We start from the raw sequence: 144,179 nt of genomic DNA, 5'->3' as shown, positions 1-144,179 counted from the left end.
AATCATTAATAAAGAATAAAGGCACATAGGTAAACCTGAATGCAAAGCACTAGCAAAAGAGAAAATAAAATGTTAAGCATGCATTTGCCTTGGGAGTTGGCTATGACAAAATATATTTGGACAGCAAATATCATGAACTGCTTGTGGCATTTAGAGGAGTTGCAATGAATGAATCAGTTGTTATCAGGTGCCTCTGGCAATCAGATTGTACATATGACAGCTTGAATAAATGACACATATGTTTAAACCACATGGACCAGATTGGACTTTTCTCCTAAATACTTCACTCACTGTGTTATGGGTTAGTACCGTTTGAAATCCAGCTCCATTGCACCACATCCCAAAAATCCAAAATGTTCTGGCCAACCAATTGGTTGCCATAGGCTCTCCAGAGGAACAGACTCTAACACTGTCTGGCATTCTCTTTATTAGTCTCTGTGGCAGGAGACCAAGAACATAGCTTTTCTTGAAGCTGGACAGTTATCCCCCTTCCTTCAGATGAAACCTTGATTTTCTGAAGGTCTCAGGTGTCCTTGAAGATACACATGGTCAAGTTATTATAACATAGGGGACATTTCCATGATACTAGACTCATGCCATAACAAGGGCTCTTTTTGAAGTTTTTATGTGTGTTTAACTTAACCACGGTCTGCCCTTTCCACACACAACTATTTTGAAGCGTCAATCAATTATGGAAATACCTAGTCAGCAGTAAGTTCTTTTGAATTGCCAAGTTATTGCCAATCCATTTAGCACATCTTAAATGAATACATTTGTCAACATAACTAAAGTAAATGTAGTGTTATTTGAAATGAAATGAAATTAAATCCAGCCTTCCTCTCTTTTTTCATTAGGAGATGTGTAACCTTCAACACATTTAACTCAAATGCCAACATGTTACTTTAATTTTGTATAAAAAAGATACAGCTGGGCTTATGAACTTTTCAGTGAAACTTGGCTGACTAATATGAGCTAAATATGACACTGATTTACCTCTGGTCCAACCCCATAGAGTCTGGGACAGACTTTGGCTCTGTGTTGTCAGTGCAGAAAAACGTTTTCCAACTTTTTTTTTTTAAAGCTGATATCTCAGTGGCAAGCTTTGGTAGTTGTATCTCAGCTAAATGCTACATCAAACAACAGCACATATAAGTGATTACAGAGCACTGTCTGTAAATTCTCTTTCCACTGGGTGGGCAGGGATTTTTCATTTCAGACATCTTTCACAACCTGCTGCAGTGATTCAACAAAGTCATTCAGGAGGCTTCAAAAAGTTAATGGAACAGAAAAATTTTGTTTTATGGATTTTTTCCCCCCTTTTAAGTTCTGACATTTCTTTTTTTTTCTTTCTGTTTCCAACTCTGACACGGTAGCCAGAGATCCAGGGGTGCTAACTTACATTTGTCAGTTTAATCTGGGGAAACCCTTGGAGGTTGTAGCAGCAGGAAATAAATGTGACCTCCACCTAGAAGGGGGAAAAGATAGACAAAAAAAATCCAGTGCTGACCAGAAGGTCAGATGTGGCCAGTTGGACAAAGCCATGCACTGATTCATCAGCAGGCTGCAGGGATATGTTGAAGTTTCTATAAGCTGCTACAGAATAAAAAAGGGTATATTTTTGTAGCATTGGGATAATAGTAATCCAAAACTGTTTTGAATTGAGGGAAGTATTGTACCATAAGCCCCATCCCACATGAAGCTGCAGTCAGTGGAAACTGACGGTATTCAAAACCCTGTAAAAGGTGCTAAGTTTAACTCACTGTTCAGTGTGAGTTATGAGCCACTGCTCTGTGGCTGATCTATAAAGAGTAGCTGCTTGCTACTGATGACAGGTGATGGTTTAGTTCTTTAGCTCGTTAGACATCTGTGTTGCAGTACACAGGGTCCAAGGTTCAAACCCAAGAATCTACCCATGCTATGGGTGGTTTTTATATATGAACATTTCACGACTTGTTTCTTGCTCTTTGTAAGGTAGTGAACATTGAATGAATGGATCACCTCTTTGTAAAATGGGTTAATTAACTGGCATTACAGCCATTGTTTCCCATGCTCATTAGAGCTTGACTTGGAATTATTTCAGTTGATTGCTTATTGATTGATTTCTACTTTAGTTAAGATGTGTAAGATATGGGAATAATTTAACACCATTGTGACTGAAGAAGGGGATGTTCTATGTAAAGAACTTCAGATAAGGTGATTGCCAGATCCATTGCTAAATAGATGTAGGATAAAGGAACCTACAAGTGAAAACTAGGTTTCTGATGTACGTGGAATTGTAATGCAAGATTGAATTGAATAGTTATTGGGCCAGACACTGACCTCAGTTATACCAGTATCAAATCCGAGTAACTCCTTGATGCAATATGGTTTCTTCACGCATTTACATGAGATTAGAAATAGCCCATAATTTCTACTAAAACTGATCATTTTAGACTGTATGAAATGTGGGGATACAATTTAAAGTTAGATTCTCCGCACTACGTGACTGCTCTGCTCTGGCAATCCAGTGCAAGTGGTGTTATCACTTCCAGCTAAGTGGTCCCTATCTCTACCTTCTCCTCTTGCGGCAGAGGAGCATGGCCCCAGGGCAATGGGTGTGGAGAGGACTTCCATGCCGCCTGGTCACAGGCTGCTGTAACTGGTTCCTTGTGACCATTGGCAACTGAATGCAAAAGTAATAGCAGCCTTAGGGAGCTTTAAATTTATGCAAGGACCACCCCCCTGAAGATCCTGCAGAAACCATAGTACCTCCCTATGCTTACAAGGAGATTCCAAGTACCACAATCACTTCAGTGTAGCTAATGTTGAACTTATAAAGGTGTTCACTTTACATCCCTTCTCTCCTAAACTATTACAATTCTTCACGTTATGACCTCCTGTATGTCCATCCAACAAGAAAAATAGTCTCAGTTAATTTTAAAATGATGTTCATAACTAGTTTATAAAGGTTTAATAGATGATCAATAGATGTCCTAATAAATGCTTAATCAATTGATCTAGATTGTTATAAAGTCCAGCATGTCAATAGCTGGCTTAAAACTATGACTTATAACTATCTTTAGCACCTTCTGCAGATGTGTTTTTAATAATTTATAATACCAAGTATTCAGGTCCATAGCATGCTTATAACAGCTATTAATCATTTATTAACCCTTTACAAATTATTTAGAAAGTAGCCTGATATAAGGTGTCACCAAAATTACTTTATATTACAGAGAAAAACACAGCAGATGAGCTTTAGATACATTTTTATATCCAATATGTCACTGTTATAATTGATCTCAGACCTAAATTATTAGTTACTCTGGAAACTCAGAGCTGTCAAGTAGAAATGTCTAAATCTCAATAAGTTTGGTTCATGGGAGAGGATGTTAATTTAACCTCTTTCCCAGCTTTGGTTCAAAAAGGTTCACATCCCCTGTGTTTCACTTGGACTTTCTGCCTTGTTTTAAGTTGAGTTCAAAGCACTGCACAGTCCTATTGGCAAGTTCTGTGCTGGTGCTATGTGGTTAACCCTCTCATTGAACTTACTTGACATATGCTCATTAGTAAGTCAATGGGAGTTGGGGATGATCAGCACTGAATTCAACAGCACTTGACTGCAAATGCACCCTAATGTCAGCTCCTTTTTATTGTTGAAATAATTGTAGCTTGAAATACCATTTTGTAACGGATAACAAATATCGTAACAGCAAAGGTAATGATTGTACTGGGCAAAAGTCATTATTCTAATGTTCAGTGCAGGGGTGCTAGAACAAGTGGAACTGGGGATGCGGCAGCACCCCCTGGTTTGAACTGGTTTCCATCATATACAGGGTATGCAGTTTTGTTAAATGGCTTTCAGCACCCCCACTATACAAACTGTTCCAATGCCACTAGGTCAGTGTGCATCCTGTAAAAGGAAGTTTGTGCTTATTGGTGATAAATTAGACCACACAATTTACAGGTCAGAATTTCCCCAGACTTCTTGTTATGATCATCTGTAAGGAGCGTAGTTAGTGGTTAGAGCAGGATATGACCAGATGTCAGTGCTTGGGTTCATTTTCTGTCTGTTCCACCAAATTCAGTGTGTGACCTTGGGCCACTAATTTATCTTTTCTGTGCCATGATTTATTCATCTTCAGAGTGGGTAGAATATTTACCTACGGTGCGATACTTCAGAGAGGTATCATGAAGCTTAATTATTCAGATTGTAAGGTTCTTGGGCAGAGACCTTCTTTGTGTTCTGTTTGTCCAGCGCCTAGCACAATGGGATCTGGTCCATGATTAGAGCTCCTAAGCATTATAGTAATACACATTATTAATAATAATATAATATTTAAAATGTATTTGAATATTTTAGATAAAAGGAGCAATATAAGGAAAATGAATTAAATAATTATTTTATTACTGGAAAGATCTTTCCTGCTCTGACCTTGACTTTCTCCCTGGAGGCAAGCATAACAACAATTCTGGCCCAAGAATTTTTCTTTTAACTTAGCTATAGTTCTTACTGCTGATATCAATTTTTGGAGTTTTGGCTTTATAAAAAAAAAGTCTCTCTTTTTTTTTTCTGGACTAAACCTTCAATGTTTCCTTGAGAATATGCCCAGATAAAGACTGTTAATTTTGCAAAGCTCCAGAGCAGTCTGATTATTATTATTCACTATACATAAAAGGTATACTTTTCAAGGGTAATGAACATTTACAGCTCTCCTTGAAGTAGGTCTCAGTCCTACAAACACTTACATACATGCCATATTAACTTACATGAAAAGTTCAGTGTAAGTCAACAGGATCATTCACTTGCTTAAAGTTAAGCCTATATGTTAGTGTTAGCTGGATCAGGGTCATAAATTGGATTTGTGGATACTGTGAAAATCAGGAACTGGATGTATTGCCATTGTGTGCTTCAGAAATTTACCAAAATTAAAAAAAAAAACCCTCTACCATTTAAGAATTGAGTTTGGCAAATTATTTTCTGGCAGTTAAATATTCATATATATGAGGGAGAATTATTGTGCAAAATCCAATAAAAAAGTTCAATTAAAAACCTAAATTATAAGTTTAATCAGAGTCTTCAACAGCCCCAAACTGATTTGCATATATTCTCACTGAAAAATGTTTTGTGGAAGATGAACAATCGCACTTTAGAGCAGTCTCAGCTCTATTAGTTATTTCTGCTGCATAAATTGTAGTATATCATTTTATCAGTTGCATTTCTTTTTCTTCTGAGGCTGCAGTTCTTAAAAAATTTCAGTCCTTCTCCATCTGAAATCATCTATGCTGGGAATTCAGTGAGTTCTTCTCTTTTCTATACCACAGGTACATAGCCAAATACATGGATTAATCCAGTATTTCCCAAACTTGGGATGCTACTTGTTCAGGGAAAGCCCCTGGCCAGCCAGGCCCACCGCTTGCCACAGCCCTCGTTGGCTTGGAGCAGCGAATTGCGGCCAATGGGAGCCGCGATCAGCCGAACCCGCAGACGCAGCAGGTAAACAAACTGGCCCGGCCCGCCAGGGGCTTTCCCTGGACAAGCGGTGTTCGAAGTTTGGGAAACACTGGATGAACCCAATAAATTAAAAAGATCAAGGGACTGCTGTGAAAGCAAATGTTACCTTTATCCCAACTATTTACCATTTTACTGTGTTGAATGTCAATGGGATGGTTGTGTTAAACGTTACATAAATACATTAATAAGCACTAGAGTGGCTTTATTGGTTGACTAAAATCACATTGTTTCTAGCCGCATCACTGTAGAACAACTATTGTGTGGATATTAGTTAACTAAGGATAACAGCAAAGTAGAGGTAAGAACCCTCATGAAAATTGATCTTATAAATTATGGAAGGTAATTCAATTTAAAAAGTCACTTAAATGCTCATGCAACTCCTATTAGTATAGTGGGAGATACGCAGGTCAGAGCAGATTTTAGCCCAAGGTAATTGAACTGCAGTGGTTAAATGATGCAGGTAAGGCAGGTTTTAGCAAAACAGAATATTTGGAATAGCCATGGATCAACAAGAAAAAGACAGATGGATTTGTAGCTCTGATGGAGGAATAAATGTATTCTGCAGGATCAGATACACAAACTTTCAAAGATCAGCTGCCTCTTTCCAGCTTTTCTGCATGTACTATCCTGTAGCTTTTAGCTTATATCTGAGATTTTAAAATACATATTTATTTCAAGATTTGATATAGCCTGGTAAGGACAACGTGTTACAATGTATCTTGCATTCCAAAAATATAGATGTACAAGTAGGAAATATAATTTTTTTTAATGATTGGGAAATGTTCTATATCGGTAATGGACATAAGTGTCCTATTTAGGCAGAGAAAAAAAATTACTATGAATATGTGAATAGGGAACAGAGTAGGAAAGCTACAGAAAGAAAGAAAGAAAGAAAGAGACTGTGGCTGTGCATCAATATTGGTGTGACTGGTTAATTATGTTTGAGTGAAGAACTGTTTGGAGTGCAATAACTGTAATTTCCTGTGATCTGGTATAACTGGTATTCACATTCTCTCCCCAAGGTCACTGTAAAGCATAAATGACCACATCACTCCTGGTTCTTTGTGATCTCTTGTGTCCCAGCAAATTCTTCAACTCATGGTGCAGCCCTGTTGGTAAGACAAGATGGGGAGCAAACAACTTAATACCACCCCCATCTCTCCTTCATCCCACCATAAAGCACCAGGGTCGGCACACCCGATATTGCTGTGATGAAGGCTATATGAACACACAGATAGATCAAAGGACAACCTCCCTCTTCTATGACGTTGTATGGGCCTCAACTCTCATAAGGCTATCCTTTCATCTACTCTATATAATGCTCCCCGTCAGAGATGGCTTTATTAGCTCTTCAAACCATTGTCTGTAGGTTGTGGGATGATCTACCTCCACAATGTCTAGGGATGGTTCTATGGTCCATAGTTAATTATTACCACCTGGGTCCAATCACCGATAGCTTGTCCATAATAGCAAAGAAGAATGGTATTTTACCTGAGGCAGGCAATATATATTTCATATCAACTGAATTTCCTCATGATGAGTTGTAGTAAGGCAACAGTTTCTCTCCACTCATTATTACTCTATGTGGGAAAGTGTAGCATTGTGCTGGAAGCATCCACTTAGCCTCACCTGCTGTAGTCTTATTCATTGTTTAGCTCCGTAAGAGGTGCTTGGGTACTACGGTGACAACCATGTATAAATGCAGAGACTGGGGAGAAAGTCCTTGTCATCTTAGGTCTGCAGTGCAAAATGCACTGACTGTTGTTTACGTTGTTCGTACTGTGCCTAGAACATTGGGGCCTGAGCCTCTAGGCTCAGCCGGACTTTGCTAAATATGTTCGTAACCATCAAATATGAAATCAGTACCACAAAGCAGATCAGTAAGTGCAATCTCACATGGCTGTGATGTTAACTTACAAAATAAAGAAGATATTATTTAAAGCAAAACAAAGAAGGAAAAAAAAACGCAAGCAAAACAAATTCTCCATAGAACCCTGACAAACACACACAGATTACAAAAAGGCCCATGAGATGACAACTAGATGTGACCTACACATCTAGATTTTTTTTCAACTGAACCTTGTTGTAAAGTTACAAAACATAGAAAGAAACCTTGGAATAAAGATGAAATCCACTAAAAAAACTCCAACATTAAGCAACTACTGCAGTAGTCAGACTCAGAAATGAAATCATCTGTGCCTAGGAAAAAGGAATGGAGGGTAATGTCAACAAGAGCTTCTGAGGAGACAGGCTGTTGGTAAGGTAGTTTCATAGTTAGACATTCACATCTCTCATGGTCTGGGAGCATAGACCCAGGACCGGGATCTGGTTATATTATGTGTTTGGGGAGAAATGTGTATTTTATCGAAAGCTGTATAGACTACAGAATCTTTAGGCATAGCACAACTGCACATGCACAGCAGCCAATTTTCAAGGTTAACTATCTCATCCACTTGATTTATGTATTACTTTGAAAAAAACAAAAGTAAGAAGAAAATACCATGGACTAGGTGCTTGCCGAATGCCATTTCTTAAAAGAAAAACAGAAAAAAACCACCACATCCATTTCTTTTAGTTATGAGAACACAGGAAGGATATTAAGATGGTAATGTTTTGGCATCTCTCTCTCTTCCTCTCCCCCACCCACACCTGCCTTTTTTTTTTTAAATAATATGCACAGTGAGACATTGCTGGCCGCTTGAGTTTTTTTCTATTGCAGGTACTCACTCCTTCCTCTCCAGGGGAGTGTTTTGGGTTTTTTGTTTGTTTGTTTGTTTGTTTTTTCTGTTTAGAAACAAAATTCAATCTGTCATTCAATTTGAATTAAATTGTTTGTCCTGTGGAAATTTCTCTTGCACACAATGTGCTGCTTTATTGCAGAACTAGATTCTACCAGTCGGTTATCACTATTACTGTTTGCTTTAATTCCTGTTGTGCTCTCATGTCTTGTTTTTCAGCACCTCCCTGTGGTTTGACTTGCAGGGTGGTATGCTTTGGTCTGGCTGTCAATCTATTTATTTGTCACCAGCTCACCAGTGCTGTGAGCTAGTAAACATGTGAACTTCTCTGGGTCCATCAATCATCTACTAATGGCTGTATAAAGTGTTTCAGCACAACATGTCCTCACCACAAGATGTCCGATGTCCCACATCCCTTGGATCAGGTGTTGGGAGTGGCCAATCTTTGACAGGCATATCTATTTCCATTCCTTGATGCTTAATACTGTCAAATGGTCATTCTGACCATCCTGGCATCTACCTGCTGTCATGGAGATTCTGATACGGAGAGGACAGAGAGTAGCATATGTAATGCTGCAACAGATGGCATTAGACTTATGCTGTATCTTTTCTCTGTTTGTCTTGGAGGTGAGAACATGCAGAGTAATGTTGCATCCTGTGACCACTTTTCCCTTGGCTCTCACTTCTTCTCTCTGTCATGCCTAGCATATGCACACAACTTATGCTGAGCTGTCCACCCTTCTCCATGCCCTGGGGCAACATCACATTTTGCATGAGATACATTACAGTAGTTACTTGCTGCTGTAAATTGCCATTGACTGCACCTGCAAGTGTCAGTTTCTGCCTACCCACATGCAGATGTCACGAGCCTCGCCTGATAAGTACTGTTGTAATGAGAAGTCTACAGCAGTGCTTTTCAAGCTATCTGATGTGGGGGATCGGCATTTTTTCCCCAATGTGCTCACAGACCGGCAGCCGATGTCTTGCGGACCGGCACCGGTCCACGGACCACCACTTTGAGTAGCACTGGTCTACAGCATATAGAGAGTAACAATAAAAATAAATGCAGAGCATGCACTTAGTAAAAAGCACTGTACATAAGAGCAAGGAAGCCACTGTTATGATACATAAGAATTTAGTGACAGACCAAATAGAAATGAGCTTCTCAGTACTTGAGCTATAACGGAGCTGAATTTGCATGATTGCTGGTATTCTCCATTCCTGTATGCAATGTTGTTATAACCATATCAGTCCCAGGATATTAGAGAGACAAGGTGGGTGAGGTAATATCTTGTATTGGACCAACTTCTGTTAGTGAGAGAGAAAAGCTTTAAGAGCTCTATCTAAGCCTAAAAGCTTATTTCTCACTAACAGAACCTGGTCCAATACAAGATATTACCTCACCCAACGTCTTGTCTCTGTTGGTATTCTGTCAACCTTAGATTTTATTAAAAGTAAATGAACTCTGTAATGCTGATGGGATTATTGTTCAAGAAAATATTAATGTGGAGATCAGAAAAATAGACATGTCTTTATGGGGGAGAAAACAATACAGTAACTTTTCTGTATATGCAGGAATCCGGATTACCACAAAGACCCCAAATACAAAATAGTTGTGCCCACGTTGTAAAACAGAAATAAATTCAGAAGCAATGCAAAGAATGGAAAGACTGTAAATCTGAACCTAATGAGACATTTGAGGAGTGGTAATGAAAAAGAGAATGTGCTCAGACACTTAATCTAAGAGCCAGTGAGCGAAAATTTAACTCAGATTAAATTGGAGATGGCCGTCACTCACACCAGACATTCCAGCTTGCCTGAGGCCAGTTCTGAGGATGTGTTTGTTCTTAATGGAAGAGCATCATGTTGACGCACAATCACACTACTAGTCAAGGGAATGTGAGATGGGATAACACCTTGAGTCCAAACAAACTAATGTGATCAGCCACATAAAATCCATCCTTGCAAATCACAGTGAAAAACCACTGGGCAGTGGACTGTTGTTTAGACCGTATAAGAGCAGGCATTCATACCAACCAAAGAATCTGAGACATCCAGATTCTGTATCATCCCATCATCTACAATTCCAAATTGTTTCACTGGAATGACAGTAAATTAAAAACCACAGGAGAAAGTGAGAGTTGAAAGAAATGATTAATATGGGTGTTGATCCTAATCCAAATTACAGTTCTCAAAACAGCTATGGCCAAAGAGCCATAAAATTCCCACTAAAAAAATTTAGAGGATAAAATTGTAAATTTGGGCTAGTGTGTTAAGCGCATGGCTTGAGGCCAGGAACTCATAATTTCTTTCCCAGCTTTTGCTATTGATTTTTCTGAATGGCCAAGACTTGGTTAACCTCTTTGTGACTCTCTAGCCCCATTGGTAAAAAGGAGAAATAGTAATATTTGCTTACCTCTTGGGTCTGTGGCTAATGTTTGTACGGCATTTTGAAAATTTGGTGTATGCAAGAAGTGTTACTTTTTTATAATTAAATGTGATAAAAGACATCCAGTTTACTGAATTCAAATTATTGTATGATCCTCTGGATCTTGCTTGAGATGCTCAAGTGTAAGCGGTGATCATAAGAAAAATTCTGTACCACTGAAGTTAACAAATCACTTAATTCAATGGGAGCAGAACTGGTCCTATACATTCATGTTTTGAAGCTGTACAAATTGCAATATTTGGGAGAAGATTCTTGACATTTTTTGAAAAATATAGTTGAGATTTTGAGTTTAATCTTCCCAGTTTCACAGGAATATTTAGTGCATCATACGATAGATTGCTTGAAGGTATAAAAGGAAAAGACATTAAATCTGAACCTGAGAACTCTTACTCATGCAAGTAGTCATGAGTCATGCTAGTAGTCTCATTGGCTTATTTCCAGGCATAAGGACAGCTAACAGTCAGTATATTGACCTCAAGCTCTTTGTCGATATCTATTAGATATTGGGCTCTAAAGTTGAGTGTGGGTGCTTAGCTTTAAGAAACTGGAAATTAGCAGTCCTATCAATAGAAGGGGGATGGAGTGGACAGAAGATGTCTCCTGATAGATACAATTTCATACTGATTTATATACCTATAGGCAAATTGGTGAGCATTGTTGGCTATTTTTGGCACACATTTTATGCACTTTGAGATGCTCAGATGAATGTGTAAGTTCAACATTAAACGTTTTTAGTATGTTATAAAATTAGTTCAGTAATCATCATTGTTGTTTGTTAGAGCTGGTAAAAATGTTTTCTTTTAAATATTTTTTTTTTCTAAAACTGGCTTTTCAGCCAGAAATGATTTTTGTACATTTTGGTCAAACTTTTAAAAACTGGAAAATGAAAACACTAAAAAAAAAAAAAGAATAGTTTCAGTAACAATTTTCAGATTTTGAAAACCAACTGTTTTATTGAAAATCACATTTTTTCACAGGAAACTTGAAAAAAATGATTTTTCTCCCCATAATTTCCTATGAAAAATAATTAACATTTTTGGACTAATTCTTCTCATTGTTATTTATCTTCCTCTTCTTTTTAGTGTTTCCATGCCCTTCCTCTTTTTATTCCTTCTTCCTCGTCCTTATCTCTCGTGTTTTCACTCCACAAAAGCATGATTTAGAGTAGACTATTTGAGGTTCTAAATTAATCTGTTCTTTCTTGTTTAACCTTGTTTCTTTTATAACATCCTGCAGCTGTATTGCATACCTCAGTTCAGACTATATAGATTTAGGAACTGTAAGTTTAAAAAAACAGTAAAATCATATATTAAGAAAATAGAAAGCTGTGCTTAGACAGGTCTGCAAAACAGCTTTTGAAGTTAAGCAAAGTTGACAGAATCCATTTACAAAGTGCAAATGGCAAATGGAAAACACCTACAGTGAGACACATGGAAAAGACTCATCTTTCACATATAATTGGAACACCTGAGGGTGTAGTGTTCAGGTAGGTGGAAATAAAACAAAAGAGGATACAAGCGTTAGGGAAATTATTGAAGACTGGCAAAACAGGATGAAAAACCCACAGTGGAAATAAAGGTAAGTATCAAAAACATCTTAATATTTTGCACTTTGTCTTCCATCCCAGGATCTGAATCCATTTGACAAATATTAACTAACTGAGCCCTACAGATCCCCTTTGAGGTCATTATCTGTTATCATCCCCATTTTATGGATGTGGAAACTGGGACACGGAGACATTTAAGCCACAATTTTCCATGAGTTTGAATTATTATATTCCAGCATTTTAGTGGATGAGAAGATTATTCTGCCCTGTATTTTCACATACTTTCACCCAAATGCAATAACCATTTTATGGAATACTCTGCCACCAAAAGACCCCGATCCAGCAAAGGACTTAGACATGTGACTAGTCCCATTGAGCTCAGTTCCCATTGGGAGTCAGTGTGTTCATTGACTTCAGCGGGACCACTTGCATGCTTGAAGTGATGCATATGCTTGAGAGATTGGACCTTGTGTCCTGTGTTCTCACCGCATTTTCACTTGGTCCTTTGTGGATCATGATGGATGTTTGGAATAACAATTAAAGCACAAGAATAACCTATGTGAGTAGATTTTCTTTGTGACCTAGCAAAATCCACTTTGTCCTGCATTTTCAAATGTAGCTTCCAGTTTTCAGCTCCTCAGTGCCTAGCTGTGCACTCTTAGGACTTGATACTTCTGGGTGCCAACACTGCAGTGCTCAGTAATACATTGATGCCTATTATTATTAAAGGGTGCAGTTTGTTTAATCTTCATAGCATGTGAGTAATCCATGGTATTTGTAAGGACAGTGCAGGGAGCTGGGGAGATGAATTCACCTCTCTGGCATGACTCTTGGTCTGCAGCACAGACACTCCATAGCTCCATGACATCTGGATAGAGCGTGGGGGTTATAGCATTTGTATAAATGTGGATTCATTCACTCCTTCTGTAGCCTCAACATCACTGCTTTCTGCGCTGGTGCATGAAGGACCAGTGCAAAGATCCTTTTTGCAGGACACAAGGGTTTCATAGGCAGCCCTGCATGGCTACCCCATGCCAGCAGGTGTCCCCTCTTCCCCACTCAGCTCTAATGGAGATTTCTAGTGGCGTAGAAAGTGCAGAGAATCCATTCCAGCATGTAATTATGTACTGTGTGTGTGTGGCTATGCTGCTGCCTTGGCATGAAGGCCAATAGAAAAGAGTTAGATGAATATGCCTGACTAATAAGTATCTCATCTCTGCACTGCTCATGTTATTAATATTACAGACAGAATGATTCCAACTGATTCAAAGCATTTGGAAGGTTTAAATGACAGAGAGGCTGCAAGAATGAAATGTTATTAAACCAGACACCTCTCTCATTCCAAATGGTGAAAATCACATTTTAATATTTTTAAATATAACAGAGAGGAATGGGAAAAGATAAAAGGGACACAAGAGAACGTTATTCTGGGTAAAATTCACCCCTGTGCAAAGCATGTACAAGGCCAACTGACTGTACAATCCATCAAATTGGGGCTCAAATGAAGCATAGGCATTGTGTTGCTTCTCTGCACAGGGATCTGAGCATCATGTCATGGAAGAAGAAGAATATTATTCACGCAAGGTACAGACAGAAGGTCTACATGCCTCTGAAAACAAATGACTTAGAAAAATACTAGGTATTAAACGGAATGAATTTATAAAATACCACTATTTGTCAGAGTTGGACAACTCCTTATCTCCAAAGTTATCCAGAAAAGATGATGGAATATCTGGGCGCAAGAACATAACATAAGAACATAAGACTGGCGCTATTTGGGTCAGATCAAGGTTCATCTAGCCCAGTGTCCTGTCTTCCGACACTGGCCAGTGCCAGGTGCCCCAGAGGGAATGAACAGAACAGAGAGTCATCAAGTGACCCATCCCCTGTCGCTCATTCCCAGCTTCTGGCAAACAGAGGCTAGGGACATCATTCCCTAATGCATGTGTGAAGAATGAAGCCAGAGTGTCTGCCATGGCAGGTCTGCCATTGGGCAGCTGGAGGAACATGCCAAAGGAGCTGATCGAAATGTCAAACACTACTCAGAGAGAAAACATATGGGCCTCAACAACACAGAGGACATGCAAAGAGCAGCCCAGGATAGAAAGGGATGGCAGAACCTTGTCTGTGGCCTAAAGAATGTCTGATAGTGAAGGAAGATTCAGATTCACAATGCTAAAATAATACATGTGCCATTCACAGCATTCACATCACTGTCCAAACATGAACTAATGATTTTACAGTGGGTTAAGATGTGGGGACACAAGAACATGGAAAGGAAAGGGGCAAACATTCCTGTTGTAGTTTCAATGTCATTTCCTTCTTCAGACCAGGGGGAGATTAGACACTTTTCAAAATCTCCCTGGAATGACTAATGAGCTATTCAGACACAGCCATTCTTTTACTCCATTTAGTTAGTATTATGGGCTCTTTTTCATGCTTGTTGTTCCTTGGGACATGAATTAAACTCAAACATGCTTAAATTACTTACAACCTACCTGATTTTATCTGACAGCCAGGAACACTTTATAATTGGTAACTGGTTCACATTTTTTAGAAAATCTGAAGTAGAATCAGGATTTTTTTCCCCTTTAGAGATTAGCCCCGTGTGTCTCTGATAATTCAAATGGTAGAACTTTTCTTAGTTAATTAGTATGCACATTCATATTTCAGTACTCTATAGGCCACCATGGAATTTTACATGGGATACAGCTAACTCTTAATGATTAACCACTAAGCGAAGAAAGGGACACAAGTGAAGAGAAAGATATTTCACTGATGCTCTCACATGTGTCTTTATATTACTGAGGTAATTAGTTTACTAGTATTGGTTGGTATACTGGGTGGTGGGAAGTCAATGCAAATGACTTCACCCTTCTCTCACTCTGCGTATGGCGGGGCAGGGAAGGGTGGAAGAGGCACACAGTGCTATGCCCAATCCTTGGCTGGCACAGCATCTGGCTGCAGCTGGAATAACTTGTGGTAGCCTGGAGGTTGCTATAAACTATGTTGGGGCCATTGCAGACCCTAGTCAGCCCAGGGTCACAGGAATGTAATGTTGGCTTAGATCCACTTTTCCCCAAGCTCTCTCCAGCCATAACCAGTGTACACACAGGGTATGTCTACATTACAATTAAAAACCCACGGCTGGCCTATGCCAGCTGGCTCAGGCTAAGGGGCGATTTAATTGTGATGTAGCCATTTGGGCTCAGGCTGGATCCCAGGCTCTGGAAACCTCTGAGGTGGGTGGGTCGCAGAGCTCGGACTGCAGCCCAAGCTTGAATGTCTACGCCACAATTAAACAGCCCAGTGAGCCCATGACCCCGAGTCCGCTGGCACATGTCAGCCATGGGTTTTTAATTGCAGTGTAGACATACCTTCAATCTAGCTATGGACTCAGTCCAATATATTTACTCTGCATCTGTGCCCTATATTTACACTGGTCACTGGTTCAAACTATAGCACCCTATGTTTACTCTGGTTACTGTGTTAGCAGGAAAGGAGGAAGCAGTGGATTTGTGGGTATGTGTCCAGAATTCTCATACCAGCTGTTTCCTTTCTTATGTAATCATAGACCCATCTTCCAGAGAAATAACATCTGACTGCTACTACTGCTCTCTCCTTCATTCCCCATAGAATGAAAAATGTAACATTAAAACTAACTAAATAAGTCTTTTAAACAGAAAAGTAGGTTGCCCTTTTGGGGGGTTATTTTTCCTCCTACAATGTTGAAATGGGTAAATTCAGGCAAATCCACACTTTTCCATGCACTCACCTAAACAGTGCAAATGCCAAATACTTGTTCAGGATTGAGTACAACAAGTTATTGTAAATATTTTGTGAAAATGTCAGATTTCACATTTGATTAACCCAGAAGCAAGAATTGTCCATTTCTTCCCACTCCAAAGAGAACTGAAGTGCAACAGCTAATGTAGGGTTGCAACACTCAAGAGGCTTCCGCTCAGCCTATACATTTATGTGTCAAAAATTTGCGAGTGCACATTTTTTGTTAAGATTTTGGTGTATGTTTTCACAGCCCTGAACTCCGATTTTCAAGTACAAATAGTATTTGCATATGCCAGCTGAGTACTTAATCAAACTATCTGAGGTCTTGTGCACAAAACTGTTTGGGGCATGCAAAGCTTCATTTTTAGAGACACAAAATGTATGTGCCCAAAAAGTTGCGTGCAAAATTTTAGGCAAACAAATATCTAGGCCTGTTTTAAAAAATTGGCCCTAAGTTTCTTCATAGTAACTTTGCAGGTAGATGGATGTGAAGGAAAATGTGTGTGAGGCTGATTAGGATCCCTAGTGACTCCTGCATGTGGACTAACCTCAAACGTGAGACTGAATGTGAACTATCCATGAGCAGATTTATATCCAAGTAATTATTCAACAACAAAACAATATTTTTTATAGAAAAAAACCCTGCAACATTCTGTATTGTGGGCTCCGCTATTTAATAGTATTTTAGAGATTGTGGCATGCCATGGCTGACTCAGCTTTTCCCCAATATGAAGTAATGCCACAAAAGATGGAGGGACAAATTCAGCACTGTTATTGGTGGGCTGAAGTTAATAGATGCTGCACATGCTTACACCAAAGCTGAATTTGATCAGTTGACTCCAAAATAGGCTCTGAATTACACAAAGTCCTTGTTAAACCTACAATAAATAAGATCAAAGCTCATTCTTATTTTTGGTGTATTATGGAGGTGTAGGGATTGTTATAGTTGTAGATAATGCCGAGTTAAGTTTGTTTATTCTAATCAAGTGTTTGCCCTCATTATTAAGAAGCAGTGTTAAATCTCCTGAGAAGTAGCCTTAATTTATGTGGAAAACCTGACTGAGTCCTGAGAGGGGAGAATTTCCTCAGCCGCAAGCCTGTCAACTGTCACAACTGGACTGTCTAGATTTGGGACAGGTTTCAAGTCTTGCTCTATTTTTCAAGAGTCATAGATTCATAGATTCCAAAGCCATCTAGCCTGACCTCCTGTAGAACGCAAGCCATGAAACTTCCTCAAAATAATTCCCAGAACCAATCTTTTAGAATTAACAACCAGTCTTGATTTAAAAAGGGTCAATGATGGATCATCCACCAAGACCCTTGATAAACTGAATCCAACTGGTGCAAGGTCATTGCCATATTGCCAATCCCAAGCATTCAAAAATCATGAGATTTAAAAAATAATAAATGCTGGACTCGTTTGCCATCTGTTTTTGGCTCCAGAGCTTCAAAAAACACCAAATATTTGCAACACTTGCAATAAAATTGGACTGTCTTTTTCTTGCTTGTTTGTACAGTGCATAGTACAATGTGGTTCTGGTACATGACTGGGGCTCCTAGGTAGACTTATTGGCAATACTATTTGTGGGTCCCCTCTTCCTGCTTTCTTCTTACACTGCAGCCTTCCTCCATATCCCTAAAGCCTTCCCATGTTGAGGATTGTGCTCTCTGTCTGGGGCACTGTATAAAAATTATTTCTCCCAGTTTGGGAATCATGTAGGCAACATTGAAATGCAAACTACCTTTACCTTTTGCTTTTTACCTCCACCTATGTGATGAGTGATGTACATGCTGATCGGAGAGACATGTGGTCTAATGCAAGACAGAGGCAAGATCCAGTTGAGAAATGGGAAGCAAGTGTTGGAGTTCCCCCGAGACCTCTTCCACTTAGTTTCCCAAGAATTCAGTTTGACTCCAATCTCCTCAGTCAGGTTCCTTTATTTGGCATACAGAAAAGTTATGCTGAGTTGATCAGACTCAAGCCTACAGAGTAGATATACCACACATCCAAAGTTACACAGCAAACCTCTTCCTTATGTATATTTCTACCAACACTAATAACATGTATTCCTAACTATACGTTGCATCGCACACTTCATGATTGGCTTGGTTACTTTACAGGAACCATACCTTGTCCATGTGCTGTTCATCTATAACCTGATCTCTAAACTCCAGGTATATTTTGTCCATTGTCCTAGCACCAGGTGTTCCTACTTCTCAAAGGGTACGTCTACACAGGGATAGAAGATCATCTACATAGCAATTTTTCAGCCTTGGAGCCTGTTCCCACAAGCCACAGTCATCTGACCCAGGTCAGCTATGTAGACATAGCTTATCCCTCTGTAGACATACCCTTAACTAGCACAGACATACTGACTGCAGCCTGATGCTTGTTACACCCTTATTTACAACTTAACCTTCCATTCACATTCCGAATCGTGCCCACTGAAAATGAGGCAAGTTACTTATGTCAGTTTACTTACACACAGGGCTTCAGTGGATTAATCAAAAATGTGTAGGCTAAATGGCATTTTAACAAAACAGAAATTATGGGGAGGAGGGATTGCATTTTCTTTAAACTGGTCAGCTTTTGAAGACAATTTTCAAAGAAATGGAAAATAAAAATTCAACAATTTTAATGAAGATAAAATATAATTTACGCTACTCCTGAGGTCAGTTGGATTTTTGTACAGAAAATGGGGAGATCAGACCCCTGAGATATAACGCCAGCTCTGATTCTGATTCTAATTAATTTTGGGCAAATTAGTTTACCAGTGAGCCTCAGTTTAACCATTTGTAAAATAAGGGGGTAATATTACTTACATCAGAAGGGCCTTGTGAGGATTAGTTAGATATTGATTGTAAGATAGTCAATGTCTGATCATAAAAGTCAGTGTGTAACTTTTAAATATCACTATGTGAAAATTTCAGAAGCAGTAAGTGTGGAATTGCTGGCACTGATGAAAGAAGTTTGCTTTCCTACGTCCATAACAAATCAAACTAGAGTTGAAAAAGTGATTTTGGGGCACATGGCCTAGTGGACAGAGCACTGGACTGAGACTCGGGAGACACTAGTTCTACTCTATTACACTGTCTTACTGGGGGCACCGTAGATAAGTTACTTCCCTGCAGCGTGCCTCAGTTTTCCCATCTTCACAATGGAGATCATGATACTGACCTCCCCTGTAAAGTGCTTTGTGTTCTAGTGATGAAAAGGGCTGTTTAAGAGCTGGGTGGTGTTATAATTATTTGTAAAACCAAAACCCACCACTTTTTAAATAACATAGAAAAAGCTGGTTTCTGTTCCAATATTGTGAATGCTGGCTAACTTGTACAGTGATGAATTATGATTCAAAATTATAGCAGAATACATTTCGGCTATAAAATATGGCCTATTGGAGTCCTGCTGCTTCCTGAGTTCTAGCCAAACATTTAATTTAACTTTAAGGATTCACTATTATATGCTAAATAGATTGCCTCTTTAAATCATAATATAGAATCATAGAAGTTTAGAGTTGGTGAAGAGATCTCAGGAGGTCATCTAGTCCAACCCCATGCTCAAAGCAGGACCAAGCCCAACTAAATCATTCCTGCCAGGGCTTTGACAAGCCGGGCCTTAAAAACCTCTAAGGATGGAAATTCCACTACTTTCCTAGGTAACCCATTCCAGTGCTTCACCATCCTCCTTGTGAAATAGTTTTTCCGAATATCCAACCTAGATCTCCCCCCACTGCAACTTGAGACCATTGCTCCTTGTTCTGTCATCTGCTACCACTGAGAACAGCCTAGCTTCATGGAACCCCCCTTCAGGTATTTGAAGGCTGCTGTCAAATCCCCCCTCACTCTTCTCTTCCTCAGACTAAATAATCCCAGTCCCTCAGCCTCTCCTCGTAAGTTATGTGCCCCAGCCCCCTAATCATTTTCGTTGCCCTCCCTGGACTCTTTCCAATTTGTCCACACATATTCTGTAGTGGAGGGCCCCAAAACTGGACTGTACCAATGCTCATTGTATTGTCCTGTATCAACACTGTTTAGTGTAGCGCAGTAGAGTTCTTAGCTAGAGATAGTGTTGAGATATTTCAGAGTAGCAGCCGTGTTAGTCTGTATTCGCAAAAAGAAAAGGAGTACTTGTGGCACCTTAGAGACTAACAAATTTATTAGAGCATAAGCTTTCGTGAGCTACAGCTCACTTCATCGGATGCATTTGGTGGAAAAAACAGAGGAGAGATTTATATACACACACAGAGAACATGAAACAATGGGTTTATCATACACACTGTAAGGGAAAGAAAAGGAGTACTTGTGGCACCTTAGAGACTAACAAATTTATTAGAGCATAAGCTTTCGTGAGCTACAGCTCACTTCATCGATAAGCCATCACCCACAGCAGGGGGGGGAAAGGAGGAAAACCTTCCATGGTGACAAGCAGGTAGGCTAATTCCAGCAGTTAACAAGAATATCAGAGGAACAGTGGGGGGTGGGGTGGGGGGGAGAAATACCATGGGGAAATAGTTTTACTTTGTGTAATGACTCATCCATTCCCAGTCTCTATTCAAGCCTAAGTTAATTGTATCCAGTTTGCAAATAATTCCAATTCAGCAGTCTCTCCTTGGAGTCTGTTTTGAAGCTTTTTTGTTGAAGTATAGCCACTCTTAGGTCTGTGATCGAGTGACCAGAGAGATTGAAGTGTTCTCCAACTGGTTTTGAATGTTATAATTCTTGACGTCTGATTTGTGTCCATTCATTTTTACGTAGAGACTGTCCAGTTTGGCCAATGTACATGGCAGAGGGGCATTGCTGGCACATGATGGCATATATCACATTGGTAGATGCGCAGGTGAACGAGCCTCTGATAGTGTGGCTGATGTGATTAGGCCCTATGATGGTATCCCCTGAATAGATATGTGGACAGAGTTGGCAACGGGCTTTGTTGCAAGGATAGGTTCCTGGGTTAGTGGTTCTGTTGTGTAGTGTGTGGTTGCTGGTGAGTATTTGCTTCAGGTTGGGGGGCTGTCTGTAAGCAAGGACTGGTCTGTCTCCCAAGATCTGAGAGAGCGATGGCTCGTCCTTCAGGATAGGTTGTAGATCCTTGATGATGCGTTGGAGAGGTTTTAGTTGGGGGCTGAAGGTGATGGCTAGTGGCGTTCATTGTTTTCTTTGTTGGGCCTGTCCTGTAGTAGGTGACTTCTGGGTACTCTTCTGGCTCTGTCAATCTGTTTCTTCACTTCAGCAGGTGGGTATTGTAGTTGTAGGAATGCATGATAGAGATCTTGTAGGTGTTTGTCTCTGTCTGAGGGGTTGGAGCAAATGCGGTTATATCGTAGCGTTTGGCTGTAGACAATGGATCGAGTGGTATGATCTGGATGAAAGCTAGAGGCATGTAGGTAGGAATAGCGGTCAGTAGGTTTCCGATATAGGGTGGTGTTTATGTGACCATCGCTTATTAGCACCGTAGTGTCCAGGAAGTGGATCTCTTGTGTGGACTGGTCCAGGCTGAGGTTGATGGTGGGATGGAAATTGTTGAAATCATGGTGGAATTCCTCAAGAGCTTCTTTTCCATGGGTCCAGATGATGAAGATGTCATCAATGTAGCGCAAGTAGAGTAGGGGCATTAGGGGACGAGAGCTGAGGAAGCGTTGTTCTAAGTCAGCCATAAAAATGTTGGCATACTGTGGGGCCATGCGGGTACCCATCGCAGTGCCGCTGATTTGAAGGTATACATTGTCACCAAATGTGAAATAGTTATGGGTCAGGACAAAGTCACAAAGTTCTGCCACCAGGTTAGCCGTGACAGTATCGGGGATACTGTTCCTGACGGCTTGTAGTCCATCTTTGTGTGGAATGTTGGTGTAGGGCTTCTACATCCATAGTGGCTAGGATGGTGTTTTTAGGAAGATCACCAATGGACCAACGAGAGACTGCTGAATTGGAATTAATTTGCAAACTGGATACAATTAACTTAGGCTTGAATAGAGACTGGGAATGGATGAGTCATTACACAAAGTAAAACTATTTCCCCATGGTATTTCTCCCCCCCCACCCCACCCCCCACTGTTCCTCTGATATTCTTGTTAACTGCTGGAATTAGCCTACCTGCTTGTCACCATGGAAGGTTTTCCTCCTTTCCCCCCCTGCTGTGGGTGATGGCTTATCTTAAGTGATCACTCTCCTTACAGTGTGTATGATAAACCCATTGTTTCATGTTCTCTGTGTGTGTATAAATCTCTCCTCTGTTTTTTCCACCAAATACATCCGATGAAGTGAGCTGTAGCTCACGAAAGCTTATGCTCTAATAAATTTGTTAGTCTCTAAGGTGCCACAAGTACTCCTTTTCTTTTGTTGAGATATTGGCTTTCCATTATAACTTCCATTATAACTATAACATTATAACTGGCTCTCAGCAGGTTAGAATGTGCATTGATTGGAAGTGCAGGTTTGGTGAACCCTCAATTAATATAACTGATAGAGTCATTTCTCTTCATTTAGTAACTTTGGTCTTTCACCATGTATTTATTTATTTAAAAGTTGTGTCTGTAAATATTACAACCACCTTTTTTTTTAAAGAAAAATGACTTTTAGACTAAATAGAAAAACTCCTCCCCCTCAAATTCTTTTTCCTTATAAATTTTCAAGTTTTCATTAAAGAAAAAACCTGTACATTTTCAGTTTCCAAGTTTTCAACCAACAATTTTTTTTTGGTTTTGTAAAAGTGTGTGTGTGTGTAGTCTGTACATTACTCTATGCTCATGTATAAACCTGAAGCTTGTACTAATAAAATTCTATCTATCTGGTTGCTAAGGGGAGGTGGGTCCTGTTTTCACAGGAACTCTTGCTACTCAGTGGTTTGATGGTGCAAGGCAGGGAGTCCGATGCAAGACTGTTAATGTTTAATTTTGTGGACTGTATAAAGCTTTCAACTCTGTGATAAAACTTATTGCATGCAAAATGAATTGGGAGCCAGCACAGATCATAGCGCACAGAAATGATATGTTTCCAGTGAGAGGCACCATTAAGTTAAGTGGACTGCACACTCGCGGGTTTCAGCCTGCACTCAGTGAAGTTCATGACAAAACTCCCATAAACTTAAATGGAGCAGGATGAGGCCTTAAAAAGTTCATGGTCTTCAGGTATGGCCTGTTGGAGAGCACATTATAGTCAGTCAGTCAGTCTCCAGTATGTTTCATTGCATACAGGCTGATATTCTTGCATAATTAAGGACTATCTGTACATAGTAAAAAAGGGTGTTTGTGGATGCTAATCTCCATATATTTTACTTACAAAACTCCTTGGCTCCTAATAGAGAAACCTGGCAAAACCTTTAGATTTTTGGAGATCCTTATACAAAATATTAGGCTTTCTCCTTTCAGTCTCCCTCCTGTGATGGTTCTTGGGGTACACACAGAGCTGTGAATCTCCCTTTTCCCCCCTGCCTTCACTGAGGTGGAATCTTGTCTGTGCTTAGCTGGGTACCAGCTACTTGACACTGCCAGCTCCTCTGGGCTATGCCAGCCCTGTCTTACCTTGCAGGTGAATAATAGCTTCACCCAGTTCCCAAGTCCCTTTGAATTATTCCCCTAGAATATCCAGCCCTGACATTGGCAGTGTACTCAAGTTTACTAGTTGTACCATAAACCACCACTCTTGTAAACCACATAGCATTTATGAGCACTTCTAATAAAGCAAAAGCAGGTTTATTTAAGAAAAATAAAGATTCTACTAGAAACAAGAGAAAATGATGGCAATAAATGTTTACAACACAAAGCAAAATCATAAAACGTGAACCTGGGTCTACACTTATTAATAGTTACCTTGCCTATATAATAAACAATATTCTCTGCCTCCCGCCCAATCCCCAAAGTTCAATCTGTCACAGGAACCCGGATCCAATTTATCTTGAGAATATCCCCACTCCGGAGATGTGTCCTCTGTGAATGGATGCAGAGAGTCTCCTCCCTCCTCTGTGTTATACAGAAACAATCTTTTGTTTTGTTCATAGACAGGGCGAACCCCTGTCTTCTTGTAATTTTCCTTTTTTACCTTCAAGGGGTTTCAGTTGTTGACAAGTTACAAGCTTTCTTTTGCCTAGAAGTCTCTCTGTCATACCTCTTACCCACGCCCCCCCCAAATCTATTTGCATCATCCATTGACCTTATCCCTTTCTGAAACTTCAGAGTTTTCCTTGTGGAAGCATGCAGTAAGCCTGAGTCAATAAATACCCTTATACAGAACCTGCCAAAATCTTTCACATGGAGCATTACCGTCTTCTCAGGTATGGCTCCAGGGCAAAAATTGCCTGATAATTCACACTGCAGAATGGGTTAATATTGGGAGGATGGGAAAGGTCACTGCATTTTTGGGTCTGTACTTTTAGTAATAAAAGATGTGCTAAACAACCACACTGCACACCAGTATCTTGGTATACAAATATAGATATAGAATGATTTTTATGCAAGAGGTTCATGATCCAGAATTAATTAAATCATGATAGGGGAGGAATCAGTGGATATTCTTACCAACAAGTCCTTTTAGTTCCAAAATTATGGGACCAGTTGGGATAATATTGACTTTGACTGGGGATAAAGAAACCACAAATTACATTTAACGATAAATTCCAGTGAAAAGTTATGGCCATGCAGGCATAGGCGTAGTTTGACAGCTGTCTTTGGGGGGGGGGGCAAACTGCAGGAGCGCATGCATGTATGCCCAAGGCTGTCCCTAGGGGCGCGGGCCCGGGGCTTAGTGACGAATCCATCACTTCCTGGACTGACTGCGCTGGGCGCGCTCCCCCTCAGGTGGAAGGGACGAGGCCGAGGGGCTAGCCTCCCTCAGCCAGCGGTTCATGCACCACCCATGTGCACTGGCTAATCGTGCCGGCCTGTGGGGCCCCCAAAGCGCAGGGTCCGGAGTGGTTGCCCTGATTCGCCATACCCTAGGGACAGCTCTGCGTACGCCTACACATGCATGCTGAAGTCAGTTCCCTTGGCCCACTGGCTCTCTCCCCCTGCCTGGAGCGGTACCTGGGCTGCTGGTGCTGGGGGAGAAGCTGGCTTAATAGGGCAGTCCAGTGTGCCTTGTCTGGTGCCGCCCTGTGCTGTTGCGGCCGCCTCCTTGCTGGGGTTGCTGCTGTTACTGCTGTGGGGATACCAAATGCTGGGCTCCAGCTCCCCTGCCTTCCCATGCCCCCTTCTCTTCCCCATCCCCCTTCACCTCCCCACCCAACTGCTTTGCCCCTCATGGGCACTCACTACTGTACAAGAATCAGGTGGGCACTAGGACCCAGGAGGTGGCATCCAGCTGCCAAGGTAGCAACCTGGAGCAGCTGCTCCATCCTGTTCCCTGCCTGGGCCCGGCTACAGGGCTGCAGGGGTGGGGAGGTGCAGTGTGGGAAAGACAGAGCCTCCCCGCCACCCACAGGCCGAGTAGAGCAAGCCCTGCGGGGCAGCTTGGAGCTTGCAGAAATGGAGGGGAGTGGGACGTGTCCCCACGTGCCCCCTAACTCCTTGCCCCTGTTTGAGGGGGCAGTGCACCCCTGCAGCCCCCCAAACTATACCCATGCCTGGAGGAGAAGTATTTGCAACTAATTAATAGGATGGTAGATTCTCATAGGTATTGATACAATGAGACACTTTAATTATTTGACTTATGAATTAAAGATAAAATTTATACATTTAAAATTTTTGAGGAGGACCGTCAAATATGTCCACAGTTGCTAAACTGACACTCATGCACTAGCAGTCTCAGCCCTAGCCTACTAAGCTCAATTTGGTTTGAAAACGAAACTGGTTTTGATTTCACAAAATTAGGAGCAACTGAAAATGATTGTTTATTGAGCATTTGAAATATTTTCCATTTTTTGTTATAATGCTGCACAGTGACTGAAAAAAATGGCATTGTGAGGCTCCATTTCTGTTTGACAATGACTTCCAGATTGAATATTCTCAATAATTACAGCCTTCTGTTGCTGCCAGCTAATGCAGTCAGTCCTTTAGTTCCAATACAGAGGTCTCTGGTGCAGCACTGAAGGTTTTTAGGGGGTTAAATCCTGATGCTGCTGTGTAGAGGGAAGGCTTGTTCTAGTTACAGCAGCATGTTGTTTTTAGTTGTATCCTTTTAGAAAACAACTAGATGCAAGAAAATTCATGAAAAGGTCATCTAATTAAAGACTATATCATATATATTTATACAAGGGGCAGAATTAAGGTGTCATGGGCAACCTTAAATCTGCCTTTTCCTGACTTCTGAGAGCTTGACTTTTCAACTTAAACTGTCTTTTAGCATTGCTTTGTAAATGATACATCGAAAGACTGTTTATAGAGTAGTTTGGTAATGTGAAAAGGGGCTATTTGCATGTAAAACGAACATATTTTATATATGTCTACTTTCAGTATGATCACATACATGTGGCGGTTACTGGACAATCAGGTGCTTTTCTCCAGGAGAGGGGGAAAAAAAACTGTACAAAAAATTCACACATCAAGCAGAAGTGTCAGGACAGAAATGTTGTCTTTAAGCTGGTTTTATAAAATACGGGGAAAAGATACACATTCTCTTTTGCATATTTGTCAGAGTTAGCCAAATGAAACCGCTTTGCTCTGACTGAAAATGAAACGTGTGTAACAGAGAAGCTGGAGAGCTGAAAATGAAAGGTTATCTTCCACTGGCGTCTGCATGTTTTCATAGAGCAAATGTTAACCCTATGATCAATGGTATTCAGAGCCAAACCCAGAAGCAGACAGGGATATGGGATACAGAAAGAAAGAGAGATTCAGGTGAGTATCACCGGAGAAAATGTTTGAGGACATTGACAGCAAAGCCAGGAAACTGGTGCAATCTTATTTGGTTAATAGCTTTGTTTTTATCTTTTGTTTAGGGGGGATGACATGATAGTGGAAGGAAGCTAGCCAGGTATGGCATACTGCGAGGAATTTACATGCAGAGCTTAGCTAGAGACAGATGATGCAGTTTATCTTATATAAGAAAGTGCCTAGCTACTAAAGCTGCATACTCTACACATGGTCAAATGAGGAAGCGTGGAGTGGAAGTCTTATTCTACTACTGTAGGGTTTTTTAGCGTAGCATTCATTATCATTGTGAGGGTGAAATCAGTGTGGATAATGGTAACAGGACAATTCAGTTAAGGTAGGGCTCAAGGGATAGGAGTAAAAAATGTAATGCCCGCTGACTTGTTTTCTCTGTATCCCTCTAACTGAACTGCTGCAAAGGGAAGTTCAGGAAGCATTAGCAAGTCTTAAAGCATGAGCAAGGCTGACAGCAACACTGGCAGTGGACATGGGAGAAGTAGGCACAGCAATGCTGAGGTTTGGAGCCTAATTTTGCTCTCCATTGCCTTGGTGGCTCCACTGAAGTCAGGGGAATTGCACATGGGTAAAACTGGACAAGTGCAGGCGGAATCAGGCCCTTTGTCTGCAGCTTGGAGAGCAATGTCATGGCTCAATTTATAAGTCCCTGGGAAGCAAGTTTAAAATGGAAATGATGGCTCACCCATAAGATAGCAATGCAAGTGCTACTGGGATATTGATGACTGTGTGTGTAATATTAATTCTTTCTCCTTTCATTATGATTTATAACCTGCTGCAGAACCACTGCCTAACATACTGAGGATTTACTGGGTAACTCTTTATGTGCCTGTGGAAGTATTCACTGTTATACACACCATGTAGTGACAAAGAGAGATGCACCTGAGGGATCATATAATGATTAGACTTGGCTTGCTTCAGAACACCATCTTCAAAACACTTGAGGCTGCAGGTTACACTGGTGGGTATTGAAGCATTAGCACATGTAGATCAGTGAAACTGGAATATATTATAAGCCAATGACCATGTGGATGGAAGTTATGGGACACTTTATTGGCCCACCTTGTATCAGGCTGTGATGCTGCATAATAGAAATATGACCATTTATATAATTGTTCATTGCGGCTGTTATACAGTTGCAAACAAATCTTGTGCAAAGAATGCCATGTAAGGCGTCAATGAAAAAGTCATGATTTGCTAAGTATGATTATCCAGTTAATATGCATGTATCATTTTGTATCTGAAATTATGAATATTGGCCATGGATTTGTATCTTATGCTAAACAATGAAGAGTCCTTGTGGCACCTTAGAGACTAACACATTTATTTGGGTATAAAGCTTTCGTGGGCTAAAACCCACTTCATCAGATGCATGGAATGAAAAATACAGTAAGCAGTATCTATATTACAGCACATGAAAAGATGGGAGTTGCCTTGTCAGGTACGCGTCAGTGCTAATGAGGCCAATTCAGTCAAGGTGGAAGTGGCCTATTCTCAACAGTTGACAAGAAGGGGTGAATATCAAAAGAGGGAAAATTACTTTTTGTAGTGCTAACGAGGCCAATTCACCACGGTGGACATCACCCATTCCCAACAGTTGACAAGAAGGTGTGAGTATCAACAGAGGGAAAATTACTTTTTGTAATGACCCATCCACTCGTAGTCTTTATTCAGGCCTAATTTGATGGTGTCTAATTTACAAATTAATTCCAGTTCTACAGTTTCTCGTTAAAGTTTGTTTTTGAAGTTTTTTTTTTTTTAAGAATGGCCACTTTTAAGCCTGTTATTGAGTGTCCAGGGAGACTGAAGTGTTCTCCTATTGGTTTTTGAATGTTGCCATTCTTGATGTGTGATTTGTGTCCATTCATTCTTTTGCATAGAGACTGTCTGGTTTGGCCAATGTACATGGCAGAGGGGCATTGCTGGCACATGATGGCATATATCACATTGGTATATATCTTATGCATGTGATTGTATTCCTGGGTAACACCCACCAGATAAAATTTACATTGAGGCCAGATAGCAATGCATTGACGGCCCATCAAAGACACTTAGCTCTCACAATGGGCCATAGAAGAATCTCATTCCACCCAGATAGCTCTTCCTGCAGATGCCTCAGCTTCCAGGAGGGCAATGGCTACCCCTGTGAATCAGCAAGCCAGGTAAGGACATGTGATATGCTCATGTAACCCTGGACTCTGCCTTGAGTCTGTAGCTTTCCATAACCTGGGCTGTGAGCATTGTTTGAGACAGTAAATTTCTAGGTACATGGCAGAGGATGTAAAAGACCCCTGAGATATCTCCATTTGGTCTCTTTCCTGTCTGATTCTCTGGGCTGTGGATTTACAACTAAAAGGAACTTCCAATCTTTTGGAAGTTACCAGAAAGACTTTACAAGCCAGCAGTCTATTCCATCACTGCTACACACCTGATATAAGGACTTTGCAATTATTGTATGTGATCTATTAACTGTAATTAACTCTCTTCTTTTCTTTGACTAATAAACCTTTAGATTTAGTTACTAAAGGATGGGCAGCAGTGTGATTACTGGGAAGATCTGAGTTATATATTGACGTGGCTAAGTGGCTCATCTCTTGGGATTAGAAGAACCCTATGTTTGATTCAACTGCTTTTCAGTAACTACTCATCATTGAGCCTAGTGTTTGGGTGGTGAGAACAAGGCTGGAATGCCTAAGGAGACTGCATGTTTGACTTCTTGCTAACCAATGTGGAAAGAGAGACGTTTACTTTTTTTACTGACTTGGTATGATTTAATGAGAGAATAACCCTCAGTTTGAGGTGAGTCTGCTCTATTTCTCAGCAGTTTGTCCTTTATCTGGCATTTTTGGCTATGACCTACTGAGGTACGGTCATACCATCAATGTTGCATCAGTATCAGTATTAATTTTTATGGTGAGAAGTGGCAGCCTCTATACTTAATTGCTGATCACTTTCTATATAAGAGGCTCTTGCATCCTTTAGTTGAGAAGCTCGAACATCTCCATTGTTTGCATCCAGCCTTTGGAATTCAGCAGGGAGAAAACCTCAGGCTAGAGAAGTGTCTTTTTTGTTTGTTTATTCGCTGACAAAGTTCTACATTCTCTTCTCTCACCCTATGTTCTTCAGAGAAATTTTGGCACCCTATAAAAACAATAACTGACTCCAAACATTTGATGAGCCAGGCCCATTCTGCTGCCAAACTAGCAACAGCATCAGTGCTTTGCCCTGGGATTGCATGGGAGCTGCTGAATCAGTAACAGGTGGAAAGAGAGACAATTCAGGCACAATGCACATTATGATACAGTCTTTAGTTGCATGATTATATACTATATTTTTCCACAGGACCCCTTCTTTCAGTACAGCTTACAGGGCAAGGAGTCAAAATGAGGGTTACACAGGCAACTGTAGACCTGTCAGTTCCTAATTTCTGAGTGTTTGACTTTAAAAAAAAAACAACTCACAATGTTATTTAGGTTGTAATGTAGGGGGCTGGTTGTATGTTATTATTTATAGAGCGCTCAGAACATGCTGCTTTGCTATAAGGCCAAATTTAAAAAAAAAATGTGCTTGACTCAAAGAGTTTTCAATCTAAAAAGAGACATGGCTACAGACTACCTCATTAATTTTTTTACACAGCAATGTGTGCATTTTGTTGTATAGTCTCTTTACAGGGCTTGCTATCTCTGGACTAAACTTTGACTAATTAGCTCGAATAATTAGTGATGGGTGCAAGTCAGGTATCTCCAGCAACCTGACTGTAGGTGCAAATCAGGTTACTAGAGGAGCAAGTTCTTTGCTTCATGGTTGCAATTATTTTGCAGATTTAAAAATGCTAGCACACATTGCATTGAGTGCAAAAAGGTAGGCCAGGCCTCAGTCTGTTAGGTAGGGCCTGGTCCTTTATTGAGCCTCACATGAGTGGACCCCTGCTTCCACAAGGAAACCTATTGAAGTTAATAGGGCTTAATGCTGAGTTTATTGCAGAATTAGGGGTCGTGTTTTGTAACACGTACAGCCATATTTATTGCTGGCTTATTTCCATGGACAACTATGGAATTACATTGGGGCAAGATGGTTCCACAGACTTTTATTTAGTTGGAAGATGAGGCTGTACCAAAAATTGCCAAATTACCAGGGAAAAAACAACAACTCCTCAGCTTGCTTAAGGTTGGCTTAAGACCCTCTGTTTGTTGATTGCACAAAAAGTCGAAGGAGGAATTCAGCAAAAGGTTTGTCTGAAGTCAGTGTCTGTTCACAATAGATGTGATTTTTATCCTCCATATTGTAATCCTTTAACATGGCTGGATCTACTTATTTATTGCGAAGTGTTCACTTCTACAAGTACTTGGATAGTTACAAATTAGTGTAACTAATTAGTGTAACTCCTCATCTTGCTAAAATTTGTCAGACTCTCTATTTGTTGATTGAACAAACAGTCAAGTGAGGGATTCAACACAAGGATTCATCTGAAGCTAATGCATTTTATTGCTCGTGTTTAGTTATAGGATTGAAAATCTGATGACTGTCACTAGTTCTTAAGGGAAAACCACTGGCTGTCAGAACTCACTAGTTTAGTCTGAGAATTGTATTGAGTGCTGGGATTCATTTGAACCCTACACCAAAAGCAAAATAAATTAGAAAAAACCATGGAAATATTGCCTATAAACCTAGACAGACATATTTTTCACAGTTTAATGCCAGTGATTTCAGGATTATGTTTTTAGGGTGCATTTAAACCAGCAACCTACAGCCTCCATAGTATATTTTCAGTCCTTGTACCTTTACAGATCATTCCCACTGAGTTACTTCTAAAAAGAATCTCGCAATTGTCTTATAAATGGCCCTTTGCAGACACATTTGAATGTTTCAAACAATTTCCTCTCTTCCTTTGTTTCTTTCAGACAGAGCCACTGCTCCCATTTTTCTTCCTTTTAAGAAGAAAAGCTGCTCTGATGCTGCAAAAAGTTGACTTTAGAGGCCTCGAAGCACAGTTGATATGCTCTTTTTGTAACAGAAATCAGCTTTAACTGAAATGAGGAAGGCAGAAGAAACTTCTTAAAACACAGGAATGGAATTTTAGGTGTTTCATTTTCTAATAATGGGGGCAACGTGATTTTTTTATGGCATGTAAGCAAGGCAAAATGAGCAACATTAATTTGAATGCTGACTTTTTACATAGATTTAGGAATGATCTCAGAAACTCCCCTAATTATTCATTTTTTTTCATCTGCCTGCAAATCAGGGAGACTGACAACTAAATGCTAGAATTTGCACCTGAAACAAAGTTTCCCTGTAATTTGTACCTGCAAGTCCTGAGCCTATTTTAAAATTATGTTGAAAATTTTGAAAATTTCATGACCTGACTCTTGGGATTATTTACATTCTAGTAGACACACTGGCATAAATCAAATGAAAAATATATTTAGAATTCCAAACATTCTAAAAAAATCATTTATTATTAATCCTACTTTTATTAGAAAAGAATATAAATCCATAAATTCATTACTTTGAGAAGTGAACAGAAATATATTGTACAGTATACTATGAGATCATTTCTATTAGTCTGATTTCGTCTGTTCAGAAATTAGAAAACATCCATCATATAATATAAATTCCACATTAGATAGTCTTTGAAGTTATACATACATGTTTTGAAGTGTTCCAGATAAAAGTAATTACTTGCTCCCCTGAAAAGTTATGGTATTGTATGAAAGAGTGAAACTTTGTTATAAATTGAGTTAAAATCTCTGAGACTGATGGGTGTGAATAAACCTATCAATTAATATAATTGTAAGGATAAATTAATCACAATCTGCAACCTAAAATAATATAAAACAAGAAACTACTCCTTTTGCTTTTGGTTTGTCCTGCATTCAGAGAAGAGGACTTTGTACATTCCTTGTAAATAAACAAAACGGCATCAAAGAAATTACCAGACTCCATGAATTTCCACATAGAAAATCCCCAGAGGCTCAAAATTGTGAGTAGGTGCTTGGGTCTAAGATTGGCAACAGTATGTCCAATTTCCCCTCCTCAATTGCTTTCTCCTAACTTTCCTTTTCACCAAGAAGCAGTGCAAAGTGCAGATGTTGTATACCAGGTGCTGAACAGTAGAACTCCATTTCCCACTTCCTGTAGTTGAAAACATTGTGTTACTGTAGGGCATGTTGGTGAATTATCTGTCTATTCTTTAAAAATAAAACTGGATTGCATTAATTTTAGCTTTCATTTTTGATAGGCCCTTTTCTTTTAGGGAGATATTTAGAGTACATTCAACTTGTATAGGAAAAATATTCAATCTCACACAGTAGATGCATATAGTTTAGGAATTAAGATTCAAGCTATGGATCTGATCCTCAGGTAGTGTAAAGCAGGGTAGCTCCATTGCGGAGCTATATTTGTTTACACTAGCTGAGGATCTGGCCTACATATGTTTGTCTACTGGATAGAAAATGGACTGTTGTCAGTTTATAATTTTGTATGTCTAAGCCACTTATCTGAGGAAACTATCCATCTTAAACCATTAGCTTAAAACACTGATACTCTGTTAAGTAATCAATTCTATCTGCTTAAGATGCAAAGATGCATTAAGAAACTCCAGCCAAGATCAACGGTATCACTTTCTAATCTTCACCAAATGCTTGATCCTGCAAGATGCTAAGCATCTTTGACATAGTGCTGAGTTCCCCCACCTTCTATTGACCTCACCTGAATTACTCAGAGTTCAATGAGAGTTGAGGATGCTTATCAACTGACATTTAATGACAGTGAAGGGCCTAATACATGTTTGGTTGTTATAAAACAATACATGATAAAGGGCAAACTCTACAAAAAGCAACCAGCCCCTTCCAAGATTGAGTCCTTACAAAATATTTTGACATTATGAGCCATGTTCTCCAATGGCATAGCCCCACTGACTTCAGTAAAGCTATACCAAGTTACACCAGCTGAGGATCTGGCCCATTAAAGTATAAGGAACCTGGACTCATATCCTCAAAGATATTTAGGCACATAATTCATGGGAGTTAGGCACTCAAATACCTTGGCAGACCTGGGCCTTGCTGCCTCATTACTGGGTACTTTCCATCCACTCCAGTTGAGCTGGTGCGAAAGGATCTAGCCATTAGAGGGGGCACTGCGTTACCCAGTTCAACAACCAAGTCTAATTCCTAGAGCACAGGAAAAGGAAGTTTTACGCTCTTAGGTCAGAGGGGACTAAGATGGGAGAGACAGAGGCTGTGTGTGAACAGGTGCTGGAAGCAGCAGCCTAGGCCCTAGCTTCAGAGAGAAGACAGTGGGTAGCCTAGGGGACTGGGTGAGGATCTTGTAACTGTTAAAAGTGACTGTGCCTTGCATGTTTGCACCTTAATTTGTGGCAGGCCTAGTGTAAGGATCTTATTACTTCCTCGGAATGCGTGGGGGTTAATGGAAACCCACCGAATGTTAGTGTCTATAGACCTAAGTGTCTGGAGTGCTTACAGCACTTTCTTCTGAAGTCATGGAACACAAAGCATGTTCCCAGTCCTCTAAAATAGACAGAACACTCACAGCAACATCTTGCAGTGAGGTCAGTACAAGTTTCTGTATTTTAGAGAATGTATAGTTCTTTTCATGATGGAATTTAGGTATTTTATTTACACCAGAGGTAAATACAGGAAAGGTAACAGAAAATAAGCCAGAAGGAATGTTTCTTTAGAGCAATGCTGTTTTGGGCCATAGGCCAATAAACAAGTATGCAGAAAAGCAATATTTCTATTGACTATGACCTGTACCAGCATATCAGTCTGTCAACCAAGGCATTTGGTTCAAATGTTAATTTCATTCCAGTTTTTAAGCCATTGATTAAAACTTTAAGGCATTTCAACAAATTACTGAAAATGAGGATGAGGCATTTATCAAGTGCTTCAAATCATTTAATTAGTGGTTCTCAAACTATGGCCGCCACTTGTTCAGGGAAAGCCCCTGGCACACTGGGCTGGTTTGTTTACTTGCCACTTTCGCAAGTTCGGCCTATCGCGGCTCCCACTGGCCGCAGTTCGCCGCTCCAGGCCAATGGGGGCTGGCGGGAAGCAGTTCGGGGTGAGGATGTGGCTGGCCACCCTTCACGCAGTGCCCATTGGCCTGGAGCGGCAAACCACAGCCAGTGGGAGCCGTGATCAGCTGAACTGGTGGAAGCGGCAGGTAAAGAAACTGACCCAGCCCACCAGGGGCTTCCCTGAACAAGCGGCGGACCTAGTTTGAGAACCACTGCATTAAATAATCAAAGACTGAGCCTAATCCACTTCATTGCCAAATACAAGAGGGCATCTAATACCAGGTGACTACATAAGCTATATGTTTTATACCACTTATCCCAGTTTATTAGAAAAATTGAAGCTCAACTGACATTGTTTGTTATGCCTAAGCTTCTTTTAGGAGCATTTACACCTGTTTGGTTTGCACATCAGTTAATGAATCCTTGGCTATCAGAGAAATATTTAGTTGAATAGTTACTTAGTCAGATATGACCTTCTCAGGATTTACATCATAGTCACTCATTAAAATCTAGGAAACGAAATGGGTGGTTTTCTGTCCTTCCTTGGAGGATGATATGAGACTAGAAGAAGGCTGCTGTTGGCTGACAAATGCCCATTAAGTTGTCTGTTAGATGTTTCATTGGTAGGGGAAGGTCTTCTTTGTTAGGAGACAGTTTTCCCAAAACTACTGATTTTTTTTCAGTTGGTGCTAGAATTGCCAGTGGTTCATCTTCATATTGCACACATCCATTCTGGGACTTCCCGTTACATACAACAGTCTGGTAGTTCCCTTTTCCCTTCCTATTGAGGAAAGCAGCTCTGATGAGTTACCAGTAGACCCTGATTGAGAGCTACAATTTTGTAAAGCAGAGCAAGCTTGAACCCCAAACATGTAGCTTGAACCTAAGCATAACTCAGGTTGGTGCTGTACAACTTCACTACCACCAATTCTACCAATGTTTCTCAGTCATGACCTGAAACCTCCATCTTCTCCACCCTGGGACCTCCCTTGATAAGGGTTCTGTCCATTGAGTGCTATGCTACTGGAGGTTGGTTGCTATATAGACTGCTATTTCTTTTGTCCAGAATGAACATATTGGAGTGGAGGGGATGTCAAAATACATAATATTAGTTTAAAGTATATTTAAAGATGATGGATAAAATTGATACATATTATAGAGAGCTAGAAACAATACTCAGCTGGTTGAAATCAGGAAGTCAGTGGATCTATGTAACTTTACAACCAGCTAAAGTCTTCTGGCCCCTAGTTTGTATTGCACAGAGCTACCTTGTAATATTTTCAGAATCTTTATTTCAACAGCTACTGTGAAAGTAGTCCATCATATTTCACTGAATAGAACAACAGGTTACCTATCTAAATCTTGTGACACGACTTTGTATTCATGGCCATCATGGCATAAATTAGAGAAGCAATTCATTTATAAAACTGTCTTTAAGAGGAACTTGTGTTACTAAAGGACTAGGTTTATGCTTCATCTAGATTCCATTTGTTAGGTGTAATTGTTGTAAACTTATTATTGCTAAGGAGGTTATCAGAAGTCTGAATGCCAGGTTATTAGACAGCAATCTGCCTGCACACCTCACTCCTGATATTATTATAGAAAGATAATTGAAAATGTTTTCAGTCTTTAAGTTTGCTGGTATTTTGCTTAGTGACTATAAATATAGTATAGTTTTATGAGACACATTTAATGCATAATTGTTATGATTATCCAAATACTTCCATAAATGCTTGAAAACACGTTGTATTCTAACTCCATGATTTGGTTTATCTTCAGTGGTTACTTCTTCTGTCCGATGCTGAAGAGTTTCATTTGGACACTAAATAATTAAGGCTGGGCAGAGTAAATGGCATTAATACAGGTATTCCCGGCATAATTATATAACAGGATATTGTCCCTTGACAAGGGACAAGTTTAACAGACTTGTCTCCAATCCATAAATGTAATAGACAGTCAAGAGATAAGTCAATGGAACTCTACAGCTCTGTGCTGGGATGGGAGCAGGGGAAGCTTTATATAAGTGTCTCCTGAGTTAAGCCCTTCACGCTGTGTAGAAGAATGCTCACTTCCCCCAAAATATAGGGCTTTTAAAACAATAAGTACTGTATATATATATGACTTAGGCCAGTGGCTCTCAAACTAGGGCAGCCGCTTGATTCAGGGAAAGCCCCTGGCAGGCCAGACCCGGTTTGTTTAACTGCCACGTCCGCAGGTCGGCACGATCGCAGCTCTCACTCGCCGCTTCAGGCCAATGGGGGCTGCGGGAAGTGGCGGGGGCTGAGGGATGTGCTGGCCGCCCTTCCCGCAGCCCCCATTGGCCTGGAGCAGCGAAGCGCAGCGGGAGCGCGATCGGCCAAACCTGCGGACACGGCGGTAAACAAACTGGCCCGGCCCGCCAGGGACTTTCGCTGAACTAGCGGCAGCCCTAGTTGAGAACCACTGATTTAGGCATCACCCCAAAGTATTGGATCGGTCCATTACAAATATTTGGCCTGCGGCCTTATTAATATTTAATACCTACTGGAGTAACCTAAAAATTGTTCCATTTCTAGAACTAACTCTTTCTCAGTTCCAATGCTGTAATCCTGCTTTGCTATGACAGAAAGAAGCCGCAGAAACATTGTCTTCTTTTCACTGGCTATGCTACTGCTTACACACCAGGTATCCAGCAGCTCTATTCATTTCCCTGCTTGCTCCCTCTAGGATCCAGGGTTGACAAACATCAGGGTAAACTATAGTATAGAACACCTGGAGAGATTTTCACAGGCACAAAGGTCATTTAGGTATATATATAAATTCCCAACCCACTAGTTAGTGTGTACAAAGTTTGAATTAATTTAACATAAGATTAGTCAAGAAGTAATAGATCACATCAGAATAAAACAAAAAGTTCTATCACACAATTTATTCAATTATGTACTAATTGCAGGAAGTGATCCTGGCACCAATATGGAACTGTGGATTTTTAATGAGTTCTTTGCTTACCTGCCTTTCCTTATGGGCTATCAATGCCAGTTCAATCCAAAGTCATTGGAAAGGCAACATTTAAACAGTTACTTAATTAGCAAAATGTTCATTCAGTTCAAAATTGCCTGCTTGGGTGATAATTCATTGTCAAACCTTTTCTTTTCACACAGTAACCCCATGCATTCAGTAAGTGATTCAAAGCTAGGTTCTTTGCAGCACACCAGTAGGTGTAACCATGGCTAATCAGTAATCATAACCTTAGTTCATTATCAGTTCTTTGTTGTTTTTACCAGATGTTAAACAGTGGTAAACTCTTCTAGTTTATATATCATACATTCCTTAAATCATGTTTCTGTCTCTTTAAGAAGATGTCATTTTTGTGTGACAAATCATGTTATCTCTGGGTTGTAACTGCTGCTAGCCTTGCAAGGTTTTTTGTTTTTTTTCCCAGTTTTTTCTTAGCTTTTCACTACACATAAAACACAGTTGCTGTTACACTAGTTTGGAAACAAGCTTCTTTTTCTCTAGTCTCCCACCATTATCTGAAAGCACATTACAAAGGCTGGCAAATTTAATTTTAAAGATGGAGACACTGACATCGACAGAGTTACAGATAGAAACCTACTGTTGTCCGCTCTAACCACTAGAAAGTGCTCTGCACATGATGCCACCCACCAATCTGACGATGGAGATAACGCATTGGGGCAGTACCTCAAGGAGCTGAATGGATCAAGGTATTGTGTGTGCTGTGTCATCGGTAATCATATGGGGCCAAAATGTTTCATTGAGGTAGTGGAGGGCGAGTGTGTGTCTCATAGGGTAGGGTGCATGTAGGAAGTCTTATGGGACAGTCTTGGAGCATGGACAGAAAAGGGTTAGTGTCTCAAAGGAGCAATCACAAGTAAACTGATCTTGCATGAGATGAGGGTGTCTCCCTGGCTTCATAGATTATAAACCCAGATGTTACCATTGCTATTACATAGTCTGGCCTCCTGTATAACACAGGTCATAGGACCTCCCTGAATTAATTTCTGTTAGAACTAAAGCAATTCTGTTAGAAAATCATCCAGTCTTGGTTTAAAAATGTCCAGGGATGAAGAATCTAGCTGCAAGTGAGTTGCCTCTGTTATAGGGGGAGAAATATGTGAGTAGTATATAACAGAACAATCAATAAGTGTCCTCCCTACCGTCATCTGGTCCAGGGGCCAATCTGGAAAGTACAATCTTTTATCATATGTACCCCGGGGGAGGCATCTGTGTGAGTATCTTAGTAATTAGGTGAGTGTCAGTATGATTTAAGGCAGAGAAGAAAAAAATTTTTACACAGTAGATGATTACCTTGTTTTTTCAATATTTATTTTTAGCTAAATGGAAAAGGCATTCATGATTATCCAAAGTCGTTCTATTGCTTGCATATGATGGATATGCTGTATGGAATACAATTAATTTCCTTTTCAATTCCACATTGCATTTACTGTGGAATCAATAACACCGGATGCTAAACTACGATACACTTTGGCAATTTTAATGCAAAACATCAGCAGGGTAAGGATTAGGCCTGAGGGGCATTGTATTTGCTCCCGCGTACACAGCATGGGTCAAATTCTGCACCACATCACATCTGAAATCTCCCTGAGGAACAGACTAAACCAGCAATCACAGCAATTCTTGCTAATGTTTGCTTCATTCCAAGAGTCAGAAATAAATATTGACATTAGCACCGATGCAATATACGCTGCATTTTTAACATCCTGTCCTTATTCCCATCCAAATCTGGATTCTGCCATTTTGATTATTCTGAGGAGCACCATACTCTGAGAATAGCTCCTCTACATCAAATACATCAAATACATTGATTTCAGTGTAACTACATGCATCGCTGGGTCAGGTGGGCGAGAGTAGCAAAATCAGTCTCTAAGGCTGCAAATGAAGGTGCTTGATTGTTCCTGGCTCTGCAGAACAACAGAATCATGTGGGGAGATAGCCCACTGTGCAGGACTGGCCCAAATTAGTTCTTGCATATTGCTAAATACAAGGACTATAGAAGTCTAGAACTGCTTCCTGTCCTAAACTCTCCATCTCCAGAAAGGGTAGATACAAGACCTCAGCACTGGTATTAATCCTGCTTCGGGGAGGAAAAGACTCATGGCACATTGTCAAAAGATGCATGGCTTTGGTAGCTGCCAGAACTATTACAATCATGCTTATTTATTCATTTACTGAAATGTTTATTTTTTTTCATTTTTTTAAGCTGGACCAGTTTCTGATCTAAATGACCCTATTAAATTCAGTAGAGTTACCCAGCGTTAGCCCCCCGTAACAGAGATAAAATGCTAACCATTTATTTCTGAGTTCTGTATGCCAGACTATAATGGTGGAATACACTGAGCCAGATTTCAAATAGTGTAGGTCAGTATAGGTTCACTGACATCAAAGGAGCAATGCTGATTTACACCAGCTGAAGATCTGGTCCATTATCACTCAAACTTTAATCAATAAAGAATTTCATGCCAAGAAATCTGTTTTGATCAGATAATACTATGATATAAAATAATTGTAATGTGAAATTCACTTAAAAGAGATTAATTTAGGAATTCAAAACAAGAATAGTTTGGTTTTTTATAATTAGTTAATAATTCATTTATAAGGAGGAGGCTAAGAGAAAATACATTAATCCAAATAATAATCTTGTGAGTGTCAGGCAATCATCAGTGGTTTTAAAAATGTGCACAAAATTGTAATTGTATTTGAGAGGGAACAAGATAATCTGACAGTTTAATCCTCCCTGGGAAATACCAGTGTGACATTCTATACCTTGCGGGAGCGTCCTGGAACTCCCATGTCCTCATTTTCATATAATCATGATCTTACATATAAAGCAGGCCTTGCAAGGTATCAGGGGAAAGATTATTATCTGCTGAAAGTCATTTCTCTATTCATATATGTGTATCATTAATGCATATTAAGTTATGAGAATTGTGTTGCATGGTGGTCACTAAAACATGCAGTAAATTGTGGGAATCAGCCAGATATTAGCTCCCCAGACGCAACAGCAAAGAAAGTAACCAACACCCAGGTGCGGTGTCAAACAACCCATCAACAGCCATTGTCCAGCAAGGGAGCTACAATGTGATGACTCACCTGCATGAGGCCCCACCAGGGGAATTGCTCCACCTTGCTTGGAGAGGCTCAGCAATGCCCCCCCAGACATGCCTGGACTTGTGCTCTCCAAGCACATGGACTGACAATATAAAAATGACAGAGTAGACGCATACTGGGCCCTTCTCCTGCCCCCACCTATGCTGCAAGCAACCAAGACACTGAGAAGAAGACAAGATTCCAACACAGGAGATTGGTCCAGGTTTAAGGAACAAATCTGTATATTAAGCACTGCAATATCCAGTGGGGTGGAAAAACTGCTTAATGTAGTTGCTGCCCAGTCTAATAGGGTTGCAAGTTTAGACTGCATGCTTATATTTTATTTTATTTTGGTAACCACTCTGACTTTTTGCCTATCACTTAATATCACTTAAAATCTATGTTTGTAGTTAATAAATTTGTTTGTTTGTTTGTTTGTTTGTTCTACCTGAAGCAACTGCATTTGGTTTGAAGCATGTCAGAGACTCCCCTTGGGATAAGAAGCCTGGTACATATAAATTTCTTTGTTAAATTGATGAACTCATATAAGCTGCAATGTCCATTAGGCATAACTGGACCTGCAAGATGGAGGTTCCTAGGGTTGTGTCTGAGACCAGAGATATTGGCTAGTGTCATTTGGTTGCAAGTAGCAAAATGGGAGCAGCTTACATGCCAGAGGCTGTGTGTGAACAGCCCAGGATTGGGGGTTCTCACAGCAGAGCAGGGTAAGGCTGGCTCCCAGAGTCAAGGATTGGAGTGCCCTAGAAGATCACCGGTCCAGATAACACCAGAGGGGAACGTCACAACCTGCATAGCCAATTTTTGTAGGGTAGGAAACTAATATGAATTCTATAAACATGTCAAAAATAGTTCTTCATTTTATTGCTGTTGAGGGGAATGATCTTGTAGTTTTTGCTCAAGCAATGATCTGTGAAATTATGATCATCCTAATCCAAATATTTGTAAAAGAAACCAAATCTCTATCTTTCAAGGAGAGATTAAATTTTACTAAACATTTTCATGGTAAATCTCATCACTCAGCTAACAAGTGCCTCTGGTTAACGTTCCACAAACTCATGTTCTGCACTGATCTTCAAAAGGACAGGAATCCTTCCCTAACATTGGCCCCAATTGAGAAAAGCAGGGACATAAACATATGCTGAATTGGGCCTCTAAAGACAAAGAAATTGTTTCCAACTCGAGTGATAAATGAGGACAAACACCCTAGCACCAATAGAACAGCAAATTGGGATTCCAAATAAATACATAAATAAAATAAAATGTGTATATATAGTGAAAAGTGTGCGCTTTCCACTGAAAATTTCATTTTATGATTGAAACATTGAATATCTGTACAATTGTTTGTTTGGTTCGTAGGTTCTTTGTTTGTTTGTAAACTTTGAGGTAAAAACTGAAAATGTCAGTTGAGACATGCGACCATGGTGCCTCATGGGAGTTGTAGTTCAGGCACCACAAACCCCTATTCTCCTGTGGGTCAGGCTTGCCAGCAGAACTATTATCCTCCATGATATGCTGCCACCATATGGTTCAGAAGAAGGTCTACAGCAGCTCAGGAAGAGGGGAAGCCATGGTGCATCATGGGAGACATAGTCCAGCCAAGGATCCAGGCCCAAAGAGGAAAATACAGGCATAAGGCAACTGAACTTCATTTCCCATGAGGTACCATGGTGTGGTGTTTAGATGCTGCTTGTAATTATTAGAACTGGGAGCACGGGCTGTTGGGAGTCTGAAAGGACACTAAACAGGAAGCGGAGGGGGGGACGGAGTTGAGGAAGCTGAGTGAGAGCTACCAAGGGTGCAGCAGCAGCTTGGTAAAGAGGTTTCCACTTTAAAAATAAAGTCCTGTTGAAGTTTGTTAGTACCTTACCTGTTTGTTACAACACATGGCATAATTTCTGAATCAAACTTTTCAGCCTGAAGTTACCAAGTTTTGGCCAAATGAATGAACTTTTGCTTTGTTTTTGTTAACATTTTCCTGGGCCAGGGATTGGGAGATTCTAACCAGCTCTCGGAACAGGTGACTTAGATGTACCTGACAGATCAGTATAACTGAACCCACTATATTGCAAGTTTTACTGGCTGCTTTATGAATATCCTGCTGTTCATTTCTGGCTGAGAGTTGGGGCTGGTTGAGTCATGCTGGCTGAATCATTTTTATTTGGAATTCTACATATGACGGTTGCCTTTTCATTCTAAGCAGGGCATGACCTTCCAGGAAGCTCAATGGCCTTTTTTGCAGTAACTCAGCACTTTGGCTCAGTCCCAAAGAAATGGAAGAGCAGAAGCATGTGCACTGTGACCTAATGGGTGGAAAAACCTGTATCCAAATTTTACTAAGCTTCTGGAAAGCTTCATTTTGTGTTTCAAGCAAAGGTTGCTGTTGATTCTTAATTTAACCCTAGTAGCTAGTCCAGGCTCTCTCACTGGGTCATCCCTTGCTTTACAGTTTCTGCAGAATCACATTGACACTGCTGCAGAATCTTTATTTCTGACACACCAGTGATTTCACCAGTGAACATCTTCTGTTGCCCTAATCCTCAATCACATGTTGTCACCTTTGACTCTGCTCAACCCCTCTTCCCTATCCATCTGTGCACTTCCTTCTTTTTCTGCATAGGATCTTGGTATCTTCTTTAGAGGTGACATTGGCAGGATCCAGCACGAGCTCTCGATCCTTTGCTCCTCTCCTTTTTAACTGATCCCCTTTCCTCCTCCGATTTTTATCTCATTTTACATGTGTGCCCTTTTCTAAAGTCTCCAGGCCTCTGTTCACCTCAGACCTGTGAAGTTGACCCCATCTTCTCAGGCCTCTGAAGCTCCCCCTGGTATTCTCTCTCTCTCCCTCCCTTCTGGTTTATTATAATCAAACACTCTCTCTCCTTCAGGTTCTTTCTCTCTGCATTCAGATAGTAGTTCCCCCTATCTTAAAGGAAACCACTAGACCCTCCATCTCTCATTGTCCCCCCTCCCTCCTCTTCCCCTTTATCTCTAAGTTATCTTAGTGCCATGATTTCTTCTCCAGTTCTCTCCTCAGTCCCCTCTGGTTTGCCTTTTGCCCTCTCCACACCACTGACATGTCTCATGGAAGTCATTCAGGCCCAATTCTCATTTTCACTACAGCCCCTTTGTGCCCCTCTGGGAGTGTCCAGAAGTCTTACAGGGGGTGTGTCATGGGAATACAGACCCCATACTATCACAGCAGTTAAATGATTAACAGGAGTTGATGCTCAGCCCACAACAGCTAGGTGAGATAACAAAGCTACAGGGCAGAAGTGAGGGGTGACTGCCAGGGAAGCTGAAGAACCACTGAGAGCAGGATCATTCCATAAGGGAATAGCAAGAAACTTGGGTCGTCAGCAGAAGAGGATCACAAAGTGTGAGTCTGAGAAACAGCCTACAAGAGAGGTGTGGTAGGGAGAGTCCAGAAAAGCAATGAGGGACTGGGAGAAACCAGTTCCAACTACCTTATACAGGGTTCTTGGAGGAGTGAGTGGGCCTGAGTTCCCCTACTAACCACAGCAAAGGGTCAGTAAAGCCTGAAGAACAAAGGCTGACGACTGTCATTCCTTCACCAGCGTTACCAGCCTCCTGATTCACTAGACTCTGGCCTGAAATGGAGAGACTGTTGACAATATGGCTGGAATCATATTGAGGAACAACTAGACATGAGACTAAATGATGGTTGGCTGAACAAAGGGGAAACTGAGGTAGCCTTACCCTAAAATTCTGCTCAACCACAAGGGAGCGCCAATGCTTGAAAGCAGCCTAGACACGTCATAAATTTACATTTACATTTTTGTCTGCTCCAAGGCCCCTTTACACCGCCAGAGTGGTGTAAAGGAGAATCAGCCCCACTCACGTTTCTCCATCTCTCTTTGACACATCCCCCTCTCTCTTCTTGAGATGCCATATACCTGGGGCTTTGTTGATTAATCAAAATACAGTTTCCATTTTCTATGCTGTTCTATACAGTTCCCTCATCACTGTAACATCTGAGCACCTTTGTGCATTAAGCAAAGCAACTAACATCTATCACTCCAGGTTCATTCTCCTCCTCTTCCAGGAGGAGAATTGTGTATGCAATGGAGTGGTTTAAGGTTTTATTTATTTGTGTCCAAACTGCTCTATGGGTGCTAGAGAAAGAAGGTTGTAGAAGTGAACTGTACACTTGTTGCAGAATGTGGTCAAGTTTGGGATGGTCCTTGGTTCTGGTGGGAGTTAGTTCCACAGTCTCAGAGTAGTGCCTTAGAAAGTTCTGTCACCCACATAGCTTTAACCTTCTGGTAGAAAGTTCCATTGTACCTGGGCAGCAAAGTTGTCAACCACAGACTTCTCCCCAGAGTTTTAGGCAATTTTAGATATGCTGGGACCAGGCTACTGAGCTCTTTGAAGGTAAGGATGGACACCGTGAACTTGAGTCAATATTCTATGGAAAGCCAGGATAGAGAGTAGAAGACGAATTTGGTGTGTTCACAGTATCCATGGTGGCTGAGGAGATATTCTGCATGTACCATTCTTTCCCCCACTGACTTCCTTCCCTCTTGGTCTTTCTCAGGGTGCACCTAAAATTGTCACAAGTCAATGGTAAAACTCTCTGTCTTCAATGGGGACAGGACTTCACCCATATTTCTTTTACTCACATCCATCTGATTCTTATCCCCATTCTTCTGTCTATAACCACATTCTATGTTAGTCTCATTTAGATTGTAAGATCTTTGGAGCAGGGACCATGGCTCCCTTCCCCCATCTTTGAAAAGCATCATGCAAAATTATGGAGTTACGTATTGTGTTAATAATAATATATAATATTGTCTTTTGGATCAGATCATTTTACTAATTCAATAAATGTGCATTATAGATGCCTTTTCTCTGTGGATGGTAATTTACCACTATTGAATATTCATCAGTTCTACTAGAGGAGAATAACAAGTCTGGAATGTGGTAACCATCTTTTGTTCACTTTGTTCCATCCAGTGTTTCACTTAATTGATATAAATCCAGCCATTGTCAAGTTTCTCCATAAACCTTTTCTGGAGTTTAGGGAAATTTACAGCTAAATAGCGTTGACATTTCACTAAAGAGGAAGTGTGGCATTATGCTGCAGTCAGCATGCCTGACTAGAAAACAGCCAACCATGCAGAGAAGATTATAAAGCTTTTCTTTTACCCTTTAACTTGAATCCAGTCATCAGAAGATTGATTTAGTTCCCAGACTTAATTTGACGGCATAATTCTATTATTTAAAGAAAAATACGCAATCTTTTTAATCTATAGGTTTTGCTCTGCTCATAATAAACTGAAATACCTCACCACTCAATTATTCCCAAACACTGCAAGTGCGGTGACAAGTTTGGACTTCATTACCTTAAAAAAAAATGGCATCATTGCTCTCATTACAGTCAAACCATGTCTGTGATTCCAAATAATCTTTATCCTTCAGATATGGAAGGATATTAGCTTTAAGAATTGGGACATGTTCTGTAAATCAGTTCAGGGAAAGAAATATCAAAACCTGTTCCTGGAATGTATTCCAGAGTACAAAAAGAAAACTCTGAAACCTGTCAAATATTAAGGCAAACTTACAGTAGTGTTTAATAAAGATAGATGTAATGTAAAATAAAGCCTTAACCTTTGTTCGAACAAAGATACAGCTCCAAGTTTCAGAACTTTAATTAGCTTTTGATATTTTCCTGGTGCTCTACATAGGGATAGAGAAATCTGTATCAGTTTGTGGAAAGTTTAAGCCAAATAAACTGAAATGTGTGTATTAGCAATGAAAAAGCTATTAAAGAAAAAAACCCAACACTTTTCTACCCACTCTTCAAAATTGGAATAGATCAGATGGGCAAAATTTTCAGACATAGATACTTTAACATAAGCATCAAAATTCAAATTTAGACACAGACTGGTATTTTTCAAAGGTTCCAAGTGAGTTAGCTACCCAGATCTCACAGAAATTCAGTGGGAGTTGGGTGCCCAACTCCCTTAAGTTCATTTGAAAATCCCAATCTTAAATAAATGGCCTGATTTTCTGAGTCATTGGGGACCAACAACTGATCCAGACTGGCAATTCCTGTGTTTCCTTAATGTGACTTGTACTTAACGGTGAAGAGACCATTCTTCCCTTCATTTTCCTGCTATATATGTGAGTGTGTCAAGGGAACAGAGGTATTCTATCATAGCTAATAGGAAGGCTACCTATCTATTGGCAATGGAGACATTGTCTCTTTCACCCTGCCCCACTCCAATTGCTGATTTCATGATTCAGAGGAACAATAAAAGGGTCTCTTGTCCCCAGTTCATATCCCTACATGACAGCTCCATTTCAAAGCTCAACCAAGGGTGCTCCACTCCTTTTAAATCTCTTCCATCCACCGAGGGAAGTAGCCACCTCTTGATGAACCTCCTTGAAACAGAGTGAAAACCCTATGTCTGCTTCGTAGAACTGCTCAAATTTTTCTGTGTGGAAAGAGTTTTCTACCAAAAATATCGGTTCATCTTGAGTATTTATTTTTTTTCATGGAGAATCCTGAATCAATTGTTCAAATTGGTTCAGGACTTCCCAAGGGAAACCTGACATTTTCCAACAAAAAATTTCAAATGTTTCTTTTCCCCAGAATTTCTTAGTTTTCAGAAATTTTGGTTTTCTGACCTGCTCTGCTGTCTAGCAAGGGAAGCTTTATAGATATTTAGTTAGCAAGCATCTGTGGAGCTGGCTTTCTGCTAGTTAGGGGCCTTTAGCTGGATTACTGATCAGGGCAGTAGATAATACTACAGCACTGTGAAGATAGCAGTTTAAAAAACCCTATTAAAATGGAAAAAAACGCCAGAGCATTTTCATGAATGTGAAACTAGCCCACTTCATCATGCAGTGACTCAAGAATGCTCAACAGAGAGAAAGACTTGCATACTAACTCTGAAGTTATACTGAGCCTGTGTATAGCTGTAAATGATATCAGAGTGCTCATATGCACATCTTAGATCTCTGAAAGACCAATTCAAAACAAGGTGAGTTGGAAGGGAAACTGACATTAGAACGCTCTGGACTTTATGGAGTTAGGCCAGATTCAAAAGTTATTTACATTTTAGTAATCTAATGAACTCCCCCTGTGACTATATACAGAAATCTCTTGATTTCCCTCTTATTTTTTCCAACATAATAAATCTAATATTTTTATATGATGCATTGTAGGGGAGTTTTACTCCAGGGTCTAGTCATTACGTGTCTGGCAATAACTTTGTAAGAACAGAGGTAGTTTTAGAGGTGTAAAGTTCTTTCAGTCTTCTAACCAGGTAATGAGAGAAATATTTTTTAAGTTTTGATTAATAACAGCTGACCTGTCAGGGATGAGACAAAAAATAATAATAATTCAGGAACCTCAGTAAAAATTCATGCTATACAACCTGTTCCGGTAGCTATGGGTTAAAAGATGGACATAACTCCCAGTTTGAATATCAAATCTAGTTGAGGCCCTAAATCCTCTTTATGCCACCAAGGGGAGCTGAGGTTTCTTCCATTGCCATACACATTCTCATGGCAATAAAATGTCAACTTCCTTAAAAATAAATTGACATCTGAAAATCTTGAATCCAAAATGAGTGAGTCAGTGAATAAATGATTTGGAGGATGGTGTGGATTGCACTCTCAGCAAATTTGCGGATGCTACTAAAACTGGGAGGAGTGGTAGATACGCTGGAGGGGAGGGATAGGATACAGAAGGACCTAGACAAATTGGAGGATTGGCCAAAAGAAATCTAATGAGGTTCAATAAGGATAAGTGCAGGGTCCTGCACTTAGGATGGAAGAATCCAATGCACGCTACAGACTAGGGATACCGAATGGCTCGGCAGCAGTTTCTTGCGGAAAGGAAGACCAGGGGGTGGACAGTGGACGAGAAGCTGGATATGAGTCAGCAGTGTGGTGCCCTTGTTGCACAGAAGGCCAATGGCATTTTGGGAGTATAAGTAGGGGCATAGCGAGCCGATCGACGGGACGTTGATCGTTCCCCTCTATTCGACACTGGTGAGGCCTCATCTGGAGTACTGTGTCCAGTTTTGGGCCCCACACTACAGGAAGGATGGGATAAATTGGAAAGAGTACAACGAAGGGCAACGAAAATGATTAGGGGTCTAGAGCACATGACTTATGAGGAGAGGCTGAGGGAGCTGGGATTGTTTAGTCTGCAGAAGAGAAGAATGAGGGGGGATTTGATAGCTGCTTTCAACTACCTGAAAGGGGGTTTCAAAGAGGATGGCTCTAGACTGTTCTCAATGGTAGCAGATGACAGAACGAGGAGTAATGGTCTCAAGTTGCAATGGGGGAGGTTTAGATTGGATATTAGGAAAACTTTTTCACTAAGAGGGTGGTGAAACACTGGAATGCGTTACCTAGGGAGGTGGTAGAATCTCCTTCCTTAGAGGTTTTAAGGTCAGGCTTGACAAAGCCCTGGCTGGGATGATTTAACTGGGACTTGGTCCTGCTTTGAGCAGGGGGTTGACTAGATGACCTTCTGGGGTCCCTTCCAACCCTGATATTCTCTGCTTCTATGATTCTATAAATCTTTGGCAGTGGTAATCACGGTGAGAGGTGACAGGCTCTGTTAAGAGAATAAGCCAACCAAAATCCACCTGTGCATGGCCAGTTGATAAGCAGCTGATCGGTAATTAATTAAGGAGCATCTGGGCCTAATAAAAGGTGAGGGCTAGGGGAGAAGCTCAGAACAGAGGGAGGTGGCTGTGGGTGAGAGAGCTTCTCAGAGAAGTTGGGTGAGAAGCTACTCCTAGAGTTTTCTCCCTGGCAAGCAGAGGCTTCCAGGCAGAAGAACAGGGCCCGGAACCACAAAGGAGAGATCCAAGGAGAGAGACTACAAAGGTCTCCAGGCAGGTAGGCCTGAGAGAGACCCTGCATCAGCAGAGAAGAGACCGCAGAGCTCCAAGCAGTGGAGAAGCCTGGGGACTTACTGCGGAAGAAGACAGCTTGTTTGTATATCATGTCTGATGCTGATTAACCAAACACTTCAAGAGGCATTGCCATTGTATAGAAGCCTCATTGAACTTATGGAATGCCCACTAGGAGACCTGAGGCTGAGATGTAACTGTGGTTCCACACTGGGCTGCCAGGGGATGCTCTATGCTTCTATTACAGGTGGCAAGTGTCCATTTTTTTCTTTATCAGTAAAACTAGTCTTGAATTGTTTTACATGGCTACAGAAAAATACTATTCAATCAGTGAAGCATGAATCGAATAATGTCTTACTGGAAATGCTGCTGTGCTGTGAATGTTTAGTGTAAACATTGGTAACCCCTGAGTGGAGAGTGTGTGTGTGTGTGTATATGTGTGGGGGGTGTGTGTGTGTGGTGTATGTGTTATTGTGTGGAGGGGCAGCAGAAACGTGTTACTGTTACGATGGTTCAGAGTCTCCCACTTCAACTCAATCTCTCAATGCTTGTATTGCATAGTAATGAGTATGAAACTTTTACACCACATTCTGTGAAAGTATTTTTTAAGATCCACCAGCATTTACTAAATGTAAAGCAGAGAGAAGTATAACTAACGCACTTCCACCATTGTGGTTTTTTTTTTTCTGTGTGATTCTAAATTCCCCTGATATGTTAAATATCTTGATGTTTATCTTTAAAACTTAACTTGTCAAAATAGGCTTTACAATATAAGCCCTTGCTCTTATCTCACACTTTTCATCCATAGATCTCCAAATGCTTTACATTTTAATTCTTTAATGCTTTGTCATTCTTCCCTTTTTACAGATGAGGTGCAGAGTCTTTGCCCATGGTCATATAGCAGGCTAATGGGAAAGTGAAGAATAGAACCCAGATTTCTGAGACACTGTCCAGTGCGCTATCCACTAGGTCACACTTGACTGAAAAGTTTAAACTTACAAGATAAATATAGATCTGCCTCCAACTGCCTCCAGAAAGTAGTATATACAAGGATGGATGGGTGGGTGGATGTACAACTTGCCCAGCAGTAGAAATATCAGATTCTTAAATTTTTCCAGATCATCTTTTTAAGATTTAAATATCAGTTCTAGCCATACATTTATTCTCTTCCATCTGTGTCTGGATAACACGATGGTCAACTGGAGCTTCTGGGTGTTCACAACCTTTGAAATCAGGCCACTTATCTAGGTAACTAAATATGGTCATAGGTGCCACTTTTAAAAATCTTGGCTGATGTGTTTGGTCTAGGAGGAAGGATACCTAGGTTTTACAGCCAATCCATGGAACAACATGGGAGTTAGCTTTTGAAGGAAGGTCTCTGAATCCTTCTGAGCAAGGAAAGCTTTTGCCATTGCAGCTACCATTGACTGATGTTGATATACTGTGCAAATGTAACACTGACAGACCCCGGTCATCGGTGGGCAGGATCGAACCTGGGATCTCTGGAGCTTAGTGCATGAGCTAAAAGCCATATGATCCTTAGCTAAAGCTGTAGAACAGACTTATTAATCTCTAAGTGTCGCGGTGCCACTAGATGGGACCGAACACCAACACCCAGGAGGGGTGGTGGGTACATACTTTCCCCTAGCTGAACAAGCGTGTCCGAGTTTCAGAGACTTCCCAGTTGAAATCCCGGACGAGCCCCCACTTGTACACGATAGACCCTGGTTGTTGGCAGACAGGATTGGATCCTTGGACCTTTGGAGCTTATGAACTTCTACTGCATGAGCTAAAAGCCATATGGCCCTTAGCTAAGGCTGTAGAGCAGACTCATTAATCTCTAAGTGGTCTCAGTGCCATTAGATGGGACAGAACACCACACCCAGGAGGTGTGTGGGTTACTCGAGGCTGGATGTATATTCTGTGTACAAAAGCCAACTGGAAATGGCTTTAATTATGGAGGGAACTAAAACATATCAGAGAGGTCCAGGAGAGAGAGCGACAGATATGGGATAGCACAAAGTGCTATGGTTGTAAAGCAGCTGTGGCAAAACAGAGCATGAGAGCTACGTAGTCATATAAGAGAAATGAATGCAGCGCTAGCTGTTCTTTTTGTGCTAAAATTATAGCAGGTAGAGTGCTGGTCAGAAGGAATCAGATTTCATACATCTTTGCAGCATTCATGAGCATGTGCAAACACTGCACTCCACAACCTCTAGCCTACTGTATGTAAAACGTGCTCTGAAGGCTCCTTTCACAACTGCTCCTGTGGGCTCACTCCCATCACATCTCTTTGTTTACAGTCTTAGACCCAAATCCACTGTCTTGGAGCAAAGGTGATCTTGTGTGTATTTTTATAGAGGTACATTAAAGAACTACTTTCTCTCTTACACTCATACGTACACAGGGTTGTAATCCTGAGACACCTGCTCCATATTAATGCCTAAAAGAAATTAAAGTTATTTCTAATAACTAATCACATGACCCAGCAACCAGCTTTTACTTTAGGACAGCAAAAGAACTAGCCAGGTTGTAAATTTCATAGTAAGGATCAACATTTGTGCATTTACTCACACTACTCTAGTTCCATTGGCTTTCATGGGACTAATAGCTTGAATAAGGCAAGCAGGGTTTGGGCCACTGTTCTTCTTGGAACACCCAAGTGAAATATCTGATTCCCTTGTTCCTCAGTTCTAGAGAAGTAAATGATTGACTGCTTGGTAGTTTCTGGTTATTTAAACTAAAGTTTTCAGGTAGAAGTGATGCAGAATGTTGATTAAATTATCCAGGAGTCAAAGGAAATCAATACAAAACTTAATGACCCCCCCCCACACACACACACACTCTCTGTAGCTCAGTATTAGTCATATTTCATGAGAGCAGTTGATCCTAATTATCAGGTAAATAACTATTTTATTTTCATATTGTGAACTTAATGGCAGCTCTTTTATAGTACTGCCAAGTGTCTCCTGGAGTTCTAGAGGGAAAAAAAGAAACATGGAAAAGCTTCTAAAATAATAATCCCTCTATTAAAAAGGAATATATAAGCAGCAATTCAATATACCTTGGAAAAGACTGTTGGCAAAAGGGTCTTGAAATGAGCCACATCTTACCTTGTGTGTATGTAGATCTATGTTGAATAAGCACAAATCATAATAAAATAAGTACTATTCATTTACTATTTGTTGAATAAATATTATTAATTATTACACCTGAGACTGGGCAGCAAGTCAGCAGCAGAACCAGGACCACAACTCAGATTTCCTGACTCCCAATCCTCATGCCCTATCCACAACGTCACAAAGAAGCTCTCTTTCTTAACAGCCCTAGGCCCTTTTTAAAAAAATGTACAATGTAAAAGCCCAATACTGCAAGCATCCATCACGCCTGCCATGTAACTCATCATTTTACTGATGATCAGTTATAAACCCTCATATTCAGCCACAAGACTCAAAGAAAGTTCCATGTACAACCCCATGTAGAGTATTTATATGGCCCTCATCCATGTGGTGCTTGACAATCTGTTAATCTATTGACCCTCACAAAGCCTACAGGTAGGAAACATCATTGTTTTTATTTTACAGATGGAGAATAGAGGCACAGAAGATTATCTCACTTGCTCTCGGCTTGCTCAGAGATCTGTGATGGAGCAGGAACTGAGCTCAGGTCTCACCAGCTCCAGTCTGGAATAGCCTTCCTCTCCTCTCCAAATACCCAAGATAAAGGATGGGCTTGTAAAACATCCAGAATGTAACAAAACTGGGCTCAGGAGAACTAGGGTGGAGTTCCAGATTCAAGGGGCATTGGAGTCACTTTAGCAGCTCACTTCTATGGAAACTGAGGGAAAGAAGCACTGTTAAATTAGGTAAGAATTCAGAAATGTATCTGCCTTTGTTTTCAGGTCTAAGTGCTGCATTTAATAATGTCACCTATCACCATAATGTCATAGCACCGAGGAATTGCACAATTAACAAGGCTGAAGTGGCACAGTTATTTGCTGTATGATCTACTAAATACGGGCCCTGACACTGTACTCTTAAATTACTTTTTTTTAAAAATCTCAATCTAAGTCCTGTATGTAGCCTATGCCCAAACCCTTACAAAGGAATCAAGGTGGTCTTATTTTAAAAGCTCTGTCAGGCTATGTAACACAGTATCTTTTGAAGTGTAATACTGTTTAATGTGCATGTCTGCCTTTAACATCCTTTGGACTCCATGGTCTTTCTCACAAAAGCATTCTTCAAAAAATCAGCCTTGAAATATATCTGTCAAAGCAGCTTGTCTCTTCCTTTCTAAGGGACAGGCAACAGAACCAGAGGACTTGTCTGGGGCGGTGACTCCTGGAGCACAGATGTCTGATGGAGGAAGCATTTGTGCTCTCCAGTGTAGCTTCTGGATTAGGCTGGATCCCTGCTAGGAGAGAGGAAGCATGTCTACACGGCAACCCACCCGCCTCCGCCCACCAGCAAGACTCAGAGCCCAGCTCTTCAGACTTGCGCTGAGGCCTTAAAAAGAGCCATGTAGACATTTGGGCACTGAACTCACCCCGTCCCCGAGCTCCAGCATGAGCTCCATACATGGCATGAGCCCTGTGAGCCCAAGTCTGTATACCTAGGCTCTCTGAAACTAGCTGCCATGTCACTTAGACCTACCTAAAGGGGCCGTAAATCATGGGCCAGATTTTCTAACAAAGTTATTTTCTTTGATTTCTTAACAAATCTTATGCAGACAGTTAGATCCTGAAATGCAGGAATCTGAGATCATCTGAGGCATTGGAAACCAAATAACTGGAATCTGCAAAATGAGGTTTGTTTTTTTACAAGAAACTCTGTATGATGTGTGTCTCCTGTGCTGATCCCAGGCCTTTGACAAAGCTCAAGTGATCATATGGCACAAGTGATTAAAACTATAAACATGTGTTATAGATTGAGACTACTATTTTCAGGAGACTAAGTAATTATTAAAGAGCCATTTTGAATCCAGTTTGGCATAAGAAAAAACAGATACTTCTTAATCCTTAAGTGGCATTGAAACTAATTCTGGCCCAATACCCTCTATATCCTCCACCATATAGGGCCTCAGTAAGAATTCCCTTTATGATGCCCCACCTAGGAGTTGGATTGGAGGTGGGATGGGATTGTGCTGGTACTGCTCAGTGCCGATTCTGCACTGACCATGGTAGCTGTGGGGAGGCTGCTGTAAGTTAGATCAGCTCCATATCTCTCTAACTCACACTGGGGGCTTAAAACCATTTTTGCCATCCATCCTCCTGGCTGTGCCTTCTATATGGTGCTTCTCTGGAGCCACAGACCAGAATCGGCCCTTTTTAATAAAATGAGCACCATCAAAGCCTTTATGAGATCTCTCTTCATGTCTCCATGTGGATCTCAAAACAGTTTATCAATATGAATGAATGAAGTGTTATTACCATTGTGAAGTACTCACATCCCTGCTTTAGTAAAGCCAGAAACTAAGAAACTGCTAGTCTAGGTGACTTGCCCAAGGTAAAGGAAGTCTGCTGTGGAACTGAGTATTGAACCTGGAACTCATGTATCTGAATGTAATGTTTTAACCACCCACCATACTTTATGTCACCAGCAACCCTAGACAAAGTTCAGCAAAACACTAGCATTGGTCTTTGCAGCATGTGTCCTGTAGTGCTTAGGGGTGGAGTTACAGACACAGGCCTGGTAACCCCCATGGATGGCTGGTGCACTACCAATGTTGAGATGCTCTAACCTTTCCTTAATTTGTAATTCTTTCGGGCTGGATCTTCTTTTGTGTTTTGTGTGTACAACACCCTCACACTATGGGGTCCTGGTCCATGACTTAGTCTCTAAAGATTCCCATACTACAAACAATAAACTTCATACTTGTTCTGGCCCATTCTGTGCCCCCAGTCTCTACTAGCAGAAAGGGCATTGCAAAGTAGCTTGCTCTGGGAAATAACTCTGATGCCCAGCGTTTGAGGCGTGTGCTAAATATAACAAGGTGGGAAAAGATAAGACAAGATGCAGGGAGATGCATTCTGAGCTGCATTGGAAATAGAGAGTGAGAATTACCCGCCGTGACTCAGAGGGCTACTTTTTTACTGTTTGGTTTTTTAAAAGTTATTTCTTTATCTTTTCTTTCTTTCTTTCTTCTTCTTTCTTTCTTTCTTTCTTTCTTTCTTTTCTTTCTTTTTCTTTCTTTCTTTCTTTCTTTCTTTCTTTACTTTCTTTCTTCTTTCTTTCTCTTTTTTTTAATTAAAAGATCTGTCCTAATGTATAGGCAGCTCTTCTTCCTCGTTCAGCTCCAATTCTCCTGACCGTGCCAGTCCACGAGCCAAATTGGCTGCCAGTCTGTGCTGTGCGCACATTGGAAAAAAAAATTGCCGGTCCCCCACATCAATAGCTTGAGAAAGCACTGCCCTATAGGACAAACACTGCCCGTAAATGGTCCCAGTCCCTGCTTTTTGGCCTCTGTCATCCCCTTCCCTTTCATTTTACCATTTTTCATTGCACTCTGATGAACCTAAGTAATGACAAACATAAGTGGAAAAAGCATCATGCTTCCTCTGACTTGTTACCCAATGAACATGAAGGCGGAGGAAAGGCAGGAATAAATATACATTATTTTTCAGATCTTTCTAGGGTGGTTTGTGATCAAAGAACAATTTTATGTTCCAGTTTTTAACGCCCTGCCCTCTTTCCCCTCCACCCCCCACCACTGCTGGCCCTACCTTACACGTCTAGCTGTCATGGTTAACGGATGGGACTGATCACAATCATCTCATTGTTACCTTGTGCCAGACCAGTCTGTCTGTCTGGGTCCATTATTGTGTCTCATCTTATTCTCAGAGCATAAGTGTTTCTTCAGGGTATTTTGGTTATATGTCTGTACAGCAACTTGCTCGGTGGGGCTTGAGACTATTGGCATTACTGCAGTACAAATAATCTTTTATACCCATTGTATCCAACGTAATGTCCACCCTGTCACAGTAGAGTTCACCCTTTCCCTACATTGCATAGCAGCTTCCATACAGTTGAATGCCTCTGTCGTTTATTTAAACATTCATTCAAACATTAAGCATTTAAAATCACCTAGATAACACTATAATTTGTTGTGTCATATGTAAAACAGAAGAAATAGCATCTCAACTTAGAGCCTTTGGTTCTTAAGCTATTTATCGGGTAACAAAAAACAAAGCTATTTCCCATTCAGTGAATAGACAGGACTGGGCTAGCCTAATTCCAGCAGGAAATATGACTGGGCTGCCACACCTCCAAGATCACTGATACAGTATAGTCCAATGGGTAGGGTACTAGACTGAGAGGGTGAGGTCTATCTTCCACTGGTCTGTTGAATATCCTTGGTCAAGTCACTTTGTTTCCCTGTGCCTCAGTTTCCCCATCAGTGAAATGGGGAAAATGATACTTGGTTTCTTCATAAAGTGCTTTAAAAGCCAATGATAAAATAGCTATCTAAGAGCTAGGTCACTATCGTATTCAGAATCAGTTCCAGTTAAATAAATATTATCCTACTGCAATATTCTTTTGCAGACTTGTTTTATTTTCACTGTAGACTTGTGGGCTATTCTGTATTTAAGATTTACATACTCTAATTATTAAAGGGAGTTGCAATTTCTCAACTTCAAAACTGACACTTTAGCTGATGTGACAGTTTCTTTATCCTGTTGCTTCAAAGCTAGAAAACAGATTTGCAGAAACAATAATTATATCACAAACCCTGGGTCTCATGCTTTGTAAAGTCGGAAATAGCATGGTAATCCAAAGCTAATGAGTTATCTACTACAAACTGCACATCTATTTTGGCTTGCCAAGCATAAAGCAGTTCAACATTATAATCATGTGTACATCTGTTTGTGACTATGAGAGATGTCTCTCACACACGTACTTTGTGGATTTTTCTTTTAAAATCATTTTAAGCAACAGTGGAAAAAGACAGCAAGTCTGCCTACTGCAAGTATTTTGTTTGGGTAGCTAAATAGATATGAAATATCGGGTTGCCTTCATTTAGTGGTAAGAATGATAAAACACAGGGTCCAGTTTCCTGTCGGCACGTCTTCAGTTTAGCAATAACTCCATTTCCCTGCATTAATATTTGCCACTCCTCTTAGCTGTACTTCATCTTAAACTGCTGAGTGTAACAAAATGTATTGGCCAGGCTATTATTAATCAACCTCTTTAGCACCAGTCAAGCAGACACGTAAATGACATCAATTCCGCCTACAGATAGGTGCAGGTATAAAATTGCTCCCTCAAAATGGGAAACTGAGTTGGGCCGTCTATCAGAATCGCATCTGATATGTTGGAACTTGTATACAGGGCTGGGAGCACAGCAAGGAGTCAGGGGAAAAGAAGTCAGTTGGGGGAACTGGGAATAATGAGCAGGGAGACTGGGAGTGTGGGGAGACCAAGACTGGCAGAACAAGAGGACCAGGGATAAAAATATGAGGACTGGAGATTGGGACTGGCTAAATAAGAATCAGCCTGGGATGAGGTGGTAGGAGGGGGGAAGAGATAGGACTAGCACAGGGACAGGTTGGAGGAGATGGGGCAAAAGGGGACAAGCTTGGAGGGAACAGGAAGTGGAGTCATTCAGTGTGTAAGATGGACTTGTTCAGGCGATAAGGGTTGAGTAGTGAAGTAGAGTATTTTCTGTAATAACTGTTTTCTGTAGCTTCATTTTGTTGCAGAAGTTGGAAGGTGTCTAGTGAACGAGCACAGTGATTGCGGGAAGAGAAAGGATAGTTTCATGGTTAAGGCAGTTGAATGCTGCCCTGGAGAACTGGATTCTATCCCTGCTACAGAGTTCCTGTATGGTGCCCGGCAAATTACTTAAACTAGGCTTTTCACAGGGCAGTCACTAAGTGTGTGTTCCTCATTTTCTGGGTTCCTGGATTGAGACCTAGTGGTCTGATTTGCAGAAGTGCTGAGCACTCACAGCTGCAACTAAAGTCAATGGAGTTGTCCTTTGAACATATGGAGCGCTATATAATGCAAATACTCTAAAGACCTAGATACCTCAAATTGGGCCCCCACAAATTAGTGGATACTTTTGGCCTTAATCTTTTTGTGTCTTTGTTCCCTATTTTACAAATGGGGATAATACCCCTCCCTCCCAGGGATGTTATGAAAATGTATTAATGTTTGTGAAGCCCTCAGTTACTATAGCGAATTGCAGCATAGAAGAGCCAATGAGAATATTAATAATTCTGTCTCAGAGTGGGTTTGAATAATGTGCATTCTAGGGCCACATACAACAATGAGGAGAGAACAAAAATGTTGAATGCTGATCATTCAATGAGTACTGTCCATCCTGCATGTTGAATAAGTCAGGATCCTCTGAAAAAAATAATATGTGATAATATAATTAACGATTATCATAAAACATATGCTCATGGGGGATGAATTAAGGTTGCATAGACAATATTAATTCTGGCCTTTCCTAATTTTTGAGAGCTTGACTTTAAGAATAATCTGTGTGTGTTTGTGTGGTATGTGTGTGCAAAATACATATTGATAGAGGGCTAGATCCTCAACTGAGTAAGGTACTATCCAGTGTGAATAAGAGTGGCAGAATCTGACCTGTGCTGCACAATATTAGTTAATTGCCGTACAACTAATGGAACAAATATATTCCTCCAGAAACATGGATGCCCATAAAAAGTGTACCAACCTACATGTCTATGAGGAGAGAGATTAAAAGAAGGAGAGTTCCTGTCATTCATCTGGTGGAGATTTATACTGTAACTAGCTAGATATTTATTAAGAAGATGAACAGGCTAATGCTTATGTACTGTTCCTATTACACAAATTTTTCCATTGCAAACTCTGTTAGTTGTCTGTCAGCATTGGCAGCTGGCTCTGTGTGAGAAGGCTTAGAGAATGGACTAAAAGGTTTTATTACTGTGTAGGTAATCATTGATTTATCTGAGACAGGCCATGAGAAACTGAATCCTTTGTTTCTTCAATGTGGTTAACAAATATGGTCACATTATTTCCTTGTGCTTGAAATTACACCTAAAGCAGATATGTCTTCCATGAGAACTGGAGAAAGATAAGTTAGTTTACCTTTACATGGTGACCCTCAGTTTGAGAGAAGACTGCCCATTCTAAAATAAATTTGAGTGGGGGTAAGAATATTTCATGGTCTGTATTAAAAATTCCTCCAACCAGATTTAAATTAATCGCTAACATCTGGTTGGAATTAACCCAGGGACTCACCATTCACAACACACTGAGTGTACTTGTTGAGCTCAGTTTTGTAAAGCAACATGACACAATATCAATTTGCTCTCCACCTGCATACCATATTTCAGAATTAAATGAATAATTGTGCAAGGCCAAATTGAATTCATTTTGATTTCTGATTTGTAGTCCTCATGCTTAATCTGGTTGGGAAACAGACCTTTGCATGCATGTTTCACTACTTCTGTTTGGGTATTTCATACATGACAATTCCTTGGCAATGTTTTTCCAAGAGCTTTTGCCCCCAAACATAGGTATGAACCAAAGCATTGACACACACACAGATTGGGCCAGAACCTCAGCTCCTCTGGAAGGAGTAAGTTATGACATGAAACCACAGCTCTGCATTGGGGGCAAGATGGAGAAAGAACCCCCATCAGAGCTGTGGGAGGCTTAATGTTAAAAACCTCAACTCCTGGGGAGTGCAGCAACCATACTACCTTGGAGAGGTTATAGTGTTCTTTTCTGTCCATTCCTGGCCATCTTTGCTGGTTGGTGCAAATGTGTGGAGCCATTGTCTTGCATCCTCAATGTTCTTTTGCATATGCTAATGGACTTTTCATTACTCGCACTGAAGGCTGTTTCAGCCATTGGTGACCTGAATAGATCTGCAGCCTGGAGACAGGGAGAAAAATCCTTTTCCGCCTGCTACTTGACTTTGTGCATCTGTCCAACATCTGCCCTGGCGGTTTGGTCTGTGTTCAGTGTCCTAGATTTGGGTCTATCAAAAAGATAATACCCCATAGATAAAGTTACTAGGAATTTAAAGGAATTAAAAATGCAAGACCAGCCATGCTCTTGCTGGAGCATTTCTATATGCGGCCCTGTTTCCATACACAGCAGTCATTTCTCCCATTTAGAATAACAGACTCAGGAAATGTTGCCAGGGTCAAAAATAAAATGCAAATTCAGAAACAAAACTTTCCTTAAGCCTTCTTCCTGGTGATTCATTGCTGGGTGGTAAATTACAAAAGCTGTTAGAAATGTTTCACATTGAAAAAACAACAAAGCAAACACACCGTAGAGGAAATCAGAAAAGGCAGTCTCAGAGCAAATGGTCAACCTACTGATCCTCCAACTGTGGACAAAGGATAATACTGTGTGTCTTGCTCCATTTGTGGCTTTACAAATGACCTCAGTTTGAACCCTAAATGCATGGCAGCTTCAGAACATTTAAGGATAACCTGGTAGAGCAAAACTGTTCATCTCCAGTCTCAATGAAAAATTTGTATATAAAAAAATCAAGCTGCCCACTGTTAATTCATAAATTCAGGTCAAGTTTGAACCAAGTCAAATTTTGAGAGCATTTAAAATGAATATTCAGGATGAATATTTCAGATGGTAAGAAAGCAGTCAGCAGGAGCTAAACCATCAGTTGAAAGAAGAGCCATACTCTTGTTATCTGAGGCTTTTTCTGCATTTTTGCTGTGAATGACTTCTATGCATTCAAATTCAGGTCCAGGATACTCTGCCTTTTGATCGGAATAATAGAAACCTATATGCCAACAGCACCAAATGAGCTATGCAAATGAGCCAAATTAAGGACTTATTCCAATCCCACTGAAGTAACTGTAAGACTTCCTATTGCATTCAATGGAAATTGGATCTAGCCCTGTGCCACAAACTGTTGTATGGCTGTGTATTTGCCAGGTGCATTTTTGCATTGTTCTTCATAATACACATCTTCTCCAGCCACATAGAGTCATCTTTTAAAATGCAACTAAACACAGTATGGTACTGATGAAACAAGACAGGGTTTGTTCCCAAATATAGCACCTACTGAAGTCAATGGGAGTTTTTCCATTGAGTTCAGTGGACTTTGGAATGGCCCTTACCCAGTTACTCCACATAAAGGTTTTAAAAGGCTCAAAGAGTTTGGGTTACAATAATCTGATGATCATCTATACTCTCAAGTACTTAACATCCTTTTTCTTGTCAATTAACTCAATCATTCTACGGACAGACAGTCTTCTCAGGGATTCTAGAAACTTCCTTTAATCTTTCTGGTACTCATTAGAGTTTTAAAACTGGCGGGGGTGGGATTTAAAATTTAAGCTATCCTTTATCAAATATTATCAAATATTTCATAGTAACGTGACCTGTGTATTACCACACAAATATGAGTCAGGCATTTGATATTCAGTCAAAAGAAATAACACTGACTGCCTTGGGTTGGATGAAGGGGTAGTTCATCAGTATTAGCAACACTAATGAGAGGAAGAGGAAAACAACCACAAAACAAGAGAAATAGAGATAAGAGGGAAGATGTAAGGAGGGAAAGAAAGTTGTTCTTTGATTGTATTGTGGGCTTTTTCCCTATACAGACCCTTCTCAAGCCAGCTGGAATGTGATATAGTCAACGTTGCAGATTATATGACTGCTGATTAGATAGACCCATGCAAAACTGGCACAAAGGTTATGATTTGATAGTGAGTGGCAGACAGCTTTTGTCTGGGATGGAGCTCCACAGTTCTTCCACAGAGATACATTTTCCCATGAATTCTACTCCATAGACGCACAGTTCGAGTCGCTATTTTTCAGGTTCTTTACCCTTGACTTTGAGAATGAACATATGCTACACTCTGTGTGCCTGCCCTTAGTCCGCAGAAATCCCTTTATGTTTGGGCACGCTCACAGCCTTTTTCACTTATTCTGCTCTTCTCGAGTACTCATTACTTAATGGTCTACATATTCTGCTATTTATCTTCTCTTTAATTTAAGATTTTGTTTTTAATTTTCTCTGAAGGCTACATGGATCTGATCCAAAGCCCATGAAGTCAATAGGAGTCTTTTCTTATGTCATCACACATCATTGTTAGGCTACTGTCTAACACAGCAGCCTGACTTTTCTAATATGTGCATGCCCCCAAACCACTAGCAGGAGTCTTTGCAAGGAGAGAGGCTCCATTGGTTCAACCACAGAGGCAGGAAATCTTGATGGAGTGGAAGACCATATGCCAAGTCTTGTTCAGATGTTCTTACAGCAGTGCAGGGCATGAATCCTCTTTGAAAGATGCTGATCTTTAAGGCTTTTCCCATTTTAAATGCCTAATTCTAAAATCTCAGAGCAAGCAAATCTCCCATTGACAGCCGATGGGACTATGCTTCTGTAAGGACAGTAGGAATGATCCCTAATTTACAAATGTCTGAAAAGTTACAGTCTGGTGACACTACTATTTACCTGTCATATTTCTCCCTTGTGCTCATCCCCATTCTGAAGAGATGAGAATCCAATATATATATATTTTTAAGAACTGCTGCACTGTGGGGGCATTACTTAGCAAGGAAGTATATCAGCACGCTAACATAAACCAAATTTTTCTACTGCAAAGCATCTGCTGGTTAATGGTTTCCATGGGGTGTAATCTACTCCCATTAAAGACAATGGGAATCTTTCTATTGGCTTTAATGAGACTTGGATCAGGCCCATCAGGTCAATTATTTATTTAATTCTTTTGTAGAACAGCGCAGGGGGGGGAATTCTGTTTGTTGTATAGCAAAATAGCTTAACTGCCCATTTTTATTATGGTATTTGGTGCAAATATTATTTATGCCAAGATTTTCTATCCACATAATTAAAAACAACAATCACATTGTCTGGTTTTGGTTAGTTGGAGGAATAGGCCTAAAAATATTTACTATTTTTTAAAGATAAACCTGGTATTGGAAACCGTGAGGGTGTCTGATAATCATATTTGATTTTACACATGAAATAAGTGATTTGTGGAAAGCAATATCCTTCCTTGGCAGAAAGTGTTGTAACAGCTGAATGTTGATGGTTTGCTCATCACTGATCTATTTTGAAAGCATGGAAAACTTGCTGTGAAGATGTATTATGCCCACAGAGTATTTGTATCACACGCACGTCTGCTCTAGGAATTATTTTGGAGAAGTTCTATAGCCTGTGCTGTCCAGTAGGTCAGACTAAATGATCATAATGGTTTCTTCTAACTTTAAAATGGATTAATCATGTTCTATAAATCTTTCCTTTCTGTTAATTCTCTTTGCGTAAAAATACTTTTGAATCTCATCCTTTTGATTAGCTCAAGATAAGCCTCCTAAGAGGCCAATCTTGATTGATTTAATATAAGCATCAATATTGTAAGAAAACAAGAACTAAAAGTTGTGTTCTATACAGAAATGTGTGGGTACAATTTTAGGCACAACTTGTGCTGATTGATTGATTTGTTGTATTCTTTTTCTTCAACGTTTATAGGATGCCTTCTCCAGCATCATAATTGGTGCCTTCTCCAGCATCATAATATAGCATGATTTCCCTCATGATTCATTAACGTGTTAAATTTGTCTACATGCTCACTATTAATTGATGGCTAAATTAAATTAAATGTATAATTATTAATATTCCAATGCACGTTGAGATCCTCTGAGGGGAGGTAGCATAGAAGTACAACATATTGGCATGACATAATCTCAAGGAAGTAACAGATTTGTGGGAGAGGATCAGTTCTACCCAGTTGTGCTACAGCATGCAAATTTCACACTGCATTGTGTGGGTGGTTAGCTGAGAAGTTTCATCCCATCAAGGTATATGTTAGTGTCAGACTTGTTAGCCTTCATGCAATTGCCTCCTGATGGGCACTGTTCATTAATATGTAATGAATGGCCAGCTATCTTTGTTTTCTTACATCTTTAGTCTTCAAACTAGGAGTTGGATATGCTGTTGAGTATTCAAAAAAATCATCCAGGTGATGTTTTATGAAGTTTCAATATACAAGCTGAAAATTGTGATGTGACAGAGGTTGGGGAGCAAAGAATCCAATGCACCTTGCTAAAGATTACTGAGTTCAGCTAAAATTTTACAAGTGATTAGAAGTGTCACAAATAGGGACAAGTCATGAATTTGTCTGAATTTGTCTAGCTTCCACTTCCAGCCATTAGATCAGTGTTATAGATTTTTCTGCAAGACTGAAGAGCCCATTATTATATATTTATTGCCCATGTAGGTACTTAGATTGCAATCAAGTCATCCCTTTATTCTCTCTTTACTAAATAGATTGAGCTCCTTGAGTTTATCAGTATAAGGCATATTCACATGGATAATGTAGTTGGATGAACCAGCTGAATTAAATCAGGAAGGTTTTTTCCTGGCTGACTGATCATCAGTTTGGGCATTGAAGGAAAGAATATTTGGGTGAAATCCAGATCTCATTGAAATCAGTGGCAAAGCTCCCATTGACTTCAGTGGGGCCAGGATTTTATCCTCTGTGTCTAAGATCTGGATTCATTGTTCAGGAAGATGTTATCTTTGTAGTTAATGATATCTGGGTCTATCTGGTAAGTTCCAGTCACATAGTTTGACCTGACCAAAACTGTATACAATCGTTCAGAAGAGAGGATAAGTTTTGGATTCATCAATGTTTGTGTTATATGGGTGTGTTTATTGGATTTGTTTCTTTATCTTTCACTCTTGTTTTCCTGATACTCTGCCCCATTTTTCTCTCCTTCATATGCACACCAACACTTACCTCCCAAAATATCCATTGTCCATTGAAATGATCGTGAATCCTGTCTCAAGTTATGCAGAAGAGACATCTTTCTTACCTCTTGCTCCTGTGAGCCAAGTATATGAAATAAGAAGGCCCCTCAACAAAAAATATAAATTATTCGAGAATAGTTTATTTTTATTGAAATAAAATTATTTAATGAGAAGATAAATTGTATGCAGCATCTATCAAATAATATATCTGTCTCATTTTTTAAGGCAATTCAACTTTTCTCTTGCATTATGGAATATTTATACTGTTTAAATAAAAGCCATAAAATACTCCTATATATATATACACACTTGTTTGTGAGCTTGTCATATAAACAGAAGACTCAGCTATACAGCTATAATTTAATGCAGCCTGGATGATAATAGCAATGCCAAGAATTAGGGGTTATTTAAAAGGTGAGTGAGTGATGATGAAATGGCTCAGAAGAGTATCTTAAATCTCTAATGGTCATTCACGTAAATAACACTTCACCATTTCCCATCTGCCATTCTCCACGAAGATTTGTGGTACCCTTTGATCAAATGACTTGTCCTTGAAGTACAGTTAGCATTCTAGTGTGAAATATCAACCGTTTTGCTATGACAGAATGAGTTCAGTCAGCAAGCATCAAAAGCTCTGTGTGACACTTATAGTAGGAGCTTAGAATAAAATGCAGTTTCAACCGGGTGGAGCAACCAGCACTAGCTGCCTAATTAAAATGGCAAAAACCTTAATATTTAAAATAAATTTATTCTGATGACAATTGTTTTAGCCGATGAGCTGTGGTTAACTGATAATCTTGCCAGAGTGGTCAGCCTCCTTATTCAGTGAGTTTCTTCATCGTCTTTCCTTTCTTATTTTCATAAGAATGTTGTACAGTAATTCCTCACTTTCACTCCAATTGTATCACTCTCTCCAGTTTTACAATTTGTTATAGATAGGCTGTGTCACAGATCTGCTTGGCTCTCCCTACTGGGCACTCACTAGAGAGCTGGAGGTGCTGGGGTCCAAATGCCGACTCCTAAGTACTCTTGGTTTGCTGGGGTTGGGCACAGTTTAGGCACTGTGGCTGGCTTTGTGTCTCTAGGTACACACGCCAGGTGCAGACCTCTTGTCTGAAACCCCTTTGGCAATAGAGACCCTCTGTGGTCCAATTGTCTAGTCCCTGAAAGTAGTGTATTCTCTCCTTAGCCTCCCAAGTATCTTGCACATTTCCCAGAATCTCAACAAAGGTTTGAGCCTTTTGGTTTACAGTTTGCCTTTTCAGGGGCACACCACAGCAAAAGCGAGCAGAAACAGAGTCAGAGTTTCCATGGGATTCTAAACACAATTTGTTCTTCACTTAACGACACAAGAGACACAGACCTAGACAAAATAATAAACACACCCAAATTCATTTTCGCTGTTTCAATTTCCTCCCCACTGTGGAGAGTTCTTTGGGTGTAGGCCAGAATCCCCTAAGGAATCTAGGATTCTCTTGCACAGGGCTTCTCATCCAAAACAAGGAATCCCTATGTCGTTCTTTTTCTTAAATAGCTGCAGAGACACTCTCTACTTTATAACCTCCAGCCACCTTTGTCAGAAGACTGCCTGATCAGCACCAGAAGGCGAGCACAGAACTCTCCCAGGCAACTTCATTGCCAGATGACCTTTCCCCCGTAAACCACTTCTCCTGGATAAGTGCCAACCTTTGTCTCAAGTTATTTCCTTTCAAATAGAGGACAACAAAGATTTAATGGATCTCTATTCGACTATTATTTCTTGGAATTTCAATCCAGCATGTAAGTAAAAGGACAACAGGAAAGGCAAAAAAACAACAACAACAACAACAAAACTACCCCTCACATTCAAAAGGGAGTTTGCAGCTTGATAAGGATACATAAAGTTCATCATCTCGCATACAATTCTTAAATTGTACTTAGGCAGTTTCCCCAAATTGTCACATCCTGTATCATAAAAAAAGACTTGATGAATAATATTGACAATGTGTAATCTTAAACTGAGTGTTAAATAGAGCTAGGTAATTTCCAATAAACTAAAAAGAGAATGAAAACAACATATTACTATGTTATGTTGGGAGAGAAGTTAATTAACTTGATTGTCATTCTGTCAGCCTTTAGGGTCATTAGTGGCCTGAACTCAGACCATTCTTAGGACCTCCAAGTATTGCTTCCTAAAAGACTAGATCATCAGCTGATGTTAATTGGTATGGCTCCATTGACTTCAAGATGAATGGAAGTAATCTCAACACATATAAAGTCTTTACAAATCCCCCTCCTAAAGGATCAGCTCTTAGAGCTACCACAGTTCACACTAGCTGAGGGTCTGAACCTCGAGGATCCCCAAATAAATATGGTGGGATGAGGAATATTTGCAATACTAAATATTTGTAAATGAGATCTCTACATATGGTGAGGGGTAGGGGGGAATGCTGAACATATTTTAGTAGAGGGATTGTACATACCTTTTGTGCATCAAGATGACTTTAATTCAGACCCTTCCTGCAATCATTATAAATGGAAATCTCTAGCCAAATGCAGCATGATTGGCTTCATTTGAATGCAGACTATATGTCCAGTCATAACAGCTCCCACATGAGCTATGGAGCTCATGAATAATCAGACTGAATGCAAGACTACAAAGGATTATTTCTTTGTTTTTATTCATGCTTTTCCTTCAACTACCATTAACTTGAATACAAAACCAAGAAAAACGCCATTGCTTTTGTGGTGCTGAAGTCCTTATCCAATTAGATGCAATGAACTTTTATTCTCATATTGGCCTCAGTGTTAGTTTTGTCTGAAGAAGGAATAAGCAAAAAATTAGTAAATACTTCATGAGTTGGCTCATACAAAATACATAGGAATAGAATACTCATCACCTTATAAGTCCATAGAAATATAAATTTGTTCACAATTTATACATAGAAAAACTAGAGGGCTTTAGTTGCAAGAAATTGAGAAGGTGATAAAAACAGAGGGTCAAATTCTCTGATGGTGCAAATGAGTGAAATGCCATTGAAGTAAATGGAGGTGCTCCTATTTACTAAAGTTTGGCTCTTGGGTTGGAGAGAGAGAGAGGTCCTAATAAATACTGCTTTATTCCAATTACATGCTGGCATTCCTCCAGTGAAATTAATAATGGCATAAAACCAGGCCCATAAAAAATAAAAAAATACAAAAATGAGGACTAAAATAGTCACTAAGGGACATGCATAAACACTGCCATTGCTAAAGATTGAAGGACACATTCTGCACTGACTCACAGCCCATGTAACCTACAGAAGTTAGTTTAGCCCAGAACAAAGAAGAGAGATTTCCTCCAAGCAAACAACTCACTCTCAATCAAAGTGTGCTCTTTGATTTGCACATGCCACTCCTGTTGACTTTAGTGACAGTTGATGCATGCATACAATGGTCTAATTTGATCTTATATATTGATGACACTCTTCCTGGTCATAAAGGGTGAAAACTACTCCTGTTCAGAGCACAAGGCATGTGCACTGTTTAAATCCCACATAAATCCTCAAAATAGGGTTTAAATGGTTTGTACAATGGCATGGTTTGCACAATAGTTATCTTTAGGTGAATTTTACTCCCCAATGAGTGACTGCTTTTCATGAGTTGCCCTAATGACACTGAGAAGGAAGAGGATTGGAGAAAATAGGGCAGAGTCTTTAAGGTATACTCATAAACTTTTAGTATAAAAACAGATAAATTCCTTCAACGTTTTGAATTGCTAGCATGGCCATCTTGGATCTGTCTGTTCCATTTTGTGAGATGGGTAAACAGGTTTAGAAAGGCCATTCAACGGATAACCACTGCACCATCTCCACTAGGCATGAGATTATTCCAAGGTTGACAAGCAATGTTTGTGGTATTAATCAGATATTCAGAGAGCCCCATCACCCTTGCATGACATGAGGCATAGTGCTGATATGGCTTTTTTTCCCTCCTTTTTCTACAATGGCGGTTGAAGTGAAGAGCAGTTCACTGATGCTACAGTTTCTCACATTCTGCTAAAAGCCACTGACTGCGTACATGCTTTCCTAGCAACCCTTTCCAAAGGGAGGTCTCTAGAGACACAGAAAAGCACATCTATGAATGAGTATGTTAGTGTCCCGACACCATAATAATCATAATAATTTCTGTAGGACTGTTACTGAGTAGTATGATTCTGCATACATTGTGAGTCATTTCCCAGGATCCCAGCTCACTGATACAGTAGCTGTAAAATTGCCAGTGGACAGAAAACTTTTGATGCTTGTGTAATGCAGATAGACCCTGGTCGTCGGCGGACAGGATCAACCCGGGGACCTCTGGAGCTTAGTGCATGAGACTTTACCGCATGAGATAAGGCCAACTGGCTGTTAGCTAAGGCTGTAGAGTGTCTCTCTCTCACACACACACACACACACACACACACTCATATATCATATCATATCATATCATATCATATCATAATATAAAGCTTAATCTATTCACTGATCATGATATTCCTCATAGACAGATGAGATTAGGTAAGAATTTATGATTGGAATAATGGTCTGTGATGGGAAGATACCATTTGAATAGGTCAGTTTCTTTCCAAGATGATCATGGATCTTTAAATCCCTGCTATGACTTTTACTGCCGTTGGTCTAAAATAGCCCAACTTTAGAAGTCTTCTGGACAGGCTGCAAAAGATATTGATAGAATTTTAGGTATGTTTTGCAGATGATAGAAAGGAGGTTTTATAGGTGACTGGCTGAATTCTTTTTGAATTGATTATTTTAATGCGATTGATTTAATTTTATTGTTAATGGTATTTTAAGACACCTAGAGCCTTGGATAGGTGTCTCTTTTCTAGCTTTTTTTAGATTTAAGTAATATTTGCTACTTTTTTCACATCAAGAGCTGTATGGATCTGATCCTGCTTTCATTCAAGTCAATGGCAAAGCTCCTATTGACTTCACTGATGAAAATTTAGGCTCTCTACGTATGAAGCACTTTATGTGTGCATGTGTGAGTATATTAATATAGGTATGATTTTTCAGGCAAAAACTACATTAAAAGAATTTTTATCTTGTGACTTAAGCTCACAAAAGGATGAAAATTCCCTGTTAAGTGTTGAGCTTCTAATACTTTGCTGCAAAAGAATGCAATGAGATGAAGTTAAAGTGGCTCCCCATCATGCCTTGATCTACACTTGTGAATGTCTATTCATTTGATGATGCAGACAAAAGTCAAAGTGATGTTCTTTTAAAACTAACACAGGCACACACCATTCCAAGGGTTGTGAAGGAGGAGACATCTGCACTGGCTGGTGCATTCAGGACTGTTAATGATATTTGTTAATATCACTTTTCACAGCAGATTTAGTGCCCCATTGCCACCCTTACTTCTGTGCTGCAGCTGCCACCCCGGGGCTGACAACTGGAGCCCTGCTGCTACCTCCTGGTGAGGAATTATGCTGGGAAAGGAGAGCCTGAGCCTGAGCCCAGCCTGCCTCCCGGTGAGGGATTGAGTGAAGGGTCCGGCTCTCAGCCCCAGGGCAGCGGGGTTCCAGCTGTCCCCTTTATCTCATTTCCCATCTCCCAGGTGTGCAGGGCCCTTCTGCATGAGCCCCAGCCCCCTGGGGCTGACACCCAGAGGTCTTAAAAAAAAAGAAAAGAATAAAGCAGACATTCCTGCACCTCCAGTGGGAGGCCCACCCCATAGTTTGAGAATTGCTGGTCTTATAGGTTCATATTCTGTACAAAAGGCGTGTGGCTCAGGTGAACAGCTGGCCATGTCTGCTATCTCTTATCTTGCTCCTTAGTCATGGCCCTATCCCACTTGTGCAGGCAGTCTAGTCAGGCGAGGTTAAAATACACTCTCTCAGCTGCAGGAACAAATCCTTTCTATGTGGACTTCTCCAGGATTTGCCACCAGCCCAGATAGCTGACTGGAATCCTTCCCCACTTGGGAGAAGGATAGCAGTGGAATTACTAACCACCAACTACTGCAGTCACAACCATAGCCCTAATGCAGAAGTTCTCACAACACATTTTTGGGTGGCCTCAAAGTGCGGCCACCAACTCTTGCTGGTGGCCACTTGGACATTTTTTCCTAAATACTTAATTAACTTTCGGAAAAACAAATAAATATGCACAAGTGCATGTCCAAATCATTGTAATTTATTTATGTATGGGGTTTTTTTGTTTGTTTTTTTGCAGACTCAATTCTTTACTGGACCTAAACAGAATAGAAACACAGATAAGGTGCTTAGCATGTTTTGCCTTTTTGGTTGCCTTTTTTTTTTTTAGACTTGCTAACTAGTAAGTCTGCTCCTGTGAAAAGGGACATTTGAGCCCCACTACCTTCAGGAAGCTGGAGAACTCATACTGGCCGTGCCTGCTCCTACACTTTTTATGGCTCCTGTTAATATCGTTATTAATATCGTTTTTCACAGCAGACTTGCTAGCTAGCTGGGAGGCTGTCAAAAGTGATATTAACAATATCAATTTTCACAGCAGACTTACTCAACCCTGTTAAGCTGGGGATCAAATTAAGCCCTGGATGGGGAGGTGGGTAGGGGGCCCAGGAATGATGGGAGGCAGTGGGAGCCAGGGACAATGTGTGGGAGGTGAGCCCAGAGCTGGAGCTCAACGCCCTGAAGCTGGGGGATGGAGACAACCAGAGACTCCCATCCACCGCCCCAAGGCTAAAGCCCGAGCCCCACTGCCTTCAGGAAGCTGGAGAACTCATACTGGCCGTGCCTGCTCCTACACTTTTTATGGCTCCTGAAGGGGACACGCACCAACCCCTACTGGTGGCCACAGGGGAGGGATTGCTGCTTTGCTCCCACTCCAAATCACTGCCCAGGAAGCTGTGACCACAAGAAAAGCCCCTGGTGGCCGCATTTGAGAAATGCTGCCCTGTGTCACTCCATGGAGGAAGGATAGGAGATGCCAGTTAGCAACTGATGCTGTAGCCCTGCCCTCGATCTGCAATCGGGGACAGGGAGCTGCTTTGGAGCTGAGCTCCACTTCATACACTGAAGAGGTATGCACACACTTTATACGACCCACCCAAATCATGCGCCTCCCCTTGTCCCGTGGGAGTGGTGTACTTCCATTGCCAATGTGGGACGTTTGCACCCAGGGAGTAAGAAGCAGGATTAACTCCTAAATTACACAGAACCAGAAGTATCTGTTCGAATGGCTGCATTACTAGAACTATATTACAGTTCAGCATGGCCAGTCCTCAAATGTATTTAAAGAGACACTAGATGCCAGGGTACCTGCACTAGGCTGATTCCACTTATTCTCTAACTCTAAGCCAAGGTTTGTATTTTCTCTTCTTTTTATGTTTTTTATTCTCTTTCTGGAGAACATAAGCCAACTTCTGATTACGTGAAATGTGCCTTGACAACTCATGAGTCAAAAATATAAATCCCCAGGGATGCATATCATATTGCACTTACCGAAACATTCCTAGTACATTCTTCATCAAGAAGGCTCTGGTAGGTGACAGCTGTGACCAAACCAAACAGCAGGAGCAAAGGGAATGAGGACTAATAAGAAACACAAAATGGAATGTTACATTATTGTTTCCTGCATCCAGAAATTACTATTATAGGTCTTCCACTTGCTGCTTTGTGAAATAGCTTCATCTGGTCAAAGGAAGGACTTATCCATGCAACCTTTAAACTGGTGAAATGCCCTTTCACATGCAAGCTCTCAATGGGCTTGCTTGTAGAAGAGTTTCAGAATCAGGCCCTATGCATTCCAAAATATCAGACTTCCAGGCTCCGGAGAAACTGTGTTGTGGGTATCTAACAAGGTTCATTTTACATGTCACGACTGAGAGCTTCCTCTGGACCAATTGACCTAATTTGCATAAGATGTGCAATCCATGTAAAAGGGCTCCTAAGACACTATGGAAATTTTCATATATATTGTTACAGTAATTTCAAAATTCATGATGGGCAAAAACTGCAAACAAAGAAAAACAAAAAAGACCTGAGCCAGGTTACTAAGCAGCTTCTGACATCTCAGATTCTTCGGCGTACCTGTATCCACCAGTCATCATGTGGCCCTCAGAATAGTTTGCAAAATTGTCGTGAATGATACCTTAGCCGCCTGCTAGCTTGTTCATTGGACAAGAAGTTGAACCTGTTAGATATGAAGGAAGATTTCATTTGCTAGAAAATACTACTAAAATCAGACTCAATTTACTTGTCTCTTTGCCTCTCCAACACAAAGTGAAGAAGATGGTAAAGAATTGTTGTGATAAATATCCCAATAAACATTACACCTATTAAAGTGACTATTTGTATGTTATGATAAGAGTGGTTTGTGGTTTGGCTTTCTGAGAACATAAAAGGAGCAAAGTTCCGGTGTTTAGTATGGTCACAGCCATAACCTAAATTACCCATCAAATTCACTCCTGTACACATAGTAATAATAGAGCTCTCTTCTAACTTGGCTGGAGAGATACTCCTATGATGTTCATTATCACTGAGTGCTCAGACTAAATTAATCTTCCTCATGTCAGACATGATAATTGGCTCCGGTACACAATGTCTAAGACAAAAGCTTGTGAATTCACCATTTTACTATGGTAGCACTTGGAGCATCACCAGACTATAAGATGAGTTAATGTAAAGTACTAAACCCCGATACTCTCCCTGACAATCTATAAATACATCTGTGACAAATTACAGAAAATCATAATTTAAAGTAATCTTGTCCTGGATTTTTATCAGTTTCAACCCGATTTTATTGTAAAATAAGAACAGACAAGTGCATTTTCTGGAGACAAAATTATCATCTTGCATCCTGGAAGATTTCATTTGCCAATATTTGTCAATTATCATTTAATGCTTTAGATTTCATGGACATTTCTTTATTCTCCAATCCATGAAAATTAAATTCCATTTATTGTATATTTCAATGTAATTTAATAGCATTCAGTGGTAATCTAATTTTCTGAAGCTCTTTACTGAAAAATTCCTTGCTTCAGGAGTTTCAGCTACAGAATCTGAAAGACTTTGATATATAATGTAAAGTTCTTCAAAATGAAATAGACTGATTGGAAACCTTCAATAAAATGCATCGCTGAGGTGTGAGAGAAAGGAATTGCTATCTATACATTTTTTAAAAAAAGTTAAGAGTATGTACTTTAGTCAATGAGAAAGTAAAGGAAATTCTGTATAGAATCATAGACATTAGAAATGGAGCAGATCGGTTAGATTATCATTTCATCATCCTGCCAATGCAAGATTGTTTCTTGTGCAAAGCTTAAGCAACAGATCCTGAAAATCCTTGAACATGTAGTCCTCATTCATGCAAGAATTCCAGTTGAACCCACTGGGACTACTCACATGAATGAGCATTACATGTCCTTTTACCTGTGTGAATTTGTGGTATCTGGCCTATATTTGGAAGTGGGGCAGTTTGAAAAAAAGATTTTCAGCCCATATAAAACTACAACCAAGGAGATATGCAGTTTGGCACAATGACCATGCATATAAAAGTCATGGAGTATTAGTGTGAGGCCCCAAGCACCATTCTTGGAAGCACTTCTGGGAATGAGAGTATCCAAGGTCACAGTCTGCACAGATTCAGATGAAGGTTACAGGGGAGAAATACATGCCCGACCTGTTGGGTTCAGAGCATTCCTGGTTTAGTAGATGAATGTAGCTTGAAAAACTAATTTGGTTGGTCTGTAACAGATGTATGTAATGATCTATTTTTCCCCCCAGTGTGACAGTAAAGATAATCTTCATTTTGTCTACCTCAGCAATGAAAGAAGGATTAGAAAACCTAAACTTTACATTACATATACAGAAGGGCTAATGAGAACTGGAAAAAAAAACATATTACTGATCTCCTGAGCATAGATCTATTTAATTAAGGGTGACAGTTGAAGTCACGACTGACTGTATCTTTAATCTGCTGAATGACAGGCCCATTGTGGAAAGTAATTATACTACATGTGCATAAGATGAAGGAAAATAAACAACTTCAGCTGAGGGATTAATTTGTGATAGGTGTTTATTCTTAAAATAAAAATAGGGACAAAAATCACAAAGGCTTTCAATAAATACCGATATTCGTACTGAAATTAAAAACACCGTTACTAAGAAAGATGCCTAGCAGTGGAACTAAGTCTTTAATGAAATTGGAAGAAGATAGGGGAGAGAAAGAGAGAGTAGTGAGGCCGAGTGGCCTTCCTCTGAACTGGAGTATGAGGGACCATGACACTCCCCTTGGTGGGCAGAGCTAAGTCTGTACAGCTCCCCCCACAAGAAGTATAAAAGGAGAGCTCTGGAGCTTAGTTGGTGCTGAAGCACTGGAGGGAGCAGATGTCTTTTCCAAGAAGCTGAGATCTTGACTATGCCCTGAGTGGAGCTGTGCCCTGTGGTCGGAGGAGACAGATGAGTACCCTGAGTAACTGCCTGCGGCCGACTACCCTGAGGAGATGGAGGATCTTTGGACTAGGTGTCTCCTCTGAACGCGGGGAAACTGAAGCAAACTATCTGTAGCATGACCCTCAGCCATGAGGTGGCATATGGGAGGTAGTTGGTCTGGTTACGGGCCCCTAAGCAGAGAAGTGAAAGTTCTGACTAGCTTCAGTCCACGTCAATGTTGCTGCCTTTCTACAGTGTTTGCCTCTCAGACACGCTGGTGGTCAGACCCATGTAAGTATCTAGATAAGTTATTGAATATGGTGTAGTATTTTATTATACATTCCCAGTAGTGCCCAGGTAGTGGAGCACACGAAAGGTTCCCTAGTGTGTGTTAATGTGGGACTCTTTGAAATGGAACCACATTAACGTGCACTAGGGAATCTTGGGTGTGTTCCGGTAGGGTCCACACAGGCAGTTAGTGTGCAACCCGTTGGTGTGCCTTAGAATTTACATCTTTCCTGGTGTAGACAAAGGCACCAAATTGACAAGCCCCTAATCTGTGCAGATCGTATCTCCTTTGCTGCATCTGTTCCCCAGGATCTGAGACTGTGAATTCCTTTACGTATCTATCCTGTGTGTGTGTTAATATATTCCTTGTCTAATTCCTTATAACACCTAGCTCTTACACAGTGCTTTTCATCAATAGATCTTGAAGGATGTAAGTATCACTTAACAAGGAGGTCAGTATCATTATCCCATTGTCCAGATAGGGAAATTGAGGCACAGAGACTTTTTCAAGGTCACCCAGCAGAGCCAGGAATATAATATAGAATACCAGTTCAGTGCTCTAGGTGCTAGGTAACACTGCCTTAGGCTGTGTATATCTATGGTGCTTGAGTTGCCACATGAAGAAATGTCACATGGTGTATTTTGTTTCTGGCAATAGTGTCCACTATTCTATTTACCATAATTCCAGGTAGATATTTGCAAGATTAGTGAGATGTGTATTCTTAATCAAAAGCTATTTAAAATACAATTTTGATTCCAATAAATTGTGCAAATGAACGACTATAATTTGATCTTTTTGCATATAATGGTAAAATGTATGGCTTTTTTTCTCCATAATCTCCTAGTACCAATTTCCTTTACATTTACCATACTGCTTTCGCTATTTGATGTAATGCATATGTTTCTCCAGCGGGGCGCGTGTTTTGCTATAATCATAGTTACTGTGTTTCAAAGCCTGCCATGAAGTGTTCCTAACCTTAACTAAATCAGAAATGATATGATGCTTGTTATATTAAATGTAAGGCAACTAGAAAACTTTTGACCTGCTACTGCCTAATTTGGATCTGTTTTACAACAGTGATTCCGTAACCTAAGGTCTGTCATGCTTTACCCCAATCCTGCAGTCAAAGGAGCAATTTAAGTGAATGAGGAAAGGCATCTTGGGCCTTAATCCCGGTAGTTCTAGATTAATGACTCTAGGATGGCCTGAAATTTAAAACCGAAATCCCCTTTTTACGTCTGTCAACGTATTTTTTATGTATGTAAAAATCCTGGTGTATTAAAGATGTTCTCTTTCTGTCTCTTTCACTTAGTTAATTTCATAATTCCTTTTATTTGTTATGGGACAGATCATGGTTTGCCCTAATATGGCTGTAAAAGGGAGTAAAATATCCTTTCTCTTCTTATGTTGCCTTCCCTGACCCTGGAGCCAGGTGTGTGTGGAGCGCAAGATCCAGTGTGATTACCACTCCATCTCCACCAAGTGCCAGTGGGACGGAAATGGGGGAGAGTTTAGATTTCACCCTGACCCCGCAACAAGATAGCCATGGAGCTGAGCTGGGAGGAGGGCAGGAGTCTGCAACCTTTGGTTGTCCATGCTCGTAGTTATTCAGAGGCTGACCAGAACAAGTTGATCGATGTTTAGGGCCAATTTGTCCTGTTGATTTTTTTTTTTAATCAAAGCGTCCAAACCCAGTTCAAATGACAATAAAATGCTGGACATTTAATTGGAAGGAGATGTGTCTAAGACTAGCTTTATTATGTATATCCAAGTCTACTCGACAGCCTTTGTTGAGCTGAGGTGAGGCCTTCCCTCATTTCAGAATGACCACTACTGAACCTAAAACAGCCACATTGCAACACACCAGGATGCCAAAAACTTCTCAAAAATGCAAAAAACTTGCTCAATTTGTCAATTATTGTTTTGTCTTCAGTGTGTAGTATAGATTAATTCCTCCATTTTTTTGGATAGAAAAAGATGGCTTGAGGAGGCAATGTTGGCTGAAAACAAGAATCTCTGCATCACCTTCCCCACAGTCAAAAAGTCCAGAGCAGTTATAACACAAGGATTTCCTGTGCATGCATACACACCGCCCACTCGTAGGTCTAGTAAATCAATAAGCTAAGACTTAAAAATAGTTCGGAATAGATCTTGACACTGGAAACCATAGTAACAGTTTCAGAAGGGCTGTTAAGTTTTGTAGTCTCAATTTCTCTCATAGGCACTCACTGTAACACAAAGCTGAGCTACTGATATTGCTTGAGTCATATGCAGATCTGGCCATACTTAATTTGAGATGCCAGCACCCACAATGTATTAGATAGTGAGCCAATGTTGCCATGGCAATGAGAAATCTTTTTTGAGTATGAATGACTTCACTTTTCCCTTGATGCTTGGGGGGAGAAAAATAAACCTGCCCTGGTGCTGAAAGTCAAATATTTGGGCTTGATTTGCTCCATGAGAATGGACGAGGGGACCCACCTCTTGGGGGAGGGTAGAAGTGGGACTGCTGCTACCATACTCCATAAGAAACTAGTTTAATACAGGGGGCTCTGTAGGCATTGTCACTATATCACAGCAACAGGTTTCTGCTAGAAGCCTGCACTCTGAGATTCAGTGGTGTAGCCAGCTAAGTGGGGCAGTGAATTTGTCCCTCTTCACTAGCACTTACCTTGACCCTTTAAAATGAAACCAGATTTGCTTTAAAAGCACTAAATAAAAAATAAATGTCACAATCATTTACAATTCGAAGGACTATGCTTTTCAGACTCGTGCCACATGAGTAACATAATTAATGATGTTACAAAGTATAGTCAAAATTTACATAATAAAGAATAGGGCTTGCCCTCTGGCAACAGACACAACAGAATGAGTCACATCTTTTTTTCAAATAGCAACTCTATAAATTAATAAGTCTCACCTGGACCTATCAATAGGCTAAGGAGTCATGTCAGGATTGGACTTTAAGACTTGTTTAAATATGTGGAGGGAAACTAAACCTTATTGGGACTACTTAAGCTTAAGATGTTGAACTATTAGAGATTAGGAGAAGCTCTTAATGTAGGGGGTAGGTTATCCCACATCTGCTACTGAAAGATGCTTACACCTTCCTCTGAAGCCGCAGGTACTGACTACTGTTGAAGGCAGAATACTGGACTGGATGGGACTCAGGTCTGACCCAGTCTGGCAATCCCTATGTTCCTTTGAACAGGGATGAAGGATGTAATTTAAACAATAGTTCTGATGAATGTGTGTGTATGTGGGGGCGGGGGAATAGAGGAACGGGGCAGCTCCTCAAACTGGAATCAATTGGTATATCCCCACTAACCACCAGCAAAAGATTTAGCCCAGGATTTATAAATGATAGGCAATAAAAGAAGAATCTTTAGTGTATTGTTCCCTCCCTCTGCCTTCCCATCATAATGTGAGCACGATAGTGTAATGGAGAATACTGGAAGTCAATGGGCAATGTCAAGGAAACAGCTCCCCAACTGCTGTAAATGTGCATAGTTCCATTAATTTTACTAAAAAGAAAAGGAGTACTTGTGGCACCTTAGAGACTAACAAATTTATTAGAGCATAAGCTTTCGTGAGCTACAGCTCACTTCAATTTTACTGGAACTTTGTTGCCTTACCCCAGCTGAGGATCTGGCTCATTGTAGTTTGCACTTTAAAAAATTTCCTCTATGTGCCTCAAAGTGCTTTTTGAATGTTAATGCAATATGCCTCCCAACACCCCTGTGAGATAGACGAGAACAATATTGGGATCCTCATTTTACAATGGGGAAATAGGTGGAGGGTTATGTTTGTGTGTCCTTGGGCAAGTCAATCAGTCATTGAGCCAGGATGAGCTCCTCTAACTCCTGACTCAGTCCTGTGATAGAGGTACTATACAATGACAATCATGCCTACTGGAATTCAGCAAGCATCAAATTCCAGACCTACTCAGACATTTCCTTGCTTAATTTTAGGCTCAAGATAGAACCTTTAAAGCATTCTCACTATAGCTTTTGGGATGGAATAAATGTTCATATAATAATGATAGCTATTTAATTAAATATTTTATAACAGTCTGACAATATTGGTGACTGCAATTCTATTGACCTGTAAGCTTTCAAAATGCTCTGACTTTATTTGGCAATGATATACCAGTACTTTGTCAAGAGACTCACAGCCTAACCTCCTTTCTAGACTAACTGATTCTATGTCTTCCAGAGTCTACACACACCACTGTATCCTAAGGCATCATATTGCTTTGATCCATGAATGTTATTGTTCACTGATGTCTCCCTCTATAATTAAACTCCAGTTATGATGTACCAGCAAGGACTCTTCTTCCTTTCAGTTCTTTTCACTGAAGACGGTAAATTCAGAAGAAATACAAAAATGTGGTGTAGATATTACAAAGTTCATAAATACAATTAATGTCATATATTTAGATCTTCTTTATTAAAACCTTAATTTCATTTCCTTGTGTTTCCAGCAGGGTTGGTTCTATCTAACTCACTGCCCTAACTCACAAATGTCAAAAAGGCTACTAAGCGATGATAATGACAGGTTTCAGAGTAGCAGCCGTGTTAGTCTGTATTCGCAAAAAGAAAAGGAGTACTTGTGGCACCTTAGAGACTAACAAATTTATTAGAGCATAAGCTTTCATGAGCTACAGCTCACTTCATCGGATGCATTTGGTGGAAAAAACAGAGGAGAGATTTATATACACACACACAGAGAACATGAAACAATGGGTTTATCATACACACTGTAAGGAGAGTGATCACTTAAGATAAGCCATCACCAGCAGCAGGGGGGGAAAGGAGGAAAACCTTTCATGGTGACAAGCAAGGAAGGCTAATTCCAGCAATTAACAAGAATATCAGAGGAACAGTGGGGGGTGGGGTGGGAGGGAGAAATACCATGGGGAAATAGTTTTACTTTGTGTAATGACTCATCCATTCCCAGTCTCTATTCAAGCCTAAGTTAATTGTATCCAGTTTGCAAATTAATTCCAATTCAGCAGTCTCTCGTTGGAGTCTGTTTTTGAAGCTTTTTTGTTGAAGTATAGCCACTCTTAGGTCTGTGATCGAGTGACCAGAGAGATTGAAGTGTTCTCCAACTGGTTTTTGAATGTTATAATTCTTGACGTCTGATTTGTGTCCATTCATTCTTTTACGTAGAGACTGTCCAGTTTGGCCAATGTACATGGCAGAGGGGCATTGCTGGCACATGATGGCATATATCACATTGGTAGATGCGCAGGTGAACGAGCCTCTGATAGTGTGGCTGATGTGATTAGGCCCTATGATGGTGTCCCCTGAATAGATATGTGGACAGAGTTGGCAACGGGCTTTGTTGCAAGGATAGGTTCCTGGGTTAGTGGTTCTGTTGTGTGGTTGCTGGTGAGTATTTGCTTCAGATTGGGGGGCTGTCTGTAAGCAAGGACTGGTCTGTCTCCCAAGATCTGAGAGAGTGATGGCTCGTCCTTCAGGATAGGTTGTAGATCCTTGATGATGCGTTGGAGAGGTTTTAGTTGGGGGCTGAAGGTGATGGCTAGTGGCGTTCTGTTGTTTTCTTTGTTGGGCCTGTCCTGTAGTAGGTGACTTCTGGGTACTCTTCTGGCTCTGTCAATCTGTTTCTTCACTTCAGCAAGTGGGTATTGTAGTTGTAGGAATGCATGATAGAGATCTTATAGGTGTTTGTCTCTGTCTGAGGGGTTGGAGCAAATGCGGTTATATCGTAGCGCTTGGCTGTAGACAATGGATCGAGTGGTATGATCTGGATGAAAGCTAGAGGCATGTAGGTAGGAATAGCAGTCAGTAGGTTTCCGATATAGGGTGGTGTTTATGTGACCATCGCTTATTAGCACCGTAGTGTCCAGGAAGTGGATCTCTTGTGTGGACTGGTCCAGGCTGAGGTTGATGGTGGGATGGAAATTGTTGAAATCATGGTGGAATTCCTCAAGAGCTTCTTTTCCATGGGTCCAGATGATGAAGATGTCATCAATGTAGCGCAAGTAGAGTAGGGGCATTAGGGGACGAGAGCTGAGGAAGCGTTGTTCTAAGTCAGCCATAAAAATGTTGGCATACTGTGGGGCCATGCGGGTACCCATCGCAGTGCCGCTGATTTGAAGGTATACATTGTCACCAAATGTGAAATAGTTATGGGTGAGGACAAAGTCACAAAGTTCAGCTACCAGGTTAGCCGTGACAGTATCGGGGATACTGTTCCTGACGGCTTGTAGCCCATCTTTGTGTGGAATGTTGGTGTAGAGGGCTTCTACATCCATAGTGGCTAGGATGGTGTTTTTAGGAAGATCACCAATGGACTGTAGTTTCCTCAGGAAGTCAGTGGTGTCTCGAAGATAGCTGGGAGTGCTGGTAACGAAGGGCCTGAGGAGGGAGTCTACATAGCCAGACAATCCTGCTGTCAGGGTGCCAATGCCTGAGATGATGGGGCGTCCAGGATTTCCAGGTTTATGGATCTTGGGTAGCAGATAGAATACCCCAGGTTGGGGTTCCAGGGGTGTGTCTGTGCGGATTTGTTCTTGTGCTTTTTCAGGGAGTTTCTTGAGCAAATGCTGTAGTTTCTTTTGGTAACTCTCAGTGGGATCAGAGGGTAATGGCTTGTAGAAAGTGGTGTTGGAGAGCTGCCTAGTAGCCTCTTGTTCATACTCCGACCTATTCATGATGACGACAGCACCTCCTTTGTCAGCCTTTTTGATTACGATGTCAGAGTTGTTTCTGAGGCTGTGGATGGCACTGTGTTCTGCATGGCTGAGGTTATGGGGTAAGCGACGCTGCTTTTCCACAATTTCAGCTTGTGCACGTCGGCGGAAGCACTCTATGTAGAAATCCAGGCTGTTGTTTCGACCTTCAGGAGGAGTCCACCCAGAATCCTTCTTTTTGTAGTGTTGGCAGGAAGGTCTCTGTGGGTTAATATGTTGGTCAGAGGTGTGTTGGAAATATTCCATAATAAAGCTTTTCACTTTAGCTATCATGCTTCTATGACAGGATCTCAAAGTGCTTGATCAACATTAAGGGATTAAGCCTATTAATATCCTTCTGGAGGAGGATTATTTAGACTGTAAACTCTTTGCGGGCAGGGACCAGACTTGCCAAACCGTGAAAAAATGCAGAAATTGGGCTTGGTTTTGGCTTAATTGGCTTGTGAGTTGCTTGTTGGCTAGTTTTTGGCTTGTAGCTTGTTGCTTGTGGTACTTTGTTACTAATTTTTTTTGGATTGGCTCCCAGCAAGTAGGGGGAAGTGTGTGGGGGGGCAAGCGGGGCAAGGGGCAAGCAGGGACAAGGGGGGGAGAGAGTCGGGGAGCACAGCAGGCCCACCACAGTCCCAGACTGTACACCGGGGGGATCTAGTCAAATAGAGTGTTGGGGTTCTTAGGGATTGGCTTGTTCTGGCCTTGTTTTGAAAAGGGATTAGCTTGATTTTTGGCTTATTGTGAAAGTCGGGTGCTTATTTACCGTGTGAAAGTTGGCAAATGTGGCAGGGACCATCTTTTATTCTGTTTGTGTAGTGCCTGGCACAATGGGAACCTGATCCTGATCGTAGTCTCTAACCACTATGGCTCAGATCCTCAGAGGTATTTAGGGACCTGACTCCCAGTGATTTCAATGGGATGGAGATGCCGAATTCGCTGATGATAGGCTGTGCCTAGTGTAATATCACTAATATTCCCAGCATACAGTAAACTGAGTCACAAAGGAGGATAAAAAACTTGACCAAAGTCCCACAAGTAGTTTGTGCCAGAGCCATGTTGGGATACCACTATCTTCTGACTTCTCAGCTTGGGTTTCTGTTACATGCCCATTCTTCCCCTTCAAATAGTGCTCAACACATAATGCAGTGAAGCTGTGAAGTTCATACCCGTTATCTGTCCAGAGTCTCCTGTTCTTATTTAAATAAAAACTCAGATTGGTTTTCTGAGTTATTGATGTCACCGAAGGAAGGGCTGCCATTAACAAAGTGACAGTACCCTTTGGAAAGCATTTTCATTCTACATGCTTGCATTGCCTCAGGAGACTTCGGCAGGACCAGTCTTCTTGGGCCTTTTCTTCCCAGGGAAGAAACAATGTCACCCTAGATATTTGCTGCAGGACAGTCCACATCTTTCATGATCCATGACTTCAGGTTACTTTGCAAGGACTCCTGTGAGTTATCCCATTCCCCTCCAGTTCTGACAACCATATTAAATGATGGAAAGTACAGCACCTTAAAAGTTACTTTCCTCTATTATCCTTGTCCTTGAACAGCTTCGTGGCAATTGCTGTTTTTTGGGACAACTTGCTGTTCCAGGCTTATAACATTCCCGTGCTAAAGGATGATTGAAACCAACAAATCTTCATGACAAGGCCTCTAACGGTATAGCTGGATCCATGCTCTGGGATTCGTTCCTTTCCCTTTATGTCCCTGGACTTGGAGCCTTTTCATTTATTGGGTGGGGTAGGGGGGAAAGGTATCTCCTTGCAGCCTGGCTGATTTAAATGGGACGATACACATGCTTAAAGTTAAGCATGTGCTTAAAGTTAAGCATGTACTTGAGTGCTTTGCAGGACTGAGGCCAGAGTGCACAGCACAATTTTCAAGACCAAAACTGTATTGCTGAAGTTTAGTTGATACAGGACTTGTCTGCATATGATGTTGCTCCTAATTAAACATTCCTGCTTGATTAATTGCTCCTAATGAACTTCATATGTGGATACTCTTCTTCCAGAATATTCAGGGACAGTTAATCAAGAACAACTCCATGTGTAGAGAAACCCTAAAATAGTTCCCTATTCATCTCTCCGAACCATTTGATCCTAAATCAGGAAAAGTAAAATCTGTCCATTTGCTGACCAGAGGTACAATTTTTAGCCATGAGCAAATCACCCCCTCCTTTCTTGGCCTTAGATAAAGCAAAGGGAGTCTTTTCATTTTTTAAAATAAACTTGAAAGCCGCCTGCCAGCATCCATCTCTGTTTGACTGAAAGTGATGTGTCCTTGTTTGTACTTTTATCTTTCTTCTGCCTTTTTTACTCTTTACAAATTTAGACCTGCTCAAGCTTTAATTGGATCTTGCTGTATGGCAAATGGCATACTCCCAATGAGCCTCAGAAAGATACCTCATTCACAGCATGGTTAGTGGTGTCTTCCTGTTTCTCTAGTGTTTGCCACATACTTGTTCAGATATCATGGGGGAGAGCCGGAGCTAGTAGTCGAAGGTGCAATGGGAATATCACTAACACAGGAAACCTATGAGCCTGATCCATTAAATCTTTCCATTGACTTCAACTGGCTTTGGATCAGGCCCTTTGGAGTGGACCATTGATTTTTGTGGTCAAAACATTTAAACTTGTGTTTAAGGAACTCTGGAGATGGGGTTCAGTTCCCAGCTTTGCCACAGTCTTCCTGTAATTCACGGGGGCCTGATTTTTCAGAAGCTGAGTGCCCGCAGCTTCAGATGAAGTTAGTGGGAGCTCTGGGTGAACAACACCTGGGCAAATCTGTCTCCTCTGTGCTATAGGTTCCTATCTGTACAATGAGGATAACTTTGTCTTTATTAATGACAGGTTTCAGAGTAGCAGCCGTGTTAGTCTGTATTCGCAAAAAGAAAAGGAGTACTTGTGACACCTTAGAGACGAACAAATTTATTAGAGCATAAGCTTTTGTGGGCTACAGCCCACTTCATGGGATGCATAGAATGGAACATATAATAAGATAGATAGATAGATAGATAGATACATACATACATACATACATACAGATAAGTCATAAGTTACAAACTGTGAGAGGCTAATTAGTTAAGATGAGCCATTATCAGCAGGAGAAAAAAACTTTTGTAGTGATAATCAAGATGGCCCATTTAGACAGTTGACAAGAAGGTGTGAGGATACTTAATTTAAGGAAATAGATTCAATATGTGTAATGACCCAGCCACTCCCAGTCTCTATTCAAACCCAAGTTAATGGTATCTAGTTTGCATATTAATTCAAGCTCAGCAGTTTCTCCTTGGAGTCTGTTTTTGAAATGTTTCTGTTGCAAAATTGCCACCCTTAAATCTTTTACTGAGTGGCCAGAGAGGTTGAAGTGTTCACCTAACGATGAACACTTCGTCTTTATTGACTCTTTAGATTGTAAGCTCTTCAGGACAGGGATTGTTTCTCACTACATTCTCAGCACAAAAATGCGGCCCCAATCTCCATTTGTGGATGTGTTACTGAAATACAAATATTATAATAATAATAATAATAATGTATGGGAAAATTACACATCCATGTAGTTCCAGCTCAGTTTTCCCATATTAGAAACCCTCATTCTTTCTCTGCCCAAAATTAATCTGTTAAACTTTTTCTACTGTAAGCCACAAGGCCTGCTGTGCCAAGAGAAAACAATTTTTACTTTGTACTGATAATCAGCAGTTTTTTATAATGGAGCAGTACTGCAATCTCATTTTAATTATGATAAATAAGCACTACAATAGTTTTTTTTTTAGTTTTTTTATGAGCCAACCCAGAGATGTTTATAATGCAGTATATTGTACAAATGTTAGTGCAGAAAAACTTTGCTACTTCCCACTTGAATAGTTCATTAATCCAAAAATTCTCAGGCACAAGCTCTGTCTGTCTGTCTCATCCCATTTCACAGCAACAAGGGAATAGCAGTTATTTGTAGTGAGGTTTCTTATTAGTAAGACTCCATTGTTTTGTTTTGTTTTTAAATGCACTGCAGCACATTTACTGATGTACTATGAAAGATTATAGAAATCATACTAGTGCAGATTTAACATTATATAGCCTACTCCTACTTTTCCAATTAAAATTTTCTTCAAAATTTTGGTGGAAAAAGTGCTTTAAGTTTCTGTAATAACCATACTTCCATGGATTTAATTGTGTGTATCACAGTTTCTGGATTCAGAGTAGCAGCTGTGTTAGTCTGTATTTGCAAAAAGAAAAGGAGTACTTGTGGCACCTTAGAGACTAAAAAATTTATTTGAGCATAAGCTTTTGTGAGCTACAGCTCACTTCATCGGATACATTCAGTGGAAAATACAGTGGGGAGATTTATATACATAGAGAACATGAAACAGTGGGTGTTACCATACATAGAATCAAGCTTCCCAGAATTTCTATTGGGCAATCTAACAGTGCACAAGGGAGCAAGAGGAGTTGCTCAGTGAACTCAAACTTTGGTGGCCTGCCTCTAGTCATGAGAACATGAAACTATCCTGACTGTATTAATTTGCATTGTTACCACTTATGGGACTTCGGTGGCATAATGGATCAACACTTTGTTCTGTTTCCAAGTCAGTTAGCTGACCACAAAGGAAGCACCAACACAGGAGACTAGCAGAAACTAAAGATTAGAAATATTAAGTCACCAAAAGAGGCAAACCATGGAAAATAAGGCTTTGTTCCAAAGAAACAAAGCTATCTCCTACCACAGTCCACGTGACAAATTTTCTCTTCTCTGCTGTAACAATACAAGCTGAAGTGCTTCAGCACAAAAGTGTCAAAGTTTCAGAATAAGGATTTCTCTTCTTCTTCTCTCCTTTAATAATGTAGCTTCTTTCTCAGCTTCTTCATGCTGACAACCTGTCTGTCAAGCAGAGAGCCTTTTACCAGCTATAATCTTCTTGAGCCATATCCCATTTTATGGGTGCACCCCAACATCACACTGCACAGATTTCACCCCACTGGAAAAAAAACAGTTAAAAAAACCTGCCGGCTACAGCACACTGTAACCTCCCAGAGGCAGATAGTCCAGTGGGAATATCAATGGAAGAAAAACCGGCTTCAGTTAACCATATATCCAGCGCACAGCAGAAATCTTGCCTGAGGTACAGCATTCAAAGACATTGCCTGCAGATACTCTCCCAAGTTAGGAAGTGGGAGAAGTAAAATCCTGGGAGAAGGCTGAAAGAATTTTTTTTTTCTTTTTACAGGTATAGGATAATCAGTGGCAATTCAGTTGGCCCTGCTGATGCTAGTGTATATTTTTACCTGAGTCCAAAGAATTGTTCATGTAGTGATGCACTTTGCTTTGTGACTATCTTGTTCTCTTGGAGTTGAGGCTGTAAATCATAGGTGTATAATATTATCTGTATATTTTAAAAAAAGAGAATACTAAATTAATTAGTAGGGCTGGTCAAATAATGGAAAAATATTATTTGTGAATAACTAACTTCTTCTAAGAAAAATGCCCAGATTCATCAGCTAAATTATTTGCAAAATTGAAAAATGAAAATATAAAAAAGACCAACTCTATTAGTTAATACTACTATCAGATTTTAAAAATGTAAAGGAGTGCGGAAGTGTTAAGTGTCAGTATTAGAGTTACTCTCATAATACTGTTGTGTTGAATTTGCAGAATAGGAAAAAGGAAAAAGCTTTATGGATACTGATGTCACACATGGAACATTAATGTACTGAGTCTTGTGCAATACGCTCTGCATTTTGGTTTGAAACACTGATATCAGACATATCTTTGGAAAAAAGCATGCATGCAGACTTCATGCAGTACTGCATCAGCTGTGCCAAATTACAAACCATTTGCATACTGTTTATATTAAAGATCCTGATTAGTATCACAGATGTATTGTGTGGTCTCTTAGATTGGGTACTGTACAGACAGAAATGAAGAGACTGTCCCTGCCCCTCGAAGCTCACATAATAGGGAGCTCACTGTGGCACACTGGAAACTGATGGATATTAAACAAATACTCATTTGTCAGACCAGTAAATAGCATGGTTATTAACAAACAAGGGACCAGATTCTCAGCTGGTGTAACTTGGCTTGGCTCCATCAGCTGATAATCTGGCCCATAGTTTTTATTTAAAACAAAGTATCTATACATACTTTTCCCATGGAGATAGGAAAAAGAAGCTTACTGGCCTGATTCTAAACTCTCAGCAGCAAAATAAATCAGGAAGTCAATCTAGCTGCACTAGTGATTTTTCATGGTCGTCATTCATAACTATGTTAACGGACCATATTCTGTGATAGACCATTAGGGTGCTGGCAGAGAGCATGGAGAGGGAAATAGGACACAACATTTCTTTTTTCTTTTTCTTTTTGCAAACATTTGCTGTGGTGGTGTTGGCCGTTTTATTTTAAAATACAAACAAGTCTTGGACTCAGGAAGATTCTTGCTAATGCATGGGCACTGTAATTGCTGTGCATGGACTTGCAGTTTGCATATGTTATAATGCTTTACTATTGTAAACAACCAATACAAATTTGAACGTAACTGAACTGTATATTTCACTTTTTGTTAGTTTATGAGATAGGCCCCAATCCTGCAATCTGAGCCACAGGGGTGGATTTAGCAATCTAGTGAAAATCCAGCTGATCCTTACAGATCGATGAAAAGATCAGTTTGTAGGATACAGCGTCTGAGACTGATCCCAAGTCATCTGGAGTTAATGGGAGTATTTCACTTCACTTCAGTGGGCCAGTGGCCTTTAGATCAGTCCCATATTGAGGGAGTTCAGTATCTTCCTAACTGTACAAATAGATTTCATGTCCCCAAGCAGTACTGCGGAACAAACTATGTATTTATGAAAAGAGATGTTACCGATTAATGTCTGCTATCCTAAAAAGAGACCGGAAAGAATATCCATCCCAGTGTCCCTGAAAGCAGTGATTGCAGAAGACTTTTATTACATTGCTAAGGCACTAGCACTCCATGACTTTGGATGTTCTGTCATCAGAAACTGTTCTTATTTTTAACTGAAGTTTTTTTTTCTTTTCCTTTCTTGAGCTCTTAGAGCAATTGAAAGCAATGATGCACACGAGCTTGCTGGTGAACTGCAGTTGCCATGGGTATTATGCTACCTCCAGCAGCTTGAACCCAGTTTAAGAAAAGCACGTTGTATCAGCTTCTGTTGTGTCAAAAGGCCATGACATTGCACAGAATAACCTGATCAGAAATAACAAAACAATCTGTCATGTCAGGAGTTTAAAAGGAGCACCAAATGTGCTCATGACATTATTATTTTAAAGAAATACTCTTTTTAAAAAAAATCTGATAGCCTGTAATTTATTAACACGTACAGTGTTGTGCAATATCACTGTGTATTTATCTTGCTGTGCAACATCCAATTAAAATCAAAGATGTGCATGTGTTATTTATTGCAAAGAGATCAGGAGCCAAGGGACCACCTTAGGGTGCAGCATCTCTCACCATCCCTAGTTCTTTTTGTCTTCTTTTATTCCATCTCTCCATCTTGATGGAAAAATGACCGTTTCCTTTGAGGCAAGTTAAAACATAGATAAAAGTCCCTGCCTGAATGGGTTGCTTTCTATTAATTTAGCACAATTCATATGCCAGAAGGCAAAAGGGGGAAGAGATATAAAGACGCCCTTGATTTTTGGCTTTCCAGGTGTCATGAAACAAAGTTTTTGTAGGAAGAAAAAGAGCTAAGAGTAAGAAAGTAAATTTTTATTTCCTCCAAGTGGTGCTCTTGGCCCCCGATTCATAGTACTGTAGTATGAAGCCTTGAAGATTTTTTTTTAGCAGACTTATTTGCATTTTCTAGCAATGTACATATTTTTTATTTATCGAAAGAAACAGCAGTATTACAGTGGGGTGTTGTAGGGAGGAAAAATAATGTCCTCACTAGCCATTGATATTTCTCCGGTACTTTTCTGAGAGCAGCAGTCGACAGGATAAGAGGGCCTCAGAAGGGTGGGGAGTTAGTTCTGAATGCTGGTAAAGTACAGAGTGCCTCGTCAACAAAATGAAGTATGTGAAATGTAAGAGAGTCCTAGGTGGAATGTTTGCTTGGAGTTGGAGTTTTCAGAGGCTCCAGCAGTCCAGCCCATGAGTTTGTTTTAAAATTAATTGTGTTTCTATGTTCCTAATGGCTACAGCTGGTCTGAAAGTGGACTGCCCGTCTTGCAAAAAAAAAAAAAAAATTGAATCTGGGCAAAAAGACAAAAATTCTATTTTTTTCATGAAATGAAATACCCTGCCCCTACCCCCCCCCAAAAAAAATCATTTCAGGTCAGTTGAATTGTTTTGTTTAGTTAAACTTGCAGTATTTCATTATAATTTTTATTATTTTTTAATAATCCAATCAATTTCAATGTTTTTCAAAACTTTTCAACCAAAAAAAGTCAGAACTGGATATTTTTAAAATTTTCACAATCTTTTCCCCATGCTGCCTTGCCCTAACTTTTTTCAAAATGACATTTTGTCTAAATCAAATTGATTTTTCCCACAAACATTTTTTTAGATAAAATGACCTTTTGTGATGGAAAACTGTTTTGACAAGATTCCAGCCAGCTAAGGACTCCTCCAGGTATGTGCTGAGTGGGAGACAACCATCAATCAAGGTGAACAGGGCTTTAATTTTATGTTCCTAGAACATGAAATGTGAATAAGAGTCTCAGTGTGGACTTGAGTCAAATGAGTTATTTCTTTTTTTTAAAAAAGGACCCCTATGCATGAGAATCAGACACACACACACACAAACACACACACACACTAATTGCACTGGCAGAGTGATGGCCTAATCTACATGACCTAGGGATGGTCTCAAGTTGAAAAAGCAGGCTTGGCTATACCACTGCAAAGTCTAGGGTGTAAAGATCTGTGTGTGATTTTTGCCAAGCTATAAGGCCTTCATAGTGGATGATAATGTGAAGAGTAACTCCCCTCTGACCTCATTCCTCTGTACCCAGCCATATTCCTTTCAAAATCCCGGAGCACCAAGTGCAAAGAGGGCACAGTGGGTCTTCCATGGGTTAAGAGGTCAGAGGAAAATCATGTTTACCCTTCAAACCTCTGACAACATTCTGGCCATGGAAGTGAGTTTCTGGTTCCATTTGTCCCCTTCTTAGGGAAACCAGAATCCTTTAATATTAAGTTTCACAGGTACCAAAGGAATTGTTCAGCATTTTTAGTCAAATTCTGATCTCACTTAAAACAGTGTAAACCAATGTACATATTCCAAATTTTAAACCAGTGTAACTGAGAACTGTAATCTGTTTCCCTATTTGTTTAGCTTATCCTACATTTGTTTAAATTATTTCTCTTTCATAGTATAATAATCATTCTGAAAAATATGAGGACATTCATAGGAACTCTTGTTTTAACAAATTATCTTATTTTTTTATTTCATTTGATAACATGGACTCATAGACTTTAAGGCCAGAAGGGACCACCATGATCATCTAGTTTGGCCTCCTACACATTACAGGCCACAGAACCTCACCACTTACTCCTGTAATAGACTCCTAACCGCTGCCTGAATTAATGAAATCCTCAAATCATGATTTAAAGACTTCAACTTACAGAGAAACCACCATTTACACTAGTTTAAACCAAATGACCCAGACCCCATGCTGAAGAGGTAGGCAAAAACAAACAAACAAATAAACAAAAAAAACCCAACAACCCAAGGGTCTCTGCTAATCTGAGAAATTCCTTCCTGACTCCAAATATGGTGATCACTTGGACCCTGAGCATGTCGGCAAGACCTACCATCCAGACACCTGAGAAATAATTTTCTGTAGTTACTCAGAGCCCTGCACATCTAGTGACCCATCACTGGCCATTGGGAATATTTGCTTCTAGCAGTTACAGATTGGCTACATGCCACTGTAGGCAGTCTCATCACACCATCCTCTCCATAAACTTAGCAAGCTCAGTCTTAAAGCCAGTTAGATTTTTTGCCCTCCACATTGGAAGACTGTTCCAGAACTACTGCTCTGGAGGTTAGAAGCCTTTGTCTAAATTCAAACCTAAACTTGCTGATGACTTCTTTATATCCATTTGTTCTTATGTCAACATTGGTGCTTAACTTAACTCCTCCCTGGTATCTATCCCTCTCTGGTGTATTTATAGAGAGCAATCATATCTCCCCTCAGCCTATGTTTGGCTAGGCTAAACAAGTCAAGTTCTTTGAGTCTCTTCTCATAAGGTAGGTTTTCATTCCTCTGATCATACAAGTAGCCCTTCTCTGCACCTTTTCCAGTTTGAATTCATCTTCCTTAAACATTGGATACAAGGTCTCACTAACATGGGTAATAATGGTGGAAATAGAGATGTTTCAGCTACCCTGCAGGATTACACCATCTTTAGACAAGAACAAATATGATTTCTACAGAAAATATGATCACCATGGTTGTTCAGCCCAGTCTCCACCCCAATATTATTTTATGTGTGTGTTTTTCCCCTTCTAGGGAGAACATTTTACATCAATGACCAGCCATCAAGATCCACAATATTATTTCCCACAGTTCATTAAACTAGTGGAATGGTTTACATCTGCCTTGGGCCTGATCAATACCACAAGCAGTTTCAGTCTACAAAGTTAGGGGAAAGCTTCAAAGAGATTGAACCTGTCTGTTAATATATCTATTAATACAAATTAGCACATTTCCCAAACCATTGGGAGAGTTGAAAGTTGTTACTAGCTAAAGCAATGCTGATGGAAACTACCTTTAAAAAGCACAGTCCAGTAATTCTTAATGTTGTTAATATAATAGATAATGCATTGTTCCTTTTGTTTTCTTTTCTTTAATGTTGATCGTAGTCTTTGGGTATTTCCACTGTGAGCTAACATGCCCACTCTTCCAGACATCAAACTTCAAGACTTAATTTTCAGTTTTTCTGTAAATGTGCATGGTAGTGTGAGTAGAAAGATGTACAAACATTCTAATACCCTCGTTCACCCGTCCACTCGTAACAAAGGGCCCACCACGAACTAAATGAATGCAGTGCTGGGCAGAAAAGGGCTATGGTTGATACATCTGATTACTATGCTGATTCAGTGGTTTCTGCCTGCACAGCTCTTATGGATTCCGGTGGCAATCACCAGCTGCCCCCTCTTCCTGGCACTCTTGTAAAACTTATTGCAGTTGAGGACACTGACTATTGCAAATGGGATCTATGCCTGATGATTCATGTTAAAGTTCCAGTTAGACAAATTGATGAAATGTAGAATTCTAAAAACATATCCAGACCAATGGAGAGAGGGAAACACTGCATCTGTCCCTCCTGCACAACTATATATCCTTCGATAATTGGTTCTTTGGCTACATAATCAAATACCTTCTTTCTACTCTTTGCTCTCTCTCTTTTCAAAAGGAAATGTGACAGTGGTGCAGAATGCCACATGCAATACAAAAGCTGGAAAAGGCAAAGCAGCAACATATTTTATAGGGTGCTATTGACAGGAACAGTTTTGAGGGAGGAAAAAGGATCTGATGCATCATCAAGGATATGCACTTTGGGCCTGATGCTACTAAAATTACTCACGTGTCTAACTTTATGCAGCAGAGTCCATCACCTGCAGAGCTGGTCTCCCCCATGTTGAGACACATTGCTGGAAGGGTGCTGTGCCCAGGCTATGCATATACCCTGCGTAATTGGAGCACTTCTTTTTCCAGATCTGTCAAATTCCGGATGACTAATTCACTGAGAAATATAAATGAAAAGATATTGGTTTGGCTTAGGAACCAGAGAGCGATAGGGATTAATTACCCATTATAGTTCCCCTCTCTCTGTGGCTATTTGCTTGTCGCTATGCTGCTGATATCGCCACTGTTGGTAGACAAAGGCATGGGTAGAAAGATACCTTCCCGATTGGTATATATTGTCATGCTACAAAACAGCAACATCTTCATTGGTGGTGCATATATATTTACAAAATACACTGACAAATGGCATTTTTAGGTCTTTATTGTTCTTGATCACACACTCATACACAGTGACATAAAAGATATGAGTGGTTTTCTTTAACTGGGAATTTATATTTTAAAACAAATATTAGAACGGTACACACTCATATAAAAGAAGCCAATCAACTTGAATTATTCACTGATTTATTTTCATTTGGTTAGTTACTAGAAGGATAAGTCTACAGTCTGTAGTCTGTAGTCTGTAGACTATCGTCTAGATGATACACTGGTTTTCTAGTAGAATTTCTCAAGCCGTCCTGGTGAAAAAGAAGGTCATATACATTATGTCATTTTCACTGGAGCTAGCTGATGTCCTTGTGATATGCCAAATGTCTTTTAGCATCTCGCACTGATCATAAATAACTTATTTTGTAATATGACCGAAAAGGAAACATAGGGATCATTACTTGGTTGAAAAATTTGTATCCTGGTTAAAAAAAAAAGAACTTCCTTGCTCACAAAGGGTAAGCAGCAGCTGCTGAAGTGGGCTTCTGGCAATTTTACAGGATGTTAATGATTTAATTTTTTCCCCTTGATGTAATGTAATCTGACAGTACATTCAATAGCACCTGATCAACCTGGAGATTAAATTATATTTAATCTAATAGATAGAGAGATAAATATTTCTCTATATATTATATAGATCTATATCTATATAGAGAGAGATCAATATATATCAATATCAGCTATTAATATGATCCTGTATCATATACTATTTTATTACATTCCCCGAGTAATCACTGGAAATTACTTCTGTAGTAAGTAAGGACAAGGCCTCATATGCTGTTTGCATAAACATACAATTGAGGGTAGGGGAAGGTTATTACGTGGGTTTGACAATAGGCAGGATAATTCCCTTGATCAAGTTCATATTTGTTTGTATTTGCAATTTCCAAATTTTGGACCAAGAACCCAGGTTTCAGCCACAGTCCTGCAGCAGCATGTTCTATGTAATACAGGGAGTCTGTCAACACTATGCAGATTAAATCAATCCAAATTTAAGGGAAAATCTGAATGTTTCAACCTTGTACTTAGAGTGTAAGATCTTCAGTGCAGGAGTTGTCTTTTTATTTTATGTATGTACAGTGCCTATCAGAGTGGGGCCCAGATCCATGACTGGGGCCACCAGGTGGTCCTGCCATGCAAATGACAAATAATAATTTGTTTCCCTTTGCATCTTGTTGTAGAACAATAATGATTAAATCAAAATGTGTGACTTGTAACATTTACCTTGACGTAACAATACAATGGCCAAACTTAAAAGGCTAGTGGCTTTAGACTATCCGAGGGGGTGCCTATCTGCATCTTTAGGTAAATACCATAGTAAATCTGCCCCAAAGTGATTAATCTTCCTTTATTAGAAATGTTACTGCTTAACATGTTTTTCAAAGTTAATATTAATTGTAGTATAGTCCTGTCTACCTATCTGTTTATCTAGCTATCACAGTTATTACAGCAATATCTGAACAATGAAATGGCAGCACCACTATCTTCAAAATACTTAACGTACTGGTATATACAGGACAAGTTGCATGCAAAGCACAGAATTGTATTATAAAGTGATATACATCTCAAGTAACAGTTTTATATAGCAATCAATGCACTAATTACACTGACCATAAAGGAATATTATTTCCCAATAATGTGTGTGATTCCCTATAACAACCACCCTACTTCAATTATACGGATAATATAAGAATTACAATGAGACTCAGCAGAGAGAGGGCCTGATTCTGAATTCCTCTACACTGATTTTACAATGGTATGATCCCATTGATTTCAAAGGCATTACTCAGCATTTACATCAGTGCAAGTGAACCCTGAACAATGGCCAAATTCTTTTAACTTTGTGCTTTAGCAAACTTTTTACAAATTAACAGTTTAGTTTGGAAGACCTCAACATTTTAATCTTTCAAAGTGGGAATTAATTAATTATTTGAATCATTTGTATGTACTTGGTTCTGCCTCAGCATGGTGGGGGGGGGGGGCGAAAATGGGCTCAGTGACCTCTCAAGGTGCCTTCAGCCCTATATTTCTGTGATTCCTATTAATGATTTCTTGGCATCAGGATGAAATTAAATGGAGAAAGCATGTTCCTCACTTTCTTAAATGCCATATTTCATCTAAAATACTAGTTTTACAATTGTGACACCTGAGTTGAAGGGATCTCTTGTTCTCAAGCTCTAGGTCAAGGACTTCTCTAGTGATGAACAAGTGTTTTTTCAGCTCTAAATGTCAAGTTTATAACATAGTATTTATCTGTATTCTTTCCAAGTAGATATGAGGGAGACTGAGGAGAACAGAACATACTTTGGGCGCTTTTGCATTTTCCTTTGCTCTTGGAACTGCATCTCTTTTTCACCAGACGTGACTTTCTCCTCTTGCTTGACTGTGTAGTCTTGGCCTGATCCATATACCACTGAAGTAAATGGAAAGACTTCCATTGATCCAAAGTCAGTGGGAGTTTTCCCCTCACTCATGATCATACCCCAGTAAAATACTTAGGCATGTGCTTAACTTTGCAAGACATGACTAGTCCCATTAACTTCAATAGGATTACTTGTGTTTTCAAAGTTAAGCGTGTGCTTAAGGGCTTTGTTGGATCAGAGCCTTAGTTTCTCCATTAATAAAATAGGGTAACAACACTAAGTGTCCATATCACAGGGACATAAGGATTATTAGTTAATATGTATCATTTTGAACAGATGAAGCACTACGTAAATGCTAAATATTATTATTATTTTCTCCCAAATGAGCAGCATTTTTCATGCTTGTTTTAAAGGCACTGATACATTCTCCAGGATTTATCTCAAAGAATAAAAATGCTCTCCTTAGATACAGTATGCCAATATACCCTCAAAATATAGGGCTGAATTCTGGCAGGAAATCCACAGGGAAATACACACAAAACCAGAAGAGTGGCCACATAAGCGATGAAGTCAGCTACTCACTGAATAAAATGTGTCACAGTTCTGAGGGAAAACAGTGTGTTGACAACTCTATGGGTCTTGGGATATTTGGTGATTTTTTTCGTAAAGGCCCTGTTGCTGGAATCAAGAGATTGCAGAAGAATCTCAGCTTTCCCTTTTAAATAAAGTTTCTAGCCCTTGTTGCTTCAAAATGTGAAGCAAGTGTGACTAAGGGCTCAATCATCCAGAAGAAAAATAAAAAGAACCCCCAAAATATTTTAAGCTCATGATTATTAAGCCAGTCTCATGATTTTTTGGAGGGCTAACTCATAATTTTTGAATGCTTGGGATTGGCAATACTGAAAATAGGAAGGAAATCTATCTGAAATCAGCCTGCAGTTGGGCAGGGCCTGACAGGCTGTTATGGGTGTAGTTTAACCAGAGGTCGGGGTGGCAGACCACTGTACTTGTGAGACATTCCACAGACTTAAATTGCAGGTTATTGCACAGGATATGCATGCACAGAAACTGATACTCACTGAAGTCAATGGGCTCCACGTGGGTGAATGCTGCAGGACTGGGGTCTTCTGTAAACTAGTCCTGGTTAACATACCCTCTGCACCAGTGTAAAATATTCCTCATCTGATTGGCAATGGCTAACAAGTCTAGGTAGATTTACCTGAGCTGTGGAGTTGGTAAGCAGGTTTAATTGCATAGGAGCATAGATTCAGTCTGATGCCATTGAGATTCAGTCTCAGATCAATTTTATGGTTAGAAGGGTCCATTATGATCCTTTTAGTGTGTTTGGTTTTGCCACCATTTTGAGGACTTGTCGTTTTTCACATGGGAGAAATCAGGATTTGCCTTGTTAGAAAGAACACTTGTACTAGCTGCAAAATGAAATAATGGAAATTCCTGTTGGTTTTGGTTTTGTCTTCATAGTTCATCATGCTTTAACTGTATATGCTCGTGAAATTTTAGTAAATCCAGACTTGACATACTCAATAACCCTAATAGATCACTTTTTCCTAGTTATGCAACTGCCAATTAATTATAGCAAGATAAACAGATACAATGAAATATACAACAGAACACACCTTGTTAGATAGAACATTTAAATCTGTTTGGATTTTCTTTTTAATGAGACACTGACCCTTATAAGGTTTTGTAAAGTCTTTTAAAACTTCTTTCTTAAAACACTCTTTCAACCACCACAAAAATCAGGAAAGTTGCCTGAATTTTTTGAAAATTTCACACATGCTTTTTTCAGGATTATTGTGTAGAAAACAGGCATTTTACTAACCTTCTTTCAGCATTTAGCATGCTATATTTTGAGAAAAGGAAGAAACTTGTATATCTCTTCTGCATGATGTATTTCGGAATAATGATGCTCTTGGCTCTTTAATAAAACTACAAAACAAATCCACACTAAAAGAGGGAATAATTACTCTGGACCTATATTTCCAAATGATGTTCTTCATTAGTAGAGAAATAGACCTGATATTTTCAAGAGCAGCGTGGAGTTTCCTTCAGGAGTTGCTATAATATAGTCAATCCAGTGAAAGCTTTATCAGCAAGACATGTAATAAAGTCTTTTCCAGCATTTGCAAGCTGGACACTCATACCAATGCAGCGTGGGAAAATTAAAATTACTGGGGAAATTACTCATCACGGATAAGAGCTGGAGGGCTGCACTGCATAATACAGAATGAATTCTAATAGAGACCAGATACAGAAACCCTCAATTGCATATTGCCACCCTGGATGTGTTGTTTCTCTTTTAACTGAGTAGCTTTTCAAATGCCAGGTTACCTACCGGTAAGAGATGTCAGAGAGAACTGGAATGCTGTTTTCATAGGTTAACATTAATTCCAGCAATTGTTTTGGGGGATGATTTGGAAAAAATAATAGTTCTCTCATGAACCTGAATAGAAATTGCTAAAGTCCCAAGGGATGATAGAGCAGGTTAGTACAGGAGCTCTCCATTTTTTACATCTCCTTGGCCCCCATCTGAATAAAGACTGAGAGTGCAAATTGTGGACACTTTATCTTCTGTTTGCATCTCCCTATCCAGCCATTATTGTATAATAATCAACATTTGTTCACATGCTTAGGAAAGTCTTGAATGTACTTTTACTGTGATTTAGTACCGGGAAGCAAGGAGGTGATATCAGCGCAATGCGACCAGCCAGCTTTCCATGGACCACTAGCAAGTTCCTTATGGACCACATCTTTGAGCCCAGAGTCTTGGCTACAAATTCTTGAGTTGTAATCATGATTCAACTCTCAGTCACACCACTCTGAACCTGAAATATGGCTGCTTAAGATACTTCGGATTAAATCTGTCTAAATGAGAGCAGGATCGGATGTTTAACCTCTACGGGCCAAGCTCTGTTCTCTGTTTCAGTGGTATCGGTCCACTGGAATCAATGGAATTACTAAGGGTTTGTACCAGTGTGAATGAAGAGAGAGTTTAGCTGTATGTGGCTTCATGTATCCATCTGTAAAACAAGGATAAGACTTTCCTATCTACCCTCCCATTGACTTCAAAGGGACCTTAAGAACCTCCAAGGTAAGATCCTCAGGGTCTGAACATAGCTACTTGTAGGGGCAGACCCTCACTGATTGGATGTTTTGATGTTACAAGTCTTACGATCCTATCATACGGCCGCAACATCTACATACTTTGCAGTGTGTATTCAGGTATCTAAACTGCTCAGCTTTACATTTCTACGGCAGCGTTCATTTTTATGATTGGGAAATCTCAGCTGCTTTCCTGCCAGTGATCCCTTTTCCTATCTTGATGCACTAAATAATTGGATTACCACGATCTTGAAAACACTGATGAGGGCTTTCCTATTCAAATCTCTCTGCTAATCTAAACGGTCCTGATATTGTGTAATACCTTCACATTGAGCCATCCCAGGTCTGGCACTGCCCTCAAATTTCAGTGCTTTTTATCAGGTTGCCCTATAAGCATGTGAGCTGCCTGTATATTCCCAGCCCGTCTGCACTGTTGCCTTTCCCCCTCTCCCAATTTCTCCCTCCATGTATATTGCTTGCAATGCATTTTCGGAATGGCTTGTTTCTTAAGGGCCTTTGCAAAGCCATGTTGCTGCTCCTAATGCAAAAGCCCTTGGTCGACACCTTGTCAATTGCCAAAGCACCAACTCTAACTTTTCTCTTCTGTCCATACAACCACCTAGGGGTATTTTGCTCTGGATTGCCACTTTCCACTTCCCAAACAGATCATTTCATTAGAATCTAGGGAAATTACTTGCAAAAAATGAGTTTAACGCAGTTTTGCTTCATTTCAAAGTATGGATCCTCCAACCCCCTGAGCTCTTCAGCATGCCAAATAAATATTATTCACTATATTAAATATCAGTAGAGAATGTATAGTACTAGTGGGCAGGGCATTGATAAGAAGCTAAATCACTGGGTTTTTTAAACATATCTTGGAACACCCAATCCATGAAAAGGATGCTTTTCATCATGCTATTTTGCAAGATAAAGAATTTTCAGCCACATTTTGAAGTCATTTTATACATTCCAGGAAGAATTGTACAACCTATGGGGAACAAAGTAAAAATGTTGGTGATAAATTAAGGCTGAATTGATTACATTTTTTATGCTACATATTAAGACAACATGTGCTCCTTCTATGCAACGTGTGTGAAAATTACCATAAGCTCTGCACATCAATTTAGTTAAACTTCAAGTTACATGCACTTATGAGTACAGCAGTAATCATACAGTAATCAGTACAGTGATCACTCTGGTTACAGTGTGCATGGTAACACCCATTGTTTCATGTTCTCTGTGTATATAAATCTCCCCACTGTAGCTCACGAAAGCTTATGCTCAAATAAATTTGTAAGTCTCTAAGGTGCCACAAGTACTTCTTTTCTTTTTGCGAATACAGACTAACACAGCTGCTACTCTGAAAGCAGTAATTGCAGTGCCCAAAGGACATGTTGCAATGACCTTATCATTTGTCAGTAGCATACCACTGACTGCTGTGGTAACAGCATCAGTGTTTTCCAGAGTTCTTAATGAATTGCAACGAACAATGGCCATAGTATGTTATAAACTGTTTACTACTGAACCAAGTGTGCTAGTGAGGAACTATGGGCAATTAGAAGAAGTACTGTTAAGAAACAAAACTATGCATGTATCTGTCAAGAATTTCTGTCATCGGGGTCTCATCCTCATTTACTTTAATGCAGCTATAGTAATTTATTTTAGATCCAGTCCTAAAATGAAGTCAAAGAGGCAACTCTCCTTAAACTTGTATGAGAGTTTAAAAATGAAAATAAGAAAGTATTTTTTTTAAAAAAAATAACAAAACCCTTTTTAATTAAGAGGCTGAAAGTGAATGGGGTAAAAAAAATCAGGAAAAATTAAAATCAAATCAAAATGTCATTAAAAGTAATGTAGGAGATAGGAAGAGAGAGGGGATGACCATTTTGAAAGAGTGAGCAGGAGTAATAAAGTGGGGAAGACTGATGGCAGAACACACAACCCCAAAGTTTTGTGTGACCTTGAACAAATAATTTCACCTCTCTGCCTCAGTTTACCCATCTGTCAAATGGGGAGAATAGAGTAATAGTTACCTGCCTCACTTAATCACTGAGGCCTAATTAATGTTTGTAAAGAACTAGGCCTAAAGGTGCTAGTTAAAAGCAAAGCATTATTTCTATTCTTCATAGTTAGTATTAGCATCAGCATCTTTACTGTGATTATTTTCTGCATATACTGGAATAAATAGTTGTGATTTTACTTTTAGACAAAGTCAGTTAAGTGTGGAGAAACAATTTTGTTGAAATCATTTCAAATAATGAACAAGGAGGAGGAAGTTCTAAAAAGGGTTGCATATTTTATTAAAACAAATGTAAAACAATGCAATGATATTGTATCAGCTAAGATGTTTTCTGTGACAGACCATAAACACTACTATTAAATTTACTGTCCATAACAAAGGTTCTAGGATCTAAAAACATTCACCCCTTTTGGTATTTCTAGGTTTTGTTTCTCTTTGAAGCAGTTTCATTATTACCAATCCCAATCATTCAATTTAGGATCTCAAAAATCATGAGATTTGTAAATAAATAAATAAAGATTGAGGGCTCATCTCTTTCTGAAAGTCAGGTCCCTTTAAGGACAGCAGTTCCCAAACTATGGGCGCCGGCTTGTTCAGGGAAAGCTCCTGGCAGGCCAGGCTGGTTTGTTTACCTGCTGCATTCGCAGGTTTGGCCAATCACGGCTCCCTCAGCCCACGCCGCTTCCCGCAGCCCCCATTGGCCTGCAGCAACGAACCAGGGCCAGTGGGAACTGCAATTGGCCAAACCTGCAGACGCAGTCGGTAAACAAACCGGGCCCGCGTGCCAGGAGCTTTCCCTGAACAAGCAGCGCCCCTAGTTTGGGAACCACTGCTTTAAGATGTTTCATGTTGGTCACCCCCAAACTGAGCCACCAAAGTCATTAGCCACTTTTTGAAAATATAGGCCACTTTTTGGCTCAAGAAAATGGACTCTTGGAGAATTGCTTGCACTTTGAGATCCTAAAATGAACATACAAAATGTTATGACTCATTTGTTATATTTATTATTGTTCCCTGCACTTAACGGTGGTGTAAATTCAGTGAAAAATCATGAGATTTCCAGTCCATGTTCCAACTAAAACCAGATGTTAAGGTATAGAATAATTATTTGTTTGTTTGAAATTTGCTGAAAGTTTTTGAATATGATCAGAGACCTTCTGCTCAGGTCAAGTTCTGGGTGATCAGTTGGCTAGTTCTTATTTAATTCACACCTTTTCACCCATACCAACTTTGTATTCAGATTTTGGAGTCTGGATTTCTTTGGGTTCATTGCTGATCTGTGAGAGGTGTTTGGTAATTCTCATTTGCGTCTTAGGTGTTCCTGTACTTTGTACTCTCATCTTTCATGCAGGCAATAGCAGAGCAGGGGCTGAGTAAATGGAGTATGTTGTTGCAACAGCTATGATGTGGTCTACATTACTGATCTTTCTCCAGCCTTCCCAGCCAAACACCCTTAGCCAGATACACCACAGCTGGACTCTGAGTCAAGGGAATAAAGCAATCTGCCACTGGTACTTTTTCTTCTCAATGCAGAGAGAGTTTATGACTTGAGAGGGGCTGGCAAGGAAGAGAGGTCTTGTTTGGGGAACACTGGTCAAGGAAGATATCAGTAAGAGACATGAGTGAAGACGGCAAGGTAAATCCTGTTTATAGGGGACTTCAGGTATTTTCCTCTCAGAGCAAAGTTTAGCTGAGGTTTAAAGAACAAGGTGATGACGGTTCCTATTTGTGAAAAATAATGTGGCTTTGTACTTTGATTTATAAACAGGCAGTTTGACTTAGTGTCGGTTCATTTGTATGGTAGTGTTCATTGTCGTTGATTACAGATACATAACATATAAGTATAGTGGTAGAGGTTTACAGAAATGCAGCAAAGCGTGCTGCTTATCAGAGATTAGATTCTGTCCCAAAGTATTCCCACAATTCATGTATTCATTTGACAGCCTAATCTTCTACAAGGATTTTGTTTTTATGAACGGGATGTATTGGGAGCTAGTAAATATCTATCTATGTTAAAATGTTTAAACCTGCATCTAACATTTCTTGTTCAGAAAATGGCATATATTTCTGGAGAGGTGACTACTTCTGAGCTCCAATTTCTCATCCCTGGGTTCAGCAGGAGCAATTTATAATGTTTTTGTAGCCCTCACCACCACTGGGAAACCTTTTGGCCTTTTAAAAAATGAGATTTAGATGCCTAAATAAATCTGATGTGTAAATACAGTGCCCTTCTAAAGTTGGTAAAAACAGTCCTACAGCACCTTGCTGCACATTACATAATATAGTCATTAAATGTGGATTATCTTTGGAAGGTAAGGCAGAGATGAATGAGTCAAACTAAAATGATGAATTAGATGTCTGTGATGAGGTGCAGATGTAGGAAATAGAATCAGAGAAGCCAGAAATATTAAAATGAGACGAATAGAGCCACCTCTATAAGGTAAGTTAAAAAGTATAGCTACCTATTCCTATAAAGAAGAAAATGCTTGTATTGTACACATTAAATAAGCACGTTATCTTTTTGTATGGCCTCTTTGGCAACTGTTTTTCCATTTGCTCTTCTTTCCACCTGCCTGTGGCTTTGACCCTACAAAGTCATGGTGATTCAAGAAAGAATAGAGGCAGCAACTCATCAGGGGCTTTTCTATATGCTCTTCCTGAGGCTCTGCAATTTGTGGTTGGAGATGTCAATGCTTCTTCTCAATTTGTAAAGGTTGACTGAGTCATGTTTTACTGCCATTAGCTTGTAGACATTGGGCAAACCTCACAGAATCCCATTTTGTGACAAGCTTCCTGGATTGTACAGGAGGTTCAGGATTGTAAAACTGTATTTCTGGGGCAGTAAGTTGAATTCATGTGCAGCTTTGAAGAGGGTGAAAAGTTGTGATTGATTCATTTTGAGCACATGAACATCTGGCCCTTCTTGTCTAATAATCTGGCCCCTTCTTCCAGCATGTGGGAGGAGAGTCTATAGTCTCATGTGAATTGCACTCTTCCACATTAAGTGCTTAATCCTGCCAGGGGAAGAGCTTTTCAAAATTGCTCTGCACCTGACATATGCCCAGGGTCTGAATATCTGGACCTTTATTTTGGTGCCTAAATGGAAACGAAGCTGCCTTGAAAATCTGGCCTTAAATGTATTTTTCTAGCTAAAGGGAAGCCTGCACCATATATTGAGGATGCAATACTATTCCTTCCATATCCTGCCACCACAAAAGCAAGTCTAGCACATGTGGGTAGTTTGTATATGTCTGATTATGTTAAAACAGCCTGATTTGCTGAGCTCAGACCAGAGGGAAGGAGTCCTTAAGCCTTTTGTGTTGACTGTATTCTGACCCAGTCCACAAATTTGCCTGACTCCCCATGGCAGCTTCTGCCAGAATCATGTGCAGGGTGGCGTGAGACTCCCTGAGTTGTAAGCGTCATGTTGGTGAAACCTCTGTACTGAAGAGGTTGCAAGTTAAAGTGTGGTGTAGATCAGACAGAGACCAGGACTTCATTATAACTGTTCTTTCACTATCCTGTTAGCCCTAGTCAGTACTGGAAAAGTTGTACTGGCTGACTTTTTTTTTTAATCAATTTAGTTAAATCCAATTAAACTGATGCAAATCCCTAATATGGACACCAAACCGGTTTAATCCTTGTGGAAATCAGTTTGCTTGCCTTGGTATCTTGCTTTCTCTTAGTGCACTTCTTTCCCCAATCCCTTCAGCATGTGAGTTTCATCATCTTAGATTACCTTACACTCCATTAGATATAAAGGACCAAATTCAGAGGTGGTATGTGTAAATTGTATGTTGGTAAATGAGGGGAGTCTGAAGGAATATAGAGAGTCTAATTAGGTATAATGTCTAACTAGGTGTGTTGGGAAGACTATAAGAAGGTATGAATAAGACCAATTTAGACTTCATTTGGGCTCATCTTGCAGAAATGACACCCACCTCTGAACTGAATGCAAGAGGTCTAAGTGGATTCAAGATCAAGCCAACCAAGTTCACTCATCCTTATTAATTATGGAATTTGCTGACTGCAGTTAGAATATTCTGTCCACTACAGACTAATTCAATGACTGATTATTTCTTGTTCACTTCTTGCTAATTATTTCATGCTCATTACAGCAGGGCAACAGTTTTGCTCTAATGAAGGTTAAGACCAACTTTCTGTTTTAAAGCTTGACTCTACGTGCTCTAAAATCTACACGGTTACTCAAATTGCCTTGACATTTGGCATACCCCCTGGGATTCTGTTAGTGAACTAAACTTGGAGCCCTTTGATCAAGGGATTCCTGAGATACAACTCCTCCCCCCCCCCCCCCGCCGCCCCCAAAAGAAGCTTTTTTTAAAAAATTGAATGACTCTGGCAATCTTTTTGCTCACAATAGAGATCAAAGCAGGGCTCAGATCATTGACACCAGTGTCTCAAATGTTTGAGGTTTACCCCAGCAGAGTTCATGGCACCCACTCCCTTTGGGGAGGGAGGAGTCAAATTAAAATGTTACTTCAAACAGATTTTGCTTCTCCAGTTAGGTTCCTTGCAAGCCTCCTGTGCTTATTCTTGCTGTTAATGTGAACATGTGCAGAGAGAGAGTTTTCCAGATAGGAAGCCTTGCTTCACCTCTCAGGATGTGGGTGGCTCTGAAGACATGCCACTCTTGTTGAATTTGGACACTGAGTACAAATCCAATCCAGGGTGGGAATCTGAAGTAAAATAAATCAGGGTTATTGCTCCAATTGTGGGAGAGGGGCATTATTTTGGGGAAATGTAGTCTGAGTACAGCAGAATTCAAAAAGTACTGAAACTAATTTTTGAAATGAAAATGAACTATGTAAGCAAATGCATCGTGGGAAGGGAGGTTGATTAGGTGTGGAATCGGGGAGAGGAGTTGGGGACATGGGTGTGAGTGATTGGGGCACACAGTTTGCATGCAATCCATCTACAGGGGTATGACCCCCCCCACACACACACACACCATTCCCTGCCCTCCTTCATGTGATCCAGGTTCTGGTGAGGGTTTGCCTAGTTTGTGGGGGGGATGGAAGATCCAAATCCCTCTCCCTCTCTTCCCCCATGTGAGCTGAAATTCGGGGTCCCTGAACCCTGTTCACCCTGTGTGTGTGCACTGGGTTGGGGGGGGGCTCTGACACCTATGGTGGTCTGACCCCACCCTTCCTGCACCCCTTAATGTGAGCCAGATTCTACAGAGGCCTTGCTTTTCTGTGGGGGAAGGTGATCAGATCCTCTTTCCTTGTGAGCCAGGATCTGCCTTTCTGTGTGAGGCACTTAGAACAGGCTGCTTGGAGGATGCACCAAGAACACAGTGTTGAGAATGGGGTGAGGGGCTAATAATGGGTGTCCTTGACACAGCTCCTCCTTCCCACTACTGTAGAGTTAGTGAGAAGTAAACCTCCATTGACAAGGACGGAGCAGGTCACCCATCTCAGAGCCATTGTTTTGGGCTGTATTAATCTCCATCAGGTATGTTCTTTCTCAGAGATGAACCTCATTGAGATGAATGGGCCACTTAATACTTCTCTGAAGTTTGAAACTCACCCTGGGCAGAAATCTAAGAATAAATTGTAAGTGGCTGGGAAAAATCTACCTTTGTCAAAGCTTCTCTTATTATTTTTATTTTGGAGGAAATTAATCTGAGTTTCAGCAGAATGTTCAAAAGGTTTTGAAGCCATTTCTAGAAAGAAAAAAAATCTGAATGCTCACTGGGTCTGCAGTGAGGGACCTACTCCACTGCTGGGATCTGAGCCCTTTTCAATTCATGTGATGTGTTCTGAGAACTGGAGGACTTTCTCTTGGGGTGTCTAGCCCCTCTCCCTTTCCCTTCACATAACCTGGGCTCTGGCATGGGGAGACTAATGATCACACAAATTTAAATATCTGAAATCCAGAAAACTGATAGTTAAGCTACACATCATCCTCTGTGGGGTGCAAGGGCTGACCATAGTGTGTGAGGGCGGGACTTGGTTTGGAGAACGTGTGAATTGGGTGGGCCTGGAAATGGGTGGGGAAGCCTACCTGAAGCAGGGGCAGGACTCCCATCTGGGGCTAGGTAGTGGGACTGAGGGGCCCAGCTCAGTGTGCAGCTTGGGCTGCATAACAAAGGTAGTATGTGATACATATACATGGCAGCATAGGACAGGAGATGGCAAAGAGAAACTTATTACATATTAATGGCTTCTCCAGTGCTGCTAACTAATGGCTTAATGGGACAGGAAGTGGAAGAAGAGCTGGAAATGGGAGTGGGGTTACATATTGTGGGGCTGGGGGTAGAGAAGGAGAGAGACATACCAGTCTTTTCTCAGGTTTCAGAGTAGCAGCCGTGTTAGTCTGTATTCGCAAAAAGAAAAGGAGTACTTGTGGCACCTTAGAGACTAACAAATTTATTAGAGCATAAGCTTTCGTGAGCTACAGCTCACTTCATCGGATGCATTTGGTGGAAAAAACAGAGGAGAGATTTATATACACACACACAGAGAACATGAAACAATGGGTTTATCATACACACTGTAAGGAGAGTGATCACTTAAGATAAGCCATCACCAACAGCAGGGGGGGGAAGGAGGAAAACCTTTCATGGTGACAAGCAGGTAGGCTAATTCCAGCAGTTAACAAGAATATCAGAGGAACAGTGGGGGGTGGGGTGGGAGGGAGAAATACCATGGGGAAATAGTTTTACTTTGTGTAATGACTCATCCATTCCCAGTCTCTATTCAAGCCTAAGTTAATTGTATCCAGTTTGCAAATTAATTCCAATTCAGCAGTCTCTCGTTGGAGTCTGTTTTGAAGCTTTTTTCTTGAAGTATAGCCACTCTTAGGTCTGTGATCGAGTGACCAGAGAGATTGAAGTGTTCTCCAACTGGTTTTTGAATGTTATAATTCTTGACGTCTGATTTGTGTCCATTCATTCTTTTACGTAGAGACTGTCCAGTTTGGCCAATGTACATGGCAGAGGGGCATTGCTGGCACATGATGGCATATATCACATTGGTAGATGCGCAGGTGAACGAGCCTCTGATAGTGTGGCTGATGTGATTAGGCCCTATGATGGTATCCCCTGAATAGATATGTGGACAGAGTTGGCAACGGGCTTTGTTGCAAGGATAGGTTCCTGGGTTAGTGGTTCTGTTGTGTGGTGTGTGGTTGCTGGTGAGTATTTGCTTCAGATTGGGGGGCTGTCTGTAAGCAAGGACTGGTCTATCTCCCAAGATCTGAGAGAGCGATGGCTCGTCCTTCAGGATAGGTTGTAGATCCTTGATGATGCGTTGGAGAGGTTTTAGTTGGGGACTGGGAATGGATGAGTCATTACACAAAGTAAAACTATTTCCCCATGGTATTTCTCCCTCCCACCCCACCCCCCACTGTTCCTCTGATATTCTTGTTAACTGCTGGAATTAGCCTACCTGCTTGTCACCATGAAAGGTTTTCCTCCTTCCCCCCCCTGCTGTTGGTGATGGCTTATCTTAAGTGATCACTCTCCTTACAGTGTGTATGATAAACCCATTGTTTCATGTTCTCTGTGTGTGTGTATATAAATCTCTCCTCTGTTTTTTCCACCAAATGCATCCGATGAACTGAGCTGTAGCTCACGAAAGCTTATGCTCTAATAAATTTGTTAGTCTCTAAGTCTTTTCTCAGACTCCTAAAGTTATTGTAACCACGATTTAATAGAACTGTCAATGTTTGCGGGGGACAGATCATGGATGAGATTTTTCTCATCAGCCGTGTTAGTAAGTATACAATGCAAACACTTCAAAACATGACCATGACCCCTCTGGGTAAGTGTGCAAAAGGAGGATCCAGAAGTCTTCTCATTTGGCACACTGATTCCAGGGCATGAAACCAGCCCATAGGTTTGCTAATGTACATGTAGAAGTCTACAGTAAACCAGCTCCCCATATTGTCAAAATACACATAAGAACCATACACCCCCTCCCAAACCAATATATGAGCAATTATTGGGTTAGCTTTTTGTATGGTCTTATAGACAATAAATAAATAAATAAAATCTATGAATGAGCATGTAAGAACAGGCCCTAAGATTACAAATGCATATACCTTCTCATGACAGGCGAACCTGAGAAAGTTTGGAGTCCAGGAATTCACATGCTTATTTGAACTGTTACTTGTGTTTTGCCATGGTAGGACCTGATTCAGGAAAGTATCTCTATTCAGGAAAAATGCTTAAGCACTTGCTTAACTCTCAGTTAAGTTTAAATAAGCTCCAGTGTGTGCTCTCCTTAAAACTCTTACCAGGATGCCAGCAAAAAATGTAGGCTGCTGGTGTTCTGAACCCACTGCTTATCATGCTGACCAATATTATCTCATTGTTTTGTTGTATTTTCCCCATCAGTCTGTTGTCTCCGTCGGTCCCTCATCTCCTACTTAAATTGGAAGCTGCAGTTTAAGTGGAGGAGTTTAGTTTTCCCTTTGCAAGTTTTGGTTTGTTCAGTGAAGTCTTCTGTTTGTTTGTTTTTAAATTCTTCTATCAAAAGCAGCAAAGGTCAAATAGGACAAACCAACTACAGACAGGAATTATTTTATATACAATTAATCAACACTTACCTAATTAATGTGAAAGTGCACATGCAAACTTATACAACATTTTAATATATGAAAATTAATAAATGTGCATCCAAGTAGCTTGAAAATAATTAAGGCTGTAGTTGAGCAAGTTACTTAAACACATGAATAGTCTCATTCGGTATCTCTACCCTGCATTAAAAAAAAAAAGCAGCACCAATTCTGAGCCTAGGTCAGCTGACTGCAGCTTGGGGAGGGGGAAAGGACTTGGGCTGCCGGGAAAATAATTGCCGTGTAGATGTTTGGGCTCTGAGGCCCTTCTCCCTTCCTTGCAAGGCCTCAGAACCTGGGCTCCAGTCACAGTTTGAAAATCTACACTGCAATTTTATAGCCCTATAGATTACTTCTCTAACTTCATTGTCCTAATCCAAGGAAGTCTTGGATGCCATGGTGACTGGTGCCTTAAAAATGTAATATAGACAGGCCAGCAGATAAAATATTTAAAACACATTGGGCACAATGCCATTTTACAATCAAATATATGGATTAAATGTAGGTTATATCTCCTCTTAGAGAGAACCAAGTGGATATTGACACAGCATAAACGACCTACACCCTTCTACACATTTACGATATGCTCAATTCTTGCTGAGTTGAGTCTTAAACAGAAATGGATATTAAACAGCAATAAAAGAGCACTATTTATGGCCATTTACTCAAGAATTGTAGGAAGGGAATCTTGGCCAGCAGAGGCACAGACCTTGTCCCAGTCCTGTTCAGCTTCAGTCTGTTTGTGGACCTTCCTCTTCAAATACTTCTCTGAGTTGCAACACCTCAGAGTCCTAAATAGAACTTTAACAAAAGGCCACCCTGCCTTTTGAGATGTAGGAAGCTCAGATTGTAAGGTTTATACACTGTGGTGTTGATGCACCGAGTTTCTCTAACTGTAACTTGTCATGTTGTTGGCTCAGGGGTGACTTTGGCACAGGGATAGTGTGGCAAGAAATGGAGATGCTTGGAGAGTATATGGGCCACAAACCAATCTCTCAAGAAGGCATTGGGACAAATTGGAGGACCCCTTGTGTTGGAGAAAAGGAGAGCTGCAAATGCTTCAACTGTTAACTCATTGTACCTTCAAGTGAAAAATCAGCTTTTCTAAATGAATTGCAGAGCATCCGAAACCAAGAGTCTTCTAATTCAAGACAGAATTAGAATTCTGTCTAAGACAGAAACAAAGGTAAAGAGGGTGGAGTAGCATTGTATATCAATGATGAGGTAGAATGTAAAGAAATAAGAAGCGATGCAATGGATAAGAAAGAGTCCGTCTGGGCAAAAATTACATTGGGGAAGAAAAGTAGTAAAGCCTCTCCTACGATAGTGCTTGGGGTGTGCTATAGACCTCCGGGATCTAATTTGGATATGGATAGAGCCCTTTTTAATGTCTTTAATAAAGTAAATAATAATGGAAACTGCATGATCATGGGAGACTTTAACTTCCCAGATATAGACTGGAGGACCAGTGCTAGTAATAATAATAGGGCTCAGATTTTCCTAGATGCGAGAGCTGATGGATTCCTTCATCAAGTAGTTGCTGAACCAACTAGAGGGGATGCCATTTTAGATTTAATTTTGGTGAGTAGCGAGGACCTCATAGAAGAAATGGTTGTAGGGGACAATCTTGGCTCAAGTGATCATGAGCTAATTCAGTTCAAACTAAATGGAAGGATTAACAAAAATAAATCTGCAACTAGGGTTTTTGATTTCAAAAGGGCTGACTTTCAAAAATTAAGGAAATTAGTTAGGGAAGTGGATTGGACTGAAGAACTTATGGATCTAAAGTTAGAGGAGGCCTGGGATTACTTTAAATCAAAACTGCAGAAGCTATCGGAAACCTGTATCCCAAGAAAGGGGAAAAAATTCATAGGAAGGAGTTGTAGACCAAGCTGGATGAGCAAGCATCTTAGAGAGGTGATTAAGAAGAAGCAGAAAGCATACAGGGAGTGGAAGATGGGAGGGATCAGCAAGGAAAGCTACCTAATTGAGGTCAGAACATGTAGGGATAAAGTGAGACAGGCTAAAAGTCGAGTAGAGTTGGACCTTGCAAAGGGAATTAAAACCAATAGTAAAAGGTTCTATAGCCATATAAATAAGAAGAAAACTAAGAAGGAAGAAGTGGGGCCGCTTAACACTGAGGATGGAGTGGAGGTTAAAGATAATCTAGGCATGGCCCAATATCTAAACAAATACTTTGCCTCAGTCTTTAATAAGGCTAAAGAGGATCTTGGGGATAATGGTAGCATGACAAATGGGAAGGAGGATATAGAGGTAGATATCACCATATCAGAAGTAGAAGCGAAACTGAAACAGCTTAATGGGACTAAATCGGGGGCCCCAGATAATCTTCATCCAAGAATATTAAAGGAATTGGCACCTGAAATTGCAAGCCCATTAGCAAGAATTTTTAATGAATCTGTAAACTCAGGAATAGTACCGAATGATTGGAGAATTGCTAATATAGTTCCTATTTTTAAGAAAGGAAAAAAAAAGTGATCCGGGTAACTACAGGCCAGTTAGTTTGACATCTGTAGTATGCAAGGTCCTGGAAAAAAATTTGAAGGAGAAATTAGTTAAGGACATTGAAGTCAATGGTAAATGGGACAAAATACAACATGGTTTTACAAAAGGTAGATCGTGCCAAACCAACCTAATCTCCTTTTTTGAAAAAGTAACAGACTTTTTAGATAAAGGAAATGCAGTTGATCTAATTTACCTAGATTTCAGTAAGGCATTTGATACCGTGCCACATGGGGAATTTTTAGTTAAATTGGAGAAGATGGGGATCAATATGAACATCAAAAGGTGGATAAGGAATTGGTTAAAGGGGAGACTGCAATGGGTCCTACTGAAAGGCGAACTGTCAGGTTGGAGGGAGGTTACCAGTGGAGTTCCTCAGGGATCGGTTTTGGGACCAATCTTATTTAATCTTTTTATTACTGACCTTGGCACAAAAAGTGGGAGTGTGCTAATAAAGTTTGCAGATGATACAAAGCTGGGAGGTATTGCCAATTCGGAGAAGGATCGGGATATTATACAGGAGGATCTGGATGACCTTGTAAACTGGAGTAATAGTAATAGGATGAAATTTAATAGTGAGAAGTGTAAGGTTATGCATTTAGGGATTAATAACAAGAATTTTAGTTATAAGTTGGGGACGCATCAGTTAGAAGAAACGGAAGAGGAGAAGGACCTTGGAGTATTGGTTGATCATAGGATGACTATGAGCTGCCAATGTGATTTGGCTGTGAAAAAAGCTAATGCGGTTTTGGGATGCATCAGGAGAGGCACTTCCAGTAGGGATAAGGAGGTTTTAGTACCGTTATACAAGGCACTGGTGAGACCTCACCTAGAATACTGTGTGCAGTTCTGGTCTCCCATGTTTAAAAAGGATGAATTCAAACTGGAGCAGGTACAGAGAAGGGCTACTAGGATGATCCGAGGAATGGAAAACTTGTCTTATGAAAGGAGACTTAAGGAGCTTGGCTTGTTTAGCCTAACTAAAAGAAGGTTAAGGGGAGATATGATTGCTCTCTATAAATATATCAGAGGGATAAATATAGGAGAGGGAGAGGAATTATTTAAGCTCAGCACCAATGTGGACACAAGAACAAATGGGTATAAACTGGCCACCGGGAAGTTTAGACTTGAAATCAGACGAAGGTGTTTAACCATCAGAGGAGTGAAGTTTTGGAATAGCCTTCCAAGGGAAGCAGTGGGGGCAAAAGATCTATCTGGCTTTAAGATTCTACTCGATAAGTTTATGGAGGAGATGGTATGATGGGATAATGGGATTTTGGTAACTAATTGATCTTTAAATATTCAGGGTAAATAGGCCAAATCCCCTGAGATGGGATATTAGATGGATGGGATCTGAGTTACTATAGAAAATTCTTTCCTGGGTATCTGGCTGGTGAATCTTGCCCATATGCTCAGGGTTTAGCTGATCGCCATATTTGGGGTCGGGAAGGAATTTTCCTCCAGGGCAGATTGGAGAGGCCCTGGAGGTTTTTCGCCTTCCTCTGTAGCATGGGGCATGGTTGACTTGAGGGAGGCTTCTCTGCTCCTTGAAGTCTTTGAACCATGATTTAAGGACTTCAATAGCTCAGACATGGGTGAGGTTTTTCATAGGAGTGGGTGGGTGAGATTCTGTGGCCTGCGCTGTGCAGGAGGTCGGACTAGATGATCAGAATGGTCCCTTCTGACCTTAATATCTATGAATCTATGAATCTAATTCTGAACGATTGGGGATTTAAAGAAAGTTCTGTCAACTACCTGATGTATTGATAATGAATGTGACTTTTAACAAGAAACAGTCCTTAGTGGCAGTCTGTTTTCTAACGAGAGCTGACTGGGCCAAGTTGTCCTATTGTTCTCGTACTCGTATTCCAGAGCTTTGTATCTTGTCAGAAGGATACTCAATTTTTCTCTCTGAGATAATACACTGACTATCTGCCCTATCCATTCCTGTAGATTGAGTACAGCTTTAGCCTAATGGCTTGCTCTCTGGATGAACTTCGTAACATTTACAGTAGATGAAACCAGTTACATAGTTTAGCACTCTCTGTATATCTTAGATAATAGGGATGGCTTGGTCTGTCATCGGGATTTGGATCTATATGACTAAGGCAGACCAAGCCATTCCCATTGTCTTCTGAGGGAACTCGCTTTATGGAGTGGTGGCTCAATATGGCACTCATGTCCCTTTGGGCCTAAGTGGATTTGGGCCTAAGTGCCTAAAGCTCAGATTTGGGTGCCCAAGTCTGTTTTTAGGCACCACTGTAATCATAACCCCGCTCCCCCACTTCTTCCCCACACTTGGCTGCTGCCTAAACCTCCTCACATCTATGTTTTCAAATTACAAGTTCCCTAGGTGCCCTCAGTTTCTGCCTCTGCATGTGCAGATACCATCTCCTACCTAAACCCCCAGAGTGACTCACAAACCAGGCAAAGATCAGTGTTCCTCTGCCCAACTTGCCTGCAAGGCCCCATCTGATTGGGCCCCATTCAAAATCTGGGCAATGGGGGTGGGATCCACCATAAAACATTTCACCCTGCATGTGGGAGACTCAAGGATCAATTTCTTCCTTTGCCTGAGCAGGAGAGAGGTTATGAACAGAGGTCTCCCGCTTTTTAGGATGTTGCTCTAACTGCTGGGCTATGGCATATTGTAATGTAGGACTTTCTCTGTCTTCTGTTGAAGCTGCTCTTCTGTGTATAGAGTTACTGGAGCAGGGGTACTGAACCCTGGGTCCCCCACCTCACAAGTTGGTGCCCTAATCACCAGGCCATAGAGTCATTCTCTCACCCCATCACTGTTTAAATATTTTATCCACAGTGGAACAGTTTCAACAAGAGAGACTGAGAAAGCTGGGCGTTAACCACTGGGCTAAATTTTTTAAAACAGACACCAGCACCACCTCCTCTTGCTATTTGGGTGGAGCAAGGCAGGCACCTAACTCATTCTCACATTCAACAACTTAGGTGTCTCAACTGCCTGACCCAGGAGAGGGGATTCCCGGATAGGTGCCTAACTCTGTGAATGGGGTGGGATGTAGCACACCCCTCTCATAAGCCTCTCCCATTGGCTAATCTGCCTAGCCTACCCTGCCTAGCTTACTGGTTTTTGAAGATCATGTTCTTAGGTGCCTATCTCTTCCCACTCATTGTTTAGGGAGCCTAGATACCTGACTCAAGAATCCTATAGTTTGAGTGATATATACCTAGCTGCCTAAAAGTTAGGCATTGTTAAGCTCTGCATTGCAATACCCAAGTCTTTTTGGATCCAGGCTTTAATATCAAAAAACATATAATACTCTGAAACCTCCTTAAACATTCTCACATTTGACTTTTACTCTTCCACATTAAGTGCTCAATCCTGCAAAGTGCACTGACCTGATCCAACAGAACACTTACACGTATCGTACCTTTAAGCATGTGACTAGTCTAATCTCCACCATTGGTTCATGTAGAAAGGCATGACAATAAACCAGAAATTGTCAAGCACCTACAGGACTGATGGCACTACCGACTCCTGAAGTCAGTAGGATTACACATGTGCTTAAAGTTAAGCAAATGCATAAGTGCTTTGCTGGATGAGGCCCAGAGTGTTCAACACAATACAAGCATGGGCCCTAACTATATTTCACTATACCCCTATTCTCTGTCCCTCCAAGTCCATAGTTCTCCCCATTATCCACATAGAATTTACCATGCCATCCCTTTACTTAAGGAGCGGGAAAGCCTACACCAGATGCAGTAGCAATGCAACCTAATCATGGGTAATTTCCCTAGTGTTTTAGTTTTCCTAGTACTTGGATTATTGGAGAGTGGCAGGTGGTGTTTGCATCAGCCAGGTGATTCTATATGCAACAGTGATAATTTCTGGCAGTAATAAAATATTCTATTTAAACTTGTTTTTACATTGTGTGAGGGAAAAGTTAGGGCAAGACAATGTGTTGTGGCTGAATTCCATGATGTTTTGGAGTTGATGACTGCATTTGTATATCCTGAATTAAGTCTCTACTTCACATGAAACAGAACTATGCCTGAATAAGCAAATATTTCAGTTCCATTCTTCATGCATTGCCGTTCACGAAACTCACACAAGGCTCCATATTACAGTGACCCATGGTCTGGTACTTATAACACAATAATATTAACTACAACAAAGGTACCTGCATAGAATCATAGAATATCAGGGTTGGAAGGGACCTCAGGAGGTCATCTAGTCCAACCCCCTGCTCAAAGCAGGACCAATCCCCAAATAAATCATTCCAGCCAGGGCTTTGTCAAGCCTCACCTTAAAAATTTCTAAGGAAGAAGATTCCACCTCCTCCCTAGGTAATGCATTCAAGTGTTTCACCACTCTCCTATTGAAAAAGATTTTCCTAATATCCAACCTAAACCTCCCCCACTGCAACTTGAGACCATTACTCCTCGTTCTGTCATCTGCTACCACTGAGAACAGTCTAGATCCATCCTCTTCGGAACCCCCTTTCAGGTAGTTGAAAGCAGCTATCAAATCCCCCCTCATTCTTCTCTTCCACAGACTAAACAATCCCAGTTCCCTCAGCCTCTCCTCATAAATCATGTGTTCCAGTCCCCTAATAATTTTTGTTGCCCTCCGCTGGATGTTTTCCAATTTTTCCACATCCTTCTTGTAGTGTGGAGCCCAAAACTGGACACAGTACTCCAGATCAGGCCTCACCAATGTCGAATAGAAGGGAATGATCACGTCCCTCGATCTGCTGGCAATGCCCCTACTTATACTTCCCAAAATGCCATTGGCCTTCTTGGCAACAAGGGCACACTGTTGACTCATACCAAGATTCTTGTCCACTGTAACCCCTAGGTCCTTTTCTGCAGAACTGCTGCCGAGCCATTCGGTCCCGAGTCTGTAGCGGTGCATGGGATTCTTCCATCCTAAGTGCAGGACTCTGCATTGTCCTTGTTGAACCTCATCAGATTTTTTTTGGCCCAATCCTCTAATTTGTCTAGGTCCCTCTGTATCCTATCCCAACCCTCCAGCGTATCTACCTCTCCTCCCAGTTTAGTAGACAAGGTGTGTAACCCAGTGGATGGGGTAGTGGTCCAGAAGACTGGGTTCTAGTCTTGCATCTGGAACTAACCTGCTGTATAACATTAGGCAAGCCACTTCCTGTGCCTCGGTTTCCCCATATGTAAAATAGGAATTATGAAATGAACCTTTCTATATAAAATGCTTTGAGTTCCACAAACGAAAAGTGCTCTGTAATGTATTATAAATAATATACTAAGTGAAGACTACTATGGTAGAACCAAAATTAAGAATGGAGATCCTCTTTGCCATTAGAAGGGCTTCCTGGAAGTATAAGGTAGTCTGTCACATAAAACATTTGAGTTTGGGTCACAAGCTTGTTTTTCAACTCCCTAGGAAGCAGAGGTTCTCCTTTAACCTTGTATTTTAATAATATTCATTATGTATACTAATAACAACTTTGAGTAATATGTTATGCCAAACACTGAAATTCTACTGGTGGAACACTGTCTACGCTATGAGTAGGGGTGTGATTACCCTGCATGTTTCTACATTTATGCTAGCTCTCATTGACCTCACATGAGTATAAATAGCAGAGTAGCTGTAATAATATGGGTAGAGACTGCAGAAGCATGGCAAGACTTAGCTATACCCAGTACATGCCTACTGGTTTCAGGTGGGGTATGTAGTTGGCATGGCTAAGGCATGCTTCCATTGCTTCTACTGGGCTACCACAGCTATTCTGCGATTTACTCCTGTTAGCTCACTGAGATCTAGCACAAATATATGTAAATGAGCAGGGGAATCACACCCCCACTATGTAGTGTAGATGTAGCCTGAAGAATGGTGCACTTCAACAAGTTGGTGTGGGTGTGTTCCAAACAGAGGCTCAACTTAAATGTATACCCCAAATTAAAAAACATTGTAAGAGCACAAAAAAGTGCCACCATGGCTAAACAATAAAGTCAAAGAGGTGGTTAGAGGCAAAAAGGCATCCTTTAAAAAGTGGTAGTTCAATCCTAGTGAGGAAAATAGAAAGGAGCGTAAAGTCTGGCAAATGAAGTGTAAAAATATAATTAGGAAGGTCAAAAAAGGATCTGAAGAACAGCTAGCCAAAGACTCAAAAAGTAATAGCAATTTTTTTTAAGTACATCAGAAGCAGGAAGCCTGCTAAACCAGCAGTGGAGCCACTGGATGATCGAGATACTAAAGGAGCACTGAAGGATGATAAGGCCATTGCAGAGAAACTAAATGAATTCTTTGCATCACTGCAGAGCATGTGAGGGAGAGTCCCAAACCTGAGCCATAGTTTTTAGGTGACAAATCTGAGGAACTGTCCCAGATTGAGGTGTCATTAGAGGATGTTTTGGAACAAACTGATAAACTAACCAGTAATAAGTCACCAGGACCAGATGTTATGCACCCAAGAGTTCTGAAGGAACTCTAATGTGAAATTGCAGAACTACTAACTGTAGTCTGTAACCTATCATTTAAATCAGCTCTGTACCAAATGACTGGAGGATAGCTAATCTGACACCAATTTTTAAAAAGGTCTCCAGAGGTGATCTCAGCAACTACAGGCTGGTAAGCCTGACTTCTGGTAAACTGGTAGAAATGATAGTAAAGAACAAAATTGTCAGACACATAGATGAACATCATTTGTTGGGGAAGAGTCAACATGTTTTTTGTAAAGGAAAATCATGCCTCACCAATCTACTGAAACTCTTTCAGGGAGTCAATAAGCATGTTGCCAAGGGGGATCCAGTGGATATGGTATACTTTAGATTTTCAGAAAGCCTTTGACAAGGTCCCTCACCAAAGGCTCTTAAGCAAAGTAATCTGTCATGGGATAAGAGGGAGGGTCCTCTCGTAGATTGGTAACTGGTTAAAAGATAGGAAACAAAGGATAGGAATAAATGGTCATTTTTCAAAATGGAGAGAGGTAAATAGTGGTGTCCCCTGGCATCTGTACTGGGCCCAGTCCTATTCAACATATTCATAAATCATCTGGAAAAAGAGGTAAACAGTGAGGTGGCAAAATTTGCAGATGATACAGAACTACTTAAAAGAGTTAAGTCCCTGCAAAGAGCTGCAAAAAGATCTCTTAAAACTAGGTGACTGGGCAACAATATGGCAGATGAAATTCAATTTTAATAAATCCAAATTAATGCATATTGGAAAACATAATCCCAACTATACATATAAAATGTGGGGCTCTAAATTAGCTGTTACCACTCAAGGAAGAGACCTTGGAGTCATTGTGGATAGTTCTCCGAAAACATCCACTCAATCTGCAGCGGCCGTCAAAACAGCAAACAGAATGTTGGGAATCATTAAGAACGGGATAGAGAATAAGACAGAAAATATCATATTGCCTCTATATAAATCTATGGTACACCCATATCTTGAATACTGCATGCAAATGTGGTCACCTCATCTGAAAAAAAACATATTTGAATTTGAAAAGGTTCAGAAAAGGGCAACAAAAATTATTAGGGGTATGGAACAGCTTCAATATGAAGAGAGATAAATAAGACTGGGACTTTTCAGCTTGGAAAAGAGACGACTAAGGGGGCATATGATGGATGTCTATAAAATCATGACTGGTATGGAGAAAGTAAATAAGGAAGTGTTATTTACTCCTTCTCATAACACAAGAACCAGGGGTCACCAAATGAAATTAATAGGCAGCAGGTTTAAAACAAACAAAAGGAAGTATGTCTTCACACAACTCACAGTCAACCTGCAGAACTCTTTGCCAGAGAATGTTGTGAAAGCCAAGGCTATAACAAGGTTCAAAAAAGAACTCAATGCATTCATGGAGGATAGGTCTGTCAATGGCTATTAGCCACAATGGGCAGGTGATGGAGCCGCAAGCCTCGTTTGCTAGACGTTGGGAATGAATGACAGGGAATGGATCACTTTATTACCTGTTATGTTAGTTCCTTCGGGGGGCACATGGCATTGGCCACTGTCAGAAGACAGGATATTGGGCTAGATGGACCTTTGGTCTGACCCTGTATGGCTATTCATAAAAACATAAGAACAGTATAATCAGGTGATACTCACCTTGCTTTCAGTTTTCAGAACTTGCACCGGATCTGTTAAGCTTTTAGGGGCCTTTTGGCAGAAACTTGAACAACTTATTTTTTTGTGGGGTGGGAAGGGGAGCTTTGCTCTTAGGTTGTATGAATTTGAGGAGTCCAGATGTCTTCACCCTGTTAGTTTAATCTCTGCTAGAAATGGACATGAGCTGCAAAAGTGTCTGGATCCAGATATAGAACCCAGCAAGCTCTGGGGTGCCATAGAGACAGGGCTACATTGCAGGTCTTTGGACAGAAGTTCTACTGTGAGAGGGGCAGCTGTGAAATTTTGTATTGAGATCTGGATTTGGAACTCCGCCCCCCCCCCCAAGTCTAGGTGTTCAAATTCAGGCTTTTGGGCTTGGGCCAATATAATTTATTTATTGTATTGCAATTGTGCCCAGAGACCCCAACTGAGATCAGAACTCCACTACATTATACATACATGTCATGAGAGACCTCTAGGCACTGTTGTAATACAATAATGATAATAACGAAAACTTGGATTTGAACTCCCAAACTTTTGGATGGGGGTGGGGGGGAGAGTAGTGTTCTAAATCCAGCTTTGTGCAAGTTTCGCAGCTGCCCTGCTCACTATACAACTGCTCTAGAGATTAGCCTAAATACACAAAGGTAGACAAATGGGAGAAAGAGTGTCTCTATTTTACAGATGGGAAACAGCCTCACTGTGCCTTAAAGTGACTTATTTATACTGAAGAAATGAATCCCACAGAAGGTTGTCCTCCCATGAATAACTATTTATTTGTGTCCCTCTCTCATCTTGGGTCTGTCACACCTTGAGTCCCACATTTGGGCCTTGGCCACCTGAGAGTTTGTCAGCAAGACCCTGATCCTGCCATGGAACTTTCCATGCACTTTACAGACCTTAGGAAAACCTCCTCCAACACCCAGATACTGTTTATTAGACATCTTTTCCTCGTGGGCATATTGAGAGACAGAGGGCCAGCTTGTTCTCTGTCATGTCAGTTTATGTGTGGAGTAACTTCACTGTCTCCTGAGCATAATTTCACCCTGGAAATGTAATTGACTTGCCCAATGTAATCACCTTGGTCCATGGGAGGATTTGATCCCAGGAACCTTGACTCTCTATTTCTTGCTCTATGGCTTATTCAAGCAGTGTAGTGCCTTAGTCCCTAACCACCAGCTTAGTTTACTGATTCTCACGTTATATGCTGTATTCCAGCCTAGTGAATGTAAAATTCTAGTGCTGTTACTGTCCTTTATTTATGGAATATGAACACATTCCTCCTATTGCTTTGCTTAGAAGAAAATATGTGGACTAAAATTAAACACAATTGAACAAGTGTTTTCAAGGTCCCAAGTTCTTCAGCTCCAGTCAGTACAGATGAGATCAATGACTTGTTGCCCAGTATCTCTTCAAATGTGCCTCTTAATGGAAACTGGGAGTGATGTATATCACCGTAACAACACAATAAACAATAGTTATATGCAACAACATAAAAATTGCTACAGCCTTTCTTGCAGTGGCTAAATTTTCCAAGAAGGACAATGCACATCCTTGAACAAACCGAAGTACAGTTAGGTTTTCAAGAGGCTTATTAAGGGACATGCCCTGTGGTATGTTTATGGATATCAGCTCTAGTGTCCGCAGATCATGAGAAATGCTGAGTATGTTCTGAGCACCAGCCAAATGATTCACGTCAATGGAACCATGGGTAATTTAGCCCAGATCCACAAAGGTAGCTAACTACCTAAATCCCTGTTTTAGGCTCCACTACAATCCACAAAACCCCTGCTCAGTTGCTGCCTAAATTCACTCAGTGCTTTAATTGTCACTGTGACAGTTCCCTAGGCACCTATGTTTCTGTGTCCAGACACATGCACTGTCCAATGCGATCCTCAAACTAGGGGAGATAGGGGAAGGATGACGTGTGGAGCCTGATCCAGTAGGTATACCCAGAGCATGCCTACCAGAGGCCTACTGAAACACACCTATCAGGTCAGGCACCACTCAAAATTCAGCCAGAAAAGGAGGAAGTGGTGGGTCTTCTCTTAGCTCAGTGGTTAAGTATTTTTTTGAGAGGTAGGAGAGGCATGCTCCAGGTTCAATGTTCCCCTTTTCCTGATGGACAGGGGTCTCCCACCTCTCAAAGTGCTCTAACCAGGGAGCTAAAAGATATAAGGGAGGCATCCACCATCATATTCCCCCTCTTCTGCCATCTTGCAAGTATGGCTTAGGAGCGTAAGCCACCTGAGTCCAAGGGTGTGGGGTCCTGGCTGTGTATCGCAAGCAGAGATGGGTGCCTCCTTGCAGATAGGGCTTATCTTTGTGAGAAGGGCAGGATTTGACACACCTTGCCTTGGCAACTCCCATTGGCTAGTTTACGGGGCTGCCCAGCGAGTGTGCTGGCTTTTGTGGATCCCATCCTTTGGTGTCTATCTCATCCCATTTGTTGTACAGGGAGCTTAGGCACCAACTAGGTTTTGTGAATTGGCTTTGTGAGTCCCACTGTGCCATGGATTTTGTTTGTTGCTGCTGTTACAAGAAGTCCCTTTGTGGATCCAGGCCTTGGTATCTCAAGATTGGACCCATCATGATTGCAAAGTATATTGTAGCAGCTGGATTTTATATACACTTTACCGCGGTCATAAGGAAGGCATAAATCATTGCCAGTGCTTTTGATGGATTGGCACCTTAGTGAAACACTTAAGTACCTACATAACTTTAAGCATGGGAGCAGTCCAGTGGGATTTCTCAGGTATTTAGTTATGTATGTCCATTAGTGCTGGACCAGAACCTCAACTGGATTCCTTATAATCCCCTTTTAAAAAGTAAATGTAAATTCTTCCAGTTAAGATATTTAATTATACTGTAATTTAATTAACAACATTAATAAACAGACCCTAGGTAATGCACATTTGCTCCCAAATGAGTTATGAAGCAGCATGAGGAGCTAGGTCATTAATTCAAGGACACAATGCAACTTCCGTCATTGGGGATGTGATAGCAATGAAAGAATGTCCTTCAGAATTCCCTATATTTCCAGTGTGGCTGATGGAAGGAGAGATTCAGGGGGATTAGCAAGAGAGGCATTCGGATTTGTTTTTCTTTCCAAAATGGCAGGGACTAGGAAGTTTAGGTGTTTGAGACACCACTGCCGAATCCCAAGTGACAGAGGACTTTCTTTCCACTCAAAAAATCTGTGACACCTTTCTCCCCCAAAGAGGGAAGGGGTTCGCCAGAGGACTCAAAACCTGCTGTGGATGACACTTGCCTATGTGTTTTGTTGGAGCAGGGCCAAGAGTTTTTAATACTGGGGATCAAGCCCAGTATCAGTTCCTTCAAAATATAAGGAATGTTAGTAGCTGATTTGAAAATGTAAAAATTAGCTACTGACTGTGTTGCAGTTACATCACAAAAGACAGGTTTCAGAGTAGCAGCCGTGTTAGTCTGTACTCGCAAAAAGAACAGGAGTACTTGTGGCACCTTACAGACTAACAAATTTATTTGAGCATAAGCTTTTGTGAGCTACAGCTCACTTCATCGGATGCATTCAGTGGAAAATACAGTGGGGAGATTTTATATACAAAGAGAACATGAAACAATGGGTGTTATCATATACACTGTAAGGAGAGTGATCAGGTAAGGTGAGCTATTACCAGCAGGAGAGTGGGGCGGGGGCCCTTTTGTAGTGATAATCAAGGTGGGCCATTTCCAGCAGTTGACAAGAACGTCTGAGGAACAGTGTGAGGGGGGAATAAACATGGGGACATAGTTTTACTTTGTGTAATGACACATCCACTCCCAGTCTTTATTCAAGCCTAAATTAATTGTATCCAGTTTGCAAATTAATTCCAATTCAGTAGTCTCTCGTTGGAGTCTGTTTTTGAAGTTTTTTTGTTGAAGAATTGCCACTTTTAGGTCTGTAATTGAGTGACCAAAGAGATTGAAGTGTTCTCCGACTGGTTTTTGAATGTTATAATTCTTGACATCTGATTTGTGTCTATTTATTCTTTTATGTAGAGACTGTCTAGTTTGGCCAATGTACATGGCAGAGGGGCATTGCTGGCACATGATGGCATATATCACATTGGTAGATGTGCAGGTGAACGAGCCTCTGATAGTGTGGCTGATGTGATTAGGCCCTATGATGGTGTCCTCTGAATAGATATGTGGACACAGTTGGCAACGGGCTTTGTTGCAAGGATAGGTTCCTGGGTTAGTGTTTTTGTTGTGTGGCGTGTGGTAGCTGGTGAGTATTTGCTTCAGGTTGGGGGGCTGTCTCCCAAGATCGGTGAGAGTGATGGGTAGTCTTTCAGGATAGGTTGTAGATCCTTGATGATGCTTTGGAGAGGTTTTAGTTGGGGGCTGAAGGTGATGGCTAATGGCATTCTGTTATTTTCTTTGTTGGGCCTGTCCTGTAGTAAGTAACTTCTAGGTACTTGTGGCACCTTAGAGACTAACAAATTTATAAGCTTTCATGAGCTATAGCTCACTTCATCAGATGCATAGAATGGAACTTATATATATATATAAGTATATAAGTATATATATAACTTATATATATACCATATAAACTGTGAAAGGCTAATTAGTTAAGATGAGCTATTATCAGCAGGAGAAAAAAGTTAAGTTAAGTATCCTCACACCTTCTTGTCAATTGTCTAAATGTGCCATCTGGATTATCACAACAAAAGTTTTTTTCTCCTGTTGATAATAGTTCAGCTTAACTAATTAGCCTCTCACAGTTTGTATGGTAACTTCCAACTTATCTGTGTATGTATGTGTGTATATATATATATCAATATGTATGTATGTGTGTGTGTGTGTGTGTATATATATATATATATATATATATATATCTTATCATAAAAGACTAGTTCCAAACCAGCCACAGAGAGAGATAAACCCAAAGGATATTCTGAATTGTTCAGGTTTCAGTGTAGCAGCCGTGTTAGTCTCTATTCACAAAAAGAAAAGGAGACTAACAAATTTATTTGAGCATAAGCTTTCGTGAGCTACAGCCACGGAATGCATCTGATGAAGTGAGCTGTAGCTCACGAAAGCTTATGCTCTAATAAATTTGTTAGTCTCTAAGGTGCCACAAGTACTCCTTTTCTTTTTGCGAATACAGACTAACACGGCTGCTACTCTGAAACCTATGGTATAGTAAAAGAGGAATAGCTACCATCTCTTAACCAAATGGCTCTTTTCTCCAAACTTGTGACTATGATGTGGATTACTGGAAAATTATATCAGAAGGTTTGTGTACTTAGGCAGAGACCATCTAGGGCCTACTTCATGACAGGTGACTGGAAATGCAGTAATGGTCTTTATACTGTCTACAATATGTGGTTGAGATCCTGCAACATACCAACCAACTGTTTTCAATTAAATTCAAGGAGTTCAGTGTCTCTGGCACTCCGCAATGCACTTAGTGGACTAAATTTTCAGATGGCCTGATCTCTGGCATCTAATTTTGATATACCAATGTGATGTATGTATCTTTTATGTGCATTATTACTAGGTTTGCCCCAGGCACCTCATCATCCAGTTGACACAAGCCAAAGCTTACATGTACACACAGTTTTGCCTGTGCTAACTTAGGCCACTTTTTTATTACTTTGCCCCATTTGTGAAGTCTACATCCGTCATCAAAATGTCTGTAATTGGCCAGGATATCCCGGATACTACACAGAACAGATTTTTGCCTTTGGGACATGTTAAAATTAACCTTCCTCTGCCATTCAAATGAGACACCACACAGTCCTGCTTTAATTGGGCCAGATGTTTCAAAGTAGCAATAGAGGTTCTGACTAAACAGCATGATTTAGATGACAATGTAATCCTAGCTTCTATACTGCCAAATCAATTAAGATGCTACACGTCCATCAAACCATGCTGTAGCTTGTCAGCAGAGCATAAGAATGAAAGTAGAACTATGAAAGAAAAACTGAAAACCTTTTTGGCTGGAAGTATTCCATGCCATACTTTTACAGATATGAGGCCAGATCCTGAAGTGCTACCAACAGGAGTAGATCCATTGACTTCAGCAGAACATTGCCAATTTACACCAGCTGAAGATCTGGCTCGTGAATTTCTGACCTGGCCTATGGAAAGGCTGAAAATGCAAATCCCCAAAACTACAGTTAGTGTCTCAATTTGTCCATGATATGATGCCAGAATGCTCTGGACAAATGGTGTAAGCATTATTTGCAAGGTTTTATCTAATTCACTTGAAATATTGCATGACAAGTGTCATGCTTCTGGCAAAGATCATGTATAACCATGGGGCCCTAATTCAGAAAAGCATTTAAGCTCACACTTAAGTCCTTTTGACTTGAATGGGATTTAAGCACGTGCTTAAGTACTTTCTTGAAATGGGGCCATACTGACTGTTTCTTTCTTCTAACACGTTCTCCATATCTTTCCCCTGACTTCCACTGGCCCTGGGGCAGAAATACAAGGAGACTACACCATTTAGGCTGGATGGAAAGCACTGCAAAAGTGAGTGTCTTCATCGAACTGAGGACACTACAGTCCCCAAACCTCCCAATCACTCGTATCAGAGGTTTGGGGGTTGCTCTTAAAGATTTCAAGCTGAATTTTAACTGATGTAAATATGTCCAGGAGTTTGACAATGGGTAGATGTTACTGTCTTTTTTGGACTGTAAGGTCTTCAGGGAAGTGATTGCCACTTATTACCCATTTATACAGCACTCAATACTGCTGCAATATAAATGTTTAATATTTTATTTCTTTGTATTTGTGTCAGTACTAGTGATGGGTTTAAAATGCTAACTGGGAACTCTAACCCAGGGGGTAGAATCAACAGTTGAAGAAGGAAAACAAAGTTCCAGGTACAGGTCTCTCCATATCCCTTTCAGCTCAGAGTACTGGGTACTAATTACCCAGGGCCTGCCTAGCTCTGTCCAGTTGGGAGGAGAGTGAATACAGCCTTTTTTCTAGGGTAGCCTCTTTAACACCAGATTCCTTTCCTTTCCTTTCCTTTCCTTTCCTTTCCTTTCCTTTCCTTTCCTTTCTTATCTCACACAGATCAGACAGGAATCCAGGAACCCCATGACATTCCCAAGCACTCTAATTCCTTATAACAGCATAATTTGCTTAAGGATGTTTATCAGTAGAGCAGCCAGAGGCTGAATGGCTATAGAAATGGCAATACTCATTCAATCCTGGAGATGAGTTTCCAGTGCTGTATTCATTTAGAGGAACCATTTACTGCTGCTGTCTGTGTTCTGTAGCTATGTATCTGTGGAGAAAGAGAATATGTCAGTCTGATATCTTCCACAAGCACTAAATTGCAAGAACAAAGTTAGAGCTCAACAATGGCTGTATTTGGGTGGGAAGGGAAGGGGAGTTGGCTGGAAAGGTGTGTGTAAAGTGTTTCTATCTAAACACACTTTTCTGGCTTGGCCAAATAAAGACACTCTACCCATACTTAATGGGGATTACATCCTGAAAGTTATCTTTTTTCTCCAAACCACCTCTTCTGGCCTTCAAATAATGCTCCTACCTCACTAAGCTCATCATTAGAAGCAAGTTCCCCACAGATCAGGGCACACAAGTCCAAAATGGCTCATGTCCCTGCCAAAACAGATGCAAAACCTCCAGATATATCTCCACTGCTATGATGATCAACACCTCACTCAAGATCCATGGATCTTTCACATGCTTATCACAGCATGTGGTAGTACTTCATCCCATGCATCAAATGCCCCAACAGCTATGTGGATGAAACCAGACAATCATTACTCTCTCAAAAGTATTCTCACAGAAAAATAAGACAAAAACACTATCACCCATGGACCAATACTTTTCACAAAGTGATTGCTCCATATCTGACCCCTCAGTCTTCATCCTCAAAGGAAACCTGCACAACAACTTCAAAAGACAAGCTTGGGAACTCAGATTCATAACTTTGCTAGACACTGAGAACTATGGACTAAACAGAGTCACTGATTTGTAATACACTATTGCCTGATGACCCCTTAATAATCCTGTGGTGGTTGTCATGCACCCCTGTAGTGCCCTCTTGCATTGGTGAAGGATGTTGCCACTATATTCCATTTCACTTCCCCCTGCTGTCCACCTGCCGTCTACCTGCCTTTGACTCCTGTATCTCAGCCCTCCAGTCAAGTCACAAAGTTCAAACCCCCTCTAGGGTATCACTGACAAGTCCAAATGAATCTGGATAATTAACCTGTCCCTCTGGGCTGCCAAAGTCCTCTCCTTGTACTTGCACAGATCAGAACTCTGGGCTTCCCTTACAAGAACCTGTGCAGCCCTCATTATCTCTGTTACCCTAATCCTGGGGTTCTGTCAGCCAGTGAGACCTGTCATCTCTGCAGTCTCCTCCTTAACTGAGCTCCTTCTGTCCGATAATTGTGGCTTACCTCTGCCCCATTTGGCCAGGTTTGGCTAGCTACTCACCTTCCCAGGTGCAGAAAATTGCTATCTGGGGACATTCACTAGCCTTGCAGATGATTTTTTGGGGGGAGGGAGGGTTAAGCCTCATTATAAGCTCACTTCATTTTAAGTGGCCTCCTGCAGCATGTGTGAACCCCTTATGCTTAACAATATGTCCCAACTAGTGTTTGGCTCAAACGTTGTGGTTACCTTTTCCAGACCTCCTTTTTAGGTGCGGGAAACTTGAAAGCTTGTCCCTTCAATCAACTGCAGGTGGTCCAATAAAAGATATTACCCACCTACCTTGTCTCTCCCACTATCCCAGACAGTAGCTACTTTGTAATAGTAGTTTTGCTTCTTCCTATGTTAACATATCACACCTTTCAAAATAGGCACTAAACCATCTAGGGAATCTGAGAAACTTCTTAGATACTAGGTCATATTGCAGCCATATGTCAGGGCTAAAGTCAACTCCTCATTCAGCCCAATTTATATTTTGTTGTACCAGGGAAATGGTGGAAACTATTAAAGGGGCCTACTATGGGTAATTTTATCATCATTACTCCAGCAGCTTCCACAGTCAGAATTTGCAGCACAGTGATAGGTTGGAAGAAGCAAATTTCATTCATGCGGCGTTTCAGACACCTTTTGTTTTCATCCAGACAGAAGCAACAATTACAATGTTAGCTGACCACACGTGTGTGTGTGTGCGCACATGCTTGGCAATTATTCATGCCCTTACTTCAGGTACACAATTGTTCCTCTCATGGAGTTTAGGGCCAGAAGTGACCATCCGAGTATCTAGTCTGACTTCTTGCATGTCACAGGGCTCCAAGACCACCCAGCACCCCTACACTACACCACTGAAATACTACAGCCCGTGGAATTCTAGACTATGTGCCACAGACAGAGAATGGGGTGGGGGCTAACTGAGGTGTACCTCTACAATGGTATTAGAAGCATTGTCCACCAGCACCATTGCACCACACCCGAAGAAGCACTGCTGACTAAGAAAATGGAGATTGGCCATGGTATCCATTGCTGGCTAGAGAATTTCATGACTGAGGGAAATTGTGCAGTAATTCCTCGGCACAGCTAGTCCGTCACTTGAAAAAGAACAGCAGCAGATGGGGATTTTGTGGAAGAGCCACAAGCTATACTCTGTTACAAATGCTTAAGAACATCCCACCCTGTAGCCCAGAGCAATAATGTCACTAATTACCTTAGTATGGCACTGCACATCAGAATCCAGTAACTACTGGAAGGATGAAAGAAATAAACCGCTTTTAAGGCCAAATCCCAAGAGCAAATCACATTGCCTGTTAAAAGTAAAGGGAATTGCAGGTACTGAGCACCTCGGAGTATTTAGCCTTTAACATAGAGTATATTGTTTCATTCAAAGGGACATTGAGCTATACAAAAGCTATTAAAGACTGAGCCTGATTCTCCATTTCCATTTTTCACTGGCAGGGGAGGGGCATGGAGTAAGGGAGGACAAATTTCAGCAAGTTCTAGCTCCCACCCCCATGATGAAATGACAGCATTTTTTTATACTCATTTTTGCCTTCATTTTGTCCTGGGCTAAATGACTGCACAATATATATGGCAAGAGAGAATCAGATTCTGTCTTGTTCGCAGTTGGTGTCTTTATGTGACTTCCTCATCCTAGCATATGAGATTTTCCTTCACTGATAAAACCCTTTGTAAAGCTTATTCATTGCACTGCATTGAATAAGAGCAAATGATTATATGGTACAAAATACTGTTGTAAACTATTACTTTGATCCTGCAAGTTATTAATGGTTCTCAGGTGCAGAAGGATGTGACGGCCCTCCAAACTTCTCCACAGCCATGCAACACTTGCATGGTTGGACCTTTGTGGTCTGTTTCAGACATGCTGAACATTCAAAATTCGCATTGACACATAATCCACCATCTCTGAAAATTGTGTCCTTAGTCCTTAAACTACTCTGATGCTTTTTAACACACCTGTCTCCCTTTCAAAAGAATAACAGGAAAATAACATTTCCAGGCCTGTATTTTGTGCAGAATGTTGCTTGGTGCAATCACTCTGATTTTAATGGGACTGCACATGGTTTAAGTCTGTGTAGGATCTGGCCCTATATAAGTGCCTGCTTCTCATGCCATTAGTACTGTGAAAATTACATCTCAAAAATAATGCTACAGTTGCTAAGATACTTTCACTTCGAACTCCTATTTTCAGTGACTTGTACTTATACTGCTCTCAAAAGTTACTCTTTGGGATTAATTTTCATTTGCTTGGTCTCAACTGATTTGCTTTGGAAAGTTTGATAACTCAAAACCAGCTGAATGGATTTTTATGGCACGTGAATGTGAGAGTAAAATGTATTTTTCAGGTGTTTAGAAATGTTGGAACTTTTTGTGCTCAGATAATGCAAAGTGCTTTCTTTCTTTTTAAAGCACGAAGCTGGGCATGGGGCATGAGAAATCCATACTTTGCCTTATTGGAAGAAGCTTGCTTCCTTTTTTTAAGTTACAGAAACTCAAAGCCTTTTGTGTGAACCTGCAAGTACATTCATTGCATAAGCTTCAGAAAGATGCACCAAAAGTGGAGACGTTGAGAGCTTCCATCTATGTGCTTTGAGGAGTGAAGTCCTATTATTTTTGCATCTGTGGCCAAGACTTTCAAAAGTGACTCAAGTTGGGTGCACAACTGGAGACACCTAGGAGAGGCCTGTTTTTTTGGGGGGGAGAGGGGATTTGTTTGTTTTTTTGTTTTTTTGAAAGGCTTCATCTAACTCTCTGTCCTGTATAGGAATATTGATCTTCTTAGGGTGAGTACTGCTTAACACCCACATCTTGTAATCATGATAGTGACCTTCTTGATGGAACCAGAACCTTTTTGCTCAGATGTGCTTTGGGGGAGTGCTTCCCCTTCTCAAACCCCAGACAGGTCCCAGAATCTCTCTCCATAATTCTCACTTTCAGGGTCTGGATTTTTGAGCATATGTCTCCTTTCCATACTCTATGGATAACATTCTGTCCCCATTGAAATCAATGACAAAACTCATTGACTTAAGTGAGGGGTGAAATTTCACCATATCATGAAATTTCATAGGAGTCATAGAATTTCTAGGAAGGGAGAGACAACACAATGGGCCTGTCCTCCAACTCCAGGTTCAACCAAACCTGAAGGGGGATAAGAGAAGACTGCATGGTCCACTCTGAATGGAAGTCATCTTTGGGTGAGCGAGTCTTGTTGAAGTAGCTTGGTGAAGGCAACGATCATCCTCTCTACCTGGTTGCTGTTGTTCAGTTCAAGATTAATGTTGCTTTCTCTTGAGTTCTGTCCCATCATGCCTTAAGATCCATCCTTTCCTTGCTGCCCTTGAGCTCATAGACAATATCTCAAATAGTTTTGCTCATCAAAGGTTAAGGAACTGATGATGATTCCTGGTTATACAGAAATGGGACCCAGACAAACATTCTTTATTATTCACTTTTTTTCATTTATTACTTGTATTGCAGTAGCTTCCAAAGAACTGTGTCAGTATCAGGGCCCCATTGTGCGAGATGCTATACAAAGATATAGGAAGACAAGCTCCTTTCTCCAGAGGTACTGAAAGCCAGGAAGCAATATAGATGGCTGACAAATGTTAAAAAGCTAATACATCAGATAGGGATATTTCTGATGTCTAGAAAAACACTATGGCACTTTGGAAAGCCTTAGCATCTGTCTCTCTTTCTTTTTTTCCCCACTAATGAAAAATTCCTGCAGTTTTAACCATTCACGGACACTAATAAGCCATCACCTTGCAATGGGAAGCTAGCAGTTGCTTTTTGTAACCAATAGTCAAAGATTATAGAAGTAGCTTTTAAGAGAAGGCATTCTGTCATTCCAGGTGTGGTGTGTGTGTGTGTGTAAAATAATATATAATGCAAACTACAATTTAGATTAGGAGATTAAGTGCATGTGTCAAAAAATACCTCAAGTCTACAGATGTGTTGAGAGAAGCACAAAATTCTCATTTCATTCAATTACCTAGGAATTTAAAAGGCCTGTTTCTACTTTTAACCCCTTCTGGCACATATCTGTTATGGTGCTGATCATATTCTATCCTTGGAATGGGAAGCATAGCTAGTTACAGTAAAACTTGGAAATACATGCAAACCTAGTACAGAACATAGTTGAATAAACCCTCTATACAAATATTCCAAATCAACTCTCTAAAAAGGTAGGGTTTTTTACTACGTGGGGGTTGGGTGGGGGGAGACATTAATTTATATTCTGATCCAAGATTTTATGAATGCAGTAACTAGCCTTTCTAGCTACAGAAATAAAACTAACATTGGGAATAACTCTTCTTTTAACAAGGGCCATGTCTTAAAAATCTAAGCTGTGTGATTAAATTATGTTTTAAACGTATTGTTCGCCAATGTATACCTTCAGTCAGAAAAAAAAAGGCTTAATCATATTTTTTAATATCTTCCCCTAATTTACTTACACATGCTTCTCCCAAACAACCTACAGTTTGAATATTCTGGTCACTAGAGAGGAAATCTGATCTTCACTCACTTCATTATAACATGGCAAGACTACAGATACTGACAGAATCCTAAATAGATTTTACAGTACTTGTTCTAGAATATGCTTCAGGATTCATTGCAGATATTGCTTACTAAGTACTTATATTAGTATGCAGTGCCTCTCTATTGTATTCAATGGCTTAATTAACTTGTGCATTTAAGAGTTGGACTGACCCATTTACCTTCTACTGTTTCATACATTTTGCTAAAATACTGGTTACTTGATGAGCCAGAGAAAAATGAGAACAAGGAATCCATGTAGTAATTTACCCAACACTCAGCCCAAATTGCAGTGTTTGTGGCCTGTGGTATACAAGATGACTTGGCAGTCCCTTCTGACCTTGTACTCTAACTCTTCTACATCTTTAGGTAGTTTTCTAACCTGTTTACTAGGTAAAAAAACTACTATATGAGAGAAAGAGAATACATGATAGTGTTGTGGAGTATATCAATTTTTACAGCATAAGTTTGGAAGGGCTCCATTTCATAGAATCATAGAAGATTAGGGTTGGAAGGGACCTCAAGAGGTCATCTAGTCCAATCCCCTGCTCAAAGCAGGACCAACACCAACTAAATCATCCCAGCCAGGTCTTTGTCAAGCCAGGCCTTAAAAACTTCTTAGGATGGAGATTTCACTACCTCCCACATGGTGAGATTTTCTTTTGTATACATCAGATGCAAGCTATTTTTTAAAATGATTCCCAATCTTGGGAAAATGTAATCAGGGAAAACTTGCTGTGAACTCAGTGGGCATTCTTCTGAAGCAGGATTGGACCCAAAAATGTGATCACACATATATTAAAAGAGGAGAAGGAAGCACTCAGCACCTGAAAGGAACAGACCTTAAATAAAGTTAGGAGGCAATTCACAACATCTGACTAATTCTGAGAGATGCTGAGAACCCTCGACAAACAGAAAAATCAGGAGCAGCACAGGTATATTAGCCCTGAGAACAAGCTGAAAGATTCATTTATGTGCACCCACAAGTATGTTTATTTTCTGTACAGCAGCATAACACTAATATGGTCAATGAATTTGGCCCCAGTTCATCGTGCAAGCCAAAACTGTGGCAGGAATTTGCATCTTTTTATGTTCCAAATCTCTCAAGTTTGCATTATTCAAGAATGTTTTAAGCAACAAGAAATTCTTTCTAATCTCCATACGTCTTTTATTATTTAAAAAATAAATAAATCTGTGGATCATTAGCACATGTAAATATTGACTTCATTGGAAAAATGGCTACTTAGACCAGCAGAGAATCCAGCCTATGTGTCTTTGAATTGTATCTGCAGGCAGAAGTACAAGACAGTTGCTTATCTTAGATGTATCATACATGGCAAGAGGTAGAAGCCCATAAGCAAAAGCGTCAACAGTAACTAAACTAAATGATCAAGGTATCATTTACACTGGGATCTGTAGCATGACTCTTAGAAATGAAAGCAACCCTAGAAAGATACCTGAATCTTTAATAATCCATTCCATCTATATTGGTGTCTTTCTTGTGAAGATGGAACCTCTGGTACTAACAGACTCAGATGTTTGGCTACTCTCTTGATGCTCTCATTTCTATTGCTTTCTAGGGGTTATGCTTTTAGGATGGAAATCATAGAGGAGGGTCAGTGGTTGTCAGTAAGATAACTGAAGAAATGAGTATTAGTGAATAGCAAAGATATAAAACATGAATGAATGGAAAATGAAGAAGACTGTGTCTGTGGATCCTACTAGTCTAAGGGTATCTTCTACACTGAACGACACCCATGACTGATCCATGTTGGCTGACCTGGACTCAGGCTAAGGGTATGTTTTCACTGCAGAGTAGCTCTGGAGCCCTCCCATCCTGTAAGGTCCAGGAGACTTTGCTCCAGCCCAAGCCTCAATGTCTACACTGTAAATAGCCCCTTAAAAACCAGCCCATGTTTTTAATTGCAGTGCAGACGTACCCTCCGGGTCCAATCAAGTGCGCAGTGAAGTTTGTACAAGGACTCCCATTGTCTTCAGTGGGTGCTCGATTGGTCCTGCTGAAATTTCAAGAACACAAGATGCTTTGGAATCTTTTCTTAGGGACGTGGCAGTTGCCATCCTGGGTGAGACCAGTATCTTGTTCTGAAGATGGTCAATACCAGCTGCTTCAGAGGAAGGTGCATGCAAGCAGCCCTGCAGTAGACCATAATGGGACAACCTGCTCCCATGGATTTCCTTCCTACACTTGAATAGCTAGAGGTTGGCTAAATAAAATAGAGGAATTTCAGCTGGGAGAGCAGGAAAGATGTGCAGAGAAATCCTTGCCAAGCAAGACCAAAACAGGCAACTGTATTGAATAGATTAGGCCATCATTACTGTAACAGAGTTAAATAGCTTCATCGTAACATTACTGCTGCCTTTACTATGCATTTCCAGCATGATCCACAGACACTGAATTGGGACATAAGATCTGAAGTTACCGCATGACTTTACTGTGAACAATTGTCTACCTAGACAAATCTGACTGTGAAAGAAGATGGATGATGCCTGGTAAAATTGGAAATTGTAATTCACAGAATAACTCAGTCAGAATGACTGACAAAAAACCAGAAAACCCTAAAGTGAGGCAAAAAAACATAAAAGATGAACAAGAAATATGTTTAGAGTAGAAACCATGGAAAGTCTGGCTGATTCATCACCAAGCTTTAATGCTGTGAACGGTTTATCAATGCACACTGTACTCAGTGCAGATGGAAGCTAATATGGAGGCAGGGGAAAAATCCACAGAGAATAAATCTCAAAAGTGAGATGTGTTTTTGAAGAAATCTGAAGCATTGTAACAATACTAATAAGTCCTCCAAGTGACGCATGCAGTGTAACTAGGTCAAAAATAAAACTTGTCCCAGCGCCAAGCATGAGGTGTGCAAAGGAATTGCTATTGAATGTATTCCATTCCTCGAGGGATATTGATTTCAAATACTTCTTCAGATTGTATTGTTTGTTGTTCCTGATCCACGCATAATAAATGGAATTATCTTCTACAGCTAGTGATTATCTAATTAGCATTTTGCAATTTTGTTCGCACTGCGGTTGTGCTAAAATGGTGAAGCACTGCTCAATGATTTACATAGAAATTGCATCAATATGTTTACCTGTCTCCTGTTTAAACCACATGAAGTTCAGGATGGAATGTTGTAAAGAAAATGACTAGAACATTTTATTTTAGAAACTATATTTAGCTTGCTATCTTAAAGGTGGCTCTTCATATGTCATAATTCTTATAATAAAAGTTAAAAATCAATATCCATTACAAGAGAATTACATTTTTCCCTTTTCATATGATTTATGTATAGATGTTATTTGTATGTACATAAAGTGATTCAGAGTGGATTTGCAATATGATGATACAACTCCAGAGTGCTGTGAGGTATAAAAGTTGAGTGTTTCCAATCAACCATAAAATGTGCTAATTTGGTGGCATCTTAAAAGGAAAAACAGTACTGTTTATTTCCCCCTCTCTCTCTCTAATATGCAGACACACACAAGTATAGAGTTCAACAAGTCAAATACTGACAGCATCAGCATTCTAGGAAATCTTTATTTTCATGGTTAGTTCTGCAGAATGCAGACAGATCTAGGGTGGTATTTTCAAGGGATCGCAGCACTGGTATAGCTCTGCTCCCACTGAAGTTCATGGGAGCCTTACTATTAAATACAGTGGCAGCAGAGCTCGGCCAATTTTCAGCACTCTTGAAAATTCCACTTTATGTGCTGAAAAAATGATAATGCCCAGCTTCAGAAAAATACTTAAACGTATGTTTAAACTCCATTGAAGTCAATTGGACTTAAGTATGTGCCTATTCCTTTTGTAGTCCACCTATGTGTAGTAAAGGAGATGTGGGGGAGGAGCTGCCCTGCCCTTTGAAGGACTTTTATTTTTTGAATTGCAAATACTTACTGCCTGTTAATCTACTGATCCTTGTTAGGGGACTGTAGGAATGCTTGATTTTACTTGGGAGGGGTTTTGATTTTATCCTTCTCAAGGCCTAATTCCTGCATCCGATCCAACTATTTTCTACTAGATGTATCAGGAATTAAGGGGTGAGTAACAGCAGTCTCTCATGCAATGGGGTTTTGTTTTCCTTCATATTTTCAAGAATCCGTTAATACCATGGGATAGCTAGAAGAAATGGTGTCATGATATAGAAAGAGGGATTGGATAGAAATAATGAAATGTCCAACCAGTCAGAATATTTGATCTTTGGTGTTTTTAATACAAAACCACATTTAATATAGAGCTTAGAAGGGAGACAAAAAAAATCTATCATTTACCTTCTTGCTTAGAATGTGTAGTTCATCTTGTGTGATGCATAATTAGAGGTACATTAGGGCCAAATTCATCCTCTGTGTAATTCCATTCATGTCAATGAAATTGCACCAGAAAGGAATCTGACAAATCAAACATAGGGCTGGATTCTATGGTCTGGCAGAATCTTTTCTCTAAGGCTAGCCCAAGAAGGATCGATGCAGCAGACTGACAACATGGGGCCTCTCAAGGCACTCTTTCACTGCGCTTCAGACAGAAGGATCATGTTAAATGACAGACACTAATTAAATTTTCTCATAGTGCAATGCCTCTGACTCCTTTCTTCCATAATGTCCCTAAATGTTAACTTGCTGAGCTATTAAAGTAGGGAGACCTAAATAAACAAAGCCCCTGGTCCTGCAAATGACTTCATGGGCTGACCCCTGCACTTGCCTAGAACCCCATTAAAGTAATTGAAGGTGGGGCCGTGTGCAGTGCAGTCCAGGGTATGGTCCTAGAATTCTAAAACCTGCTCCTTTTGCTGGAGGACTAAGTGAATATTATCTGTCTACTTAAATGCAAGTTTGTTGGGACTAGGACTTTTTTCCTGTCATATACCCCTTCCATAGTTGGTATGCGATGAGTTTTTATTCTGATGCTGTATTGTATTCCACTAGCCATAATTGCTGAAGGACTACAACCAGAGCTGAAAACTGAATATTAGCTGACCGATTTCTGGCTTGCAAGGAGCTGAAAGCTTGATTAGATATTAAATCTTTGTTACGTGAAGCCAGACATGAAATCCGAATTCTTGCTGCTTGGTACCATTTAAAAAAAGGATGAGTAGAGCTAGATTTGAATGGTTGCTCTGAAGAGCAGATGGCCTCAGTGTTAAATGTATTAATTTCCTGTTGTCATACCAGCCAAGGTATAATTGAATTTCAAATAAAAGTAGAGACATCATTAGGAAAGCTTCCTGAAAGACTCTTTATGTAGGCAATGTAAAATTAATGCATTTTGTGACAGAAACATGAAAAAATGGATCATGTGTTGTATATTTAGAAGTTCCTTGGCCATGGGTACAGGGCATGTTCATTTAAAAATTAACTCACTTTACTTGAACTAGATCGTAAATGTCAGGTATCTAACAACAGCAAATTTGTTACAATGAGCTGAAAGTCAGACCATAAATTGGTCAGTATCTCATTGGGAGAAGGGGAAAGACAGATTTACGCTTCTTTCTTCTGTTATAGAAATCTAGCAAATTTTGTGCAGTCTTCCATGGGGATCTATTTGGTTAATTCTCTCATATAAAACTAGAACAGCCTGCAAAGGAATAGAGGAATTTTGGGCCTGAAATAAATTGTATTGCCAGATATATTTTTAAGCTGTCTGGAGCAGTGTCTGTCACTTAGCGTCTGTCTGTACAGCACCTAGCAGAAGGGGGCCTTGATTTGGGGAGGCCACTACCGCAATATAAACGATACATAATAAGTTAATGTAGGCTTCCAAGCTCTCGTCATAAGAGGATATGACTAAAGGTTCAAGGATAGCTTCCTTAAAGGACAACTTTGAGTTCTCATATCTGCCCAAAGCTACGACTTGACCTTTCATGTAGGAAAGAGTGAGAGATAATGAAGGAAGAATAGGATGCCAGTCAAGTATAACATCATAGAATCCATGATGACAAACTGTTGTCTGCTTCCCAGGATTCTCTTTTCCTGCTGTCTGGGTACGAGGAAGGGAGACTAGCCTACTGATCAATATCTTGTAAGCACAGGGTGTGTGGAACTCCCATTAAATTGGATGGGCTTTGGATCGGGGCCATGGACAATGAAGGGGATGTCACTTGAAAAGTTTGGGTGACAACCCTTTGAACTGTGTGTTTTTTAATGGCTTGAAGCAAAAAAAAAATTGTTACTGGAGGGGAAAAAAATCCTCTACTTGTGGAAATTATTGGTCTAGTTCCTTCCATTTGTACAGTTAATTAGTGCCCCAGGTGTCCTACCATGTTGTAGACACCAGTCATTGAGTACACCATGTTTTAAATTAGCTGAATTTTTGCCAGAGAAATTGGCAGGAGTTCCAGAAATCTGAATTGCTGTTCCCAGTTGCAAAGATTGCTAATTATTGCCTCAGGCCTCAAATGCCAGTGTAATCAATAATAGCTAAGAAGGAAAATATCTTGAAAGAAAAAAATCCAGCTGTTCTATTGCCGCGCAGCTATATTAATGCTCTGATGTAAGAAAAGCCCAACTCCTATACGTGGATGTTACATAAACACAGTGCTAGAGATTCTGGGCTGCATTTCTCCCCTCCATTTATACTGCTGGAGCAGAGCAAAACCCAGCAGAAATTGAGCGGATAACATGGATGTGGGAGAGAATACATTCCATAGCATGTCTTTTTCCTCTATCCCCTACTTTGAGCTAGAAAAGCCTCCCATGGTCATGCCATTTCATGGGGTCTCCATGGTCTGGGGGGAGCCATGTTGGTGGAGAAGAGGTGGAGGCAGACAGCACGTTCGATGATTTTTAAAGTGCTGGTGATATACTAAGGGGTTGTAGAAGACCAATATAAAGACCATCCATGCCTAACAATCTAAAAGACACCCTCCTCCCCCCACCCACCTCCTACACGCAGTTAAGAGAAAATGCACCAGGAGACCCAATGGAAAATGTGTGGCTTTTTTAAAATCACAAAATTCATAAAATCATAAAATTTATTCTTTATGTTGGGGTGCACAAGGTATGGATTAATGTGAGAGCCTCACAGAGGGCATAAATACATAGCAGGGATTTGGATGAAGTTAGGCTGGGGGTACTTGTGGCACCTTAGAGACTAACAAATTTATTTGAGCATAAGCTTTTGTGAGCTACAGCTCATTTCATCAGATGCATTCAGTGGAAAATACAGTGGGGAGATTTATATACATAGAAAACATGAAACAAGGGGTGTTACCATACACATTGTAACCAGAGTGATCACTTAAGGTGAGCTATTACCAGCAGGAGAGCGGGGGGGAGAGAACCTTTTGTAGTGATAATCAAGGAGGGCCATTTCCAGCAGTTGACAAGAATGTCTGAGGAACAGTGGGGGGTGGGGGGGATAAACATGGGGAAATAGTTTTACTTTGTGTAATGACCCATTCACTCCCAGTCTCTATTCAAGCCTAAATTAATTGTATCCAGTTTGCAAATTAATTCCAATTCAGTAGTCTCTCATTGGAGACTGTTTTTGAAGTATTTTTGTTTAAGTATTGCCACTTTTAGGTCTGTAATCGAGTGACCAGAGAGACTGAAGTGTTCTCCAACTGGTTTTTAAATGTTATAATTCTTGACGTCTCATTTGTGACCATTTATTCTTTTACGTAGAGACTGTCCAGTTTGACCAATGTGCATGGCAGAGGGGCATTGCTGGCACATGATGGCATATATCGCATTGGTAGATGTGCAGGTGAACAAAAAAACTTCAAAAACAGACTCCAATGAGAGACTGCAGAATTGGAATTAATTTGCAAACTGGATACAATTAACTTAGGCTTGAACAGAGACTGGGAGTGGATGGGTCATTACACAAAGTAAAACTATTTCCCCATGTTCATCTTCCCTCCCCCCACCCCCCACTGTTCCTCATATGTTCTTGTCAACTGCTGGAAATGGCCTACCTTGATTAGCACTACAAAAGGTCCCCCCCCCGCTCTCCTGCTGGTAATAGCTCACCTTAAGTGATCACTCTCCTTACAGTGTGTATGGTAACACCCATTGTTTCATGTTCTCTGTGTATATAAATCTCCCCACGGTATTTTCCACTGAATGCATCCAATGAAGTGAGCTGTAGCTCACAAAAGCTTATGCTCAAATAAATTTGTTAGTCTCTAAGGTGCCACAAGTACTCCTTTTCTTTATATTTGATGGTGGTAAGAACAACCGCTTCTCAGTGGTGCAATGTCAATAAATCTGTGGGAGTGACGGGTGCAAGCCAGATTGCATGCACAGCACTTAGCAATTGAACGTATCTGGGACAATCTGTCAGTTACTCGTCGGTGTGAAGCCATTCCATTAGCCAACTCCAGTGTCAGATTCAAGCATGAGGAAAATCATGTGATAGGAGTGATAGTTATGGTACGTCTTTTCTTTCCGAGAGAGAGAGCTCTGAGGGTTCTGGGCTGCAAATTCTTACTCATGCGAGTAGTTCCGCTACTGTGAGGAATGTCTTTTCAGGACGGGGTCCCTGAACCTGTGGCAGCTTTGCCGCCTCCCTAGGAGAATCCTGAACCACTGAAGTGCATCAGCTCAGCTGTTTGACCTCATGTCTTGGCTTTTTTTAATATGACCATTGGCTTTCTTGATCCTGCACCTATCCTAGATATCCCTTATCAGGAGTTAATCTGATGTTCAGTCATAGTCTCTTTAAATGCTTTGGGCTTGACTGTGACTCAGGATGTACATCCAGGCAGGGGAATAAGGAGGCATAAACAGCCCTCTTAACTCCTCTGTATAGGTTACCCACCTCCCAGAGCCTTTGTGTGAGGGGAGAGCAGTTGCCACCAGGTAGCAGCAGCTGCTGCTGCTCCTTCTTTTACACCACTGGGTAGACAAGGCTGAGTAAGCAGACCTTGGGAAACCTTCCCCTCCCTCCTGCCCCCACAGCTGGGCCCGTGCAGAGGTAAGTGAAAGGAGTAGTGCAAATAAATTGCAATAAAGTAAGGAGGAATCAGGGACCATGTTGTGACTGAGACATAATCTGGTTCCAGAGTAGCAGCCGTGTTAGTCTGTATTCGCAAAAAGAAAAGGAGTACTTGTGGCACCTTAGAGACTAACAAATTTATTAGAGTTTGCACAGATACAGACAGACATCATCTTCCTCTCCAAATGCAAACTCTAATAAATTTGTTAGTCTCTAAGGTGCCACAAGTACTCCTTTTCTTTTTGATAATCTGGTTCATGTCCTATTCCTGGAACATGGCAATTCCATGCTCCCTTTTTTTAATGGGGTAGATTGCAAGACTACAATCTGGTCTTCGTGCTTCATAATTGTTTTGTATTCCAAATGGTAAACTTTAAAATATACTATAACTGCTTTTGTTAGCCTTTTCACAGAACAAAATGTGTGCTAGGTTCTTTACAGACAAATCAGAAGGGAAGGATCCTGCCCCAGAGGTCTTACGAAATAAGTCACATAATTCTCCTGGGACTTGCTGACTGAATTCTCTGTGGGTTACCAGTTTAATGACCTTTTTATATC

The sequence above is a fragment of the Dermochelys coriacea genome, chromosome 9 (genome assembly GCF_009764565.3).
Source record: "Dermochelys coriacea isolate rDerCor1 chromosome 9, rDerCor1.pri.v4, whole genome shotgun sequence".
Taxonomy (NCBI): Eukaryota; Metazoa; Chordata; order Testudines; family Dermochelyidae; genus Dermochelys; species Dermochelys coriacea.
This window is presented reverse-complemented; position numbering follows the sequence as displayed.